The sequence below is a fragment of the Zootoca vivipara genome, chromosome 11 (genome assembly GCF_965207765.1).
Source record: "Zootoca vivipara chromosome 11, rZooViv2.hap1.1, whole genome shotgun sequence".
In the NCBI taxonomy this organism is placed as follows: Eukaryota; Metazoa; Chordata; class Lepidosauria; order Squamata; family Lacertidae; genus Zootoca; species Zootoca vivipara.
The window spans coordinates 14,477,363-14,617,639 of record NC_142594.1 but is presented as its reverse complement, the minus strand read 5'-3'; the positions used below and the strand labels follow the sequence as shown (position 1 = coordinate 14,617,639).

At 42.7% G+C, this 140,277-nt stretch overlaps 3 protein-coding genes and 1 long non-coding RNA gene across 13 annotated transcripts; 2 read left to right on the top strand and 2 right to left on the bottom strand.

Annotated features, from left to right (window-relative positions):
* Nucleotides 1–4,907: 4,907 nt before the first annotated feature.
* Nucleotides 4,908–32,055, bottom strand: DYNC1LI1 (dynein cytoplasmic 1 light intermediate chain 1). The gene is made up of 13 exons (XM_035128847.3): nucleotides 31,877–32,055; nucleotides 31,071–31,144; nucleotides 24,333–24,452; nucleotides 22,436–22,666; nucleotides 18,078–18,247; nucleotides 16,419–16,512; nucleotides 12,655–12,790; nucleotides 12,058–12,169; nucleotides 10,745–10,804; nucleotides 10,594–10,638; nucleotides 9,645–9,765; nucleotides 8,579–8,740; nucleotides 4,908–5,528 (listed from the first exon to the last, which is right to left on the bottom strand). Exons 1-13 carry the CDS (start codon nucleotides 32,044–32,046, stop codon nucleotides 5,416–5,418), a joined length of 1,608 nt encoding a protein of 535 aa, XP_034984738.1. The 5' UTR covers nucleotides 32,047–32,055; the 3' UTR covers nucleotides 4,908–5,415.
* Nucleotides 9,063–21,267, top strand: LOC148684211 (uncharacterized). The gene is made up of 2 exons (XR_015946342.1): nucleotides 9,063–9,298; nucleotides 21,152–21,267. It is a non-coding gene; the product is annotated as an uncharacterized LOC148684211 (long non-coding RNA).
* A 17,719-nt stretch (nucleotides 32,056–49,774) lies between the features above and the next one.
* CNOT10 (CCR4-NOT transcription complex subunit 10) lies at nucleotides 49,775–76,714 on the top strand. 10 transcript variants are annotated; one of them, XM_060280654.2, is made up of 19 exons: nucleotides 49,775–53,935; nucleotides 57,107–57,201; nucleotides 57,690–57,851; nucleotides 58,199–58,349; nucleotides 58,829–58,971; nucleotides 59,400–59,486; nucleotides 60,644–60,727; nucleotides 61,593–61,710; nucleotides 62,092–62,241; nucleotides 64,345–64,547; nucleotides 66,410–66,531; nucleotides 67,741–67,917; nucleotides 68,318–68,395; nucleotides 72,932–73,045; nucleotides 73,776–73,906; nucleotides 74,395–74,430; nucleotides 75,619–75,746; nucleotides 76,089–76,164; nucleotides 76,416–76,714. In XM_060280654.2, the coding sequence occupies exons 1-19, from the start codon at nucleotides 53,914–53,916 to the stop codon at nucleotides 76,568–76,570; spliced, it is 2,232 nt and encodes a 743-aa protein (XP_060136637.2). In that variant the 5' UTR covers nucleotides 49,775–53,913; the 3' UTR covers nucleotides 76,571–76,714. The 10 variants fall into 10 exon arrangements, with proteins under 10 accessions (XP_060136637.2, XP_088510003.1, XP_034984734.2 ...); XM_088653877.1 differs by having other exon boundaries at nucleotides 53,600–53,720; XM_035128843.3 differs by having other exon boundaries at nucleotides 53,630–53,935; nucleotides 68,315–68,395.
* Nucleotides 76,715–77,305: 591 nt separating this feature from the next.
* Nucleotides 77,306–139,179, bottom strand: TRIM71 (tripartite motif containing 71). The gene is made up of 4 exons (XM_035129654.3): nucleotides 137,479–139,179; nucleotides 93,197–93,364; nucleotides 87,654–87,788; nucleotides 77,306–85,419 (listed from the first exon to the last, which is right to left on the bottom strand). Exons 1-4 carry the CDS (start codon nucleotides 138,397–138,399, stop codon nucleotides 83,968–83,970), a joined length of 2,676 nt encoding a protein of 891 aa, XP_034985545.1. The 5' UTR covers nucleotides 138,400–139,179; the 3' UTR covers nucleotides 77,306–83,967.
* Between the last annotated feature and the right edge of the window lie 1,098 nt (nucleotides 139,180–140,277).

Sequence of the window (140,277 nt, the reverse complement as noted above, 5' to 3'; positions counted from 1 at the left end):
CCGCTGCATTTGGCAAATCAAGCTATTATCCCTACAGTACCCACATACAAAAAAGTTAAGCAGCAAACTTCTGCAATGATACAGCAACATTTCTATATTTCTAGCCTCTATCAGAACTTATGCCTGATATCGACATTGCAGTTTAACATGACTCTTCCTCTTTCCATTTCATAGAATCCTTGAATCCAAAGTGCAGGAATCTTTTTGCCCAAATGTGTCTCGAACCCAAGACCCTGAGATTAAGAGTCTCTTTAAGGGACCCTCTCAGGCAATGGCTATTTCTGCCAGTGTAGCTAAACATCATCCACAAAAAAGCTGGGTGGGAAGCCTGGGCCCTCCAGATGCTGTGATCTCCAACTCCCATAATCATCCCCAACCATTGGCCATACAGTACTACCATAGTTAAGGCTGACAGGGAGAGAAAGACCAATAACCAAATTTACCCCCTCCTGCTTTAACAGGTGGCACAGATGTTACCGGTAAAGAGGGTAAGGGCTCCAGATGACCCATTTATTGTGTGTACAATAGAGTGTTTAACTTTTGGAGCTGGCAGACTTGGATTTTAGTTCTACTGGTTCACCTTGAGCAAAGCGCTCTTGCACTTACTCAAACCAAAAGCCTCATTAATTTCAATGTGATTTACTTTCAGGTAAATACTGTATGTTCAGAATTGTAGCACTAGAAGATTAGTGTCATGCATCACAAAGCTATGGGGATCAATGCATCCTTCCAACTCTCACAATTATATTTGAATCCTGAAAACGTTACAGGAAACCCAATCTACATGATTTGATCTTTACTATTTTTTTCTTTAAGCCTACACAAAAATGTGCTACCTCCCCCTTGTGGACATCTATATGAAGTACCAACACATTTTCCTTCCATATTTTAATGTACAGTACTGTATGTCAATTGATACCCTAGGTCAGGGATTGTCAATCTGGTCCCTACCGCCCACTAGTGGACATTTCAGGATTCTAGGTGGGCGGTAGGGGGTTCTACAGCACAAGCTGAATCCTCCTTCCATTGAGCACTGGTAAGGAAATTTTACCATCAAGAAAGATGCATTCGTGGGCAGTAGGTATAAAAAAGTTGACTACCCCTGCCCTAAGGGATATGGGGAACCAGGCCAAAATGTACAAGAGAAGACTGAACTTGTACATAAAGACAGTAAAGCAAGTCTTCCTTGTAGTTATCTCTCATACTATCTGACCAGCTTATTTTTGTGTGGAAGTTGTTGCAACATTGGGTCAAAATGGAAATCTGCAGGATGTTTAAGAAATAAATGCAGAAACTTGCTGCAAACACAGGAAACAGTTGTTTACACACACACCACTGAGTGGGGTGTATGTGTGCATGGGTTTCCTCCAGCCTCAATACTAGGTGAGAAACTCTTATTTAGCATTATTTTAAATTTACATTTAAATAATAAAGCTTCCCTTTCTTGATAGAATCTAGTGTAAACAAGAAGATGACAAGTGTGTGAGAGAATTATAAAATATTAAGTCATATCTGCCAGAGAGCTCAAATTAATTTTAGAGTCATTACATGATTTAGGAATATAAACTAATGACGAAGGCTGTAATCCTATACTTTAGCAGTGGGCCTCCAGCCCATGGGTCTAATTAAGTCTGCCAGCCCATTTCCACCAAGCCACACTAGCTGCCTTACATTTGATGCCATAGATGATGATAGCAATGAAACAGGGAAAGATGCAGCTGGACCAAAACTTCAGGCACAGCTGATCCACAGTGGCTACAAAGCCCTGTGCAAAGCAGGTTGTCAGGTCTTGCGGAGCTCCATGCAGTGCTTTGCAAGACTCAACAATTTGCAGGCCGTACCTTTGCCTGCATGGCTTGATTTCAAACCATAAACAGTAATTGGGCACTGCATGTATTTCTAAGAAAACATTATTCTGAGCACTTTGGGGGAAATTCCAGTAGTTAAAGAAAAGAAATACTAATTTAGATGTTATTTGTCAAGTGCAGTTTTCTGTTACTAAGTGATACGTCACACTGTTTCTGACGCTGCATACAGCATTTATGTACATATTTATGCAACAACTATGGTTTAAAGCAAATTATTAGTGTGCCAGTGCATGGTGCTCAATAACTCCCAGGTTGCTCTTCCCCACTCCTCCTGCTGTGCCACAGACAAAATAAGCCAGGTATGGCTTATCATGTCATCCAAACCCAGGCTAGCTTGTTTTATCCAAATAAACCACAAGCAGCAAACTAATAGCAAACCTTGTTTACTTCTCATTACTTCTTGGGGGGAAACAGACCACAAGCACAAGATCAGACAAACAGAAGTCAGACACTGGCTTCTTTCGTCCACAGTGCAGGAGGAAAAAGGGACGAGTTATGGGAATTTCTGATCAGTGTGCATGTTAAGCTATGGTTTAATGTTATGTACAAAAAGTTAGAAGGGAGCTTCATGTCAGTACATCAATAAGGTGTATGTTTTTCACCTTGCAAAATATGGCCCTAAATTTCCCTGTACTTTTTCTACAATGCAAGACGCTAATGATAACGAGTAAAAAAAACACTGAATGCAACAGTTAGACTCCAACCTACCTGAATAGATGCTTCTGCTATATCTCACTGTGATATTTGATTCTGAACTATTTGACACAAACCACGTGCAAAATTCAAATGAAGGAGGAATGGATAATGACATTTTCAGTGATGGTTCCACAATTATATTTTCCCCTGGTAACGCCACAATCATCTTTTCCCCTGGTAGCTCCACAATCATCTCTTTCTCTGGAAGGCAGATAGAGCACATTCTAAAACTATGCTAGGCTTGACCAGCACTTAGTGTACACAACTAAGCTTAATATATTTTACATCTGTATGCTACCTATTTTTTTAATCATTTTATGATTTTGCTATCTGTGTCATGCTCCCTCATATTTCCTCCTCTCAAGCTTCTTGTGTACGATTGGCAGCTGACAAAGTAAAAGTGCTTCTGGCACCTTTTTGTCCTTTCAAAGCTTTTATTGCTATTAATGCACTTCACACCAGCAGAGAGAAATGTATCTGCCTATATTTTTGTTTGCAAGAGGGATACTTTCTAATAAACTCCACAGTGTGTAATATGTATCTTAAATAATTTGTTTAGTGTCTTTAGATAAGCCATTTCATATATTATTATGTGAACAGTAAAGATACCTCCTATGACGCGTAAGAAATACAAATATATTAAACAAACAATTCAACTCTAGGATACAAAGTAACTGAAATAAAGATACATTACTTACCACATCAGTAGCATATACTCATGCACATCTTAAATACACTCAAATAGTTCGCTGTGTTACATAGTAGCAATCTGTTCAAAAGTACAATTTGTGCCATGCATGTGATTGGAAATGAAAAGCTTTGTAGAGTTGCTCCTTTCATACAGTTGCTCCTTGTCATATTAAGCATTCAGTCAAGAAAGTTAGATCTAAATGATGTAAAATACTACAACCATCAAGGAGTTGTGGAATTCCCTAAAGTCTCTCAGAAAGGAACTTTTTTTGAGGGGGGGCAGAATGTCAATCCATAGAGCTTTACATTGATAAACTATTCTTTAAAATATATATAACAATAATTGGAAATGCAAAGAAGAATGCCCCAAAGTAGACTACTAACTTTTCAAGCAATGCTGGCCCAAGAATGTAGATGTTCTACAGTAGAGAAGTTTCCTATTTTCTGAAAGTTTTAAAAGCAGCACTTTCAAGTTTGCTATACTGTTCACATATTCATGTTTATTTTCTTCCATGTTTATTTTCTGTTCAAAGAAACAAGCCCAAAGTATTCATAAACACATGGATCTACTTACAGATCATTGCCAGTCTATGTGCAAGAGTGTTTTGGACTTGTTTCTTTGTTCAGCATCTTTACATGTTACATGGCTTTTGAAAGTGAGGGGAATTGCAAAAGCTGTTGAATATGCCATCATGGCTCAGTGTTTGAAGGAGGGGGTGGAATCTACTGAGGACACACAAGACTGTGGACAATTCTAAAGTAGCTGTAAGGCTCCCAACCCATGTATATCTTAATGAAAACTACCAGTTAACTGCTCACTGTCATAAAGTGTGGGTCTTGTGGCAAAGGTTCTGATCTGAAAGCAAACATTTCATTTGCAATTACATCTATGCATTTGACAGGCGTTTGTTAGAAATTCTGGTTTGGAGTCCAGTGAATGGCCTGGAAGTGCCAAAGGCTGCAGAATCATTAAGGATAAGCAGGTACTAACCTAATCAGTTTCTTGGATGGGAGACAATTGGGAGTCCTATAAGAGAACAGTGAACAGTCCTATAAGAAACAGTGAACACAGCACTGTCTTCCAGAAGTATTAACACTTATTTAACTGATCCGGAAGGCAGCTTATTTTAGAGGAATGTGTGAAACAGATGTAAGCATTATCAAAGGCAAAAATTGGCATGGCCTTTTGTTAAATGTATTGAGAAACAGATCTTTGTAACCCACTTTAAGGTTTTTTGTTTTTTTTTACAATCAAGTGGTGTATAAATTTTATGAAATAAATATATGTGTTGAGAAGAAATTGCTTGATTATGGATAACTAATATACCCTTAAAAATGAAAAGTATGGTAGGTCTGTTATACATTTATATCTGCAGATGATTATACTGTTTAATTTGAGAGCAACCTTTGCTATTTTCAACATACATCCATGCTCCAAAAAGGTTTCCCAGCAAATTTAGTTTCAGGACCTTCTCCAGTTACACTGGAAACATTTATTATTAAATTCCAAATTTTATTCAGCTTTAAGCCTAGTAATATAAAAACCACACTGAGCTTGGTAGGAAATCCTCAATAGAACAATATGTTCTTGTTTAAGAGTTCAAGTTTGTTCAAAACAGTTTAGATTTCAAATGAGACCAGCACAGTCTGAAGTCATATTCCAAATGAAGTGTTAAATTTTATTTGAATTAGTTTATTGATGATGCACAAAAGAACAACAGTTGATCCATCTCTTTCCAACAAAAACTAGTAAATCCTCTCGAGGTTAATTTGCAAAATTGCATTAAACTAAAAAGTTTGGGTGATCAATATAAATTAAGTGCCCATGTTGAGTATCACCATTCCAACTCTTCAAGCAGCCTTTTGCATTACAAATGATTAAGTGGACACTTTCAATTTTACAGAATTACACTGACTTTTAAACAAAATTCAGAATTCGATATTTCTGAATGCCACATTGTACTGTGAACAGCAGTCTTATATTGTGTGATAATTTTCCATCTGTACAGTTCCCTTTTACAAAGTTGGGCAACACAAAAGACATCAACTGCTTGTCCTTCTCTGAACGTGTTCAGCTCCCTAGTCCCAGTCACAGAAGGAAGAGGCAGAGGCAAGTTTAAATTATCCCAAAAAATCGAATAAATGGCTATATTTGGTGTCTTCAAGATGTTTCACCTTCTGTGGGGGATGTAGGTGTTGTTGGAGAGGCCAGATCTGGTTTTCGTGACATTCTGTCCAGTTCAGCTTGAACATCCGTTAAGACAGGCTTCTGGCCTATACATAAAGGAGGGCACATAACATAAGATTTTAAGCTAAATGTTTTTCACAAGTAGCACACACAAAGACAGGCCAAAACTAAGGTGAAACACAACACAACAGGTTCAGTCCCACTGCGGGAGATCATGTAATTCCAACATTAATTACTACAGTACTCTACATTCAAGGCTCTTGCTACCATTAGCTAGATTGTCTTAGGATAAGTTTGATAGGAAAGTATATTTGCTTACAAGTCTGCAAAACAAGTGTCACAATCAAATGGATCTACACCAACACATGAGAAAAGAGCAGTTTGGGGGGGTATAATCCCCCACATTTAGCCACCATGTATGCAGACACAGTGTACCTACAATATATGTGAACAGCCATATGTTCTCTGTGTGTGTCATCTGCTCATACAGGTAGAATGCCATGAATGCAGGACAGAATCTGAGCTAAACAATGATGTGACATTCATGGCTTTTACCTCTGGATCTGCTTCAACTTCTGTACTTAAAGGCCCCTAAGCTCGATCCTCATAGCATACAGAAAGGACAGTAAGGAAGACCAATATATCCCATATACCGTGTTTCCCCTTTTTTAATACGTAGTCAGAAAGTAAGCCATGGCAGGGTTTTTAACCATTTGAGAGCTATAAGACATACCCCGAAAATAAGCCATACTTCCGCACCAGCTAGCAGGACCCAGCATGCCGGCCGCGACAGGAGGAGGAAGCCTGCCGGGTCGGGTCAGTGCCCGGAAGCGGCGGTGGCTGCTTTAGTGCCAATAAAGCGTGCAGCAGTGCCGCACGGAGCACCAGCCAGCAGGACCCAGCTCCTGCAATGCCGGCCGCGGCAGGAGGAGGAAGCCTGTGGGGTCGGGTGGGTGCCCAGAAGCGGTGGCGGCTGCAGCGCTGACAAAGCGTGAAGCAGCGCCGCACGAAGCACCAAGGGCACGAGCGGCAGGAGGAAAGAGAGAGAGGCTCGTTACTTGCGGCACTTTAAGAGAAGCAGCCAGAACCGATCTCCATATTCCGAGCCTCCCTTTTGCGCGTGCGGGCATGTTAAAGCCCCGATCACTTCACTCCCCACTTCTTCCTCGCCATCCCTCCCTTTCACGCATTGCCTTGACCCCGCAGCCCCCCTCCCTGGCCATCTTCCCCTAAGTGCAGCGCTGCTTCGTGAGCGCTGCAGCCGCACGCTCTCTGTGTGTGCTGCAGCCGCACGCTCTCTGTGTGTGCGCGTGTCTCTTTCTTTCTCTCCCTGTGCGTCCGTCTCTGTGTGTGTGTGTGTGTGTGTGTGCGCGCGCGCGTCTCTCTCTCTCCCCCCCCGTGCGTCTCTGTGTGTGTGTGTTTGTGCGCGTCTCTTTCTTTCTCTCCCCGTGCATCCGTCTCTCTCTGTGTGTGTGTTTGTGCGCGTCTCTTTCTTTCTCTCCCCCGTGCGTCCGTCTCTCTCTGTGTGTGTGTTTGTGCGCGTCTCTTTCTTTCTCTCCCCGTGCATCCGTCTCTCTCTGTGTGTGTGTTTGTGCGCGTCTCTTTCTTTCTCTCCCCGTGCATCCGTCTCTCTCTGTGTGTGTGTTTGTGCGCGTCTCTTTCTTTCTCTCCCCCGTGCGTCCGTCTCTCTCTGTGTGTGTGTGCGCGCGTCTCTTTCTCTCTCTCCCCCGTGCGTCTCTGTGTGTGTGTGTGTGTGTGCGCGCGTCTCTTTCTTTCTCTCCCTGTGCGTGTCTCTCTCTCAGTGTGTGTGTGTGTGTGTGTGTGTGTGTGTGTGTTTGCGCGCGCGCGCGTCTCCCCCCCCCACAGAGAAAAGGTTCCGCTTCGGCTCGTCATTCAGCCGCGCGCGCGCGCCAGGGGCATGGGCCCAAGCCTCGTCCCCCTCGCGCTTCCCTCACAAGCATCTCAGAGCGGGACGGGTCACGGCCTCCCTCCTCATTCCTCGGCCGGCGTGAGAGAGCCCGGGGAGCAGAAGGATCCCAGGTTTAACCCCCAGGTACCCCCAAGTTTGAAATTCTGGAGAGCTGCTGCCAGCCTGGTTGACAGCAAAACCTGGATAGCACAGTAGGCTAGAGTGTGGTGTTTATAATGTGCGCGGAAGAGAGCACCGAGTGTCCTGAGCCAGTGGGACCCAGTTGTACCAGCACTTAAAAAAAAAGACACCCCCTGAAAATAAGCCACCGTGTGTTTTTTTGAGGAAAAAAAGTTATAAGACGGTGTCTTAAAAAAGGGGAAACACGGTATATGATATGCAAGTAAAACTTTAGAGTTGGTGAAAGGTCCAGGTTTTTACACTGGTAAACCCAATGTTTTTCCTGGCTACCCATTATGTGCCTTGTGCGTATCTCAGTGCCATAAGTCTATCCAGGGGTTACATGATGCTCAGGTTATGTATTCCAAACCCTGATGCAATACGAGACAGTTTCCCACCCCACCCCAAGTTCTCTAGCAACCACAGAGGACTCAAGAAAGGTGTGGGTTCAGAGATTGCTAAGGCAAACATTCGTGAATTATTTCCCTTAGGTATATAATCAACTTGCTCCTTGATCAAACAAGGGCTATCTGCACACAGATATCATTACAAAGGGGTCACACATGCAAAGGAGGGATAATGTACAAAGCTCTTTTTTTTAAAAAAAGCATACGCATTTCGTATGCAGGACTGCTCACATAGTGATCCTTCTTTATCAGGTTCACACACACACATCCACAATGGTTTTGACAGGATCCATCATTTGTTTTGAGAAATGACAAAACTCAATCCAGTCCTGCACACCCACCCACCCTCCAATAGCTGAGTGAGACTGTCAAAGGGGAACAGCACCATCTATCTTGGGAATTCAGAGACAGTTAGTACACAGAATACCACACAATCCAATATGCACAGGAATGTATGGATCCTAACCAGCACATAACATTATAAGGTGAGATCAGATAAATAACAGTAATATTTTAAATGATTTTTTTATGTCATACATTTGGCAGTACTGTATAAATACTCTTGCTTCAGCAAAAAACTGCATCCAGCTTGGAGTGTCCATTCTATGTAATACCAAAATGTTTTATTTACTGTTCTTACCTGACTTTTTTGCAGATGGTGGCAAGTTGCTGCCACCCCCACCTCCAGGACTCCCTACTCCTCCGGGACTACCAACACTACCAGGTCCACCAGGTGAGCCAGTTTTCTTACTCAGCAAACTGTTGAAAAAGTTAGCCAGTACTCCTTCGCTTGTGGCTCCAGCTGAAAAGAAGTTACCCCCCCCAGATATTTTGATAATGCATATTAATTGTATCTGAACTCTTAAAACATGAAATGGCAATATTAAACACACATGGTTGGATTCAGATGTAAATCAACTTCTGTTACATTTATTTCAGTGGGATCCAAATACTAATCATAATAGGAGTTTGGATTTGATATCCCACCTTTCACTCCCCTTAAGGAGTCTCAAAGTGGCTAACAATCTCCTTTCTCCCCCACAACAAACACTCTGTGAGGTGAGTGGGGCTGAGAGACTTCAAAGAAGTGTGGCTAGCCCAAGGTAACCCATAAACATAGCTGCCAAGTTATCCCTTTTTTAAAGGGATTTTCCCTTATGCTGAATAGGCTTCCTCGCGAGAAAAGGGAAAACTTGGCAGCTATGCATAAATAAAACTGATTATCTTGTCTCACGTTTTTAGGGGACTCCAGTTCAATTAACCTAGTCTGGATCTAACCCACTGAGGAAGTCAACTATATCAAAGTGATTACCTTGCATGCTGAACATAAATGTCAACATCCCGGAGTACATTAGAAACAGTGAGTCACTGCCTAATTACCAGAACAGTTTTTCTTCAACAGACCACATTCCTAGTGTTTACTTAACAGATCAAGTTATTTCTCGCAAGGTCTTAAATTCATTCAGTTCCATTCAATTCACAAGAACGCTTCCTATTTTAAAAAAGAAATCCTCATCTAAAAATTACAGCAAATTTAATCCGATTAAAGTATAAGTAATTGCTTCCCTTAGTTTGAAATTTAAAAGTTATCAATACTCAATAGAGTAAAATTATTTTAGAAAGGGGGAAGTATGCAACACTTTTGCTACTGACTATGATGTCAATGTTTAGAATATTTAGGTTGCAAAACTATTATTATGTTTTACCTTTCATACTAGGATCTATTTTTTTGGATCCAGCAGGGATGGTTGTAACACTGGCAACATTGGAAGTAACCGATCTGTTTGGTGTCCTAGGGGATCCTCCAGGGACTCTTGGTGAGGTATCCTACATAGAATTAGAAAATACAGTGAAGTACTTAGACTGAAATACTGAGTTGTCAGTTCCATTTTGAGAGGGACATTTCCAAGTTATGAGAAATTCATAGCAAATATATATATATATATATATATATATATATATATATATATATATATAGCGCAGTTATATAGATTATGTAGTCTATAAAAGCAACTACAAAAATACAGTGGCCATGCCACTGCCACAAACACCCCCGTTTTATCAGATGAAGGGCATTACAGAAAAGCCAGGCACAGCCTATGGCAGGCTTTTAAGAAACATCTTCTAGGCTAGGGAAATATGTAATAATTTCTATTGGAAAAGAAACAACCCCCAAATTTACTTCATGGTGTTCACATTTAGAAATTGGCCAAGTTTTGAAATGCACACTTAACAAACAAAACAATTTTGACTGGCACTGTAGTCCATGTCCCCAGAGAGTAATTTGAAAAATCTACACATTATATGTTTTGAGATCTCCCCCCCCCCCCCACAAAACACACTTAATACAAAAAGCTATAAAGGCACTGAACTGTACCCAACAAAGTCATACAAACATGCTGACTTCGTTGGATACAACCCATTATCAGCCCAACTTTGTACATATCTGAGAAGTAAGTTCCATTTTGTTCATTGGAGCTTGTTGTCAGGTAAGTAGGTACAGGACTGAAGCCTAATAGCAGCAAGCAAGCTTTCAGCTACCGTACATAAATCAGAGTTACTAATGTATTAAATACTTCACCCAAAATGAGCTCCAAAATTGGATCCAAATAAATGTACTGCTAAGTTATTAATATTTAAGTATTTACTACTAACCACTGGTCTTCCAGCTGCAGTAGGTGGCTGTTTTGCTAACAGAGACTGAAAAACAAAATGAAAGAGAAATTTTGGAACAAGAAGTTGTTGGCAAATTCCAACACAAATTTAATTTTAGTTTAAATGAAATGTAGATTAAATGAATATGTACCTGTTGCTTCATAAGAAATACTTGATCATCTTCTGCTACTATCTCTTTCTCGTGTACAAACTGCAATGGGGGGGGGGAGCCATTAAGAGATGTGCAACTAAGTAATTTTAAAAATAGCACTATCACAAATATTTACTGGAACAAGTGGATGAAAAGCTCATGAAGATGCCCAATGCAGCAGCCCATTCATTCAAAGCCTTGTACAGCTTGGACCCAGTCTGGGCGTGTCTCTACCCATGTGAATAATACATTTTTCTAGAGATCTGCTAGGGAAGCCTTGCTCTTATCCTTTATTGGGACATTATAAAACACTGTTGAGTCAGGATAGGTCTCCACCTCACAATGATGATTTACAGCTTTGTTACAGCTGTTGAGATCCTTATCAAGCTCTTCCATTCAGCTTGATTACTAAAGAGATCTCCTATGTTCAGGATATTACATCTGAATATGCAACACCACCACAAATAGGGTTCACAGGGCATATGCACTGTCCCTGCCTCCAATATCCCTGTCCCATATTGAGTGGGAAGGCTGAAGGGGATTTCAAAACACATTCAGCAGAATGCACTTAAGAGACCTCTGTGATCAAACCTGTGTTTTCATGATTCCTGATCATAGGGAGGCTTCTAAGCATGTTCAACAAAATGCACTTAGAAGCCCCTTTCAGACCTCCTTATTCAAGGCAGGAAAGTCAGGTATTGGGCAGGTGGGGCTTGCACATGCAGCCTCACACCCCCTACTTGTTTTCTCTTCAAACACAATGTCTGAATGTGGACAGTGAATACCAGCTGATGGAGACAAATGAAGGTGAACTATTGCTTTTATTCCTGCTGAGCTTCCCTGGAAAATGGCTGGCTATTGTATAAAAAAAGATGGAACACACGGACTGCTGATTTGATCAGCAGGACTGTTCTTATCTGTAATTCAAGATCTTTGGACTGAGGCTCATTACAATATATTATTAGGCAATGGCATTTTGCCTGCTTTATTGTGTGCAGGTTTTTTTTAGCTGGCACAACTCCTTAAAAACTGTATCTTTGTTGTTATGTAGTGTAAAGGCACATAATAAATGACACTAATTTATTTGACAACCCTTATTACACATTTAGATCAGCTATGTAGACTAAATTAATATAGAGATGGCCAATTTATAGTTGAAAAGAAGTTACGATGCTGTTATCAGTGATAAGCTTCCTTGAGTTGTTGTCACTGCACTGAGCAATCAGTGTTACGAATTCCTGCCACCCCACTGACCACTAACAAGGCAATGTGTTAAATTAAAGGTATTTCTTCTAAACACAGGAAACAGTTACCTTTCTGACCGGAGGCTTTGTTATTATATCTTCAAAATTGTCGTCTGCTTTTAAAGTCTGAAAGTTCTCATGTAATATTCCTATCTTCTTTTCATTGTCCCATCCTGCAGGACTGAAAGCAAATACAGTGTCACATCTTGAATTTCAGTTGTTCAAGGTTTGGTTCACCTTCTGTCCAATGCCATCCTATACAAAGAACCCTGTTTCTTAAGGCAGAGCAGGAATTTTATTTTTCATTTTAAGTCCAAGATGGATGCTCACCATGAGGTTAAAAAATCCCCCCCTGAAACATAGGGTTTCTTTTCTTTTTGCAACCCCCACCCAAAATATAATAATAAAGCACTTTAGTTTGGAATTGGAAGTCCTTAACACTAAATATAGCACAGCAGAGAGGAAAAAGATAAAACAGTAGTGTCATATTTCCTCTTCCGCCTCCTGAAATTTTACCATACCATTGAACTACAAACATTGTTACAATGCTCTTATTTCAGACAGGCTTGGTTCCTGAACAGGAGCGCTCTTATTAGGGGTTAGGGATACAATGAAACACTTACATTTTTTTAATAATGCAAGACACCCAATAACTAAGTAACTTACATAAATACTGCATCTTTTTCCACAACAGCAGCAGATATATTGAAGGGGAATCCATATAATTTCTGGACAATAAATTTATACACGTAATCAATATTCTTATTTTCCTTTACTGAAGTGTAAATAAGTGCTGCACCATCTGAGTTATTTGTTAAAGAAAATGCGAATGCATTTTCCTGCTTGGCAGTGGCAAGAAACTATTCACGATACTTTCAATACTTCTGTAATATTCATCCAGTGACAAAGTGTTATAACATTAAGTGTGTGATAACATACTTAAAAATATCTGTGTATATTACCTCCTCTTGTGAAACATGCATCAGAGTATAGAAGCCAAACATTGACACAGAAACTGTTAGGGGAAAGCAGGTTTGCCCAAACTCTCAAGCGGAAGAGAAATTTCATTTCATCAACCATTTCTGTTAAAAGACAAATTGGGTGCCTTCCTAACTTTTGTACTGTTTTCCTACACAAGCCGCACTTCCATGTAGGTATGAAGGCTTCGCACCTACACTACAGTAGCGGTGGGAACTACTGGCAGCCCCCAGTCTTCTTCTGGGCCCTAAAGCCTCTCCACATCTGACCCACCAAAGGCCCACCTTGTCTTCAAAGCCCAGCCCCAAAAGGAGAGGTGAGGGAAGGAATTTTCTTGACATTGCTGGTTTTGTGATGTTCTACTACCGTGTTTCCCCCTTTTTAAGGCGTAGTCATAAAATAAGCCATAGCAGCATTTCTAAGCATTTGAGAAATATAAACCGTACCCCGAAAATAAGCCATAGTGATAGGCGCTGTGCGGAAGAGATCACTGAGCTCCCTGAGTCAGCAGCAGCAACGCCGGCCGCAGCAGTGTTTGCTGAGTCCTTTCTTGCTTTTGGGACTTGGTTACTGTGCTGGCTTGGGATGGTGTGTGTGCAATTGCTGTTGCTGCTTCGTGTTTTTCAGCTGGATTCTCTGGGTTCTAAGCACTTTCCCCCGTTTGTTTGTGAAGCAGCACTCGGCTGCAGCCCCTGCCTCTCCCGACGGCTGCATGAATGCGAGGCTGGAGTTGATCGCTATCTCCTTTTCCATTTCTTTTGTCTTTGAGCACCCGGCCCCGCCCCCTCTCCCCTTCGTGGAATGAAGAACAGAGTTTTAGCAGCATTTCCTCATTATAAAAAAAAGGTCAGGAACTTTTACTTTAACCTCAAAAATGGGATATTTCCTCTCTCTAAAAACAACTCTGACCTGAACACCAATAAAACGGGGGTAGATCACCTCCAGTTTATAAATCCGCAAGTAGATCGCAGTCTCTTGGAAGTTGGGCTCTATACTTTGGCTGATTGCAAGCCTTTGCATCTTTAAAAAACAAAAACCATGCGCTTCTCAGTCTTAATTTTCCTTTAATTCATCCCCCTATACCCTCCTCCAACCATTGCCTCCTTCCATTCCTTACCCCCCTCCCTCTCTCCCCACTTCCCTCACTCCTGTGCGATCTCATTTAGTCATATACTTGCTTTTTCTGTTGTGTTGTCTATTTTATATTTAATATTATTACCCTTTATGATGTTATTTTTCCCCTTGCGATAATTATTTATTTTTTATCTTTAACTAACTTTCCTTTCCATATTTTTTCCATATATAACTCAACACTTTCCCATTCCTTCTTAACTCTTTGGATAGAGTGCCCCCCCCATTATTGTTGTTAATTTTACAATTCCTGGATTTTTTATGGAACCGAACAGCTCGGGTGCTTCAGAATGTGCCTTCTGTTGCTACAGGGCTATGGGGCTTCACTATTTGACCCCCCACCCCAGGTTGGGATTTTTAAAGTAGTTCTGTGGGTCCCAGGGCACAGAATCACCCCGATCCTTTCCTTTGTCTAAACAGACCTCTTCCCCCCTGACTTTGGAAGGCTGTGCTTCAAGGGTGATACCAGGGGTTTTTTAAGACCTGCGCCTCTTAAGGATTGTTACGGTCCATAACTTCCATTGCTTTCTACAGGGTTGGGGGTTTAAAGCACTGCCACCCCCACCCCACCCTGCAGGCGCTCGGAACTGGCAGCGCCAACAACGCGCCCAGCAATGTGCAGAAGAGAGCACCGAGCATCCTGAGCCAGTGGGTCCCAGTTGTACCAGCACTTTTTTTAAAAAAAAAGACACCCCCTGAAAATAAGCCACTGTGTGTTTTTTTGAGGGAAAAAAGTTATAAGACGGTGTCTTTAAAAAGGGGAAACACGGTACATGTACTTGTCTTCTTCCCCTCCCCGTAGCTCCATGTTGACTTTTCTCATTGGGAGAAGCAAAGGACAAAGAAAGACAGTTCCCTTGAGGGTTTTCAGGTGGTTCTTAACAGACTTTTGAGATGGAGAGGGGAGGGCAGAATTGGTTGTTTGCATTTGTTTGCGTCTGATAGTCAGCTCTACCTACCTAAATGCAAGGGGTTAGTCATATTCTGAAAAATGTTCATCACCCTTGTGATGGGCAAACATGCTGCTATCTACACGGTATACAGCTTTTCCTTCACTGAAATGATATCCTTTGCATAAAGCACCCATCTTAACTAGGTACTATCCAGCTTCCCATCTCGACTTATAAGGCACATGCCTAGCTGTGTTTCTTTCCCTGAGAGTCTTGGAAGCAGAACAGGATACCAGTAATTATTGCTGTGCTTAATACTTGTAATCACCATGTTTCAGCTCTGGTGTGAATGCCAATTACTGAAGAACAGCATTTGTATGTGCTTTGTCAAAACTAACTTTGAACAATATATGGTAATTGCTATGAAACGGTAGTAACATGGTCAATCTCCAAAGAACAATAAAGCTTATTCTGCATGTCCAGGGGTTGCTTTTGCATTGTATTTCTCAAACAGCAGCTCTTCATACCACACAGATAGCCACTTTGGAAACAGACTATTAAAAATGCAGTTTCTGATATAGATTACCATACGAAGTAAAAAATTCCCCTAGGCATGGCCAGGTCCTTGGGCATCCCTGAAATAATTCTGGGCCATGGCACATAAGTGCACCACCAAATATGCTTTGCTTATCAACTCTCATAGAGCCACTGGTTCAGACAACATTATATCCAGGCTTTGTGAGCTGAGATAGGAAGTTTTTTGCCTGTATATTAAACTCCTACACTACTCTAACAAACCAATCAGGAACAAACCCTCTAGCTAACCAGTTTGCAGTTACATCCAAAATGGGATATTATGGTTGCAAGAACAAACCAAGATATTAAATACAGGTAGGTAGCCGTGTTGGTCTGACGCAGTCAAAACAAAATAAAAAAATCCTTCCAGCAGCACCTTAGAGACCAACTAAGTTTGTCATAGGTATGAGCTTTCGTGTGCATGCACACTTCTTCAGATACACTGAAACGGGTCTGGTGACTTCTGTTTCAGTGTATCTGAAGAAGTGTGCATGCACACGAAAGCTCATACCTATGACAAACTTAGTTGGTCTCTAAGGTACTGCTGGAAGGATTTCAAGATATAAAACCAATTCAAACTATACTTTAATCTAGTTTCCTAGTTTGGATGAAATTGGAAACTATGGTTGATTAGAGGTTTTTTGGTTCAGAGGGTCTGTAAAGGCCATTCATAGCTTAGTTTAGTAAACAGAGGGATGATAATCTAAACTCAGCACTTATCACTATCATTCAGATTACATGAGAGCCCAAGGCTTACAGTAACTTGATAAAAGACTACCCAACAAATCATGGGGCTTCTCAGATTATCTGAATCCAGTTGTAATTTTAATAATAAATCTACATTTTAAAGGATACATTGTAAACAAAACCGACGGATGTGCGACTGAATGAAGTCAAAGTGCTCATCTCTGTAATCGTGCTCTTTTTCCAGCAGGCTAATGGCATCACACTGTGGAGCAATAATAATAATAATAATAATAATAATAATAATAATAATGCAATTTTAATCATGATTGCACCTGTAACTTACCATCATTGCAATTACAGAACTTTCCACTGTTCATATTAGCTATGAAATATATAATCCTTGCATTTTACTACATCCAATGTGAAAAATTTCTATAGAGATATTTTAATATTTCTCTCTTTCTGGAATCCAAAGGCCAGGATCCAAAGAGCTACTTCAGCACATTCCAGGGCTACAATGCACTCAGCAGCATTTCTCATTCCTTTTTTTTAATGGCAATCTCTCACACACTGTTGCCTTGATGCTACATTAGAAACTGAAAGTCTCTTCAGGATGGCTTTAGGAATTCAGGCTTCTTGGAGCAAGTGGAACTAATTTATGGTTCTTGGGAACTTAGCTCATTAAGATTTAGAACATAAAAATTTGAAATCCAAGAGATATAAATAAAAACCTGAACCAATATTTGGCATTTGGTAAAACATGTAAAAATATTTATAGGATAAAATATATTCTAAAGAATTTGTCTAGTATGCATTTTCTTACTGCATTGGAAGATTCTCTGATATAGAGAAGACAGGTGATAAAATATATAGAATAAACAACAGACTATTGGGGGGGGGGTTCCTTCCGAACAATTCCAGCCAAGTTTTTAGTTTAAATAATAACTTAGCTGCACTCCTTGACCCACTTACTAGACTAATGGTTCTTTCAGACAACTTTACTCAAACCTCTATCATAGCTTAAAACTGCCATTTTGCTCCCAGTGCCTCTCCATAACTGCTTTACTTCAACCTCTGGCACTGTTTAAAATTATATCTAATATTAACTTTTCAATGTCCCTCCCTCCTTGCAGAACTCAAACTTCTCCCTCCTTCATTCCTCAGCTGCCTCATGTGAGAGATAAAGGATGTGGAGCCCTCAAGTATTCCAGTTTACTCAAACCTCTGCCGTTTTCCTCAGTTACTTCTATCCCTGCTTCACTCAGACTTCTGCCATTATTTTAAACCGCGGGTTTCCCCCTCTCAGTGGTCTTCTCTTCTCACTTCCATGCCATGGCCCTGCAATTGTGCAACCTGCCTTCACTTTTGTTCCCCTACCCTGCCCTGACTTCATGCAAATCTAGGATTATGATGTGGCACCACAACTCCTCCAATGGGTGCTACACAATGACATTGTTACATTTTTGTTATATGGAAAAAATGGTTAAAATAACTTTCTAATTTTTTATATAAAGGCTGCCATCCATTATACAGTCTTGCAGAATTCAGGCTATTAATTAAAATCTATACAAGGCATCTTTGTTCAGTTGCTCAAACAATGTGTTAAATATTACACTTGAGAAAGTGAAGAATACTTAAGGTGGTGGAAAACCAATGTGCAGTATTCAAAATGGTTTCATTTAATAGAGGTTTTCCCACCCTCACCCCATTTGAAAAAATATTCTGTACGCTCTGTTTTCCTTGTATAGATATGTCTTGTTACTTGAAATTAAAAATCATTTTAAAAATATTCTGATGTACAAACATAATCTGAAACATGAAACAAACCTTTGTACAAACTACTACTACAGGAATGCCTAAGTTGCATGTTAGTGTATCGGCACCCAGCGGTAAAATGACACTGTCATCTTTGTCTTCCTGTAATGAAGTATTTCTCCTCTGTGGAGAAGCTGGAAAGCCTTCCCCTGGTTCTGTGTATTCCTGAAAATCTCTTACAACTGAAATAAGAAAGAAAAAAAATGAATCAAGCAAGTACTTTGTTCCTGGGAGTCTGTATTTGTACCAAATACTTTTTATTCTATTTAGTTTTGCCAGTTTTTATATGTCAATTTATGTTTTCCTAAGTAGTCAAAGTATTATTATTAGTAGTAGTAGTAGTAGACCACCCTTCATCCAAAGACCACATGGCAGTTCACAGCATAAAAATACAAAATGAGTACACAAAATACATAATAAAAACAAAATCAAACCAATAACCCCTTCCCAAAAATACAATTAAAAGGGATAGATAGGGATAGCTGCAAAATTTAAAAATCAGTCTTTCAAAACAACAATTTTAATTCAATTAATAGTTCTAAACATTTTGAAATATACTCTACTTGTAACTAAGTTCTTTGGCACAAGTTTATACTACACAATAGACAGCAAAAGTTATGAACTAAGGCAAGCTAGTTAATAGATAAAACATATATAAATATAAGTAGATATAAGGAGGCAAACCCAAACATTTTAGGGTTTTGTTTTGTTTTTTAACCACAAGGGCAGCAGTAGTTATTTTATTTAACCCAAATTCTGTAAAGTTTATCTCAAATACAGACTGTAATAGGTTATCGAATTTACATTCTAAATGTTTCAGTGAAGACTGGTAAGTCTAGAGTATGGCATTTTAAAAAGATGCTAAGTTACCCAAAAAACAAAACTTTCAACAACACTGGAATTAACTTACTTCTGGACACTAAATTAAAGATACATACAGCAAAAAAATCCTCCCATGCAGATCTTTTAGGCATCTTAAACTCCCTCAATGCCAGCTTTATTACTAATTTGTTTGGCTTTAAGCCAATATTGTTTGTGCTGGAAATTCCAGAATTTAGATTGTATCCAAGAAAAGAAGTGACGGAAACTGTTGTTTTGTTGTTGCTGATTTGTAACCCCTTTGTCAACAACACCTATTAATTTCAGGGGATGGTATATTGATTGGTCAATGAAAAGCAGATGGTAAAAAGACAATAGAAGCATATGGAAGGGAAGACAAAATGCTTATAAGACTTCTTATAAGGCCTATTCTGTAGGATGGAGAAGACATTCAGATTCCTAACAACACATGCAAGCTTCCACTATCATACCACCACAAACTTCTTTTGGGATTAATTTAAGAAGGATTTGTTTGTTTTTTAACTTTATAGAGCCAACTTCTTCTTAGCAGCTGGAATGTTAAAAATATTTTATATTAGTTGCATACAAAATATCAAAACAGTTTGCAACAATTAAAATACAGGAAGAACACAAAAATTAAAAGAGATCGTATTTATGAAATGTGTACAGATAGTAGGGCCATATAGAAGAGCCCATATAGTAATTACAAGGAACTGACTAGTTACATTAAGAGGCTCAGTACACATTATGGACCAAAGGTACATGTCAAAGCACAAACATTATTTTATAAACCACTTCAGAAAGGTGTGATTTGGGACAAGGAGCTGGTAGGGGACAAATCACCTCTTCCTCCCTAGTATTTATCCAAGTCTGAGTAATCTTCTCTTAAAACTGTTTTGCTTTAAAATTAAAACAGGGGTGAAAAGATGAGAAACTCTCTTTTGGTGCTCTTATATGCCTATTTGTATGTAACATTTATTTAACACCCCCCCCCAAATAATTATTTCAAAGATCACTCCTTTCACTAACTTGCAACGAGGGCTATGCTAATGCAATGTGTATTTCAGATACCTGCTACATAATGCAGAATGAGTACAGCAGGGGCAAGGAACCCTCAACCATCAACAGAATTTCAGCTGGCCCTATAAATATCCTCCAAACCACCAGCTGTTGAGTAGGGAGCTGTTGTGAAGTAAAGGGGCTGTGTTGTGATGGTGTGTAAAGCTTCAAACAGCTCCTTCCTCTGCAAGAACATCAGCTGCAGAAGGGAAAACATCTTGAGAGAGAGGGAGAGAAAGACTTGGGTTTCCTACAAATACAGTGGTGCCTCGCTAGACGAAATTAAATCGTTCCATGGGTCAATTCGTGTAACGAATTTTTCGTCTAGCGAGTCCCAGTTTCCCATAGGAATGCATTGAAACTTAATCAATGCGTTCCTATAGGCTCTGGGGGACTGGCGGCGGCATGCGACGGGGCTTCGGAGAAGGTCTCCGAAGCCCCGTCCGATGCCGGCTGTGTGCGAGGCGGTTGGGGGAGAAGCTCTCTTCTCCCAGCCAGCGCCTTGCCTGACTCCCCCGACATGGAGCGCAGCTTCGGAGACCTCCGAAGTTGCGCTCCATGCCGGCTGTGTACGGCGAGAGGTGGCGGCGGGGGAAGCTTCTCCCGCCGCCTCCCGCCTGCCTTCTCCGGTGTGGGGTGCAGCTTCGGAAGCCTCTTTCGTCTAGCGAGTTTTTCATTGTGCGAGGCATTCGTAAAGCGAGGCACCACTGTATACAAAAAGTGCCCAAGTAATTTGTGATTGCATGCAATTTTTGTGATGCAAGAGCATATTGAAGTTGATGACTCTGAGCAGTTCACAGTTCAACTGTACTTTGATGTTATTTTAATTCTTGTGTTGCGACTGTGCCTTAGGTAAAGTCAAAACAGAAAAAAGCTCGCCAACACACTTTAGCAAACGTTATAAAAACAAACCTATGGAGAAAATTGAAAATGAAGCCTGAGTAAATACTAAAAATTAAATATATACTTCCATCTCCAAAAAGAAAGACTTTTGTGTGTGAATGTTATGGTGTGTTAACAATGTGTAGGTCTCATTAAAAACACTATTGTGGCTGGAATGCAGTTCCTGTCAGCTTTCCACTAGAGTAATGTGGTCCTTGGCCTGAATTTAGTTCTTCACCCCTGCGTGTACAGGGTGCACTGAATTTAGAAGGCAAAGCATTTCTATTTTCTTTTATACAATACAGGAAATTTCTATCCCAGGAAGCTGCTTAGAAGAGTATGAAAAAGGTATGAAAGCAGAACCTTCCAAAAAGTCAAAGCAAAGGTGACAGCGGTAAGCCCTCTGCTAAATAAAACTGCTCTTCTTACTAATGCACAGAACTTACTATTCTCCTTCACCATTTTCTACAAAAATAAATAAATACCCTGAACTATATGAGAAATAAAAATACTGCACTCAAAATGATTAAATTGAGTTACTATAAAATTTGTTGAGCACAGGTTTTGATATTCTGGGTGAAGAATTTGGATTCCACAGAACAGAGAACACACCCCAATGCATCCCTTCCAAGCCCATTAAACGTAAGCATTACATCTTCACAGTTCGTTTTTCCAGTTGTTGTTTATCATTTTAAGAATTGTTTATCAATTTAAGATTTGTTGTTAAACACCACTTATGTGCATTGCACTTTATACCTCCGGGTATAGGGCGGTATATAAATTCTAATAATAATAATAATAATAATAATAATAATAATAATAATAATAATAATAATAATAATGGACAATATGGCAGGGCCCTGTCTCAAGGAGCTTACAATCTAAAGGTTGGCACAGGAGACTAGACTACAAAAGAAAAAAGAAAAAAATGGGATCAATTTCAATAGATATAGCAAGCCAGTGTTGATGATTCTGCATGAGTAAGGACTTCTCTTTTATTTGTTTATCAAAAACTATACAGAGAAGCTCTCAACAGCTCCATGCATGCACAAAATGAGCTGCTGTAGCAGAATAGATGTTAGTAATATTTGCTTTCAGAAGTTTTGAGCCTACTGAATCACCCTCTCCACATGACTAACATTTTAGTGCACCCAAGTCCAGATAACATTTCAGCATTATTAAAGCTAAAAAGCCAGTAAAATTATCAGAATTAAAAAGATGTAACTAACTTTTTTGCTCTGGCACTGAATTTCACATAAAAAAGTTTTACAATGGATTTAAAAATCTTATATTGACAACAAATATTCAACTGAATCTATTATGATGTGCTAAACCATGATATTCCCAAGACAGGTTGCAAAGATAATGCTACATACATTAGATACTACAGTTATATTATAATGAGAATTCACATGGTCAAGAGAAACCTCTTATAAAACTGTTATAAAGCATAAGAGTGAATATAGTTAAATCAGCTGACAAACATGTTGGCATTACATTTCCTGTAATAGACAAACACATCACAAAAGGGTACATTTACACAAAGATGAATTCAATATTTTTTCCTAGCATCTATAAAGTGTACTCACTCTTTTGCTCCATTTCTTTCATTTCTTCAGGCGGAATTTTTAATTTGTCAATATGCTCCCTTACAACACTTGCCCATTTTTGTAAAGAGTCTAAAGCAGCCCATGGCTTAGACATGTCCACCACCAACATAATCAAAGTGTCCTTTAGAGAGATGGCTTCCAATGCAAATTTAAGTAGACCTTTATGATAGAGGTCACCATCCAGTATCCATACATTACATCGTGTCTGATCTGTAAAAAAACATAAACATGGTGTTATTAACATGTACCATAGTTTATTGTCAGTGGACAATATCCAAATGAGTTATTTTCACTCATTAAAAACAATGAACTGCTTTAAATGGCTCTTCTTGAAATATGACTACCATTGGTTATCACTCACTGCTAGTATTTAAAGGTAAAGGGGCCCCTGACCATCAGGTCCAGTCGTGTCCAACTCTGGGGTTGCGGCGCTCATCTTGCTCTATAGGCCGAGGGAGCTGGCGTTTGTCTGCAGACAGCTTCTGGGTTATGTGGCCAGCATGACAAAGCTGCTTCTGGCGAGCCAGAGCAGCGCATGGAAACGCCGTTTACCTTCCCGCCGGAGCGGTCCCTATTTATCTACTTGCACTTTGATGTGCTTTTGAACTGCTAGGTGGGCTAGTATTTATAAATATACTATTAGAATGATAATGGTTTTAGGAAACACTTCAATGAATTTGGATACCAGATAGTTCTCAAGCATGGTTATTAAATCTTTTGACTAGCAATATGCCTGGTGAGACAATCTTGATGTTGATCAGGTTTATAAAGCTTTCAGTATTCTAAGCTACACAATCTGGATTCTTATGTATATTTCAGAGCGCACACAAAAAAATTAAGAGCGTGGAGAAAGGAGGGAGAGAAGGAGAAATATAAAAGGAAAAGGCAGGAAGACTAAAGGAAAAATAGGTTGAGAAGATTTAGGATAAAAGGGGAGAAGGGAAACGGGAAGTAGAAGGTGAGAGACCAGGTCAGAGAAAAGAGGCAAAATTAAGGAAATATTACAAATTGAAGGCTTTTTTAATTTGGAAAGAAAGGCAAGTAAGGGAAAGAATATAATAGAAGTGTACAAGTGTGGAGAAAGTCAATAGACAGTTTTCCTTCCTTCCCTATCTCATAGCACTAGAGCTAGGGATCATCAAATTAAATTGAAGAACTTCCCACAATGTCTAGTTAAACGATGGAATTCGCTTTAAGGGAAGGTTATACAAATTCATGTTACAGGTAGGTAGTCGTGTTGGTCTGCTGTAGTCGAAACAAAATAAAAACTATCCTTCCAGTAGCACCTTAGAGACCAACTAAGTTTGTCATTGGTATGAGCTTTCGTGTGCATGCACACCTTGCACACAAAAGCTCATACCAATGGCAAACTTAGTTGGTCTCTAAGGTGCTACTGGAAGGATAGTTTTTATTTTGTTTCGAAAAATTCATGGACACCTAGTCCTGATGACTATGCTACTTCCTATATCAAAAGCAACAAGCCTCCAAGTGATAGTTGCTGGGGTTCACAAGCAGGTGAATGTTATGCTGTTTGTGATCTTACCATGGACATCTGGTTGGCCACTGTGAGAACAGAATGCTGGACAAAGTAGGCTTTTGGCCTGATCTAGCAGGGTCCTCTTTCAGGTCTTATTCCACTCTGGTGTTAACTCACCACCACCACCCAAAAAAACCCCCATTCATTCTCCCTGAAGTCACCCTCCCCATACCATTCATCCCTTCCCCAAATAGAAAACAAGGAAAGGCAGTGATAATAAGTTGGAGACAGAATCTGGAAGTTGCTGACTAGTGAAAATGCCATACATTTTTAAAATCTGGAATATTCCCAAGCAATGAATAATTACTCACTGTTGTTGTTATCAGAACTGGTACTTACCCTCTTTGTCTTCATCATCATGTACATTTATGTACAAATATTCCATTCCTCTTCCTTTCTTGTATCCATCAATTTCCTGAAGTTTTCCAATTAAACTAGTTTTACCTGCACCATCTTCCCCTGGAAAAAAGTTTAAAAGTGGACTTTATTAATAAGATATATGAAATTTATTTCTTGTACTATTTCCATTTCAATTTGTGAAACTTTTTTTGCTTTAGGACACTGGGCCAAAATAGTAGTCTGTAGCAAAAATTGCCATGTAGACATGGTATATGCTCACTCATGCTTCTGCCATGCGTACTGCATTATTAGCAGAAAAGCACATGAACAAGTCCTGTTGCTGCTATCTTATTTGTAATTTTAATAATTCATATGGGGACGTAAGGTGGGCCCTCTGCTGTACATGTCCTAAAGCAAAATAGGTTTCACAAATTGAAATGGAAATATTACAGGCACAGCAAGAGCCTCTCCTGCTGCGGAGAAGCGTGGCACACCCTCCACCACTGCAGGGAGGTACGGCGGGCCCCTCTGCCACCACGGGGAGGTATGGCAGGACCCTCTGTGGCCGCAGGGAGGTGTGGCAAAGCCCTCTGCTGCCACCCTCCATCGCTGTGGGGATGCACAGCAGGACCCTCTGCTGCCATAGGGAGGCCCAGCAAGACCCTCCGCCACCGCAGATATATATCATGATATAATGAGATATTGTGATATTTTGGTGGTAATATGTCTAAGAAATGACAGGCAAGTAGTCAGTTTCTGAGTAGTCAGAGAAGTCTGGCAAAGTTCCCAGAAGCTTCACTGTCATCCCCACATTTCAGATCTTTTACACATTATATATGCAAATCTTCTGTTTTCTAGGTGCTTTTCTGCATATATTTTCTATAACATTTGTAGGAATATACAACCCTTGGAAGCCACTGACTTTAACCTTTTCCAACCAACAAAAAAATCTCTATCAAGTTAGTCTGAATTGCCCAATTGGGGGTGTCACTAACCTAGAAACAGAGCAACTCTGATTTCCACAGACACTTTTGAATATATTTTATAAAGTATTCTCCACAAAATATGCAATTCCTAATGTTTTTATAACAAATTTGCACTAGTAAATTTCAAGTAATAAAGTTTTTGTATCACAAATATTGATACAATGTTTTGGGTACATAACATTTAAATAAAAACATAGTCACAAAGAATCATTTTTAAAGTTAGCTGCAAGGCATATCTGTAATTTAGGCTGCTAAACCACCATTTATTGGCCCAAGAACACATACCGGTACATTCCTGCATGTTCCCTTCTAACCCCTTGCCTCAGTTCAATACCATATTAGGAAGCATGGAATAAAATCACAGTTTCTCAGTTAAGATGTAATGGGAAACAGTGGCTTAAACAAACCAAAATGTCAGCACTGAATCTTGGAACACAAAAGAATATGCAGCCATATAATTAATTCTTGGGCAGATAAAACCATGGTTGATCAGTTTGAGATTGTTACATTTGTGCTTGCCATGAACAGATGAGTTTATTTCCAGTCTGTGCCAATTTTGCATGTGCTTATATTCATGAATCCAATCTGTCCCAAATCATCTTTGACCTGCATTTTTTAAAGTGTGCAAAAGATTGTATTTAAATTGCACTTAAATACATAATTTATTTCAATGTACATATTTCATGCTAAAATATGCATTTAGGTACTTTTTTGAGCTGAGAACTAGAGAAATGCAAACTCTGAAGGATAATTATGGTCTAATCTATTTATTAATCCAGGATGTGTGAATTGGGTCAATTCATTTAAAAATGCAAACCCAATGAAAATCTCCATCCCTACTCTGCCCTAGGCCTTAGTGTGTAAAAGAAACTGAAATATCAATGGCTATCAATGGCTACTAGCCATGATGGCTGTGCTCTGCCCCCACAGTTGGAGGCAGCATGTTTCTGAATATCAGTTGCTGGACATCAAGGGGGGGGGAGTGCTCTTGTGCTCAGGTCCCACTTGTGGGTTTCCGACAAGCATCTGTGTAAACACTGTGAGAACAGGATGTTGGACTAGGTGGATCATTGGCCCTATCCAGCAAGCTCTTCTTATGCTTTTTTATGTCTTAAGAGTTGCAGAAGATAAGCCTGCTGGTATTATGTAGTGCTTATAAGAACCTAACCTTTCATAATGTAAATAAAAAATTCAGTATAATCAGATGCTATGGGGAAAAAGAAGTCAAGATAAAATGTATTTTAGCAAAACAGGTTCAATTCTGACACATACATACTTCAAAAATAAACTTTGTGCTCTCCTATAAATACATCATCTTGTAAAAAACACCACCACCAATACAATTTGATGAGCATGAATCAAAAGAAAGAGCAATCGTAAGTGCCAGTGTAGACATAATGCTTTTCAACTTCATAAGCACAGTTAAGTGATTGGGAATGAGCCATGAAATTGCATACTCCACCACCAGATCCCTCTCTATCACTTCATTCCACTTCTCTTTATTACAGTGAAGCTTTGCACAGGCAAACTAAGCACAAGGATAGCTAGAGTTCCCTGCATAGCTGCCAAGTTATCCCTTTTTTAAAGGGATTTTCCCTTATGCTGAATAGGCTTCCTCGCGAGAAAAGGGAAAACTTGGCAGCTATGGTTCCCTGTTAATAATACAACTAGGGTAAAGTGGGACCCCTGACAAGACCCCCAAAGTGGCTTGCCTGGTGGGGTGGAGGTGTAGCAATAGCCTCCTGTGTCAGCAGAGTTGCTGCCACTTGCCAGGCCAGAGAAGGGAAGGGGCAAGATGGCAGCAAGGTTGGGCCACACTGGCCAACCTAATCCAGTACTGCCTCCAGTGCATCCACACAGCCCGAACTACACTCTTCCTTCTCCTGGTAATGACAGTGACATCGCTGCTGGGATGGTACTGCTCTGGTTGCACCCAACAAGCTCCATAGTTAATTTTGGTGCCAATAATTAACTGAGGGGTATGAATAGAAAAGAAATTGCTCCCAATACAAGAGGAGCCTTGGCTGACCAATCTTTTAAGCATGCTTGCAAATAGTGAACATTTTGACTACACCAGCCCTTGGTTAACTAAAGCAAGCAATGCTACCATCATATTACATTTTACAACTTCACTGGTCACCACATAGTCATCCATATCTAGAAAAGATCTTATTTTAAAATTTAAGATAAAAGAATGGTCAAGTAAATGGTTTAATAAAGTTAAAGGCAAGGTAAAGAACCCCTGGATAGTTAAGTCCAGGCAAAGGCAACTATGGGGAGCTGGCGTTTGTCCACAGACAGCTTTCTGGGTCATGTGGTCAGCATGACTAAACTGCTTCTGGTGCAACGGGACACCATGACGAGTACCAGAGCGCACAGAAATGTTGTGTACCTTCCTGCCACAGCAGTACCTATTTATCTACTCACAGTGATATGCTTTCGAACTGCTACGTTGGCAGTAGCTGGGACAGAGCAACAGAATCTCATCACCATCATGTGGATTCGAACTGCTGACCTTCCGATCAGCAAGCCCAAGAGGCTCAGTGGTTCAGACCACAGAGCCACCTACCTTGCATAAGTTATAAAGAAACATTAAACGGTTTAATAAAGTTATAAATTACTGAGAGTGTAAATATAAAACTTAGGATGCTCAGAACTAAATTTTAAATGAACCGACAACCCTGCTTGATCAGACCTACTTAGTCCAGCTTCCTGTTTCTTATAGTGGTCAATCACATGCCTTTAAGAAGCCCACAGGCAAGACACGAGTGTGATAGCACTCTACTGATATTGTTTATCAGTGACTGGTATTCAGCAGCATATTGACTCTGGTGGCTATATACCATCTCCTCAATCAAACTAGTACCCATTGATAGTCTTATGCCCAATGAATTTGTTTAATCCCCTTTTAAATTATGCAAGCTGGTGGACATCACTACACCTTGTGGTAGCAAATTCCATAGTCAACCATGCTCACTTTTTTCCTAGACTAAAAAGCCCCAAATGCTGTAACCTTTCCTCATAGGAGAGTTGCTCCAACACCTTGATACTTTTGGTTGTCCTTTTCTGCACCTTTTCCTGCTCTTCAATATCCTTTCTGAGGTGCAATGACTGGACTATTCTAAGTGTGGCTGTGCTACATATTTATATAAAGGCATCATAAGTAATTAGATTCCTTTATCTAATGGATAATTTGCCCTTTTCACAATTGGTAAAGGCAAGCTACTTATCATGAGCCCCCAAAATCCCTTTCCTGATAAATCACTGCCTGCCTCCCCAACATTATGGCTTTTTGCTCCAATGTGCATCGCTATACACTGAACTGCATTTTCCATTTTAATGCCCATTCACCTGGTCTGGAGATGTCCTCATGGAGTTCTTTGCTATCCCTCTTTGCTTTTACAGAATAATTCTGTAACATCAGCAAATCTGGTGACCTCACTGCTCACCCCTAATATCATATCATGTATGAACTTACTAAAAAGCACTGGTCCCAATACATATGCTTGTGGGGCTCCACTTCTTATATCTTTCCATTGGAGCACTATCCATTTACCGGTATTTCTGTTCTCTGCTTCCTATTTTTTAATCAGTTACCAGCCCATAAGATATAGCTGTGGGATGACATCATATCTTATCCAATGGTTGCTTATGCATAATTAACTCATTGAATTCATTGCCATGAGAAAAAAAACAGTTTTTTAAAAAGTTACGTTCATGGGAACATCAGTCTATCAATGGTTAGAACAAGGCATGATAGTTACAAGTGCAATATCAATATCCATCCAGTGTATTATCATGCTTTCCCACTATGTTCTTTTTGCAAATTTCCCAGAAGCACTTGACCAACCAGTGTTGAATACAAACCAGTAGAATGTCTGGATGTTTGATCTAACTCTTAAAAAAAGAGTTCATACTATGTTTTTTATGAATGAAATAATGTAAATAATCCATGCTAAATATCTGTCATTTTGATTTTAAAAAATCTCTCTGCCACAAAAAACTTGTAGTGCAAAGTAAGAGGACTATAGCATGATATTATGACTATGAAACATTATGTATTTTTATCTCTCTCTATGGCCTTGTCTACAGTCCTTTCACATTCTGTATTCTGTATTTTGCAGAACCATGTGTTTCTCTCAGTTTTTTACTTTATTATTTACCTTTATAAATTGCCCCCCTTTTGTCACATAGAACCTCAGGGCAGTGAAGACACATAACTAAACTATGAAACAATTAATTTAAACTTCATTAAACCAATGAAGTGCTCTGGAGCAGCATAAAAAAGTTATGCCCACTCACAGGTTTCCCTCAAATGCCTGTGCGAAAGTATGTGTTTCAAGTCGTTATATAAAAATCCTTGAGGGTGACAGCTTTTTCTCAATAAGAGAGTTCCACCAACAAGGATTTGCCACAGAGAAGATCCTACCTCTGTATCACCTCTCATTCCTAAGCTTTTCTAGTAAATGGAGAGGTAAATTCCTCCTTGTCTTTGTACACTGCTGTTCTGTAATATCTATTAGTACAGTACTGTAGTGTGTTTATTTACAACCAGGACTGCAAGTACGTAGAATTTCAAGTGTTACAGTATTCTCATCAATGTCACCCCCAAAGTGTGAAAACTAAGCCAGGAGTTGCTTGAAAAAGCCAGCTGGAAGGATTACCCACATGTGGGTCTACTCATAAACACTTTAAAGCAGGGGTAGGCAACCTAAGGCCCAGGGGCCAGATGCGGCCCAGTCGCCTTCTCAATCTGGCCCGTGCACAGTCCGGGAATCAGTGTGTTTTTACATGAGTAGAATGTGTGCTTTTATTTAAAATGCATCTCTGGGTTATTTGTGGGACATAGGAATTTGTTCTTTTTCTCTTCAAAATATAGTCTGGCCCACCACATGGCCTGAGGGACGGTGGACTGGCCTATGGCTGAAAAAGGTTGCTGACCCCTGCTTTAACGTTACTGTTTCAAGCAACAAGCTTATTGAGAGTACTATGTTTCAAGGGAAGCTAGTAAGAGAAGTTAACTTCTCCAACGACAAAACCCAGAACCTATTCAGGGACATCAGTCAGTACAAGATACAGATAGCACAAGACATCCCACCAAAGAAACAAAACAAAAAACCAGCTGATGCAGCAGATGTACCCTAACACACCCAATTTTCAGTTTCTCCCAAGCACCCCAATGAAAGCAACACCTCTAAGTGCCAAGAAAGAAAAAACAGAAGGAGGTGCTAACCATATCAAATGGGTGGAGCCATGAGGGTATAAGACAAGCCAGCAACAGACAGACAGGCTGATGCTGACACATAATGTGACAACAATGCCTTTGGCAGGCCTTATGCATATGGACAGAGCTCACTACCCTAGCCTGCCAGCCAACAAACAGTAGAGGCCTCTATGGATTTTGGAAGTCAGGCTTGAAGTATCACACAACATGCAGCTGTACCTTGAAACAATAAGCAGAAAAGGGATTTAAGCCCTGTGTGCATTTCCCGTTCTGCGGAAGGGAAACTGCCAGTTTCTGCACAAGGCTGGGGGTGGGTGGGAAGGCAACGGTGCGATCAATGAACCGCTGCGGATGCCCCTCCCTCCTGCACAGCTTACAAACACAACCAGGTTCACCGCCAGCAATTCGGCGCGCACACCCTCCGCCCTCATTAACAACAAGTGAAAACGATCGCAAACGGGAAACGAGACGTGCAGGCAAAAAACAAACGGAGCAGAAACAAGGCGAGGAAAAGAAAGGGCCGCTTACCCAGCAGCACGACGTTTTTCCCCGGCGGCAATTTAGACCTGGAACGAGTCGACACCTCGCTGAGGATGCAGGACCTGCAGGGGCAAACAAGAGAAACGAGGAAGGCAGTGAGGAGGGAGGAGGGAAGGTCCAGCGCGAGAGGAACAAGCTCCTGTCAAGCGGAGGCGAGGAGAAGCAGCGGGAGAAGAGGATGGGCAAGGTGGGGATTAAGGGATGGGGAAGAAATTGAGGAAATGGGAGTAGGGAAGTGGGGAGAATTAGGGGAAGATGTGGGGAGTAGGGGGAGAGATGTGGGGGGGGGATGGGATGTAGGGGGAAGATCGGAGAGAAATGGGGGTGCAGGAGAGATGAAAGAGATGGGGAGGTGAGGGAAATAGGGGGAAAGAGGGTGAGAGATGTGGGGGTGGATTGTGAGAGATGTGGGGAGAGAAGGAGGAAATGGGGAGGTAGGGGGGAAGGAAGAAGAGAGAAACCTCTCCCGCCCACCTCAGAGAGGGCGACAGGGGAGGACCCGCAACATGGCGGAGGGGGCATTACAAGGGTTTTCTTCTTCTTCCCCCGTTCACGGGACGCCCCACTTAAAAACAAACAAAAGGCGGGGTGTGAAGAGAAGGGATTCGGGAATCTGCCAGGTGCGGGAATGAGGGCGAGGCAAGCACCTTTGCCCGCAATGACTGGAGTGCAGCCGCGGGGGTGGGGTGGGGGGTATAGGAATGGAGAGGAGCTACCAGGTAGTAACGGTCCCTCTCTGAGGAGGCGAGGCGACCGGGTGTGGGTGAAGGGGCGGGGGGCGTCCTCAATATTACCAGAGATTCTGCCCGTCGTCCTCGTCGCCACCCGCTCGCGAGTCCGCGCCGCCGCCGCCGCCGCCGCTACTCGTGGCGTTGAAAGCGGCCGCAGCCCCGTAGCCTGAGGCCAGCCCCGGCGAGGAAGAGGAACCGTAGGAGCCGGCTCGCCCTCCTATCGCCGCCGCCATCTTCGCTGTACACACGCGCGCGCACACACACAGAGTCGCAAGAGCGCGCAGAGGGCAGGCGCGCGCCGCCGACGCCTTCCCTTTCTCTTCAATGAGGGAAAAAGAGGAGCTGGGCCAGGCGGCCGACACACGGCGTTGCCGAGGGACCCGGATGTAGGCGGGCCTGCGAGGCGCGAGGGAGAGGCGGCACCGCCCCCACCCCACCCCGGTTGCCTCTGCGCAGCCCACCTCCCTGACTGGGACGTTGTTGTTGTTTGTTGTTGTTGTTGACGTTGACTTGCCGTGTGACGAAACCAAAAAAAAAACCCGGAAAAGGCGCGCATGGCACGTTGGGCAGAGCTCACACAGCCGCCTCAGCGACCTGCCACACCTTTTCAGGTGTCTTCGAGCGGCTTTGCTTTTCGGACAGGTGAGGGCTAACGCCTCTTTCAAAGCATCCCCTGAAGTAGCTGCGACGGCGGGAAGCGCAGGTATCGATTACGGAGCCTGAAAATGGCCTTGAGAAGGGTTGGGCTAGATGACCCCCGGGGTTCCTTCCCTACTGTGATTCTGAGAGAGGCGCCACCAATGACCTAGCCCTGCCCTCTATGGAAACCCGCCGCCTCTGGCCTGAAAACACAGGAATCTTGGAAGCAGAGTTTTTTTTCTAAAATAAATAAAATGTTTAGGGGCACTCTCATTTTCCTACTCATATTGAAATACTGCTCCTCAATGAGGCCAAACTTCAATTCACAAAATGTTTAGGGGTATGTGTACCCCCAGAAATAAGCACTGCTTGGAAGTACCTTCCATTCTGTTTCCAGAGGGGAAGCTGAGCCAGGTCTTGTTTGCAATAAAAGCAAGGAAGAGTCTTTTTGGCTCCTTTCATGACCTGACGGATTCATTACCGCATGATCTTTTGTGGAACATTCCGATTCATCAGATGCATGAGTTTGAGATTACACTCCCTGGTCCACAGACTTATGCCATAATGAAATTTGCTAGTCTTTGATATGCGGAGGGACTCTTTGTTTTCGTGACACCTGAAGCGCAGCAGGTTTGTTGTGGCACAGGTTTCCTGGATTGGCATCCATTTCAACCGATGCATTAAATATTTGCATGGGTGATATGGGCTTTAGCGTATGCTACAATAAATCTAGTTATAGGTAGGTAGCCGTGTTGGTCCGCCGTAGTCGAAACAAAATTAAAAAATTCCTTCCAGTAGCACCTTAGAGACCAATTAAGTTTGTTATTGGTATGAGCTTTCGTGTGCATGCACACTTCTTTAGATACCTGATATGTACTGTATCTGAAGAAGTGTGCATGCACACGAAAGCTCATACCAATAATAAACTTAGTTGGTCTCTAAGGTGCTACTGGAAGGAGGTGCTACTGGAAGGAATTTTTTTTTATTTTGTTACAATAAATCTGTTTGTCTTTAAGGTGCCATCCACAAGACTCTTCCTTAAATATTTGCTGTAACAGCTGCTGCCCAACTGGAATTTATAATCATCCAAACTTGAAAGTCTGCCTCTCCTCTAACATATGAACCTTGCCATTAGCCTGAACCTGAGATGCGTTGATGTCCGAGGTGGAAAATCCAAATGGACCAAATTAATAATTCTCAAGGGTCCCATGTTCTAGCACAACTCATGTTTAATAGATCCACTTTCCCACCCTTAATGACACTGAGAAACTGCTATGTAATAAAGCTGTCTCACCTTGCCTCATGGAAGGACTGCTGCTCTGACAGACGAGATTTGGTTATTCAAGAACAGTTACACATGTACTGTATCTTGGTTACCAAATTGACCGTGAAATTGACTACTGACTTAGAATCATAGAATTGCAGAGTTTGAATGGTTATTTTGTCCAACCCCTCTGTGATGCGGGAATCTTTTGTTCAGGGCATGCACACATGTGAGTGCAGTTCTGGTGCTTTTTTCACAGTTAGAACACAGGCATTATCTGCTGGAGCGGTATTTGCCAGTGTTGTAAATTTGGAGGGTGAAGGAAGTTCAGGTCCAGCACATGATCTTTTTGTTAGGCTAAGACAGTGGCTGGTTCAAGCTGATCAGCAATATGAACCCAGGTCTCCTCAGCCAAAGTCCAACAAACTAACCAGTACGCCACACTTTGCCAGTTCACTATTCTACTGTCAGCTGACACTAAAACAGGAGTGGGTCAACACAACTGTCTCCATTATTTCACTGTGCTTGGGGGCGTAATTATAAACTCTATGGTGGTGTGACTATGGGGATGTCATGAGCTCCTGCATTTTAAAATGCACCACTATGTCACTGGGGATGTATATAAATTAATATATCTATTGCCACAGAGAGAACCTTCCTGTCATGTTGAACACAGTAGGTACCATCGCACATATATAGTTTGTGCCACACTGTAAGTTTTAAACCATTTATTAAAATTGCATTTGTTTAATTAAATTTATATCCCACCCTTCCTCCCAGAGGAGCCTAGGGTAGCAATCTCAAATGGGAACCCCATGTTACTGCTTTCAGCAGATAAAAATGACATGGAGAGATGCACACATAGTTTAATCCTCACTCTGCTCATGATTGGGCAAAGGAACTCTGTCCAACTTCATGCATAGAGAAAGTATTGGAGGGTGAAAGCTGAAAATAATTGTGGATTTGAGAGCACGGATCCTATTCTGACACGTTTTGAAATATGCTGTGATTGTGCATCCTTTTGTATGCTGACTCAGGATTGTCAAGATATTTTTTTTTGGACACATTCCAAAATATGCCAACACGTTATGAAATTTATAGTCTCTCCAGTCATTCTGTCCTTCATTATGGAATTGCAACATTGCTAATCCATATTGTAAAATGTTCTTTATATGGACTTCCCTAAATGAATGGGCATCACAGAAGACTTATGTGTTTTCAGGTCTAGTTTGAAAATGGTAAGCAATGTTACACATTATTGTAGAGTTTCATAGTTAAAAGCCTCTAATCAAATGGCAGCTCACAATTTCATTCTTTTAATGTATATAAACTGCATGTTATTTCATATACTCTAATCTGGGGGTGGGTGAAAAAATATATATGCTGAGTTACCCACATTCCCTTGGGTAACTTTTCAGGGACCGCATTCCCTTGGGTAACTTTTCAGGGACCGCATTCCCTTGGCCACTTTTCAGGGACCGCATTCCCTTGACCACATTCCCTTGGGTAACTTTTCAGGGACCGCATGCTGCCGGTGTGAGATGCCAGAAGTCTGCAGTGGGCATACCTGCCAAGTTGCTGTCAGAGAAATAAGGGACCGGGCCGGAAATAGCAGACCGGAAGTAGTGCTGCCGCCATTTTGGAACTGGGCGGAGCATGCTCAGAAATGACTTTTGATGCTGCTTTGCCCAGTTCCAAAATGGCTGCCGTGTCAGAAGTTGCACTGCAGCCATTTTGGAACTGGGCAGAGCAGCATCAAAAGTCGCTTCTGAGCATGCTCCGCCCAGTTCCAAAATGGCTGCCGTGCCAGAATAAACCGGGGAAAAACAAAAAAATAAGTTTTTTCAGCTAGGAACAGCTGGAAAAACGGGGATTTCCCGGGGAAAACGGGAGACTTGGCAGCTATGAGTGGGTAAGGCCATAGCCCACCCCTGCTCCAATCTTGATGCTTATCCTTATTTGTAATGTTTAAAGATAAAATTTTGAGAGGGGTAGCATGTTAGTTTGTAGCACGGATAGCTCAGTTGGTTAGAGCATGGTGCTGACAACGCCAAGATTACAGGTTTGATCCCCATAAGGGACAGCAAGAAGTGGTGAAGAGACTCCCCCAGGTAGCCTCAGTTTGCACAGCCCTGGACCAATCAGTCCGTGCATGAGCTTCAAAGAAACTGCTCAAACTGTCGGATTTTATAGATGGCCTGTGTGGCTTCCAAGACTAGCTATGTGCAGATCACCCATTAGCCAAGAATCAAGTCTTCAAAAAAGTTATATGATCTAAGAAAGTCTTTTAAAAGGACTTTTTAAAAAATCCAAAAGGAATGATTCTTTTAAAGACTTTCTTAGATCATATAACTTTTTTGAAGACTTGATTCTTTTAAGGGAGTTTTTATGTTTTTAAGAAGAGTCTTTTTAACTATCTTTTGTTTTAATTGATTTTGACTACAGCAGCCCAACACAAATTAAAATTAATCACATTTAATTTAATTTAATTTAATAATGCTACTGCTTCTATTTAAACTGAGCACCCTGACACAGAATGCTGGCAGAAGTGGCCCCGGTCAATATTTATTTGCATCTGTAGTGTTTATTATTTGCAGCAGATGGGTTAGATCCCCATCCATGTTGCCCTTTTGGGAACCTCATAAAAATAAAGATTTGTATCTGGTGAGGCCACTATAAGAAGCAACTTTAAAAATAAATGACTAGCTAAATCAGGGTGGAGAGAAAGTGTGAGGGATGTAGGAACCTTTGGCTGCCTGAAGTAAAAACATATAAATATGCCTGTAACAGCACATGGTGATAGTAAAAGAATCACTGGAGGACAGAGCTATGCAGAGAAATGCTGTTTCTAGACTCTCTTGTATCCTTACAGGCCATTATTCCTTCCTGAAAATATATAGCTAGTGACAGACCTGCCAGATTTCATTCGTTTTGCTGGAGGCATCATCCCTATTCTTGCCTTTCCTTCTGCATCTATTTATGCTATATTTTAAAAGTTATTTTTAATTGCTTGGCCTTTTTTGCAATGCAGGATTTTGCTGTGGTTATCACCGATTCCTCTTGGCTATTTATATATCCTGTCACACTGTTGTTCAGATGGTCATAGCCTTGAAATGTCATTGTTTGCCATTAATGCTTCGGCTTCCCACACACAATCTACTCCCAGCAGAAGCCATAAAGGGAAAAGGTTCGGTCATTTGTGCTGATTTAGGAATCAGCGCACAGGCTCAGAATCAGCAGAAAGCAGTAGAGGAAAGCAGTCCCTTTGCACATACATTTGTGTCAGAGAGAAAAATGATAACAGTACTCATAATGTTCCATAGCTGCCAAGTTATCCCTTTTTTAAAGGGATTTTCCCTTATGCTGAATAGGCTTCCTCGTGAGAAAAGGGAAAACTTGGCAGCTATGTAATGTTCCTTCTTTGTGGTCCGGGAGTGCTATACTAAAAAAGCAATGGTGGAGGGGGGCAGCCACACTTGGAAAAAAGGCAGGCAACTACATACACTTTAATCCTTACCTATTCAGCATGTCTACATTTAAAAGACCTCTATATTAACCAAGCAATTCCATATGTACTTTCCTAAGAGTAACCCCACTGAACACAAGGGGATTTATTTTGAATAAGCATACATAGGATTTTTGGTTAACAGCACCATCACATACATGTCTACCCAAAGTAAGTGTAATTGAGCAGGATTGTAGCCTAATAGTCATTGCATCTCTCTAGAGGCTTTTGGAAACTATAGTTATGTGAGGCGAGGGGTGTCTTTTTTTAAAGGATCTCTCAAAGAATATATATATACTATATATATATATATATAATTCTCACAACTCCACAATCTTTATATGTCCAAGGCTCTGTGTTCAGTCCTTGAACACTCCCAACTGAATCAGGGATTGATGGATTGAGTTTACTTATATGCCACTTTCCCACAAAAGGCTGTGTCCAAACCCAAAGGGGCTTAAAGCAAACATTCAAAACTTTGAAATACAGAGCATTAGAAATACAAATACAGTGGTACCTCGGGTTACAGACGCTTCAGGTTACAGACACTTCAGGTTACAGACTCCGCTAACCCAGAAATAGTACCTCAGGTTAAGAACTTTGCTTCAGGATGAGAACAGAAATCGCGGTGTGGCAGCAGCGGGAGGTCCCATTCACTAAAGTGGTATCTCAGTTTAAGAACAGTTTCTGGTTAAGAATGGACCTCCAGAACAAATTAGATGTTGGGCAGGGTAAGACCTGGCTCAGCCAACCAGTGGCACCTGCAAAACCCTGTACAAAGTGCTTTGCAAAGCCCAGTGATCAGCTGATTGTTGGGTCTTACAATGCCCCTTGCAATGCATCATTCTCCTGTATTTTGAAAGGTGCTTCCCAGGCTGCGGTGTTTGGTTCCTGTTCATACTAGGGGGCAGGAGGATCACTAGACATCATTGTGGCATTAGGTGATGGACAGGTGGCAGCCCCACCCACCTGTCAAATTAGGCTCACGGGGTAGAGTTGGTAAGATAACGATGTGACGTGCTGGCCAGATCTAGTTCTCCAGCCCTGAATTAGATGCTGGGTAGCTGTGATGGAAAATAAGTTACTACCCAATACCTTGAAGGGCTGTTTATAGCAGGCATCCCCAAACTTCAGCCCTCCAGATGTTTTGGACTACAATTCCCATCTTCCCCGAACACTAGTCCTGTTAGCTAGGGATCATGGGAGTTGTAGGCCAAAACATCTGGAGGGCCGCAGTTTGGGGGTGCCTGGATTATAGTCAAGAGGAGCCAATACGCTGCTCTCCAGTTGCTGTTGGACTCTGGTTCTGATCAGCCCCAGGCAGCATTAATGAGTAGGAATTACAGGAGTCGGAGTCCAACAGTATTTGGAGGCACTATGTTGGCTGCTCTTCTGCTAGAGTCTAGACCAGGCATCCCCAAACTTCGGCCCTCCAGATGTTTTGGACTACAATTCCCATCATCCCTGACCACTGGTCCTGTTAGCTAGGGATCATGGGGGTTGTGGGCCAAAACATCTGGAGGGCCGCAGTTTGGGGATGCCTGGTCTAGACTGTACTGGGCTAGGTAGGACCATCTGACTCTGCAAGTGGTTGCTTGCCACCAATTTAATTTAACCAATAAATATTTATTTTATGGTTTAGTATTGTTTTTATTTAGAGTTACATATGTTGGGGGCACGACACCACAATATTTTCAGTGCTTAGGGCCTCTAAAGATCTTAAGATGGCTTTGGGCTAAACAACTACCTGTGGACCAGCCTATCATATCAGCTGCAGTCTTCTAATACAGAATACGTGGAAGTGTTTCAGAGACAGCACTATATGAGCACATATAGTGAGTTGGTGTTTCCTGAATCTTTGATCCTCCCCACCCCTCCCGAGCTTAATCAGAGAATCATAGAGAAGCTTATATACTGAACACTGTTTAAAGTGCCCTGTAAATAGAGAAGTAAAAGCACAACTCAGGTTTCAGAATCCTACATAAAGGCAAACATTTTAGAAAATTGAGTTGTAAATGTGTGTGGCTGACAGCCTAATACAGAATTTACCCAGGTGATCAGTGCATTCTGCAGTCACATTTTACTAGTAGTGCAATATTTCCCAATACTTTCTATAACAGTGGTGGGCAAATTTTGACCCTGGGGCTGCCACTGCCCAGTTAATGTGGCCCATTGCCTAATTTCATATGACTACAAGGGGTGGGCGGGCGGGACAGGAAAAAGTAGGTGGCAGAAAGAAAATGAGTGAGAAAGATTTTATTTGAGATATATAGCCCACTGTGAAACAAAAATATTTAGGTGTTTTGTTAAAATATAAATAATCAAATTTAAACAACACAACACAGAACAACATCGCAAAATCAGCAACAGTCAACATGTTTTGACAAAATTAGAATTAATAAATTACAATCAATAAAATCAAGGAAGTCATTGAAACAATTATTGAGTTTCCAATGAGCAACTCATACTCTTCCAAGCAAATAATATTCTACTAAAAACCTAAAATAATAGGTGGGCATTGTCTGGTGCCTAAAATATAGTAGCAGTGGCATGAGGCACATACTGCAGAGGGCATTCTAGAATTTGGGTGTCACCACTGAAAAGACCCTTTCTCTGGTTGCCAGAAAATGGATGTACTCAGGAGGTGGTTGTACCTCAATAAGTTAATGATCTAAGAGATATAAAATGATGTGCATGCTTGCATTGATCAGTCCTAACAGTCCAGTGATTTATTTGCATAGATGAAGAGGTAAATTAACTACTAGACACTTAATACAAAAACTCAACTTATAAACATGAAGAGAGAAATCAAAGGCAAACACATTGAATTTGCACTCTGAGCAGTCTGAATAACTGGTTGTCAATTAGCTCTTTATAACTTTATATGGTTGTATGCCATCACAATTTGTCCTCTGTGTTGAGAGCTTTGCTATGTTACACCAATAAGCTCATTCACACACCTCATTCTTAACCTTTCTTATACAAAGCAAGTTCCTAGCCAAAATCAATGACCGAAGGAGCATCCGTTCTATCCGTGTCAGGACACCTGAGGCATATTCTCAGTGTGTTGTATATAGCATCATGTGCAATGTGCTTGTGTAACACACTCAAGACACACAGCATTGATGAGAAACAGCTTTCCTGACTGCATGAGGATTTTAAAAAGGAAGTGTGAATGAGGGTAGCTAAAAATCGTATATAAAGAAGGAAGTAGCTGAGAAATCTGTTTTATAACAACAGAAACCAAGAGGTTGTGGATGTTAGCTCTTCCTTGCTTGCTCTTCCTCATCCCATTTTCTCCTTTAGTTAGACTAAGGTACTGTATTTGAAGCTGAACACAATTACAATAAATTGGCCCAAAGTACTGAAATATCATCCCCACCAACTAGGCACCAGCCAAACGTGTTGCTCAAAACATAGACAATTATTTTCTGCTTCAGTCAGCTTTTCTTTCATGACCTCACCTTTTAAAATCCTGACTCCACCCTTGAAAAAAAATAGCACTTCTCATTCTGTAACTGTGTTCCTGCCTGTTACTATTTAATTGGCTGGAAGTACAAAACTGCTTGCAAATCCCAGCTCTTGCTCTTAGGCATTTTCTCCCTCTTTTCATTCTCTTCTGCATGAACCACATTTGTACAGGACACACATACACAAAATGAGAGATGGTTCAAACGTGCTTTGAAGTGCCACTTAGGAAAGTAGCTATGGAGACTTTGGTCCTAGAGTTCTGTGAGGAGCTCAGAAACCAGGGCCAGCCCACCCATGAGGCTGGGTGAGGCAGTTGCCTCAGGCGGCAGGCTGGGGACAGCTGGGAGAGTTGGCAGATCTGGGGTCCCCAGGAGAACCCCACCCCCTGCCTCCTGCAGTTGTCGCTCCCTGCTGCAGCCATTGTGAAAACAGGATGCTGGACTAGATGGGCCATTGGCCTGATGCAGCAGGCTCTTCTTATTTTCTTAAATAAATTATTCAGACCAGAAAGAATGCTTTATGTATTTTTTTTGCATTTTTGAAATTAGATTATTTTCGCTCCGCTTGTCATTTTACCTACTACTAAAGCATGGCATGTATTTATTAGCTCAGCCGGTTCAGTTTTAGTGAGGGGGGCAACTTAACAATTGGTGGCGCTGGCTGCACATGTGCATCCCTGTTTGTGTCAAACAATATAGCCGGACATCGGCTAGGAAGAACATCGCAGTGCAAAACGGATGCTCGTGGAGAAGGATGTCTGCCTTCGCAGCACACGTTGGAGGCCAATGACGCACACAGATTTCTCTTGTTGGGTCTGGGTCACTAGGTGTCTGCTGCCAAGAGGACAAAAAAAGGCTGAGAGTTTCAATGGTGTTTGCTCCTGAAGCATGCTTCTTGGAAATGTGAAGAAGATGCAAGTGGAATTGCCTGCTTTAAAAGATAAAAAAAATCAAGTGTGTTCGTTGTTTTTTTTTTTTTTTATGTAGAGCAGGCTTCTTTTAAAAGTGTGTCAGTAGAATCAGTCTCCAGCTATTTTTAACAACCTCTGAAAGCTTATCAGGCAGATACGGTTAATCCATTAAAGGATTTCCAGGTATTCATAGCTTAATAAGTGAGCATGATGGAATTTAACCAATAGAAGATTGCTGTTACTTTGTGTACACTATAGCAAAAATCTCCCTATTTTAATGACTTCTGACAATCAGGTTTTCATGTCATGGGTGAGAACTTAATATTAAAGTGTTATGGTTAAATAGGTTTACTATACTTAAGATGCATTTTAAACTGAAAACATTATCTTCAGTACTAAAATACATTTTCTCTCCCCCCCCCCCCGCTGCTTTCCATTCTCCCAAGATGCTAAATGGGGTCTAACTAACAGGAGGAAAAGAAGATTGTAAATAAGTTGAATGGATTCTTTGCATCTGTCTTCATTCACTATGGAAGAGGTAGGGCAGATACCTTTTCCTGAACAAACTCCATCAGGAAGGGAGCCTGGCGAATGGAAGCAAACAGTGGTGACAAGAAGTTTTTTAATGTTTGATGTTTTGTCATGTTTTTAGTATTCTATTGGCAGCCACCCAGAGTGGCTAGGGAAACCCAGCCAGATGGGCAAGGTATAAATAAATAAATCAATTATTATTATTATTATTATTATTATTATTATTATTATTATTATTACAACTACTGCTACAACATTCTAGGCCTCACTGACAAATTTAAAACTAACGGATTGCTGGGTCCTGATGGCTTTAAAGAATTGAGTTGTATAATTGCTGGACTTCTAACAAACTATGTATGTAACTTATCCCTAAGATCAGCCTCCATACCTGAGAACTGGAGAGCCCAGAAGGGAATGTAGCTGTTGGTCTGGAAAAGGTTCCCAAACCAAGCTCTACAATGCCACCTTTTCCAAGCCACCTGTGCTGTGTTGTTCAGCTATGACTTTAACCAGGCACCCCCAAACTGCGGCCCTCCAGATGTTTTGGCCTACAACTCCCATGATCCCTAGCTAACAGGACCAGTGGTCAGGGAAGATGGGAACTGTAGTCCAAAACATCTGGAGGGCCGAAGTTTGGGGATGCCTGACTTTTAACAGTTAACAGCCTTAAACAATTTCTCCTGGTTAACTAAATCATCATGGGTTCAGATGGAGTGTACTGGTGGATGATAAGTACAGTAGATTTGAACAAAACCAAACAAATATTATTTTGTTATTACTGTATGACATTTCTATACTGCCCTTCATCCAATGACATACCATAATAACAAACAAAAACTATATCCCCCACGTCACATACAGTTTAAAAGGCCATACAGTACGTTTAATTAGCCAAAGGCCTGGGAGAAGAGGAATGTTTTCGCCTAGCACCTAAAGATATGCAACAAAGGCACCAAGTGAGCCTCCCAGGGGAGAGCATTCCATAAACACGGAGCCACTGCAGAAAAGGCCCATTCTTGTGTTGCCACCCTCTGAACCTATCGTCTCAGATAATCAGATATCTGCCACCCTCTGAACCTATCGTCTCAGATGATGATTGCTGGTTCATATGGGGAGAGGTAGTGCTTGAGGTATTGCGGTCCTGAGGTGTTTAAGGCTTTATATAGGTTCAAACCAGCACTTTTAATTGGGCTCAGAAACGACAGTAATTGGCAGTAATTGGCAGCCAGTGCAGTCGGCTCAAAAAAAAAACACGGCTTGCCTCTGGTGAACAATCTGGCTGCTGAACTCTGCACCACCTGAAGTTTCCGAACTATCTTCAGGGACAGCTCCACATATAATGTGCTGCAGTGATCTAGCGTAGAGGTTACCAGAGCATGGATGACAGAAGTTAGCCGAAGCTGGTGGAAGGCGCTCTGTGCCACTGAGGCCAGCTGATCCTCAAGCGACGGCAATGGATCACTTCAGGCCCAATTCCCTGCATATAGGAAACATTTGCAGTTGAATCCTTTGTGATGTGATAAGTGAGTTCTGATTAGTAGTCCCATTTCACGTGGAGATAATATTTCCCTGTTGCACATGCAGCAGCAAAATACATTTGATGAGCCCCAACACTCTGGAGATCATGCTTAGGGAGAGGATAAAGGAACAACTAGGGACCCAGGTGGCGCTGTGGGTTAAACCACAGAGTCTAGGGCTTGCTGATCATAAGGCCAGCGGTTCGAATCCCTGCAACGGGGTGAGCTCCCGTTGCTCGGTCCCAGCTGGGTCAATCTGATCACGTGTCCCTGCTCCTGACTCCTCTATACATTCCACTGAGGAAACGGATTCCAACAACAAAGAGGAGTATTACAATATGGCCGGCTGAAGCATCTCAACAGCTACAGGACTGTTTTCATGACACAGACTGGGCGGTGTTTAACCAACAGGACTTAGAGATTTTTACTGAGGAAGTGCTGGATTACATCAGGTTCTGCACTGACAACGTAACACAGAGGCGCCGGATAAAGATCTATCCAAATAGGAAGCCCTGGATGACAAGGGAGGTACAGGGGCTGCTAAAGGCAAGAAATGCTGCTTTTAGAAGTGGAAACAGGATGCTGTACAGCTCAGCCAGAGCAGATTTAAAGAGAGGTATCCGGGTGGCCAAAGAGGCGTACAGACAGCGGCTGGGGGATCACCTACAGAGTAATAACACCAGGCAGGTGTGGCAAGGTGTACAGGAACTGACGGGGCAAAAATCCAAAGATTCCTTGGTGGACGAGGGAGGGGCATCCCTCGCAGAGGAGTTGAATGTCTTTTTTGCCCGCTTTGAAGCAACATCTGCAGCAACACCTGTGGAGTCTAGGCCACCATCACCACCGTCGCCATCATCGGTGCAAAGGAATGTGGTATTCAAAGTGGAGGAAGGAGAGATGAGGAAGGTGCTGAAGAGAATCAACTCAAGGAAGGCTACAGGGCCAGATGGAGTAGCTGGAAGAGTCTTGAGAGACTGCGCAGACCAACTAGCAGGAGTCTTCACTGGGATTTTAAATCGATCCCTAGCCCAGGCTACTGTCCCATCTTGCCTGAAGTCCTCTATTATTGTTCCAGTACCAAAAAAATCCAATCCGGAAAATCCGAATGACTTTCGTCCAGTAGCACTTACACCCATAATTATGAAGTGCTTTGAAAAGCTGGTACGAAATTATGTCATTGCCTGCCTACCAGAGGGATTGGACACATTCCAATTTGCCTACAAAATGAAAAGATCAACAGAGGATGCCGTGGCGATTGCCCTCCAAGCTGTTCTTGCACATTTGGAGCAGCGGGGGAGCTACGCCAGACTGCTTTTTGTAGATTTCAGCTCGGCATTCAATACCATTCTACCGCGACGTCTGATAACTAAATTGGGAAATCTGGGGCTCCCGCTATCACTCTGTGGGTGGATACTGGACTTTCTCTCAGATCGCTCCCAGAGGGTCCGGTTGGGCCCTTATATGTCTAACATGCTTAGGACTAACACAGGAACACCACAAGGATGCGTGCTTAGTCCGCTCCTTTATACTCTTTATACGTATGATTGTGTCGCTGCCCACCCTAGAAATAGGGTCATCAAATTTGCAGATGACACAACCGTGATCGGGCTCATCTCTGATAAGGAGGGTGAAACTGAGTATAGAGATGAGGTGGAGCGACTGACAGAGTGGTGCAGAGTCAACAACTTGCTCATAAACACAAAGAAAACAAAGGAGCTGGTGGTGGACTTTAGGAGACAGAAGAACGAGGTCCAGCCACTTTTGATTGACGGAATTTGTGTGGAGAGGGTAACAACGTTTAGATTTCTAGGCATTGAGTTACAGGAGGATCTGTCCTGGAGTGTTAATACAAGGGGGCTTGTGAAGAAGGCGCAGCAGAGACTGTATTTTTTGAGAATTTTAAGGAAAAACCATCTTCCACAAAAGCTGCTGCTTGCCTTCTATCACTGTGCCATACAGAGCGTGCTCACGTACGGTTTATGTGTGTGGTACGGAAGCTGTACTTCCCAGGACAGAGCAGGGCTGTGTAGAATTATTAAAACAGCAGAGAGCATTATTGGCTGCTCACTCACCACCTTAGAACAAATTTACACCACCAGGTGCCATAAAAAAGCACTAGATATATCAAGAGATCCAACGCACCCTGGTCACCATTTCTTTCAGCTCCTGCCATCGGGACGGAGATATAGATCTATGCAGGCAAGAACGAGCCGTCTCAGGAACAGTTTCTTCTCTAGAGCGATTTTGGCCTTAAATGGAAAGCCTGGACTTTGAAGTCATCTTATTTTACTTGTTATTTTGTATTATATTACTGTTTTTAATTAGGTTTTTATAATTTTGGATTATGCGGAATGCTTTATCGGAGTGGATGTAGCAACCAAGTAATTTCGTTGTTCCCGCAAGGGGACAATGACAATAAAGATATCTTAATCTTATCTTAATCTTAATCTCCTGCCCACCTAGAAGTTCGAAGGCACATCAAAGTGCAAGTAGATAAATAGGGACCGCTCCGGCGGGAAGGTAAACGGCGTTTCCGTGCGCTGCTCTGGTTCGCCAGAAGCAGCTTTGTCATGCTGGCCACATGACCCGGAAGCTGTCTGTGGACAAACGCCGGTTCCCTCGGCCTATAGAGCGAGATGAGCGCCGCAACCCCAGAGTCGGACACGACTGGACCTGATGGTCAGGGGCCCATTTACCTTTTAAAGGAACAACTATTTCAGGGCTCCAGATCCTAAGCTGGATGCCATTTATATGTTATTTTTAAACTCGTGATACAGTACTTGCTATTTTATATAACAATCATGCCACTTAGCATGATAGCCCTAAAACGTTATAAAAGTAGTGTTGTTGAGAGAGAAGAAGCCTTATTTATCTATAGCCTAAGGATAAAATACCACCATTTGGTAAAATTGATGAATGAATATTTTGTTTGATGGCATATGTACAATGCAACAAGGAATTAAAAGCTTTACTATCTGAGTATCTTTGGATTCTTAACTAGGGTAGGGCGGGGGAAGAAACCTCTGGCTGGACTCTCATTGTCATAGCTGATGCCCAACAGGTTCTCCTTGTGACTAGAGCTTCTATTAAAAGTTGGTGACTTCTTCGGCCAGAAGTTACCAGCTTAGTCATAATGATTGTGTTCCATAATTTGATTAACCATTATTGAGAAAGAGGTATTTGTTATTTCTTATGGCATGAAAATACATATTTATATTGTAAATTTGTGGGTAGCTCTACAATCCCATACTCAAATCACACTGGCTGATGAGCTATAGGATTTGCATCAGCAGGTACACCCTCACTATAATGACATATAGGGAGCTAGTTCAGGATTTTCCAAATGGTGGTTTTCTTCTCCCATCCTGGGCTGAGGGAGCATAGGATATAGCAGCCATTCTGCTGGTGTAGGGGTATTATGTCTCCCAACCTGCTCCCAGTGTAACTGGTGTATAGGGTTTTCTGTAACCCTTTTATTAGAATAAGTGGAACACAAGCATGCTTAATGAGGTGGGATTGTGCTGTTTGTGTTTTTTATATATGTTAGCAAGTTTATTTTAGATGCATATAAAATTTTACACTTGTATAAATATAGTTTTATAGGGTTACATTTATTATTATAGGCTGGAGGAGAACAAATTTAGGCTTTTATATCCAGGTTTTTCATTACATTTCTGTCCAGTGTTACTCGAGCAATAAACAGCCTGTTTTGTAGGCTTTCAAATAAGGGGAAGAGAAGGGTTAAACACACACACACACACACAGGTGCCCCAACACATTACTTCTACATTTATTTGCTTGCCTCTTCAGCAGGCCCACAAGTACTGAATAAGGTCACATTTTTCCCTACAACATTTCCAGTATTTATCGCTGACATTTCCAGAAGAGTGTTGAAAGCTGATACCTGTATTGTACCATTGGACAACTTTTTTTTGCAGCAAAGAAGCTATAGCTCAGTGGCAGAGCACGTATCATAGATGAAGGTCTTGGATGAAATCCCTAGCATCTCCAGCTAAGACTGGGATCGGGAAAGATCTTGTATGAAGCTGTAAAACTATACTGCCAATCAGTATACTACAGTTAGATGGTTCAATATTCTGTGAACCACCCTGAGACCTGCAGGTATAGGGCAGTATATAAAAACAGTCAATCAATAGTCTGAATTTATGCAGAGGCTCCTCATTCAAAACGGTTAACTAATTTAGGGTATTCTTCGGTGAGAAAGCCCTAGCAGAGATTTAAAGTCACAAAACATGCAACAAAGAAAAGAATGGAAACATAGGCCATTAGACCTTTAAAATATACCGTTCCAAGTGAGCACCAAATTGTCCCCTTAAAAAGTTTCTTTCCAAACTTTCCCTTTTATCCCAGCATAGGAAAATAACACGTTTGGCAAGTTAAAAAATGGTTTACTTACAAACTCTACAAAGATCAGATTCATGTGCTTCAGAATAGTTGCACAGGCAGTAAAACATAGCTTAGTTACAAAGTAGTGAAAGTTCCTAAATTATTGGTATAGGACAGTGGTTCCCAATTAGCGGTCTGGGGACCCTGGCGTTCTGTGGAATACACCCAAGGGGTCCACTGCCCCATTCCTTGCCTCCCTCAAACTAAATGTTTGTCATTTTTGCATGGCGATACCACAAATTTTATGGTCTGTTTTAGCGCTGTGTGATTTTTCAATATTTTGGCCAAAATTGGTTTTGAAATCACACCACAATAACGATTTTGACCTGGCAATACGCAGCAATATATCACTCCTCTTGTGACGGAGAACAGGGCAGCCGATTTCAAGGCACCGCTGATCTCAGCTGATAATGCTGCTGATTTGGGCTGCCTTCCCTCATGATGAGGGAGACCAGGGTAGCTGATCGCTTTCACCTCAGGGCACCGTGGCAGTACCGAGGTGGAGCAGCTTTTCCTCTCCTCCCTCCACCCATCTGATCTCTGCGGCTGCTGCTTCCCTCATCCTCACACCTGATCTCCAGTTTCAGACATTGTGATATATTGCAATATCCCGATGTTTAATATAATAATAATTTATTATTTATACCCCGCCCATCTGGCTGGGTTTCCCCAGCCACTCTGAGCGGCTTCCAACAGAAAAGTAAAATACAATAATCTATTGAACTTTAAAAACCTCCCTAAACAGGGCTGCCTTCAGATGTCTTCTATAAATCTGGTACAGTACAGTAGTTGTTTTCCTCTTTGACATCTGATGGGGGGGGTGTTCCACAGGGCGGGCGCCACTACCGAGAAGGCCCTCTGCCTGGTTCCCTGCAAATTGGCTTCTCACAATGAGGGAACCGCCAGAAGGCCCTCAGCGCTGGACCTCAGTGTCCGGGCAGAACGATGGGGGTGGACCGAGGCTGTTTAGGGCTTTAAAGGTCAGCACATTTTGTTCAAAAAAATTGCAAAAACAATTGCAAAAAAGTATTGTTTTGCAAAAAATTGTTTCAAAAGTAGGGGGTCCGTGGCTTGGCTTTTGAAAAATAGGGGGTCCTCGGTAATTAGCTAATTGGGAACCACTGATATAGGAACTCGAGTGGCTTGTGAGAGCCATGCTGTTGAGGTGGAACAACCAGCTCAAATCTCCCCACACTCTGAGCTTCTCAGGTAAAAAGGAGAGTGGAAACAAATTACTGTACATAGAAATTGATTACTCAGTTCCATGGAGAGGGGAAGTGGACATAGCTAAGCCTGGCAGGACAGCTTACTCTATAGTATTAACTCCTTCATGTGTTAATTGGATTTAAGCATGTTGTTTATATGCTGAGGGTTATTCCACATACTCCAGCTGAACAACTTTGAGAGTACCACTGAGCATGTGCAGAGAGACTTTTACTCACCACTGGTGATTGTATTGAGACCAAACACATCTGGGATTAAGAGATCACAGGGTTCCGCTGACTGGAGCTCAAGCAAAAAGTCAAGCAATGTCAAGCAGAAGCTCATGAGCAAAATTTAATTGTCCATTATACCAAAACCTAACCCACATTCTACTCTACTGGCACACACTGACAATTTACCATGCAGAAAGTTACCGTGAGGCTTTTTTTTACTCACTCCTTGGCCCACCTTGCAACGCTTATAAAAGATAATAAGGAATTTCATGATTCAGTTGCCTTGTTTCCATCAGTCCCGACACAAGACATATTTGGGAAAAGGAAGAGGGAAGCTTCTTGGTTGTCTGGTTTTCTGAATCAGACACAGAGCCCAGGAGAATTGCTTCTTCAAGAGTTATTAGCTGAGCTTTGCTTAAAGCTGCCTTAAAGCTTTGCTTAGAGCTGTCTTGTGGGTACTGTTGACTACTACTCAAATGATAATTGTGTTTTCTGGCTCATTTGCAACTTGAATAGGTATTTTGCCTTTTTTTGTGATGGCTAGAATTTCCTGCTACTTATGCTCTGAAACAGCACCTGAACAGGCAAACTGGTATCCCAGGCTTCATATAAAGGGAACCCTGATAAGGAACAGTAAACCAAACAATCTGGTGTCCCTCTCTCTTTGTTCAGACGGTCTCCTGCCTTCTCTAGTGAAATCTGAAGCACAAAGCTGCTTTCAGGCAACATGGCTCAGCAGCTCACTTGACTTTACTACCCTTGTCACAGTTAATGGGATTTGCGACATCGTCTGATGTTTATTTCTTGACTTCTCTTTCCCGACCCCACCCTTCTGTAATAAACATAGATTCAGGAAACCCAGGAGCCTGACACCCCAACACAGGTATTCTAAGACAACCTACACATGCCACACACAAATATGTACCAATGAGCTGTCAAAATACAAGTACAGGTAGCTGCATATTTGATATGTTTTGTTCTGCTTTTATTTAACTATTGGTTGTTACAATTTAAATGGTATGTTAGTTATTCCGCAGTCTGAAGCATGCATTTTGACAAAAAATACTGGAATAAATATGTAAGGGGTAGACTTTGGAGTTGCGCACAGTACATATAAATCAGAGGCTCTGCTCACATGCACACATCATCCATTTAAAGCATTAGCATTTGGCTGTTCCCAATGAATCCTGGGAATGAATCTTTACTCCTTTCAAAGTTACAGTTCCCAGCACCCTTAACAAATTATGGTTCCAATTATTTGGGGGAAGCCGTGTGTTAAATGTGCATTAAATGTATGGTTTAGATGGGAGAGGTGCTATGAGAAAGTGAGAGGAAAGGGTAAGGTGGTAAGCCAGGGAGTGACAGTCACTTTAGCACCCTATTCATGCTGGTTATGCACCTCTGTATTCAGTCTGGAGCTAGGCACCAATAACTAGCATTGCATTACAGACTGTTTGGTGAAACATATTTCCCCCCATATATATAAATGTTCACACGGATGGACCTACATAAACATGGACTATGACTGATAATAATCCATCTGGGAGTGGGAAGAAAGATGAGCTACTGGGACCCTGTTGTATAAGTGGTTCTTCACGAAAAGACCTTTGACACACTTCCAGTGTCGGATTGCCAAAACATGTTATGCTCCCACTTTTGTTTAGGCGGCATGGTTTCTATATTGGAAGTGAATTCTGTGTCTACACATGCAGGATTTCTCAGCAGTCACATGGTGTGGGATCTCAACTCTGCAGCAGCCTAGACTCCAGTTATCCTGTTCAATTTTATAGACACCAGTTGCTATTGGACACAGGGCTGGGGTTGTTGTTGTTTTTGCACCTACCCATGTATGTCTTTTAACAGAAGCAGGTAAATGCTGTTGGCTACAAATAACGTTCAGATAACATTAACATTCAAATAACATTCAAATTCATACCTATGTTAACAATAAAAAAGGTTTGTTGAAGCGCATTAAGCTTGCAGCACAATGCCACCTAGTGGCAATATTCTTTAATAAAACATTGCAAATGTGCAGTTCAATGATTTATTCATAGTTTTGTAAGCCATGAAGATGATAATATCTGAATAAAGCACTGTGTATCAACTGACTGAATCCTTTCAGTTAATTGAGTTTGGGGTCTCTGGTAATGTATCCTAGAAGTAAAATGTGACTTCAGATCCAGATTTAACCACAAGTACGGCTGTTTTTGCAATTGCACTGTAAGGTTACCAGATTTTTTTCAATGAATCCAGGGACACTTTTCAACTTCAATGGATTTTGTATGGGGACTGGTGTGTAAATCCAGGGACCGTTCCTGGGAAAGGGAACTACAGTGGTACCTCAGGTTAAAAACTTAATTCGTTCTGGAGGTCCATTCTTAACCTGAAACTGTTCTTAACCTGAGGTACCACTTTAGCTAATGGGGCTAATGGGGATTTCTGTTCTCATCCTGAAGCAAAGTTCTTAACCCGAGGTACTATTTCTGGGTTAGCAGAGTCTGTAACTTGAAGCATCTGTAACCTGAAGCGTCTGTAACCCGAGGTACCACTGTACACAGTTTTAGTGTACCAGGCAACACACACTGAGACCATCTCGGTGCTGGGGCTCAACCCTGCCTTAAAAGCTATATGCTCTGTTTGGGGTCAGGAGGACTAATACTAATAGTGGGAGGCATCTAAAGAAACCGGTGTGGCTGCATAAGGAGCTTAAAGATGAGCCGAGATGTAAGAAGGGTGTGTATAAGAAATGGAAGGGGAAATCACAAAGGAGGAGTATACACAAGTACAGTAGCCAACAGTTGCAGGGTGAATGTGAGGCAAACTAAGCTCAGGATGAGCTCAGGTTTGCAAGGTAAGTTAAAAATAATAAATGTTTCTTTGGCTATGTTGGAAGCAAGAGGAAGAACAAGCAAATCCTCTGCATGGAGAAGATAGAGAGATGCTATTGGATAAAATTGCTCAACACCCACTTTTCCTGTCTTCACCCAAAAGGAAAGCAACGCCCAACCTGGTGATAACATAAGAAATTATGTAAGTTGGGAGCTGCAGCCCAGATAGGAAAAGGGGTAGTAAGGGAACGCCTAGCTACTTTAAATGAATTCAGATCTCCAAGGCCTGATGAGCTGCACCCAAGGATGCACTAAAGGAGCGTGCAGATGTAATCTTAGAGCTTGTGTCTATAATCTTTGAGAATTCTTGGAGAACAGGTGTGGTCCCTGCAGACTGGAGGGAGACACAATGTCCCCATCTTCAAAGGGAGAAGACTCTGGTGACTACGGACTGGTAAGCTTGGCATCAATACCAGGAAAGGTCCTAGAACAGATAATTCAACAGTCTGTGAGCACTTGGAAAAGGATGCTGTGATTACTAAAACCCAGCATCACTGGGCTTCACCGGATGTGCTTGATCTCACTTGTCCTCTTCTGTCCCAGGTAGGGTTGCCACCTGCCACCTTTGTTTTGGCAAAATACAGGACAGGGTGGGGCAGTTGGTGGACATTTCCCCCCCCCCATCCAGTGCTGAAGTGACTTCAAAGCATTTCATTGCAATCTATTGCAGCCTAACAGGATGGCCCCTCTGGAATTTGCTACCCATGCGCACATACACTTGAATTTGTAAATCTGCCTATGCTTGGCTACCCAGAGCTTAAATACCCTTTCAAACACATGCATTTGGGGAGGGTCCCTAACGGGTGGCAACCCTAGCCCAGGCATGAAGAAGTCAGACTACGATTTTGTGATTGTTACAGGGGAACAGAGTGAGCTTTTCACGGGAACTCGCGCGTGCCAATGCGTCCCATAGAATTGGAAGGGACCCCAAGAAACATCTAGTCCATCCCCTTGCCATGGAGGAATCCTGCCCACAGCTGTCCAGGGGTGGACTTGAACCACCACCAACCTCCTGGTTGTGACCCACTGCGCCACAGATGGAGTAATTTAAAGCAAAAGAGAGGCAGGAAATAGGGCTAAATTCAGGTTAGAATTGCCTGGACACGGCCGCCATATTGACTGTTGCGCGCCCACAACCAGATGAGTCACCGCCCCGCCTCCTCCCTCCCCTCGGCCCCACCCTCTTAAGCGCCTGTCCGCCAGGAGACGTCGCAGGCGTGCGTGCGTGACGCCACCAAGCCGCGGCAATCGAGAAGACGCCACCAGCCTAGAAAGGCCCCCCTCTCTGCCTCACCCGGAAGCGGAGAAGAAGAGCGAGCGCTGCTCGGCGGAACCTGAGGTGGGGGTATAAAATCGAGTCGCGCCCTTCCCCCTCCCCCCGCTCCTCTTCTTCTAGCCCGGCGGTGCTGTCGCAGGAGGCGGTCGAGTCCACCTGAGATTGCAGGGGTGGGGAGAGAGAGAGAGAGAGAGACACGGCGTCTTTTTTCTTCCCCGCCTTTTAATAAGCTGCGCGCGAGTCTTGAGCAGCATCCATGGCAGCGGACAAAGGCGTAGGTGAGGACAAAGCGGGCGCTGGCTGCCTCGGCTGTTTGCGGTTCTTCCTCAGGCGGAGGGAGGGGGTGAGAGAATAACCTCCTTTGGGTGGTCGTAGCGGAATGATCCCCCTTTCAGTCACGGTTCCTCTGCCTCCATTGGATGGGGCGGGAGGGGTGGGGTGTATACCTCCGCAGGGTTCTGGAATGTAGGGCCGGCGGGCGGGGCCGGGGTGAGGCGTCGCCGCCTCTCAGGAGCGGGGATGCGAGGGGCAGCTTCGATTAGTGGTCGCTGCCGCCTGGGGAAGAGGCTCAAGTGGCGGCTTATATCCCGCCTCCTCTTCCCCAGCCCCAAGGGGAGTAAACAACAACAACAACATGAGGTTTGAGGGTGCCCAACCTGACAGTTGAGGTTCCTGCATTGCAGGGGGGTTGGACTAGACGACCCTCGGGAATCCCTCTGTACTGTTACAGAGAGACCCTGCTGTGCGGCCTTACGGTTAGTGTGTTGGACTGTGGCCTTGGGAGGAGAAATGCCTCACTCGGCCGTGAAGCTCTCTGGGGTGAGGTTGGTGGCCTAGCCTACCTCGCAGGGTTGTTGAGAGGATGAAATGGGGAACCGAGGATGAAATGGAGAGGAGGAGCACCTTGAGGTCCTTGGAGGGTAAAGGTGGTATGTAAACGTAGTAAATAAAACAGAAATAAGTGAGAGGGTGTGAGAGGGTGGTGGCAGGTGCACTTGATTGCATTTATATTCTGCTTTTCTTCCACTATGGATGTTCAGGGGGCAACTAATAGGGCTTCTCAGGCTCATACTCTGAAAGAACCTGCTGCTGGGGGCTATGCCTCTGCCCCTTCCCAGAGAAGTTGTGTCAGCTGGTGGTCAACAGCTGTTTCTGATACCTGTGTGTGTGTGTGTGTAACATGTTTGTTTTGAGCTGCATTGCGTATCGTGGTTTTGTTTTTCGCTTCATATGCTCTTGTGTTTTGTATATATTGTATTGGTAGAAATCTCGTTTGCTCGCTTTTAATTATTACCATGAGCTGCTTTGAGCTCAGTGTTGCTGGAAAAGCAGCACGCGGGCATTCAATCAAATCAAAACAAAACATGCCCTGAGTGTCTCCCTGTATGTCTCTGTGCAGTGCAGCACTCTTATTCTTTGGGGGGCATACTGTAAGGGACACAAGGAATTAGCCTGGGCTCCCATGCTGTTTCTCTTGTGGCTAGCCAGGGCTCTCTTATCTGAATTCATAAACGTGACTGAGAATCCTCTGACAATGCAGTGAGGTCAGTCCCTATACCCAGTTCGAGGACTCGGTTGAGGTACTGGCAAGATGCAATAGGGATTCTGGCAGGTGCCATCTTCCAGAGCTATTGTGCCATAATAAAACAATCATTTATTTATTTATTTATTAAAAAAACACTAATAGCAAAACAGCCCCTGGGAAACAACCAGTGCAATGGCATCAAAACCAGTGAAATGGCATCAGCAGCATGAGCAATCAAATACTGTATTTTATTTATACCCCAGGTTTCATCACCAAAACACCCACGAAAAAGTACAATATAGTAAGAGGCTTGGGATTCAAGCTTTTTTCCTGCAGGTGAAAGAGATAGAGCTGCAGATGGAACGGGGCTGGCCAATATACAGAAGCAGGTGTTTCAATGATCTGTAATAAAGATCTGTAATAAAAGTTCTCGGTGACCATACAGTTCAAAAAACTTTCAAAACAATAACATATTGATCTGGCACCCACAGGCTGGCATAAGAGGAATCTAGCCAAGTTTTCTTGAAACCTGGATAGAACCACGGTTACACAACTATTTGTTATAATAATAATAATAATAATAATAATAATAATAATAATAATATGCAATGTGGTAACACAGAGCAGAGCCTCAGCTGAAGACTCAAGTATACAAGTAGGTCTCAACTAGGATTTGGGAGGAGGTGGTCCCTTAGATAGTCACGTCCTAAAAAAGTGTCAGAACACTTCAAAGGCAGCCCCATATAGAACACATTGAAGTAATCTAATCTGGTTGTAACCAAGGAATGTGTAATAGAGACCAGAATGGCCTTTTTCATCAGAGTTCAGCCTAAACTGGGCAAAAACGCTTTAAAGGTGAACTTGGATTTTCTTGTAGACTTTGTAAGGGAAGAAATGTCAGACTTCACTTGTTATTATAACCCTGAGCTCCACAAACTGGAGTCATTTGCAAAATACAGGCTCAGGTGTATGCATGTGTGCTAGGAATTAAGGAACAGGGTGCCTCTTTGCACATGCTTACTCCAGAAATTTATGATCTCTACCAGAACCAAGCTGACAAGTGCTTTCACTTCAGGGAAACCAGGAGTGTATTTCTAAGTTTTCATTTTCAGCTGTCTAATGCTGTATGGCAAATAGCTTTTTAGTTGTTTCGGCTGTTGATGTGTTGGGAGTTCGATATACTTCCCAGTTTAACAGCAAATCACGCAGACATCTCCCAGCAAATCTGATAGTTATTTAGTTGTGTCCGACTCTTCATGACCCCATGGAACAGAGCATGCCAGGCACTCCTGTTTTCCACTACCTCCCACAGTTTGGTTAAACTCGTGTTGGTAGCTTCGAGAACACTGTCCAACCACCTCATCCTCTGTGGTCCCCTTCTCCTAGTGCCCTCAATCTTTCCCAACATCAGGGTCTTTTCCAGGGAGTCTTCTCTTCTCATGAGGTGGCCAAAGTACTGGAGCCTCACCTTCAGGATCTGTCCTTCCAGTGAGCACTCAGGGCTGATTTCCTTCAGAATGGATAGGTTTGATCTTCTTGCAGTCCATGGGACCCTCAAGAGTCTCCTCCAGCACCATAATTCAAAAGCACCAATTCTTTGGTGATCAGCCTTCTGTATGGTCCAGCTCTCACTTCCATACATCACTAATCTGATCTACATTCCACCAAACCCTTCTGTAAGGTGCCAAGCAAGCCGCACTGTTTACCCAAATACTTAAGTTTCTCATTGACTTATTTATTTCAACCTGCTGTTCTTAAAGACGTATACCTGAACCTTTAAAAGCAAGGATTCAGAATTACAGAATTCAGTATTCTCTCAGAAAAAAATATGCTTGGAGCATAAGCAAGAAGAACACAATATGATTTAAAAGCAATATGAAACTATGCTTGGAGTTAACTGTTGTTTGAAATACTTGTGTTGCAGATCAGGGAGCAGAAAAACATGAAGCAGCAGGCACATCATCTGGGATTACTGATCAAGAGAAGGAGCTCTCAAACAGTGCTCTGCAAGCATTCATGGTAAGGCAATTCTGGAGATAGCAAATATGTATGTCATACACATGTAGTGTGATAGCTAGTTTTTGGAAGCACAGTGTTTCCCATAGCAGGCAAAGTGTGGAGCTGATATGATTTTGAGGAGCATCTTATTTCACATCATAGGCACTGCTTTTTGTAAAGAATAAAGTCAGACATCCCAATACCTCCAGCCTTTAGTCTAATGTTTTTGTAGGGAAAATGCAATTTGATAGATTTTTCCACTCTAGCAATCCTTTTTAATATTTTGGTTTCTGCATAGTTCAGGCTGCTAGCTAGGCAAATATTTCCCATCGAGATAGGAAAAAGAGAAGGGTGGAGGGATTGCACACATGACTTCTTCCAGATTGGAAAATGTGACATCTGCCTGTGCGCCTCTGTAAATTAGAAGCAGTGTTTTGAATTCTAAGCTGGTTTTTTATTTTAAAAATGTGTCTATTTAAACCTTGCCTTTTCAACTGTGATACTTGCAGGCTGGCAACTATGAAGCTTGTCTACAACACCTTAGCTGCTTGCAAGAAATTAACAAGGATGATTACAAAATAGTTTTGAACATGGCAGTAGCAGAGTTCTGTAAAAGTAATCAGACGACAACTGACAACTTGAAACAAACACTTAATCAGCTGAAAAACCAGGTATTGCTTGCTTGTTTATTGCTTTTTTGTAAAGAGTTACTCGTGATTTGAACAAATATTTCTCGTCCCTCCATACTCCTGCAAAAAGTCATTTCCAAAAGGCAATGGAATCTTGAAGACAAAGTAGATATTGCAGGACGTTCTTTCTGTTCTTATTTCTGTTTGTAAGTAAATTATCTTCTTGTATTTGGTACACTCTGGGGTGCTTTGGGAAATGGCAATAGCAATAGCAAGTTACATTTTCACAAAGACCAGTCAGTAGCACATACTGATTTAACAGTACTTTTTAAAATTTGGTCATAATGTAGGAGTGGGTTGAAAAAAGGGGCTGTGTTTTTATCCCCCAGGTTCATTCAGCTGTTGAGGAAATGGATGGATTAGATGATGTTGAAAACAGCATGCTTTACTACAATCAGGCTGTTATTTTGTACCATCTTCGGCAGTATACTGAAGCAATAATAGTTGGAGAGAAGCTTTATCAATTCATAGAACCTTTTGGTAAGTTGACAAAGGTAAAAGGCTCCTGGGCCTAGTCTCCCCTACCTCAGATTTCATGCAACTTTTGCTTGATAAAGCTAATTTGTATTCATTATATTTTAAATTACATACTTAGTCAAGAGAAATAGTTCAAAAACAATTGAATATACAGTATTTTTCTCTTATGCATATAACAATACTATAATCACAGGAGCAAATATGTAGCTGCCTGTGTTCAGATACCTCTTCGTATGCACAACTTCAGAAGTTTGCAGAAGCTATTGTCTAATTATGTGCACTTGTATGACTAGCCTTAAACTGAAAGCCTTAACAAAGTCAGTATTTAAACCAGAGAAGTATTGTGGTGGTTGGTTTTCATAAGTAATCCTTAATGTAAGTGTGAAAATCACCTGCATTTGAGACAGAAGTTTAGTATCCTCTTGAACTAATTTTAGCGAACACTATCGAGGAAAGGACTAAATGTTTATTTTGTCTTCTAGAGGAGAGATTTGCCCAGGCAGTGTGCTTCCTGCTTGTAGACTTGTACCTGCTGACTTGCCAAGCTGAAAAAGCCTTGCATCTGCTTGCTGTATTGGAAAAAATGATTCTACAAGGCGGCAACAACAAAAATGGGAAAAATGAGGTATGTGTAGGAGAATATAGAGGAAATGTAATAATTTAAGAATGTTTGTCAAGCTAAACATTAATTGGCCCTTTGAAACGATGGTGGAATTTCATATAATTCAGATTTGGAACTGTTCACATTAATAAATTTATTTTTAACAGCATAGGAATCCTTTATTGTAGCCAAACTGCTTTCTGGTGGCCTCTTAACAATTGGTGTTATGTTTTGTTTTATTTTCACACAGGTGTTGCTTTTGAGAGTCACAGCTGCCATCTCGTGTGCTTCTCTGTGACTATTTTTGTGGCAATGCCTTCATTAGGTTGATTAGGGTTGGAGGGCTACCCCTTCATGAGATGCTTCGGGAATTATGTAGTATGCGTCATGTAATGCCCACAATCATCTGCTTTAAAATCTGACAATTGTTTCATCTCTCAATTTGTGATCAGGCAGGTAATAACACTAGTAAGGAAGCTTCCAATCACAAAGCTGAAAGTGGAACCCTGACAGAAGCTGCTAAGTCTAAAATACATCAGGTAAGACTAAATATAGGGCTTTTTTATTTTATATGACACTTTAGAAGATACTACATGCTGTTTTGCATTTTTCAAGTGACCCAAGGCTAGGACATATGTGTCATTATTTCCATTGCACAGTCATTCCAATGTATATAACTGTAAGAGTAGCTTCATTGTCTACTGGCCTGTGTTGGATACAGCTCACAGCAACTATTTTTTTCTGGCAAACATCTAGTCACTCTGATTGTGGAAATAGTTGCTGTCCTTTGTTATCAATATCCATGTGCGGGTCAGTTCACAACAAGTTTCTCCACATAATTATGTACCCAGAAGGTATTATTATGTGGACAAAATAGGCAGCCACCTAGATGTTACCCGTATTTTGCAAGCATAAAATACAGTTCTTCTAATCTTTTGCTTTGTACATCCTTTACTAATGAGATATACTAAAGTGTAGTATGGATTTTCAGATGACCCTTAAACAATGTTGGTGTGCTACTTTAATTAGCAATTTAGTTTAGTACACAATTCCTCATGTTAAGGCTTCAATTTATCTTCAAATATTCAATTTCGAACATAAACATGTTTTAACCTTTGTTCAGCAAATTGTGTAATCGTGGCATGTCACTATAATACAATAATAATAATTTATTATTTGTACCCCGCCCATCTGGCTGAGTCTCCCCAGCCACTCTGGGCGGCTCCCAATCGAATATTAAAACAATACAGCATTAAATATTAAAAACTTCCTTCTAAGCAGGGCTGCCTTCAGATGGCTTTTAAAAATAGGATAGTTGCTTATTTCTTTGACATCTGATGGAAGGGCGTTCCGCAGGGCGGGTGCCCTCTGTCTGGTTCCCTGTAACCTCACTTCTCACAATGAGGGAACCGCCAGAAGACCCTCGGCGCTGGATGTCAGTGTCCGGGCTGAACGATGGGGGTGGAGACGCTCCTTCAGGTATACAGGACCTCGGCCCTTTAGGGCTTTAAAGATCAACACCAACACTTTGAATTGTGCTCGGAAACTTATTGGGAGCCAATGTAGATCTCTCAGGACCGGTGTTATATGGTCCCGGCGGCCACTCCCAGTCATTGTTCCCCAAATACAATAATTAATTTCTGAGTAGCTGTCGTAGTTTTATTTCAGTTTCATGAGATCGCTTATTAATTAACAGTATAAGGTGCGAGCCTATATTCAGATGAAGTCTCTGAAAGCATGCAAGAGGGAGATAAAGTCTGTTATGAACACAGCTGGAAATGTAAGTAACCATAACTGCTGATTTAAGTCACATGTTTGCATTTTTTAAAAAAATCATTCATCATAGCATTCGATCGTAATGTGGAAGGGAGAAATTGAAAATAAAGCTTCTCTTTTAGGATTTGAGAAAAATAGACATAGTTGGGACTTCTTGAGTCCCAACCTGATTCTGGATTGTTAGATATAAATATTCATCTAGTTTATACATCTGTGATAGGACTTGGCAATTTAAGATAGCTTTCTAGGTGATGATTGATTTTGTAGATTCTAATGTTTCATTTAAACATTGGAACTTATACTCAGTTGGGTTTTAGCAGCAGAATAAGAGTTCTAAAAGTACCCCCCCATCAAAGAGGTCAGTGCCCCAAATACCTTCCCTCCCAGTTCTTCCATTACTACCAGCCAAGAAGGGGGTGGGGCACCAATACAGGACTGGTCTCCTGGTGGCATTGTTACTGCCGCTTAGCAGGGCAGAGCAACAAGGTTGGGTGGTATGAGTAAATGAATGAGAGCACCTGATTGGCTCAGCTGGTCCCCCTCCCTTCCCTTGCCACTGTCTCTCCCCATTGGCTGCTCTTGCTTCCACCTTCACTTCCCTGCACTTCTGAATTCCTTTGGAGTAAGTTTCTCTTTTGTAGCTATTTCTCATAGGCAGCCTCTTAATTTTATGACCCCCTGCTTATGTCAGCAGTCCTTCAAGCCACACTGCAAGTCCTGCTTGGACTGGTAAGTGATGGCTTTCTGGCTGATGGATGTGTAGTCACTTCTGAGCCTGCTGTTTCTCTCATGTAGATAACTGGAGTATCCAACCACACTAAATTTATCCTTCCAAGTACAAGTAACCATGGGTATTGTTCTCTTTACAGTCTGCCCCTTCTCTCTTTCTGAAAAGCAATTTTGAGTATTTAAGAGGCAATTATCGGAAAGCAGTAAAGCTGCTGAACAGCTCAAACATCGCAGAACATCCGGGATTTATGAAAACAGGTACCTTAAACTTGTATGTTTGCAAAAACAGGGCTTCATTTCACATTCTAATTCCCTTTCCTTGAATTGGTGTAAAATGCTTTGTGCGGACAGGAGTATCTCTGGTAGATTTCTTCCTATACAAATAAAAATGTAAGGCTGTCATCACACAGCCCCCCATTGGAGAATTTGCATGAACTCATAGGAGGGGAGCAAAAGAGAATGCCGGTTTTAAAATGGCAGTTTTGAAGAACAGCAGAGGCTTCAATAAAGCAGGAATGGAAGGATACAAAGGAGCTGTGAGGAAACGAGGGCATTGGTGAGCAAAACGAGCAGGGATGGCAGTCCCCGTGGGCCTTAAAAAAAAAAGTCCAGAAATTTATTTATTTATTTTTTTCTTAGGTGAATGCTTACGGTGCATGTTCTGGAATAACCTTGGGTGCATCCATTTTGCTATGGGGAAACACAACTTAGGAATTTTCTATTTCAAAAAGGCCTTGCAGGAGAATGACAATGCCTGTGCACAGCTTGGAACAGGTGGCTCCGACACAGGTAAGGTAGACTAGTAATAAAACATGCTGCAGCATTAGCAAATTGTATTTTTATGGACCTATAATGTCAGCATGTAATGGCTCCCTCCCACAATTGAAATACATCAGTATCGAAAAACTACTTGATATGTGACTTCTTAATATGTAGAATTATACTTTCCAGCCTATTTTTCCAGCTAGGCCGCATAATGCAAAAAGTAGAGCCTCAGTTCATTTAAATAATAGTCAACTTAGTGCATCACCTAAATTTATAAAGGAGGTAGCCAGAATTTATATGGATTTTAAGTACCAGATAGACTCCTTACAAGTACTGCATGAGAAGGAAAGTGGGAGGGTGCACTCATCGGCCTCACCTCTGTCATATCTCTCTTGCTTGGTTTTGTTGCCCTTTTCATACAGAGCCTGGGCTGCACATGGAAGCAGCCCCGTTATTTGTGATCACAAACTCTAGTTTGAAATATGCACCATGTGAAATGATGAGGTTCATATATAGAGCATGTTCTCTGGATGGACTAATTTAGAATAATGTCTCCAGTACCATGGCAGTCTTGGTAGTGGTGCCCGCCCTGTGGAACACCCTCCCATCAGATGTCAAGGAAATACACAACTATATGACTTTCAGAAGACATCTGAAGGCAACCTTTTAATGTCTAATGTTTTACCATTTTCTATGCGCTGTAAGTTGCCCAGAGTGGCTGGGGAAACCCAGCCAGATGGGCAAGGTATAAATAATAAATTTATTATTATTATTACTATTTAACACAAACCAGAAACCATTAGTCCATGCAGACGTTGCTATAACCAGCTGGCCTTCATAATAAACTACTCATGTGAATACAGTGGTACCTTGGTTCCTGAACGGCTTAGTTGTTGAACAAATCGGCTCCCGGACGCTGCAAACCCAGAAGTGAGTGTTCCTGTTTGTGAACGTTTTTCGGAAGCCGAACATCTGATGCGGCTTCCGCTTGAGTGCAGGAAGCTCCTGCAGCCAATCGGAAGCCACGCCTTGGTATATGAACTGTTTCAGGAGTTGAACAGACTCCCAGAACGGATTAAGTTTGAGAACCAAGGTACCACTGTAGTCTGCTTCCATGAATGGCTTTTGGAAGGTTGCAGGAGGAGCGGGATCTATTTCTATGATTCAAAAAGTTGGGAGACAACATTTGAGTATAGCTGTTCCAGTATGCCATTATACCCCGTTCTATTTTTCTTCATGCACTGGAGACATTGTTCTCTGCAAAGGGCAAGTGTGTGCTGTTGCTGCTACTACTCAAAAACTGGCAAAGAAATGATTCCTTTCCTTCCTTGTTCCCTATAGCCCCTTTCTCTAACTTAAGAAATCTGTGCATAATATTTAAAACTCAGACAGAGGGCACCAGCAGTGCCCGGATGGGAAATGAGGAGTAAAGCACTAGTGAGGGGGAGGTAGGAGACACTTGCTCTCCTCTTAATTTCCTTTGCCAGCTTCAGGAGAAATGAACAAATCTCGCCCTCCCGTATTTAGATCTGTCTTGACACTTGGGCTGTTACTTCTTTGTCTTTATTGGGAGGGGTCACCAGCAGTATTGGGCACACAGTGTGCCAGAGAGAGGCAAAGTGCTTCAGAGGCTGCTGGTCATGCTACTGTTGCACATCCCTAATGTTTTGAACCCTTGTCTATAAAGTTCTCCCTCCAGCAATCCTGCTTACCATAAGCGAATGACTTTGAGAGACGCAAAGCTAGTATGTATGGAGTGCACAATATATATTGGGTTCCTTGAATTTTTGGAAGATTGTCACGGCATGAAGAATTTACCACATTAGTGCAGCCTCAAATAAAAAAGAGGGGAGGGTTGGGGGGGAGAATTTGACTACGTCTTAAGTGACATGATTCAAATCCCTACTTTCGTTATGAAGTAATTTGCGCGTCCAAGTGCAAGTCACTCTCTAAAATACGATTATGTCATGAAAAGGTTAGTCTGAACAAAATGGCCTTGGTAAAGCAGTGATTATATTAATTCTAGTTTTGGTTAGCTCCAGTGTCTTTGGATATAGGTTAATTTAACCTATTCCTTTTCCAGCAGTGTCCTTTTTGCACTTAATGTTATCTGATTCTTTTTCACAGGTAAAAAGTTCTCAGGACGACCAATGTGCACCTTGTTGACTAACAAACGTTATGAGTTGCTGTATAACTGCGGCATTCAGCTCTTGCACATTGGGAGACCGCTAGCTGCTTTTGAATGCCTGATAGAAGCCGTCCAAGTTTATCATTCGAACCCTCGTCTCTGGTTGAGGATAGCCGAATGCTGTATAGCTGCCAATAAAGGAGTAAGATGAACCCCACATATTTTTTTTCTAATCAGAAATAGTTTAATAGCACATACATACAAAACTGCAGTTCTGGGAGTTTAATTTTTTTTAACCCTGCAGTCCTTTGTTACTTTTACAGTATTATCAGCTGCTTCAGTATCTTTGTGGAACAACCTGAAAATCCTAGTGAGGAGGCAGGTCTTTAAATACTCTGGGAAACTATTAAAAAGAGTTATTGCCATTTCCTTCAGATTGTTGAAAGGAGCCGTTTTTGATTATAGTAAAACAACTGTACTTCCGTTTTGTTACTTGTGAGCCTCTTTGGTTGATTTGAGTCATCTGCATTTTTCAGTTTCTGGCTTTAGAAAAATCTTCTCGTGTTGTGTTGTGTTGTATGGTATGCTAGGCTTGGTTTGGACGTAATTCTGGACAATTGCTTACCATTACATCCATGAGCAGCAGCAGAGTTTAGTATCACGTGGTTCTTTCTTCCCCTTGCATACCCATAAGCACCCACTTTTAAGCTGACCAGAGTTACTCTTTACATCCGAACTATGGGAATGATGGTTTGCTAACATGCAAGGATCATGGGCTAAGGTTTGGTGTGTTTGAACAAACCATAGTTTAACCTAGTTTGAGTTTCCAAAACTTAGTATGAATGCAGAAGTGTAAGCATTTAATATTGCAGCAATGGTGGAAGAGAAGGAAGTGGAAAGTTCATGAGCCAGCATGTGCCCACAACACTGAAACGTAGTTTAACATGATGTCGGACAAGGATGTTGGTGTTAATGCCTAATTAGGTGGGTGTTTAAATCAGAGTGGCTGAATTTGGTCGGTGAGCTAGCGATCAATCCTGGAATAATCTTTGTATTATTCAGGTTTAGATTCTGTGCCTGCAGAGTTGGCTTTCTGAAAGTAGGCAGAGAGCGTCTACTGAGTTGCAGCCTGACCTAAACTGGTTCACAGCAGCAGCACTACCACCATGCAGTAGCAAATAATAATTAAGATCGGGGGATTGAATACTTTTGGTTTTGAGAGATGGAGTGTTGTTCGTGTTTCATCTTTGAAATGTAGCATGAGGTCAGGAAGAAACAGGAGTGCCTTTGCTGTATCCTCCAGCTGAAAGCTTGTGAGCGTTATAGTGGTGTGCTGATTTGCTTTGGTTTCTGTTGGCTGCCTGCTTTCACTCAGCAAGTATAGAGCTAAAACAAATCACAGGCTCCCTCCCATGGCCAGCTCATGGGGAAGGTGGAGATCAAGAAGACTATTGAACCCTGATTAAGGTGGGACCCCAAATATATGTTGAGACTAAAAGTGGCTAGCTGGTGTATATCATACCTCCAATTAAGTTAATAGTGTTTCAGACCTGTTAAAAACAAATGTTTTCTAATAATGCAATGGAAACCATTCAGCAGGCTCCAAAGAGCCTGGTAGAATGATGGCGATAAAGGAATACAACTTACACCTTGAGTTGAATCGGGCTGGTGCAAACAAGAGTTTTATGGGCTTTTATCTTTTTCTTTAAAGAGAGACTTGGATTTCTAGACAGGAAAGGACATTGTTTGCTCTTCCTGGGACCATGTTAAATTGGGTTGGAACCGATTGCTTTTAAGGCCAGTGTAGATTCCTGCAGTGAATTCCTGAGCTGAGGTCTGACCTTGGAATTGGCAATCTTTTTTTGTGGGTGTAGTCTGCATGTAAACTGGCTTGTAATAAGTATAATTGAAATTGCTACTGTGCCCAGAAAAATGGGAATATAATGCAGAGTATAAAGATGCTATGGAAAGAAGAAACAGAATACTGAACAGCAGCAGCTAGAGAAAATGCCAGCCTTTATCTAATAAATATTCCTCTTGATGCCTTAAATGTTTGTTCCCTAGAGTTCAGAACAAGAAACAAAAGGACTTCCAAGCAAAAAGGGCATTGTACAGTCCATTGTAGGTCAAGGATATCATCGTAAAATAGTATTGGCATCCCAGTCTGTACAGAACATTGTTTATAAGTAAGTTGTACGATTTTACATTGTTGTTGTCTAAAAGGGAAGTTGCTGGTTGGCACTTTCTTGGTGCTAGTCTTTTATTTCTTTAAGTATTAATTTTCAGCCAATCATGTGAATGGAAATGCTTTGCATTGCAACGTTTACAAGGCTGCTTTGTATATGAGAAAAGATGTCCAGCAGTTATGTAGGCTGGCCCTCTTTGCATGTCACAATAAACCCCCGTTAATGATTTCCCATGAATACACAGGCCCCTCCCACTTTGCTCCTGTAGGGTGAGTGAGAGCAACAAACAGCAACCCCTGTGTTTTGTCCAAACTGGGAGTTGTGATTGAACACTATTGTATTTTGTTGCTCCCACTTGTGCAGCATGGGTGAAGCAGGAGCAATCTGCATGCTCATGGGAAACCATGAACTATGGTTTGCTGTAGTGTGCAAATGCTGTGCACTATGCCTCAAATTTGAGTTCCTCTTGCTTACAGAACACTTCTTTATACAGTGGTACCTCTACTTACGAATAACTCTACTTACGAATGTTTCTACTTACGAATGGAGCTCCGTCCGCCATCTTGGATGCGGTTTAGATAGGATTTTTTCTACTTACGAATTTTTAGATAGGGTTGCTTCAACTTACAAATGTTTTCTCCCAATGTATTCCTATGGGATTCAACTTACAAATTTTTTCGACTTACAAATGTGCGTTCGGAACGCATTAAATTAGTAATTTAATGTAATTGGCTATGTGCTATGAAGTGGAACCTGGACATGGAATCCAGTCAGATGGGTTTAGCAAACACTTTAGCACAATTCGTATAGCTTTGTTCTCCAAGAATTTTTTTGCAGAAAAAGAAAAATTACTACTTTGCTAGGTTATGAGATTTAAGAGGCCATCTTCTTAAATTTAGTGGTAATATTCTGTACACCTGTACTGTACTGTAAACCTTCCCAAAATGAGCTTGAGACTTTCTTTCTTTACTTTAAAATTATCTGGGAATTTATTTACACAGGATTCTTGAAATTTCTCTAAGACATAAATGTGTTTATTTCTTTATAATATAGTTTATTCAGAAACAACTTAAAACAAGAATACAGTATTTCATGTAAACCAAAGCTGCTGGAGGTTAAGAAAAAGATTCTGACTTCCTGACTCACAATCCTTGCCTAAATTAATGTAGTACAAAGAGCATCAATATACTTTTTTCTTCTGTTTTCAAGTGATGGCCAGTCTTCAGCTATTCCTGTAGCTAGTATGGAGTTTGCAGCAATTTGTCTAAGAAATGCCTTGCTGCTGCTTCCTGAAGACCAGCAGGAGCCGAAGCAGGAAAATGGATCTAAAATTGGCAACCAGTTGGGAGGGAATAATGAGAACAGCGAGAACAATGATGCTTGCAGGTGAGTGCTATGTTAGATGTTTCTATTGCTTGCTTCACTAAATGTCTTGCCCACAACTCTAAAAAGAAATTTTGTGGCTGCTAACAGTTAGGATAATTGAATACGGAGAAAATTGGGGGTAGTGATAAGTGGTTTAAAACAAATGTGTTGCACGTAAATAAAATCTAGCAAACCTAAGGTGCTGCTGAAGGTGTTGTAACTATACCATTACTCTTCCTTTTTTTTGGTATGTTATTATTGGTGTGTATTCCAGATATTGGCCTTTTCCCCCCTTTCCTGTTCCTCTCTTTTCCTAAGGCCTAAGGAAATGTTACTGGTTGTTAATCTTCCAAGCCTCTCATCATTGCACTTCTCTCAAGATGTTAACATTGCTACTCACTCTCTGTCTTTGTTTCAGTAGCAAAAGCCATGAAGGAGACAAATTTGTTCCTGCTCCACCATCTTCTCCACTGAAGAAGCAAGAACTAGAAAATTTAAGGTAGGTCCTAAGATTTCTGGATGTGCTGCCAGGCACCGCAGTTACAGTATTCTGTGGACTTTGTTTCTGAAAGAAAGCAATCTAAGTTTGTTTTCCCCGAATATAAGAGAAATCTCGAGTACAAATTATTTTAATGACATTTTATATGAACGTATGCTAATGATACCTTAATGGAGGTTCTATACTGAATTTAGACCCTTTGTAAAGATTCCTAACTCCACATACATCCACTGTAAAAGTTTTTTCATGTAGCTACTGTATTATTAAGCAGTAAGTTGATGTGGGCAGCCTCAGCCAATATTCATGTTGTGGAAAAGAGGGGGAAGCCGCGGGTGACCCCCACTATGGTCTGTGGCCCGCCAGTATGTCGCCTCTCAACAGATAATCCCACTCTAAAGAAAAAAGCTCAGATGAAGAAAACTTGCCCACCCTTGCAGTTAGTTGTGTCACCTAGAAGTTGGGCAGCGCTAATTAAATTTAAGCTGATTATAACTGCAAAAAATGTCCTTTTTTCTAGCATGTTCCTATAATGCAATGCATATGTTGTTTCAACTGCAGAAACTCCCCCTCTCTTTTTGTAACTGATGTTTGGCAGTACAGTGGTACCTCGGTTTACGAACTTAATCCATCCCGGAAGTCCATTCTTAAACCGAAACCGTTCTTAAACTGAGGTCCACTTTCCCTAATGAGGCCTCCCACCGCCAGTGCCCTTCCACTGTACAGCTTCCATTTGTACACCGAAGTAAAGTTTGCTAACCGGAGCACTACAGTAGTACCTTGGTTTGCATACGTTTTGGATTACAAACACGTCAAACCCGGAAGTGCGTGTCCCAGTTTGCAACCTTTTTTTGGATTACAACCCATTTTGGGGGGATTATGAACAAAAAAATTTTTGGAGGCCCTATTGGCGAAAGTGCACCTTGGGTTACAACCTGTTTTGGTTTGGAAACGGACCTCCAGAACAGATTATGGTTGTATACCAAGGTACCACTGTACTTCTGGTTTTGCTGAGCTTGTAAACCGAATATTCGTAAACAGGGCTGTTCTTAAACCGAGGTTTACAAACTATTCGGTTTACGAACTCCGCAATACCGGAAGTAGTGTCCCGGTTTGCAAACTTTACCTCGGTCTAAGAATGGAAGCCGAACGGTGGAAGGGCACCGGCGGTGGGAGGCCTCATTAGGAAAGTTTGCCTCAGTTTAAGAACAGTTTCGGAATGGATTCAGTTCGTAAAACGAGGTACCACTATATTTTCATTGTGGTGGGCATGTATCCAGGTGGAATCTAGTAATGCTGAATACTAGTTAGAACGCTCAGACCCAGATAGTCATCGGGACAAAACTTCTGCATTGCGGAACAATTGGTGACACGAGATTCACAGGAAAGCAAGCTGCATATGAAACGTTACTGTGGCTTCCACTGGTGTTTACACGCAGTTAAATATTTCACTGGAAATGGTGATTATCTGAGAGGCGCAAGAGAGAGAAAGTTAACATTTCATTATGCCAACGTAGTACTCCTTTTGTCCTAGCTTATTAGATAGGCACAAGTTTCATCAGTATTAATAGTGAGCATCCATATACAGTATAGGGGAATCATATGTATGCTGCATTTCCTTCCAAAGAGGTGCATCCTCCTCCTACATAAATCCATGCACTTTCCAAAATGTGGGAATCGCTGCATTAGTGTGTTTCAGGTTTGTTTGTTTGTTTATTTGCTTTGTTCCATGCATCTTGGGTACATGTATGGGAATTAACTTCTGCATGTAAATACCAGGCATGGCCATTCTCACACTATAGCGGATGTGTGCCCTTGAATGTGAATTCAGACTGGCATATCTATAAATGTAATGTGCATATGAATCCCTATTGCAGCATTTAAAGGAAACTATTTGGACTAAGTTTTCTCTCAGTTACTTAAACCAGGGGCGAAACTAGGCTTTATTTCACCCAGGTCAAAGACCCAGTTTGGCACCCCCTGGAGGTTTCACCCAGGGCAGAAAAACAGGCTCCCCCCCCCCCCTAGTAGCTACAGCTCTGCTTAAACATTAGTAATTGTGAGTAACTATGGGTGGCATTAAACCAAGTTTTACTCAAGAGTAGGCCTATTGAAATCGGTGAGCCTAGCATAGATGTGTTCATTAATTTTAGTGGGCCCCTCTGAGCGAAACTTAATTGCATGCCACCCCACAATCCCGCAAGTGGAAGGTTTTGGTGTAAAGGAAAGACACAGTGCCAAGGCTCTGAAAACAATTTCAGACTTGACATTTCTTTTGCTGTAAAGGAAGGAAAATAATCTTTCACAATCCACTGTTGTTCTCAATTGATGAAACTTGACAGCCTGTCAAGAAAATCCTGTCATTACAACAAAAATGATTGTACTCCTACCAGAAGGGGCAGGGGGGAGCATGACAGGAGGGAAGAGAAACATTGATTTTAGCTTCTGTAAGGCTAGCTCCAGATAGTTAGGCTCCCTCTGTTTTTAGTCTTTATGTCTCAATATTTTTAATCTTCTGTACAAGATGACTGAAAATAGAAGTGTGTTGTTGTTTCATGGAAAATGATAATTTTATCACTCACACAGGCTATCCATGTCGTTTGCTACTGAGGGTTGGAGCTTTGGCAGAAAGGAGTTTTATCTAAACATGACCTGTGAACCAAATTTTACCTTCAGTTGATGTTGTCAGCATGTTAAAAATTCTATACAGAGTGGTTGTCATGGCCATACATCAGAAATCTGCAATGGCAGACAGTAGCAGCCCCCGTGTTAATGGATTCTCTTGTACCATATCTTTGAACCCAGCTTAGTGGCTCACCTACTTGCCCCATACTTCTCCTAGTCCCTATCCTCAGCAAGTGCCCTTGGAGGGAGGGATGGCTGGTAGTAAACACCTGCCAATTGTTTTGCCTGGTCTCATCATGCGTAAGCAGCATTGATTGCAAATTATACATTATTATTAGTCATCACTTGCACTTGGGAGTTCTGTTTTGAGCTTCCCCAGTATTTCAAAAGCACATTTTGTTTTGGGGAGAGAATGTGGGTCATGAAAGTGTTTCAGATTAGGACTGTAATCCGAAAGTGCCCCTTTTGGCTCCTGCAAAGTTTTGATGCATTGTAAAAGGTGCCAATTCTTTGGTTTATATCTTTAAAAGCTGTCAGTCATGCTGAAGTATAGAACTGTAGATTCCCTTGCTGGAAAGGTTTGTTAATCCTAGTACACTGGGTTTCCTTAGTCTCTCCCTTCCTCCAGCAATCGCTGCCCCTGTGGCAACCGTTCCTTGTACTTTATTGGAGACTACTTCCAAATTTCTAGAGCTCATCGTCTCTGCCGAACTGCATGTGGAATGATCTCTTTTGCATCAATTAGCAGTGCTTCCCCGCTACAAATAAGATAGTGGCAGTGTGATTTGACTGCCCTTGATATGCAGCACCACCCTAACAGCTGCAACTGCAAATGGATTTTTTAAAAAGCAAAATGGATTTTGGGCTTGAAAGGATGCCTGCTTTCCTTGGCAAGCTCTCCCCCCCCCCTGTGTGTTGGGATTTGATGTGACATCTGGGCACGGAACAGAGGAAATGGGGAGGGAGCAGCAGAGCGGATTTCTTACCCTGCTTGTGTGTAATTAAAGGGCATGCCTCCTGGGACACAGGCATAAAGGAACCCCAGGCCCTGCCATGAATTAACATGGCTTACTGCTGAACCAAAAGTGGGCTTGACAGTTGCCAGAAGGCTGCAGCCATAATAGCCCACCTACTGGCTAGGGAGTTTAATGGACTCCTCTTGCAGCTCCCAAACACCAAATCTGTCCAAGACGATCCACTCACTCCTCCTTTTTCCTGCCATGCAACAGGGTTGGATCTGTTCTTGTAGCAAGGCAAGCAAAGCCGCCTCCTCCTGCCCTGAAGCCAGGAGAGCCTGCCTTGAACTCTGCTCTGTGAAGTGGAAAATATCCCAAAGTGCTGTGTTAAGGAGGGAGGGAGGGGTGGAATTACAAGCTGTAAAAGCCTGACCTAATACTGACATCCTGATGTGGGCCTTTTGTTTGAAGCTGTGGAATGCTTGGCTCAAATTTCAGGGAAAGAATTTCAGGACCTACTTGTGCTTTATTGAGAGGCTGGAGGGACAGCAAGGCCAAAAAGGCATTTTTGCTGAGGTGCCACAGAGTGCCAATTGCGCAGAACCCATTTCTCTTTTTAGAGATGCTGGAAAAGCTTGTTTTCAATATTCTCCTTTACTGCACATAGTAAAGTATGTAACAACTTTATTTTATGTGATACAGCAGTTTACTACCTTTCCTCTTTATTCCTAATTTAATAAATAAAGTTAAGAGACCCTTAAATTTGTATGCTACCCTTCACAGGCAGTTTACAGCATAAAAATACAAGATTAAAAACACAAAGTACATAATAAGAACTAAACAATAACACACACACCCCATTTAATAGGATAAAGGATGCCATTCAGCCATAGGTCTGCTTATGTGGATTTTCTGCATGTATCAACTTACTATGTGTGCTTCTGTTTTTGTTTTCTAGGTGTTCAATACTTGCTTGCAGTGCTTATGTGGCTCTGGCCCTGGGGGACAACCTTATGGCTTTGAATCACGCAGACAAACTTCTCCAGCAGCCCAAACTGTCAGGATCCCTTAAGTAAGCTTGCCCTAGTCTTTCTCTTACAGCACTTTTACATTTAGTTTCTGTATATAGTGTGTAGGCATTTATGACCTCAAGTTACACATAGTAGTTGGGATTCTTTTCATCTATGAAGTGCCCCCAAAAATTATTCTCCTCCCCTGATTAGTAGAAAAAATAGACCACCACATGATAAAGCGAGAGACAATTTATATTTACACCTGGCTTTGAAGAGGTTTTGCAATTCTGTATATTATTACACTACAGTAATACCTCGGGTTACAAACACGATCCGTTCTGGGTCGCAGTTCGTAACCCGAAAAGTTCGTAACCCGAACGCGACCCGAACCGCCATTTTGCGCATGCGCAAAGCGCTATTTTCGCGCTTTGTGCATGCGCAAACCGCGCGCGCCGCGAAAATACTTCCGGGTTTGCGCAGTTCGTAACCCGAATTGTTCGCAACCCGAGGTGGTCGTAACCCGAGGTACGACTGTACAGTACTAAATTGATGAAACAGGATCTCAATCCCTTCAGTTTGTCATCTTGCCCCTTCAGATTCAAAGGAGTACGGAATGGCTTATTTTATACAAGTATCCTCTTATACTTAATTTTTAATGTGGGGTTTCTTAACTGCAGTAGGGCAGTCACTCAGAGGGAGACGTCCATGTGCTTTGCTCTCCAGCAGTAGCTTGATGTGACTTGTTGCCAGATTGACCTTTGCAACTGTGTGCACTCTTGCTTTCTCCAGGTTCCTTGGCCATTTGTATGCTGCAGAGGCTCTCATCTCTCTAGACAGAATCTCTGATGCCATTACTCACTTGAACCCGGAGAATGTCACTGATGTGTCCCTGGGGATTTCTTCAAACGAGCAGGATCAAGGTTAATGAGTCCATACTTGATTAGAACCGGTCATGCTTTCAACTGCCTTCCTGCTGTAACTTGTAACAGCTCTACATTTTAATGCATTGTTATAAAGGCCATAGCCGCTTGCAAAGTTCCTAGAATCTGTATATTTCAGTTTAAGTGCTCCTAGAATGCTGCTTCCTTTTTCTCTAATCTTAATATTGCTAACTTTAATTTGGACTGTGAACTCGTAAAAACATTGGAATCCCCAGCTATGCCTTAACATTGTATGCACTGTCTGCAGTGCAAAATACATGTGGAGTGCAAAAACAGATTCCCAAGTATGCCTGTATCTGTATTAATCATATTTGCACTGAACGTTGATGAAATATTCAATAACATATAAGCAGATTGATTGGAATGGGGGTCATGAATGATCTTTAAATTGTTGTTTGTCTAAAGCATATGTTGTGTTAAAGTGTAGATTTCACTAAACGATGCGTTCCTGCTTGTATTCTCCGCAGGATCTGAGAAAGGAGAAAACGAAGCAATGGAATCCTGTAAGTACCTACCTCCCTGTTTACTCTGTGTAATTACATATGTGAAATTATACGCTTCCTTTGCTGAGGAGCAGGGTGGGCTATAAAGCCAGTAAATGCTCATGTGTCCTTTCTGCAGTGTGTTACATGAACCAGTCAATACTGCTGCTTAAGTCCCTTACCTAATAAAGCAGCTGTTGTATCCAAGAAGTACATTTCATAGAAAAGTGAGAGGGGAACCCTTCCAAGGGCTCCCTTTTTATTTCTGACATCACCTGATTTGTTACATATTTTAGCCTAGAGATCTTTTATTCCAAATAAGGAGCTACTTTTAAATTAAAACCATGGGGACCATCACTCAGGGCATATGACTCGTGGAAGGGCTTGTATAATGAATGGGAAGTTCATAAATTCAGCTCTGCCACAAAGGAGAAACCATGCATCCATTAGCTCACCATATAACCACCTTCCTCCTTCCGGCCTTTATTATATATTGCAGAACATGTTTTCAGAGCAGAGTAGCTCCAGCTGGTACAAGCAAATGATCCAAATTCCATACCAAAGGAAATGGCTTTGACACTCTGCTGCTGAAAATATTGACGGACACTGATGTGCAAACACCTAAACACAATTTTCCTTTCAGCATTGTAAATATGCATCTTGGAGCTGTTGGTAATAAGAGGCTCCACAGACAAGTGGCTGTAAAAATTTGGAGATGCACATCCCCATTTCTAGCTTAAGTTTAAAGCTGTACTTGATACACTAAGCATTGTTTTTAGCTAGTTACATGGTAAGCCAAAGTGGGCTTCCCCTGAAAGTGTAAGCACACAGGCTCCAGTGAAGGAGATTGTGGCCGTTTTACTTCTCCCCAATAGTTCTGCTGTGCTGCAACTTGTCGTCCAAACCCAGACTTGAGGTTTAGCTCTCGGGACGCCAATCACATGCTATATATAACAAAGGCGTTTTCCTCCCTGTGGCTTATGGTTCATCTACAACAGCTAATCCATGAGCCTCATTTTGGATGACACACTAAGCTAAATCAAGCCACGGCTTCCCTCAGTGTTGCAGTAGACCAGGTTATGACCACCTAGCCTGGAGCTCATGCATTTGTGCTAAGCCACATACAGATTGGGCCACTGGTTAATTGCTAACAATCTTAAATTTAATTATTCATCTTGACAAGTAATGTATTTTTGCATCTTTTGTAAGCTGGCAAGCAAACCCCACAATGTTACCCCAGTTCTGTCACATCTGCACGGACCATGATGCTGTTCAACCTTGGAAGCTCCTACTGCTTGAGAAGCGAGTATGACAAAGCGCGGAAGTGTCTGCACCAGGTGAGTCTTGTGGCATTTTCACTAGAGGAAACCACCCAAATACAACCAATTGTAATATATCATGGTCCCACAAGTTGTTCTGATAGTTTTCCTTGTCGAAGGCACAAGGTTTTCTCACCCACGGTGACCAAACGTTAAGCTTGGAAAAACAAAGGATATTTCCAACTTTTAAAGTGTTGTCTCCCAAATGACAAAGCAATGCTTCGTTCAGAAGACGGGCAGCCACTGTCTCTGGCGAATTTTTTATTTTGCATTTGCAGTACATTTAAGGCACAGTCTAAAGTGGAGGGCTTCCTTTCATACATCAATTCAACTCTTTTTATGTTTTTATTTTGGTATAAGGCTGCCTCACTGATTCATCCAAAAGAGATTCCACCGGAGGCCATCTTGCTGGCTGTATACCTTGAACTTCAGAATGGTAAGTTGCAAACCCAAATCTTCCTGAACCATACATTGCTATTTCTTGATATGTTTTACAGACTTTCTTCCACATGAAGCCATAAGGTTTAGGAGTCTTGTGTGACTTTCAGAACCCTAAGCACCTTGGATTATATTTGCCTGACAGAAAGGCTCATCTCTGGAAAAGGGAGTATTGTTTTTGGCACTTGCTCCCCCTAACTTTGTGGAAGGCCGCTATCTATAGAGTTTAAGTCTGAAATTGTTTTCTAGGAAACACACAGCTGGCACTGCAGATCATCAAAAGAAACCAGCTTCTTCCTACAGTGAAAATGCTCTCTGAGATGAGGAAGAAGCCTGTGTTTCAGCCGACACACCTGGTCCAGCCTATTCAGATGCCTGCATTCACCTCTGCTCAGAGAAAGTGAAGAAGCTGTGGTGAAAATTGGCCCTTTGAGGGACCACTTGGAAATTTTGTAATTATATATATATATAAAACATTTGTGGTACCTGCGTATGATGTACTGAAGTGTGTTGGTTTGAATTTTTAATTAAAACAAAAAAAATCCCAATCATACTGTAGATTCATTTTATCCCTTTCTCCAGCATTCGTTCTGTGAAGGAGCCTGGCTCGGCACCTGTGATGCTGTACAATTAAAAGATACAGAGCAAACATACAGATCTCAAAAGATTTGGCTGCATTACTTTTTCATCTGCTTGGGAGGTATGAAATACACCTTTTCATGCTTTTGCTGCATACCTAAGTAGGTTTACCTTCTATATATGGTATGAGCCCACGCAGATCAAGGTGTTAGCTCTGCTCTGTTAGCATTTCCATTGTTGCATTCAAGAGGATTAAGTTATGGTATGACCAAACTGTACCTGCAGCTAGCTGAATACCCCACCACATTGGTATCTTTGCTGGTAAACACTTTTCATCATAGGATCCATGAAAAGCATTTTAACTGGAAGAAAAACATCAGTCCTTCAAGAGTAGGCTGTTAGCAAGAGGTAGCAAGTAATAGGCTAACCTGCCTTCCAGCGCTGAGTCCGTATGAATTTCAGGAGTTAGAGGGCTGTTGTGAAGCTAACGCTATCCTTGTTGGTTTTTGGTATACATGCATTTGAAAGAGGGGTGGGGAGAAATGGAAGACAAACCACAATTGAAGTGAAACTCACATTTATTTGATTAAACAAAAATAAAATAAACTGCATAGAAACATTTTAAAGTCCAGAGAGAGAATGACTTTGTTTTAAGGCTGCCAGTAGCTTGATACATTGTCCCCTTGCTACATCCTTCAGCCTTCTCCATGGACCACAAAGATACATTCAGAAGCCTCCATTAAAAACACGCAAGTTCTAACTTTAATTTTTTTAGCCCATTTAAACAAAGCTTGTGCCTCACCTGTTCTGTACTCTGCAACTTCAGAACACCAGCTGACCAAATCTTAAAAAGATACAGGGCATCAGCTGAAGGAAGGAAATAATTGTCTCGACCAAATCAAGCTATACACAACACCCATATTTGTATTGTGGGACTTTAGCTAGGCTGCTTACCTGGAAGTGGAGGTAAGAGCAGCAGAGGTCTCCAGCAGAGATTTATTAAAAAGCAACTGGCTCTAGGACAGGTGTACTTCCCTGCTCTCATTTTTGGGGGGGGGGGTGTTGAATCACATGCATCCAAAGCCACCTACAGTATGTAATAGCACCGGTGGTTTTTGCACCCGAAACAGGAGACTTTGAAATTCAAAGGTAAAGCCTCCTTCTCGAGCTGAGAGTGAAATCTCTATCCTACGGACCCTGGGGTGCCCTTTAAAGGGACCATAGGACTGTTCTAAAATTAAATTTCTTGCTTGAGTAACTTTGATTCACAAAGATCAAGTTGTACTATACAGCCAATGGAGGAATTTAGTCTGCAGAGGGTGTTCCCCCCCCCAAAAAAAAAACTGAATTTTTTTTAACATGTTCTCTTTGGTCTTAGACCACCCACTTTGTGTTTAGGCATAGGAAAAAACCCCGACATGCTTTTTATTTTTATCAAGGACCATTGCCTTAACTGTTTAGAAATGTACCACCATCTAAATAGATGCACAACAGGTTAGGCACAAGAGATATCACATACAGTAAGAAAAGTCACCCCCCCCCCACAAGCTTGGGTGACTTTGAGCACATTAACTATTTTTTAAAAAATGTCTTAAGGGGAAGAGACTAAAACCAAGAAGCTCTCCCTGGGAAAGAATCTACATAGACTTGAGAAATATTTTGTAATGCTACAAAAGAATTTTTCTAGTTTGGCAGCTTAAAGAACGCCATCTATTCTACTACATACACTTAACATTCAGTCACCAAAGCTCTCTTGACAAAAGAGCTACAAACAAAATTAAAAGGCAACCTGAGTTTGTACATTGATACAATCATTGAAGAGGTCTAAGACCATGCAGGTACAACAAAGCTTTCTTTTTTTAAAAAAATTCTTCCTGAAGAACCATTACTGGTTAAACAATTATGGGGAAGGGGGGGGAGAGACCAAATGCCATCCCAATCTTACCAAGGTCAACATAGCATGATTTCTAGTAGTGGTCTGTACCCACTGGAGTCATTATCCAATTCTCATATCCCACTTATAAGAAAGACAGGGGAAGAGGCAAAGATTTAGGAGATACGATCACAGCAATACATTGTGTGCTTCTATTCTAGCTTTGCTGTTATGTGTGGAAAACAATGGAAGAGACAGTCCAGTCTATACTGCCTTTGATGTGAGCATCTTAACTCTGCCAGAATGTCCTGTTCCAAAAATTAACAGAATAACCCACAATCTCATTCCCGTCCGTCACATACAATCATTTTGAAATGTAGGAGATTATTACTTCCTTTCATATAATTCTCAATGGATAATTAGTGTTTTCATGGCAGGCACAAGATTGTTTTCTAACAAACTAACCAGTAGATATGAGCAAACAGGGTTCTTTCCTCTAGCAGAGAGACCTGTAATCACAAGAACTACACAAGACCCAATTTACTGACCAGTCCACTGTGTCTTAATACAGAGATGGGGAGGGGATGTGACTTTAAAAGACTGGTTCATGGCGAAGGGTTATTGGTTTGTTTGCCTGAGATTTCCAAAGTGTCTCTTACACTTACTCTTACAGTGTGGCCATGGGGGGGGGGGGGTTGGGCCACCCTGGTTTAATGCTATTTGTGGTCAATCCCTTTTCTCCTCGTGGTGGAAAACCATTTTCTTCTGTGACATTCTGGTGCTACATTTGAGGTAGATACTGTGCTTATTTCATCAAAGTGAGGTAGAACTTTAAATTCTACTTTTTTTAGGCATCTTAGTACCACAGCAAACTGGGTTCTTGCTGGTTTCCTGAGGACTCAAGGACCAAAAACAGTGTTTGTCTAACGCAAGTACCAGTGTTAACTTTTTACACAGTCCAAACTGTGTGCATGTCTAAACATCTTTTCTTTTTAATACCCTATTACCTTTTGGCACCTTTGGATATACTTACATAAAAAAACAACAAACCACACACACACACAAAACACAACTCCACACAAAAAATGCTTTGGCACTTCTTAATTTAAATCAGAACTAAACATAGGAATCTCCTGATCTTCAAAAGAAATCTTGAGATATGGCTAAAATCAAGCAGAGACCTCTCCTCTTTAATAAATTAATATTTGCTTAACTAACTAAAACAGGCCACACCAATCACTTGCAATGCCATAAGGAAATGCCCCCCTTGATCCCAGATCTCATTAGGTTTAGGGAGAACATATTTTTTTATATATTTTAGGTCTCCATGGCAACCTCCACTTACACTATTACTTTCATGGTTTCCCCAAATAAGTTATACTTAACGGTATCAAAGTTAGCCACCTGAATTACTGCTGCTCAGCACCATGACTTCCTACTGGGCTTTCAGCAACAACAAAGAAAGACTATTTAGCAGAATATTTGATTCGTAAAGCTTAATCAGGAGCATAGCGATGATTTGATGGGGAATGCATTTGGGACGGAGGAGGGGGGAGTTACAATTTATAACAGCTCAAATTCAAGTGTTTAGTGCACAAAATTTAGAAAGCATTTAAAAAACATATTTTGCCTAAACCAGATTTATTAGCTCAGAAGACTTATACAAAGCACATGTTTGTAGCTTGCAGCTTACGCACTTTTTGGTAGTCCTGCTTTGTACTTGAGTCCTGAGTTGCTGTATAAAGCCCATGAACATGCAAATAAATGGAGTTTAAATCCTGTCACTTACATACCCAATAAAAACCCAAACCCCTAAGGGGCATTTTATGTTGGCATTAAATGTTTCCTGTATTATTACACTACTTAGCTTCATAGTATTATAAACACTCCTATGTCAGAAGTACATTAATACTTTAGGTGAGATAACATGTGCTTAGCACTACACCAACTGCAGTTACTGACAGGAGTCACTCAGGGTAGCCAAACAGCAGCATTTAAAAAATAAAACATTTCGATATGCAAGCTGAACATGGTTTTTCAGATGCTCCCGCCCACCCCGTTTTCTTTGTGCCAAACTGTGGATATCTAGATCCACCAGTAGAAGTAGTGTATTCATGGAAGAACGACAGGCACCATTTCTTTCCTACAAGTAAAGAGATTTCTGGCTTCTCCAAGCTTGTGCAGCAAATACATACAAAAGTCACGAAGCTCAAAACACTATTCCGCTACCTAACAGTTTTACACAGCAAAATGGGATGGCACAGCACAGAGAACTTTTACTCAACAAAAAAGTAGCTTATTTTAAGAGAAGCCCATCCAAAAGCAAATAGGGTAACATCAATAGAAGGAAGACAAACACTTGCCTTACAGACACACACACACGGGATTCTGCCAACTCTAAAATTAAAGCTTTTTAACCAGTTTATCTTTGGTAGCTAGATCAGGAAGGCTAACCTTACTTCTCAACTTGAGTCCCAAGTAAAATGCTCTAATTTGCAATGCCTTAGAACATCATGTTAAGCATGAAATCTCCAGAGACACTGCATGGAACCAACACACCTCCAATTTAGACAACAATTTCTGATGTAATGTGATGAGCAGTTGAATGGCAGGTCTTCTATTAAGAGCACACAGATTACCTTTTCCAGAAGAAAACATGGCATTTTGGTGTACAGAGAGGGGGCAGAAAACCTTCCAAGCAGGATGCAAGAGATTCTCGAAGAGGTGGCACAAAATATACTGCTGTGGTTACAATGCCACTGACAGATGCCTCTATCTCCACTAAACTATGCTTTGCAACTAAACAGCTACTTAGTGTGTGGACATCCTCAAACGTCACATCACCAGGCCCACTACAAACTAGCGAGGGGAGGAAATGAGAACCAAAGTGAATTTCACTGCGACTGCAGAGAACTGTTTCCCACTTTAAACTATATCAGCTCTTTAAAAAAACAATCCAGTATCCTAACAGGCTTTGATGCACTCTCTTCATAGATGCTGGCATTGGCTAAAAGGAAAGGCAATGTTTCGAACTAACCTGATTAAACCTATTAGAAACATTAGCATTCAGACGCTCACCAATTCTACATTATTCCTGGACCATCCAAATTTGCTGGGGAAAGGTTTTCTGCATTCTGTGGGCTGCGGTTCAATGAAAAGACAAAACTCAAGCTTCCTGTTTCTAAAAGTTAGTTTCTAAGAAAATACGCAAAGTGCAACTCACAACAGCTTTGTTAGTATTGAAATCCCTAGAAAAGTTTAATTCTCCCCCCCCCCCAAATAATAGGCATATGGTAGAGCATTCATATACATTAACTGGACCACATTTCAGCCTTCATGTGACAGTACAACTTATTTCTTCCTCGGTAATAACGGATACAAAAAAAAAGTCTCGTCACTATGCCAGAAACATCCACCTTATCGATATTTTGGATTTCCAACTAGGATTCTAGTCGAGACACATAAACGAAACAGGACAGATATGTCTCCTGAGATAACCTTAGCAAAGGGAATAGCTACAATCCCACCACGCACTTGCTCAAGAATACGCCCCACGTGGCCAATGAGGCTTGCTCCCAAATATCTGTATAGAAGAATGTATAGTGTTAAGGTGTGAACTAGAAAGTTTAAACAGGACAACATGGAGGAATTGCATTCCTATGGTTAGGTACAAAGCCTGAAATCTGGAGCTTATTGGAGAAGTCTAAGAATCTCACCTCTCTCAGTGCTAAATTTTGTGGCTGAATAAATTCAAGGAACTCATAGTTTTGGTTTAAGATACTGCACCCCCATTTCACATGGCATTCTTTGGCGCTGGAGCAAATGAGGTAGGTTTTAGGGTGGTTCTCTTTCTGCACACTATCTTGTCCCTAAGAGAGGGCACTACATGGGTGTCCTGGCAAGATGAATTTCCCATGTAGACCATTCTAATAAAGAGAGAAAGAAGGGGAGCTTTATGAAAAGCTCAGATTCCGTTACTACAGTCTCTTTTCCTTCACCCAGGTGTGACTGAAACACCCTGAATCTCCAAATTTCCGTTGTTTATATCTGAACAATTATAAATGTCTCTAGGCACGAACTAGGCTCGATTTCTAAAAAGTCAATTCTTCCAACGCATGCCTTCAAACAGTTTGCCTCTTCAGAACAAACAGAACACTCGGCCCAAGCATTTGACTCACTGCCTTTCCGTGTGCATTGTAACAGAGAGTTGTGTCTGTATCTAGAGAGAAAAAGAGCACAGACAAAAATATATATTTTTATAAAGAACCAGGGTGGGGGTGGGGTTTAAAGGCTATGAGAGAAACACATGGTCAAAAGGAAGCCCTTGCGCACCTTTTGAGAACAAGTGGCACCAAAGCTACGATCCAGAGATCGCCTTTTGACAGAAGCCACTTTCTCGCAAGGCTTCCCCCACACACAATCACCCGCGCACCCAGGCCGCACCGCATGCTGCACTGGAGGTAAAACTTCTAAACGTTTCCAAGTTTGGAGAGCAGCTTGCTCAGCAGTGAGGAGGAAAAGGAGGGCTGCTCCCAGAGGTTCCACATACCGGGAGGACATTTACCACGTGCAACTTTGGACCGCTGTCCAAAGCCACCAAATAAAGAGAAGCTAAACATATTCATAATGTCTTGTGCATTTTCCTAAACAACTTCCTTTTGTGTTGTGGGGTTACTGCATTTTTCTTTTACAAAAAAATATACATGCAAAACAGCAAATACCAATGAAGAAGAACCTGGGCTTCCCTCCCTGGCCCAGGGAATCCCATCCCACTTGCAAAAAAAAGACCAAAGCCTTTGGAAAAAGACCACTCTTTTAACGCTGAACAGTATGTCAAATGCACTGAGGTATTAAAAAGAAAATAAAGGAGAACAAGGAACAAGTTCTCTGCTGCAGCAGCATCTAAAAACAGGACCCCTTCACCGCCGCCATAAAACAAAACAACTCCCCACAGTACGATCAGAACAACAAAATTAAAAAATACCAAAAAACTACATAATTTTTTTCCATTCTTCTTTTTAAAGATGAGAGTGTGCGCCTTTTTGGCAGAGTCTACAGGATTTGCCGCCCAAACCAGCTAGCGTGCACAAAACCATGAATGTCCCCACATCCGGGGGGGGGGAGGGGGAGAAGAAGTAGTAGTTTAATTTTATGCTGCACTGTGTGTATACTGTGGAGGTAAAAGGAACACAAATATAATGAGGTAGATAAAAGTACATTCATCTATTAAAAAAAAATTAAAGATGAGGTAGGTTTGAAACTAAGGTTGCAATGTGTGTGTGTGTGTGTGTTTTCTTAAAAGGATTTTCCCTGAGACAGTTTTCTTCTTAAGTATAGATTAGAGACAGATCAGAAGACGAGTATGCGATTGTTTCCAAAGTCAACCACAACAATCATGCCATCTGGGGTGACTGTTATACCTGAAGGACGGTCCATCTGACCAAAGCCACTTCCCTGAGTGCCAAATTTGCATAAAAAGCTGCCATTCGGCTCAAATATCTGCACGCGGTGGTTCCTGGAATCTGCCACAATGATTCGACCTTCCTGGTCCACGGCCACACCTTGTGGGCGCAGAAACTGGCCATTGCTTGTGCCTTCGGATCCAAGGAAGCGGGCCGACTGACAGTCGGGGTGTATGACCAGAAGACGGTGATTATTGAAATCCGTCACAACCAGGTGGCCTTCATGATTGAACGTCACTCCTCTCGGGGAATCAAAGTGCTTCCAGAGTGCCCCTTCAAAACCGTACTTGTTCAGGAACACTCCGTCAGGCCCAAAGAGCTGAACCCGATGGTTCCTTGTGTCGGACACCAGGATTTTGCCCTCGGAGTTCACCGCCACATCCCATGGGTAATTGAACTGCCCGTTCTTGGTTCCTTTCTCCCCGAACTTCAGAATGAACTGGCCGTCAAAGGTGAAGATCTGGATGCGATGATTGTCCTTGTCGGCCACAACAATCCGCCGCGAGGAGTCGGAGGCCACGCCGGCAGGCCTGTCGAACTGGCCGGGCCTGGAGCCCAAGGTGCCAAACTTGTGGTGGAAGGCGCCGCAAGGCTTAAAGACCTGGATGCGGTTGTTGCTGCGGTCGGCGACTATGATGTAGCCTTCCTTATCTACACTGACGCCCCAGGGGCGGCACAACTTGCCCTCACTATCCCCCTCGCTGGCGAAACAGAGCCCCGGGAGCCCGATGCCAACATAGCTGCGCCCTGACTTGACGGTGACTTTGAACGGGCTGTTTTCTATGTGCTGGTTGCACATCATGACCGAAATCAGGTGCTCCCCTTCCATCTGTGGCCTGTAACTGACGATGTAGGTTCCGTTCTGCTGGTCGCTAATATCTGCCCCAAAGAGATTTCCATCGGGCCCCATGACCACGGCAGAGATCATGTCTCCCCCAGAAAGACGAGTCTCCCCGTCGTGGTCATAGCCTATCACTGTGAAAGAGGCCACTTTGCCCTGCAGTGCACGCTTGAGACCTTCCCCAGTGGCTTTGGTCAGAGGAGCGAAAGCCCCGCTGCTGACAAACCCCATGGACTTGATGGCCATATACAATGCCTGATCAGGAGGAGTGAACATGACCCTGTCGTCCTCTTGGGGCTGCAGGAAGCCTCGGACGTTCTTCAGCTCCTGCACCTGAGCGAGCATCCGGTCGCGAGCCAGGAGGATATCAATGCTCCGACCTTCCTCAAGCACCTGCTGCACTGCGCTGATGGTGTTGTCCAACTTGTTTAGATTCTGACGCAGTTTCTCAACCTGCAGGTAGAGGGACTTGGCTTTCACTTGGCGGATTTTCTCCACCTAAAATGAAGGTAACACAGAGACACAATTTGTACACTGTTTGAGAAGTATCTGATAAGTTTGCTAGAAAGCATGTCAAATTTCTGCTCAAATAGAGCTAGGGCTGCTCTTTGGTCCAAGGCCAGGGCCTACCTTATTTTATTAATGTACTCATCTGAGTCTCTGTCCTCCTCCCTTATGGCAGCCACTTACTTCCCCGCCTTTGGCGGCTTCCATATTGCCTTTGGTCGTGTTGGTGTCTGAGGCCTCCTCTGAAGCCTCAAACTTTTTGATTTACTTTTTGATCCCCATATTTCTTGGATCATCACCTTGTCTAGGCAATATAAAACTTTTTGATTGGATGTCAATAGGATCCACTCTGCTTAGATTTTGTCTCAGGGCCATTGGAGACACAGAATTATGCCGCCATTTTGTTTTCCAGCTAGCTTTGCCCCCCTGCCCTAAAGACACAATTATGCATCCTTTGTCTCTAGGATATCATAAATGTTGTTGGCAGCTTGAGCTGTGTATTTAAGATGTTAAAGGAAAGAAGAATTCTGATGTGTTGACAACTGCACCTCAGTTAACAAAAATCATCTCTTCCTCTGCAATAATGGTAGGCATGGCAGTGAGGAAAATGTTGTTTGGGGGGGTTGCTGGATGTTTGTGGCATTCCTGCCCCCCAGACACTCAAAAATATCTATATTGTCCCATTAAAACTACCCCCTCATGTAGATGTGCTCAGGTACTTGAGAGAAAAGGATGAGATGGACACACTCTCAGATTACATTTATGCCTATTATGTGTAACATCTTAACTGGGGCAACATATTAGATGTTGCCCAAGTTAAGACGCAACATGTTAAGATACGTTACCACAAAGATAGCTGTGTATTTAAGGAAAGAGGAACACATTCTAAAATTGGGTTGAGGTAAAAAAACTACTCTCCTACCTGGCTGAAGTCACTATAATCAGGAAAATCACCTATATACAGCCCAGGGGCACCAACTATAGGGGGCTCTGAGTGCCTGAGCACCCACCAAAAGTTTGTTGTGGGTGCTCAGCCTCTCGAAGCACTAGAAGTCATATCTGAGGCCTAGAGACATCTCGGAGAGGCCTTGCGAGACCTCGGAACCTGACGTCCAGTACCACCAGAATTCAGGTTCCAAGGTGGCATGTGTAACATTGTGACGTCAAGACACAACACGCACTGGCACCCACAACCTGGGGCCCAAGTCAGCTCCCCTGATAACAGCCTAAAATGATAGCCCCCCAAAAGAATTTATTTTCCAGCCCTGCTAGTTTTATTTACAAGCCACACAAGGGGCTTAAAAGGACAGTTAATTCTACAGGGTTTCACACTCAAAGAACAGAGAAGTAATTTGTGGCAAGAATACGTGGCTTTGTAGTATTCAGAATCTGCTGTAAAAACTAAAGTACATTTCACCATTGGGGGGGGGGGAGTATAGCTCTATATACTTTCCATGTTTATCAAGGGCTGGGTGATAGCCAGTTTCGTCTAGCAGAGAATAGGCTGGTTCAGATGGAACATTAAAACCATAGTTTAGCTTTGCATGAATGAACCCAGCTTCTCCCAGGCCCTCTCCTCCTTCAGCACAGCCACACAGAATTCAGAAAGTTTCACTTCCATCTGAAATTACCCACAACTTGTTGGGTCATTCAAACCTTAACAAATCAAGAGTTGCGTCTAAGTTACTGTTAGTGGAAACAAGGCAACGTCAAACTACGGTTTATGCAGCTGGCTGGTTTCCATGAACAGTTGAGATCAGTCAGAGTTTGCCAAGATTTGGGTGACAGAAGAGAGGAAAGTATACCAGCTCATTCACCAGGGCAAGGCTAGCATCATTCCTGCAATACTAGCCTATGTTTAATACAGGTGCAGGCAACATGGTGCCCCTCCAGAAGTTGCTTTGGACCACAACTCCCATCAGCCCCAGCAAGCACAGGCAATGCTCAGGAATGATGGAATTTGTAGTCCAGCAATGTTGGCATGGCACCATAGTTTAGTGCTTTGTCTGAATTCAGCTACTCTTTCACAGAACTTTTTCTCTTGTTCCTTTTATAGATGGGTAACCATAGCACATGTTTATTGTGAAGACAAACAAGAAAACCAGCTGTTTAAACAAGACACAGATCAGCAAGGAATGCCCTGTCCCATTTGCCAGGGGACAACAATAAAGTGTGCCATTGTGGTTCATGAACCAGATGGCATGCCCTGTCTTTTCTTTTTTTACCTTCCATAGCAGCTCACACTCCCTTTCTTCTAGGGCCTTCTTGTGTCTAGATGTCACTGCTTTCACTTCAGATTGTACCATTTTTGCCTTCATCTCAACCTGTTCTGCTACAGCTTGGGCCTGCTCAATGCTGAGCTAAAAAGCAAGAGGGAGAGAAAGAAAAAGAAAATAACTCAATGTGATTAAACAGTAGCACATGGTGGATTTCTCATGCAATACAACTCTTCTAGAACTGAAGCAGAAAGTGACCAATACATCACCAATTCCCACAGCATGGGGCAAAAAGTTCAAGGTTAGTGTGTTCAAGACTTGACCAAGATAACCATCAGGGTTTTTTATGGAAGAGGGAGGGAACGTCTACCCACGACTGGGCCAGGCTAGCTCTCTCCAATTCAACACACACACACACACAGCAAGCAGCTACACACAAGATTCGTCAGCAAGAAGCTAGTAGAAAGCGCACTGCCAAAACCCAAAAGTCTCATTTCTTTGGGATGTTTGCAGATTCTTCTTCACTTTTCAAACTTTTTAAAAGGCATTGTAGAAGCGGGGGGGGGGAGAGTATGACTAGGGCGCCATTAGTCTAATTCAGTGGGTTTTTTAGACCCAGGCTTCACTATGCCTTGCATCCCTCTCGCTCCTGCTGTCATCCTCCTCCTCCTCCTCACCCTCCAACTCAATAGCAGCAAGGTGTTTAAACTTGAGAACTGGCTCTTCAATATTTCTTAAGGAACTCCCCTAGCCCAATACTGTATCAGCTTACAAGATCACCATCATTTTGACATATAATACACTTTTCCTTGATTTCCAGAAATGATTTGAAAACCAGTAAAGTGGTTCGGGTGCCAGAATAGGGCTGGGGAGAGACCTGGGTTCAAATCCCCACTCAGACATGAAACTCTCTCTGGGTGACCTTGGTCCACTCATTACTTCTCAGCCTAGCCCACTTCACAGGGCTGTTGTGAGGATAAAAGAAAGAGAGGAGGACCATAAGCTCTTTGATAGAAAAGACAGAATATAAATGGTTGTTGCCCCACCCCCAAATAATAGCCATCACTCAGCAATGCTCCGAGTGCAATGAACAACTTAAGCAACAAAGAGAGCATGAGCTCAGTGCAATGTTTGCCTCCCGCTGCGCCCTGTCCAAAAAAGACAATAATAAACTAATAATAAGATTTTTAAAATTATTTATACCCCGCCCACCTAGCTGGGTTTCCCCAGCCACTCTGGGTGGCTTACGGCACAGCAAGCAAACCGTGTGCTTATATAGGTGCATTGTTAAGTTAGGCACCTAATATTAACCTTATAAGAAGAGATGGGTGGTTTCAGGTTAATTAGGTACTAGCACTAATTTGAACATTCACACTCTAAGCCTGATGCCGCCTTCAGCAAAAAAGATGGTATTTGCATGCTCCTTTTTAGCAGCTTCAGGATTGGGGAAATTAGCCCTAGTCACTTTACTACCAACACCAGGGCTGAAGATGGAGCTACACTGACATTTGTTCCTTTGATTATTATAAATTTAAGCTTTAGATTTACGAGCATGATTAACAAAGGTAGATAAGTAGAATTCACCTGGGGTGTTTTGTTTTTTGAAAACCTACAAGTTCATACCCCTGAGGCTTCTATTGTTTAAGGGGAGAATTTTTTCCAAAGGGAGTGATTTATTGGGCCAGCAACCTATCTATTTACATTGAGATAGCTGTAGTTTTGCAACAAAAGAGAGAGATAAGATCGTTCCATGAAAACTTCCCAGTTGCAGAGAGTTGGTGCGTAAGCCTCCAGCAGCAGCATTCGGTATGCTCTTCCCCTTTGCAGATGTTTCTTTACAAAAATGGAAAATCCGCATGTTCATTTAATTTCTCTTATCCAGAGGGCCTTTGTTGCAAAAGTGAAGCAGAAAATGCACCGCCACCATTCCAAGGATCAAGGCTTTATTTTAAAAGGCTCCATCAGGAGGAGAGAGTTATGGGGTTTTCCAAGAAGCCTTTTTCAGATCCCTTCCCCCTGAAGTCTCCTCATTGATATACAGCAGGCATGTCAAACCTGCAGCCCTCCAGATGTTTTGGCCTACAACTCCCATGATCCCTAGCTAGCAGGACCAGTGGTTGGGGAAGATGGGAATTGTAGTCCAAAACATCTGGAGGGCCGCAGGTTTGACATGCCTGATATACAGTGACTACCAGCAGTGCTGTAAGTACAAAGGGCTGACCACTTGCAACCAATGTGGCAGATCTCTTTCCCTCTAGCTTATTTTTCAAATACAGGCATCTATAAATGCAGCAAGAGGTTTCCATGTCAAGATGAAAAGCAAGAAGGCACATGTTTAAATGTTGCCTTGCACAGTGAGTGAGTGAATGAATGAATTTCTCATAATAAAGGACAGCTTCTAGGAAACTTGCAATAACGTTTAAAAACCATACAGAAATGCCTAAAAATTGTCAACAATTTAGCAACAAATCAAACACATTAAATAGCAGCCTTTGCAGGAAAAGCAAACCCTTACCTACAGCACACTAACATAATACCTTGACCCAACTGGATCATATTCTATCAAATGTCTGGAAGAGGAGGAAATTCTTAACCTCACACTTAAAAGATGTCAAGTGTCGACACCAGTCTGGCTTCACTTTTGGAGAGCATTACATGGGGAGTGGAGGACAAAACTTCTTGTATGTAGAAAGCTAGGCTGAACCATTCCCTTGACATGCTAACCTTCTCCCTTGCATGCCTTACTTCTGCATGTAGAGTAGTGTTTAAACATGTAAATCTTTACCTCCAGCCTGGCACAAACCCTGGTACAAATCATATAATTATAGGCTTAAAAGACCCTGAGGATCATCTAAGTCAAGCTGCCCGCAGTACAGGAATTTGCAATTGTCCCATGCAGGAATCGAACCTGCAACCTTGGCGTTCTCAGCACCAAACTCTAACCAGCTGAGCTATCCATCTGCATGTATAAACCCACTGTGACTTCGAGACATTAAAACAGGCAGAGTTGGGGGCAAATCAGCTGCAGATCAACCTCCAGGCCAGGTTTTATGTTTATTTCACGTTGAGGTTATAGAGTTTGCCAATGGAATACAATGGGCTGGTTGCTAAAGTGAAAATAAAGCCTTAAAATAGCTTCTCTCACTAGGAACTGACACAATAGCTGCTGTCATAGCCTCTCCTGGATTGGGAATGCACAGATTATTTCTCTGTCTACTCACTGGCCCAGTTGAGCATTATGGGAATGCACCATGGCAAAGCTTAGGCTTATTCCTCCCCTCTCCCTACTTCCTCAGTACTTGAGGGAAAGAAGTTGAAAACATCCGTTTCTTCAGTTTTGAATAAAGCACAGCAGAGTTTCCTGTTATACTCAAACTTGGGGAACTCTGGTTTACTCTTGACTGTGGTTAGTTCAAGTAAAATAGTACCAAGCCATTGTTTAGCGTATCAGAACTGGGCCAGTTAGTATCAAGCTTAATTTATAAACATTTGAGGTTTCCCAAGTGACGCTGCGATAATTTGCAACTAGGTTTCTGGAAGTTAATGCCGTTCATTGTTTTAAACCATTCTTCTCTGAAAATGCAGCACCACGATTAAAGGAAAGGTCTTCTCTCCATTACTTTTTTTTTTAATTGGAACCTTCACATTCCCATAACTTTTAAATCAGCAAAAAGACAATTTAAAAATGGATTCTTATGAGCTCTAGTGCCACCAGGTGGCGCTATTTAGTGAGAGTGCCTCGTCCTAGTGAAAACAATTTGAAATACAGTACTGTATATATCATTCCAAGTCATTTATAGTGCTTCTTTGAATACTAAAGATCCAGGAAATAATGCCCCTTGCATTCCAGATGGAAGAACCAGAGCAATACCACCCATGTAAAGTAAGAAAGTGTTTCTGGAGAGGTGAGCTATACCTGTTAAACTAGTTTTGTGGCATCAGTTTATAGCAGAAAGAGGAGTGCCCAGAAACACTACTCCCCATACCTTGTAACATAATATAAAGCTTTGTGCCATTTTTCAGATGGAAAAGGAGTTATGGCATGCCAGAGCTTGAGGCCTTGATCCTAATATTTATTTATTGTATTTATTGTATTTATATTCGGTCCCAGTGGTTTTCAAGCAGTGTGCTGTGGCACCCTGGGGTGCTTTGAATGATGGTCGGGGTGCCCTGGGCAACACTGGCCCCTGGCCTTCTTTCCTTCTCTCCCTCCTCTGATGCCTTCTCACATCTCCTCCTCCCAACGGCTTGCACAGCTGTTTGTTGCAGCAGCCCTTGCTACAAGCTCTACAAGTGAAGGGTGCCTCTGGGGCTGGCCAGGGGGTGCTGTTTGCCAGGACCTGAGGCGGCGTCAGAGTAAGCAAGCAAGCCGACGAGAGAGCCCAGCCAGCCAGTCCACCAGCCCTTGCTGTTGGGAATGGACAGACAAGTCCCAGGCCCCTGTGGGGCAGCGTGAGGAGGCACTGCTCTTTGGGGCAGGGGGCAGCTCAGAGACCACAAGATGCCTGGAGGACTCCCAAGGAGAAGGGAGAGGAGAGGAGGCTGTGGGAAGACCCCACAAGGGAGGGTGTTTGAAAAAGGGTGAGAGGCTGCCAGCTCTGCAGGCAAGGGGTGACGTAACTGGGCTCCGGAGCCCCACAGGGGTGCCGCAGAAAAAATGTAGTTGGTCAAGGGAGCCACAGACTCAAAAAGGTTGATAACCTCTGGATTAAACAACTATTACCGTGTTTTCCCCAAATTAAGACACTGTCTTATACAGTGGTACCTCGGTTTAAGTACAGTGGAACCTCGGTTTATGAACACCTCGGTTTACGAATTTTCGGTTTACAAACACCGCAGACCCAACTGGAACGGATTAATTCACTTTTCATTACTTTCAATGGGAAAGTTCGCTTCAGCTTATGAACGCTTCAGTTTATGAACAGACTTCCGGAACCAATTACACCCGTGCTTTGGGTTAAGTACACTTCAGGTTGAGTACTCCGCGGACCCTTCTGGAACGGATTAATCCACTTTCCATTACTTTCAATGGGAAAGTTCGCTTCAGTTTATGAACAGACTTCCAGAACCAGTTGTGTTCATAAACTGAGGTACCACTGTACACAATTGGTTCTGGAAGTCTGTTCATAAACTGAAGCGAACTTTCCCATTGAAAGTAATGGAAAGTGGATTAATCCGTTCCAGATGGGTCCGTGGAGTACTTAAACTGAAAGTACTCAAACCGAAGTGTACTTAAACCTAGGTATGACTCTATTTATTTTTCCTCAAGAAGACACGCTATGGCTTATTTTCAGGGGATGTCTTATTTTTTTATTACACATCCAGCCTCGTCTCTTCCTTGGTGCCCTCCAGAATGTGCCTATCACTATGTCTTATTTTCGGGGTACAGCTTATATTGCACAAATGCTTAGAAATCCTGCTACGGCTTATTTTATGGGTATGTCTTACTTTCGGGAAAACAGGGTACTTGCAGTTGATTATAGAAATTGGCCGCTGGGTGTTCAAGGAACAGCCACAATATCTGCAGCCTGCCATGCGGCTTGTACATTTACCTGAATGGCCTGGCGACCCTGTTGAGCATCGGCTAGTAGCTGGATTGTAAGAGTTCTGGAGTCCTGCAGAGCATCTTGGAGGTAGATAAAACTGTGGCCCACATGGCGTCCCATGCTGCATTCCCGGCAGATGGGGACAGAACAAGTGTCACAGTAGAAATGGAGCACCTGAAAGAGAGATGGCCCAAGGTGAGATGGGTGAACAAAAGCTAGCCCAGAAGTGGGTTTGAAAAACAATGGTTAGCAATGGTCACCTGTAAAATTAGTGAACAATCACAGGGGTTCCTCTGATGTCAACTCAGATGCAGAAACTCAGATATATAAGCTGATCGCCACAATGTAATGTCCAGCTGCCCTTTCCCCCCCCTCTGTGGTCGGAATTGTTATTATTGTTATTGATTTCATTCCTATACTGCTTTATATTTTAAAGAAAAAATAATAAATCCGTTTACAATACTGTATGTTAAAACTTCAAATATAACCCTCTAGAACAAAATGAATTCAAGCTTCAAACTGAAAATTCAAGCTACAAGTATTTCAGACCCTTCTCTGACATTTTGCTTCCCACCCTGTTTATTTACCTACTTAATTCATAGAGCTGCCCCCCATAGCAGAAGTACTGTAGGAAGCCAGTATGGTGTAGTGGTTAGAGCAGGGGTCCGCAACCTAAGGCCTATGGGCCAGAGGTGGCCCGTGGAGGTCGTTTGACCGGCCCACAAGCCCCCCCCCCCAAAAAACTGAGCTACCGGCGCAGAGTGGCACAGGGACTCGCTTCCACAGCGCCAAAAATCGCGTCTGTGCACATGCAAATGCTGAAAATCGCAGGCATGTGCATGATCCGGCCCACGGAGGGATCTCCGCGGGACTGCTCTGGCCCAGGCAAGATAAACCTTGCTGACCCCTGGGTTAGAGTGTCAGACCTGGCAGATCAGAGTTCAAATCCCCACTCAGTCGTGAAGCGTGAAGCGCACTGGGTGACCTTGGGCCAGTCACATCCCCTTAACCTACCTCACAGGGTCATCATAGGGATTAATTGAGGAGGGGGTGAACCATGTACTCTTTGGAGAAAAAGGTGGGATATACATGCAATAAACAGGCTCTTCAGAAAGCTGGAAGGGCCAGTCAAATGCAGATGTCAGTAACCAACCTGGCATCTAGAGATCTCCATGTGGTCTCAATTGGACCCGCACAAAGCACACCTGTAGAATTTCTTGCACTGCTCAGATGGTGTGTGTGTGTGTGTGTGTGTGTGTGTGTAGATCCCCCAATTTTTACAACATCTCCTTCAACTTTTTTTAAAAAAACTGCAAATCTGTCATTAAAGCAGCCTACAGTGAACTTCCTCAAAACAAAACATCAAGAGGGTTAGTTGAATTGTCCATCGGTAAAATCAGAAAGCTATTTTCACATTCCATCCAGCAGAGGGAAGTAACAAGAGACCCTGTGGCATGGTAGCAAACTTTTAACAATCCATTCAAGATAAAATGGCAAAAGCCATTCCGAGCACCATCCCATCCATTGCTATTGGAAAACACCCTCTAGGAACTCAAATCAGATTGAATGCATAATCCCTGATGTATATCAGCTTCAAATTTACCTCTTGGGAACACATGAAGTTCAAACAGCACAAATTACATTCAAACAATGGGTAACAGTCAATCAGCAAAAGGGATGGGCAAGTGATAACAGGATCAGACATTCCTGTGTGTCACTCTCAACATTTAACTTCAAACAAATCCAGGTGGTCAACATGGTTTCTTCAACACTACAGGGCCAAGAGGGGTAATTTTATTTAGGGATTTGTTCATCTTTATTTACACCCACATTGCAGTCTGATCCCTATGCTTTCCCTAAATGCCGGGACCACAATCCTTTAAAATAATTTGATTTCTGTCTAACAAATCTCTTGTTATAGTTGGGCTTATGTAAAGTTCAGGACTACCGTATTTATTCTTTTGGCAAAACATCTCTCAACAACAGGATTTATCATAGTGTGGCACGGAGTACAGAAAAACCCTCTTCTACTAGTTTTAAAGCAGTAAGCAAAAAAAAAACTCTAGGCAGGCCAACTAGTGAGTCACATGAATATCACAATTCGCCTGCTTGTTAAAAGTATCCTCCTTTCCCCCACCCCTTTCTACTCAAAGGGGCCATCTGAAGAGAAAATGGCGTCAATATGAGGAAGGGTTCAGCTTCAAGCTAAACCTACTATTAACCCTCTGAAACAGTTAATGCCAGAAGCAAAGCTAGGTCAAAGGCCAGAGAGCAGTCCTGTCATGCAGATCCAGATGCTACTTTTTGCAAGCATACAAGGCACAGTGTAGGAGTCATTCAGGCACACCAACTACAGAAGAGAGGGGAAAGCAAAACAATTAACAGATTTATTTTTATTTTATTTCAAGAAAGCCTCTAGTCCACTAGCATATCAAGAAATGCTAGCTCAGTAACAATAGTTCTCCAACATTTTGTTCCATGCCAAACAGGTTCCTTTAAAAAAGGGGGGGCTTTGTATAAAAAGAAAAATGTTTTTTAAAAGTCTTCAGTACAAAACTGGTTTTTCAAGTTAGCCTATGGATACTGTGGCAGTCCTGAGCCTAGCTACTGGAAGTGTCTCAAGCAATAATTCACAATTTATTTCTTTCCTCTCATCACAGAAGGTGGTGATGTGTCAGAATACTGCTGGGGGGGGGGTGAGAGAAGAATTGCCCCCAGTTGGCAATTTACAGATTTTGGCATTTACCAAACAGGCTCAAACACAAGTTTTAGAGCAGTAACTGCTTTGAGCGCAGCTCTCTCACTCTGAACAAAGGCTACAATATACCACTCAACTGCTTGTTGGCGGGTGGTTTGAATGGACTTTCTTTGCAAAGGTTACATTTGTGCCTTTCCAAGGGAAACCAAAACAAAATTGCACCTACCGCCGTCTTCAAAAGGTCCCTAAGGGCAGTGGGAATACCATGCAACTTTCTGCTTCTGGCGCAAAAGTGTATGGCAACATTTGCCAACAAGTGCCCCAAACAAATATACATTCGTCTATAAAAAGTTTCTACAGCAAAGAAAGATTAATTGAAAGAGCACAGTCAGAGGCATGTAATCACTCAAGCTGTGTGTACACACTTCAGTCTTGATCTTACATTAGCCGGTAAATGAAAATCTTTTTAGTGAGGGGCGAAAACAAATTAACTGATCCATTTCTCATTCCCTCATGGGCTTCCTCAGAATTCAACATACATGGAGAATCTGTTTTATCCTCTTCCACTGATAAGGTAGTGGGTAGGAGATCGGTCTCCCCACCCTTATTCCATGCAAATGCAACAGGAGCAAGATCTTTGCGCGTTGATGACCTGTCACCCACGTGGAGTAAATAAGACACACAAGGACATGTGAAAAATCTCCCACCCTCGTGGCCATTTAAACGGAGCTGGACTCCCTCCCCCCCCCCGATTCCTATTTGCTGGCAGAGCGGTCTGACGCGGCGGCAGGGAGGGGCTGGTGCAGGGAGCCGACCACGCCCCCTGCAGATTGGCCCCGCACGCAATCCCTCCCCTCTGGAAGGGAGGGGAGTCCTTCTTGAATAAGGCTGGGGGGCCAATCCATCGGAGGAAACTAAAAACTCTACAATGATGAGCACAGACATGAAGCTCTGAGCATGCTAGGATTTCAGATGCCAGCTATATTTAACATGATACCAATATGAAAACTTTGGTAGATCTTCAACCTGCAGGCAAAGATTTAACAAAATATACCATAAAATCGAAAGGGTACATTTAGCAACCACATTTCACTGGGCTCTTAACAGCTGGGTTTTCATCTTTCCAGATACCAATAGGAGGAGGGACTGAAACAGGTTTAATTGACCATTACTCGAAGTGACTGGGACCTATATTAATTATGTTTATGTGTGGAAATGCCAAGGCTTAATATGCCCTCAAGGATTGTAAACACAAGTGCCTCTCCATTCAAAGTCCATGGACACCCTTTTTGAAAGAAAAATTGTGTGTGTGTGTGTGTGTTGTCAGGAAGGGGACACAGGTAAGATGGATACAAATTCATGAGGGTAAGTCAAGAGGAAGTAATAGAATTCATATAAACAACAACAACCCAAAACTTAAGGCAATATAATGAAGTTGAACTTGGTGCAGAATTATAATTTTTGACCACAGGAATTTCAGATAATTAAAAAGTGATAAGCGTAGGTTTCAAGGTGGCCTGCAACCCTCCACACTTCTCCTGGAGCTTTCTGAGCTCAAGTGGGCGGGTTAGAAAGGTTGGCAGTAAGGACTGAGTCATGTCAAGCAGCGGACCTCAAGCGCAGGTTGGGATGGTGGGCAAAGAGAGGGCTGGGGCTTGAGCCTTAGTTTAGGGTTAATAAAAAAATATTACAATTTTAGTATTTGTGTGGCCGCAACCCCCACCCCTACCTGCCCATCTGCCTGAGTTACATCTACACCTGTGTTATGGGTGGCATCAGTTTACATGGCAAAGTGCAGGGCTTAGGGCATGGCAAAGTGCAGGGCAAACCGGTGCAACACGGCGTGGGGACTCGCCGAGCGGAACCAGAAATCACGTCTACGTAGCCGCAGAAGTGATTTCTGGCGCTGCAGACATTTTGGAAATGGGCAGTCAGCACCGGAAATGGCTTCTGCGCAGCCGTGGACATGCGCAGAAGCCATTTTCGGTGTCTGGGACATGGGCAGCACGGCACTGGAAATCGCTTCTGCGCCTGTGCGGCCCATGTCCGGCCCACGGACGATAGTCCGTGGGAATCCTCTGGCCCACGGGCAGAAAACATTGCCGATGCCTGATCTAGCTTCACCCAGTGGCAAATGGCCAAAATTAACAATGAAGAGGAAAGAGAGGGAGAGGGAGAGGGATGGAGGAGCAGGATGGCAGGGTTTTTACAACTGTAATCTAGCATAAAGTATAGGCAATGGTTGACCAATTTGCCGCCCCTTCCCCCAAAGCAACAATCTCATCCATTCCATATGCAGAGACAAAATGCCACCACTGCATACACACAATTGCACAATTTGGGGATCACGTTATGAGCCAAATCCTGGCATGGCAATGGCAGACCTGAGTATCAGGATTGCTTCACCACTGCTGAATACTTACAAAGCATGCATACGGTACAGTGGTACATCTGGTTAAGAACTTAATTTTTTTCCGGAGGTCCGTTCTTAACCTGAAACTGTTCTTAACCTGAAGCACCACTTTAGCTAATGGGGCCTTTCTGTTCTCATCCTGAACCCGAGGTACTATTTCTGAGTTAGCGGAGTTTGTAACCTGAAGCGTTTGTAACCCAAGGTACCACTGTATAGCATTTTAAAAGCGTAGCATGAATGGGTGGAGCTGGACTAACCCCACCCCCCCACAAGAAATTTCATGGCAATTACTGCCCCGCCCCAGACTATTTTCTATCTAGCACAGCATCAAATGAAACCCTAAGAGGGGGTTGGGGATTGGAGAGCGAGCAAGCTAGGGAGAAAACCATGGGGGTAGTGTTGAAAGGCTCGGCTCCCCATCTTCTGGCAACTTAAGTTTGTTCTCCTCCCAAAACAGGAATTTAAGGTAACCAGGACTCAATTGTGCTGCCCCAGCCTGGCACCCTCCAGATAAAGTCAGGAACCAGAAGGCACCAGTTTGTTGTGTCTTTTATGTTTCTCTGTTGAGAATGATGATGTTTTATATATATCATACCGTTGGATAAAGTGGAGAACAAAACTCTCCAAGGTTTAGGAACATTTGTAAAAGAGGCAACTGAACAGATTCTGGGGGGTCCAGGAATCCAACGCTTTCATGTATCTAGCTTTTGGCTTCCTCAAGCTTCGGCTGGTCTTGGGCTTTGCCAGTCATGCATGCCCTGGTGACCTCTAGATTACAGTGGTACCTCTACTTATGAATTTAATGTGTTCCGAACACACATTCGTAAGTCGAAAAAAATTGTAAGCCGAATCCCATAGGAATGCATTGGGAGAAAAAAATTGTTAAGTCAAAGCAACCCTATCTAAAAATTCATAAGTAGAAAAAATCCTATCTAAACCACATCCAAGATGGCGGACGGAGCTCTGTTCGTAAGTAGAAACATTTGTAAGTAGAGTTATTCGTAAGTAGAGGTACCACTGTACTTAAATGCACTCTACGTGGGGCTGCCCTTGAATCGCATTTGGAACTTACAACAATGCAATAAGCAAGAGAGACCCTGTGTCTTATTCAGGCCAGTTTCATGTGATATGCGCTGGTTGCCAGTTCAGTTTCTGGGCTCAATTAAAAGTGTTGATGTTAACCTTTAAAACTCAAAACAGCTTGAGACCTAAGGATCCCTTTCTTCCGAATAAGCCTCACTCTGTATTCCAACATAACCATCCAGGGACTTGCTCAAAATAGTGAGGCACACTTAGCAGGCAACAGGTGTAGGGCCTTTTCTGTAGTGACTCCGAATGACTTACCAACTGTTTTAGACAGCTATTGTTAAGCATCATGACTGTTTCAAAAGGCATCAGGCTGAATATTTCCTCATTTTGGTATGCTGTTATTTTACTTCTGCTGGCTCCTTTGCAACTGTCATTGTGGTCTTGGTTTTTACGCTAACGCTTTTATTTATGATATGGTTCTCAACTGTGTATTGCTGTATATTATGTTGCAATGGTTCTGAACTGTTAGCAACCTCAACTTCTGAAGCACAATTGGGATGTAATTTTTTTTTAACAAATGAAGGTAGAATTCTACTTAAATATTATGTTGAGAATGAGAGAAAACTAGAGCATAAGACACAGAGCAACACAAGTTTGAAAGCCTTTTTCGTTTTGTTTCTGCCTGGAACTGCAGAATAGTTTTTAAATATTCCAAAATTATACTGTATACGGCATATTCCAGAGGGGGACACAGCTATGCTTGTTGATGGTTATTAAGCTAAATCAAGCTCAGTTATTAAGCTTTATCGGTATTCCAAACCAGCCATAATGAAGTTCTTTTGGAAACATCTGAAAAAGCAACATGGCACTTTTACAGGGAACTGCAAGACACAGGGAAATTGGGGGGTGGGGTGGAGAGAGAATGGTTAGGGGTGCTTAATAGCAGTTAGCATTCAAAAGAGGCACTGAATGCAAGTGAATTCCTTTAAAAAAGGAAACATTTCCTGATCACACACATTTCAAAAATTTCAATGCATATATGGTACATGCACACACACACAAAATCCCAAATGCAGACACACAACAGGGACCTTCCACAAGTTTCAGAAGCTGGCGAAGAACATCACAGGGCTATTCATCTTTTATAGGCACAGTGGGCCAAAGAGTGCCAGAGCAAGGTCATAAACCTGATTACTCTAGGAAAGGGCTTTACAGTGCACTGTAAAAAAATAAAAAATAAAACATTTTACAACACCAAGAATTCCTGGGTGTCATGCTTCCCCCTCCCCCCCTTTTTTGGTCCATTTGTTTTCAAAGAGCACCGTGGAGGATGGGCAAGGATTCGGTTAAATGTCTCCTGGGATTCCATAGAAAACCAACCAACATCTGATGAATGGCTGCTAAAGTTAAACTCTGACCTGACCGGACAATTCCTACAACCAGCTCCCCTCCCCCCACCCCTCTCTGTTGGTCCGTTCTCCAGTAGCCCCACCCACCCACCGGCCTCCTCTCTCCCAAAAAGTTTCAAGTGCCAGGCAGAGTTAACAAAAGCAAAGGAATGAAAGCGGTGATGCAAAAGGGGCTTAGGTTCTCTGGCGAGTAGATGGCGACTTGGCTTGCTGCTTATGCTTCATCACCCTTTGCCTAGAGATATTCAGGTATGGATCCGGGAGAGAATGTGTTTGACCAGTGACCATTAACGCCACCTGTGAGCTTGACCCTAAAATGGAGCATTTTGGGGGGGGGATCTCGTAACTGTAAAGACGCAAGGGACTCCCAGGGTCATCTAGTCTAACCCGCTGGCAAAGGCGCAAGGGATGGAGAGTGGAGAAGCTTAGTACACACACTCTGATCATTTGCTCATCGTCGTGCAGCTCAGTGTCCTGCTCTGCTCCAACATTTGAGGGGGCGCGGGGGGGGGGAACTGTGGTCTAAACAACTGAGCCTCTTGGGCTTGCAGAGGGTTTGAATCCCCGCAACAGAGTGAGCTCCCGTTGCTCTGTCCCAGCTCCTGCCAGCCTAGCAGTTCGAAAGCACACCAGTGCAAGTAGATAAATAGGTACCACTGTGGCAAGAAGATAAACGGCGTTTCCGCGAGCTCTGGCTTCCGTCACAGCGGTTTAGTTATGTTGGCCACATCACCTGGAAAGCTGTCTGTGGACAAATGCCAGCTCCCTCGGCCTGTAAAGTGAGATGAGTGCTGCACCCCAAAGTTGAATTCAACTGGAATTAGCCATCCAGGGGTCCTTTACCTTACCAACATTTGCAAACCAGAGAAACTTTGGTTGCCAACACACGGCACAGAGAGGAACCTATTCTACGGGCTACAATAAACCGCTTCTTTCAGATCTAATTTCAGCAGCGGGGGGGGGGGGACCCCTGTTGACGCCACTGAATGCTTTTTTGGGTGCATGTGGAGCTGCAGACACTACATTAGAAATCTCATTTGGGGGATTTAGGGGGGGGGAATAATTTAGTCTTATAAAACTCAATGCTCCTACCTTGCCTACAATACTGATATCCAGGTCATCGTAAACCCTGTCTGAGATTTACGGGTAAAGGGTGGTATACAAATTTAACCAATCAATTAATTATATTTCTCCACCAACGCATGATCCCTACCAGGAAGCTTCTATTACTGAAACGGAAGAAGACGCGTTGGCAGAAAAATAAAACATTTTGACTGAAAACGAGAATTTCATAAGCTTTTTTGTTTTCTTTACATACAAGAGTACAGTGGTACCTCGGGTTACAAATGCTTCAGGTTACAGACTCCGCTAACCCAGAAATAGCACCTCGGGTTAAGAACTTTGCTTCAGGATGAGAACAGAAACCGTGCTGTGGCGGCGCGGCGGCAGCAGGAGTCCCCATTAACTTAAGTGGTGTCTCAGGTTAACTACAGTTTCAGGTTAAGAACGGACCTCTGGAACGAATTAAGTTCTTAACCAGAGGTACCACTGTATTAGCTTTCTTAGGGAACTGTATTCCTCATTTATTCTTTTTCTGCGTATGCAGCAGTGATCTTTCCTACCCTCAAGTTGGGCGGGGAGTCATTTCTCCTCAGCACCAGCAATTTTATTCTCGAGTCTCAGTCACCATCCATGGCGACAAGACTTCTCAAAGTGCTCACTTTCTGGCACTCCCCAGTTGCAAAATGCACCTGGCTAATCTTGAACGCCGCTTCGAAAGATGGGTTTGAGGTATAACCAATGAGACTGGATTGCTCATATGTGGGGTGTGTGTGTGTGTGTGTGTGTGTGTGTGTGTGTGTGTGTGTGTCTGTGTGTGTGTGAAGGTCAGTCTTTTAGAAACTGGAAAATTAAGTAAGATGCTAATTATAAGGAGAGTTCCCAACCTTTCCATACCTGACAGAATACCTCAATACAGGGATCACATTATGTATGCCAAGGGGCAAGAAGAATGTGAGCTGGGATAGCTCAGTTGGTAGAGCATGAGACTCAATCTCAGGGTTGTGGGTTCGAGCCTAATGTTGGGCATAAGATCCCTGAATTGCAGGGGGTTGGACTAGATGGCTCTTGTGTTCCCTTCTAACTCTACAATTCTATGTAGGCATACCTTACAGAAATAGAAAGCTTGGCCAGGGCAGATCTTCATGTATGCAATGTACATTCACATCCCAGTATCAAAATCTTGTACAAAAATTCACTTATCCAAACCTGAGGAATTAGTACCCAAACCTCGCATACATACCACAGATTCAAATATCCAAACAGCTAGGCCTGCATGTAGTACTGTAAACAAAGGCCTTAAACAAGCCTTTGCGTTTTGCTGGTCCACAGCAGCTGTGTCACCAGAAACCATGGTGGAAGGAAGGGGGAGAGATGGGACCAATATAATCAAGCTGGTTTACATTTGACCATACATCACTGGTAAGCCTCACTTCAACAGTTAGTGTTAAATTATATTCAGACAGAAAACTGCCTCTGTCCTAATGAATGGTTTCAGGGTTAAGCTCCCATGCTCCCAGGACTGCCATGTTTCTCAGATAGTCACTCAGGTAATGGTCATGGCAGAAATACAGTCCTTGTTGGCAGGCAATTAATTGATTCTTAAGGCTCGTATTTTGAAACTGGCCAAGGACTGAAAATCTGGCAACATGGGGTCCACCCAATGACTCATTTCTCACACAACCTAAGGCTCAGGCAAAAGACTTTTCCAATATCTTGTCCTTCTTAAGAGGAACCATAAACAAAAAGGCCTTGGGCAGAGTTCTCTCCTTAGACAGCTGGACGACCAATTCCTAGGAACAGAGCTAAGGCACATAGTATGGGAAGAACTCTGCTCAAAAGCTCTGCTTCCAATTCACACCTTTTGCATGTCAGCTCACATTGGGAAAAGCTGTTCAGATGCACTATAAAACATGCAGATTTTTGGCACGTGTGTTTTCCTGCATGCATGCGAGTGCACATCTTCTATGCTGCGGAACTCTAGAGTGACAGACAAGTGTACTTTTGAGGTTTCCATTGGCTCCAGCACACAATATAAAAGACAAGTCAATTATTAACAAAACACAACTACTTGAAAATTGTCCTCTCTAGGGTAGAAGCCACACATTATTAGCATAAGCATGCATTCATAGAAGTGTACTTTCAGTATCTTCTCCTGCTCTGGATATATATAACTTGACTTCATTCAGCAGAAGAAAAGCCATTTGATAATCAACTAGCAAGGGAGAAGCGATACACACATTTCTTCTCAAAATAACTGCTATAAGTCTGTCCATCACAACATACACTGCTATAGCTTTTTTTTTAAACCATAATTTTTATTGTTTCTTCACGAATAAACATAATCAAATATTCTTACATAATCACAACTTAAATTAAAAAATATATCCCAGATTGTACCTTTTTAGGGATATCTCCTTTAGTTACAACATATTTTACATTTGTTCTGCCGAACACGACTTCCCCTTTCTCCCATCCTTGGTTTTATTAATCGAATTTTTACGACTTGCGCTCATATAAAACAGGTTCTTATATGTGTTCTTACATCTTATCATCCTCTATGTAGTCTCCATTATTTACAGATGCAGGTATCATGAAGTCACAAAAGATACAATTGGTGTTTCACAATATGTTTTAAGATATTCCGTAAATTTTCCCCATTCTTTCTCGATTTTCTGATCTTTTTGGTCTCTTACTCTTCCAGTCAGTTTAGCTAGCTCTATATATTCTACCATTTTCTCTTTCCAGTCCGCTATTGATGGTACCATAGTGGATTTCCATTTCTGGGCTAGGAGCACCCTGGCTGCTGTGATGGCATACATAAATATTCTTACATCTTCTTTTCTTATTTCCTTCCCAATTAGGCCCAACAAAAATAGTTCAGGTTTCTTTGGGAATGTGTATTTTAACAATCCTTTTAACTCATTATAAATCGCCTCCCAAAAAGGTTTAACCGTTTTGCATTGCCACCACATATGATATATTTCTCCAACCTCCTCCTTGCACTTCCAGCATTTCCTGTCCCGTTTCTTATAAACTCTCGCTAGCTTGACTGGGGTCAGATACCAACGGTACATAAGTTTCATAATATTTTCTTTTAATATCGTACATGCGGTAAACTTGATATTAGAGTTCCATAATTTTAACCAGAGATCAATTTCTATGTTGTGGCCGATGTCCCTTGCCCATTTGATCATGACATCTTTTGTTTCTTCGTCCTTGGTGTTCCATTCGAGAATAAATTCATACATTTTTGACAACATCTTTTTATCTCCTTCCACAATTTCTATTTGAAATTTAGATTTCTCCCTTTCAAAGCCATTCCTCCTGTTATCTTCCTTGAATAAATCTACAACCTGATAGTACTGGAGCCAACTAGTCATTTTGGATTTTAATTGTTCATCCAGGCGCCTTTCCTAATTTTAATCTTGCCATTGCTCCATGTAACTCCTCTAGTGTTATTGGTTCATTCAGGTAGCTTTTTTGATCTTCTGTTATTCTATCCAGCTTACAAGATATCAAGTATCTATCCATCTCGCTTTCCATTTCCTTACCTTTCTGATATAGTTCTTTATAGAACCTCTGAAATTCCTTCCTAATTTCATTTGGATCCTCAATTATCTTTTCGTTTTTCAGTATTTTATTTACATAGTTTTGCTTTTGTTGCCTTTTTAGTTGCCAGGCTAAGAGCTTACCACATTTATTGGCGTATTCAAAATTTCTCTGCTTTAGCCATTTCAACTTCCACTCCACCTCCTGATTTATCATCATAGAAAACTGGGTTTGTAGCATAGATATCTTTTGTTTTATCTGCTGATTCCCTGGTTTACTAATTAGCAACTTCTCATTTTCCATAAGACTTTGTATCAACATCTCTTTTTTCTTGTCCCTCTCCCTCTTTTTTATACTATTCTGTTGGATTAAAAAACCCCTCGCTACCGCTTTACCAGCGTCCCATACAACATTTAAATTCGTTTCTTTGTCTAGATTTAAGTCAAAATATTGTTTCATCGTATCACTAGCTTTTTCCACCACCCTTTGGTCGTTGAATAAACTTTTGTTCATTCGCCATCTAAACGATACATCTTCTTTTTTTTAATTCCATAAACATTGGACTATGATCGGAAAGGGTTCTTGGTTGGACTTCAACTTTTCTCACTTTGGGGATTAGTTCTTTTGACAACCATATATGGTCTATTCTCAGAGAGCTTTTATTTGAATTGGAGTAAATGATCTAGAAGAGTGCCTAATGGACGCAGATGGTCACCTTCCAAAAATAGGTATAAGAAGGACCCCCTTGCTGCTTTATGCTGATGACGCGGCCATAATTTCACGCACCAGACCGGGTTTGAAACACCTGTTGATGAAATTTTCTGAATATTGTCTTGAAAATGGCTTAACAATAAATTATGAAAAATCAAAAATCTTAGTATTTGAAAGAAGCTTTTCCCGGTTAAACTGGTCGCTGGATGACCATGAACTTGAACAGATTAAACATTTCAGTTATTTAGGACTAACATTCCACCATACAAGATCATGGAAGTACCACTGGCAAACCTCCCTTCAAAAGGCGGAGATTACAAAACTAGCCATACTCCGATTCTTCCATACAAAGGGCGGCAAGTATGTACCAGCAGCTCTAAAAGTATTCAATGCAAAAACTGTCCCCCAAATCCTGTACGCAGCAAATGTCTGGCAGAATGGGGACCTGCCTAAGCTAGATGGCTTCCAAGCACAATTTATTCGATCCTTGCTTCAGGTGCCCAATTGTGTGCGAAATTCCATACTCCTGCTAGAAACGGGTGAATGCCCAATTTCAACAAAGGCATGGTGGGCTGCACTAAAACATTGGCTCAAGATTGTAGTATTTGAACTTGGGGAGGGACTGTATAAATACCTGAACAATGAGGAATACATCAGCCAATGGCAGAAAACCATGGCGAGAAAAGCCACTGCTTTAGGTCTGTCACCCACCCAACTCTATTGCCTGGGATATGAAGGTGCCCTAAAGACCCTAAAGCAAAGACTTTGGGATAATTCACACAGTGATCTACGACATCAATCACTTGCGATCTGCAGTCCATTGGCAGTAGGAGTACAATATGGGCATGTCTTTAAGCCAGCAGCCTATATTCAAAATTTGACAGTGCCTAACTACCGAAGGCTGTTCACAAAAGCAAGACTGAATGTTTTCCCCTCTGCAGTGCTGGAGGGCAGGATGAGAGGAGTACCCTACCAGGAAAGACTGTGCTCATGCACCCATGATGTAGATTCTATAAAACACATTGTGCTGCACTATGGGAAGTTTGAGCAAGCTAGGGCTGAAGTGATTTCACCCCTGCTAGCCTTGCTCCCAGGAAAATCAGAGGATTTCTATATCAGGTTCCTATTGGAAGACCGGTCAAATGCCAGAACACTAGCAGTGGCAAAGTTTTTATCGGTGGTCACAAGAACTAATGTTTCCTATTCCGAATTTGAGTAAGATGTCTGAGTGGTTTGAGGGCGGGGTGTCCCAGCTGTGTATCGCTTGGTAACGAATTGATGGGTCTATGGACCGCAATAAAGATTGTTGTTGTTGAATAATATGTAAATTGTTTCGTGGTTGGAAACTTATATCTCCAAATGTCAATTAATCCCAAATTTTCAACCATCTTAAAGAAGCTTTTGGGTAGTTTCCCTTCAAACATATCCTTCTTTCTTGCTGTTCTATCCATTTCCGGGCTTACTACACCGTTCAAGTCTCCTAACAAAATTATTTTTTGATCCACGAACTCTTGTAGGTTTCTTTCCAATTTTTTTAAAAAGCCAGCTTTCCCTTGATTTGGAGCATAGACACCGACAACCAATACTTTCTCTCCCCACATCGTTGTTTGTACCACCACTACCCTCCCCTCTTCGTCATTATAAATCAAATTTGGTTCAAATTTTTCTTTTATATATAGAACTACACCTCTCCTTTTTTTTTCATCCACAGTTGCAAAATCCAAGCCTAATTTCTTATTTACTAAAATTCTTCTATGTTAATTTGAGATATGGGTTTCCTGTAAGCAAATAATATCTAGTTTTTGTTTTTTTACTTTTACAATTCAAACCATTTACATTCCACGATTATATATTTAATGTCATAATTTTTATTCAGTTATTATCAATATTTTTTATATATCTTTTAAATTATTCCTATATCTCCTTCTCAATATCTTTAATATCTTCTGGTTCAACCTCTTCAATTTCCTCCTCTAAGCTTTCTTCTCCACTTTTCTCATCTGTCTCCTCCTCTTCTCCCCCCTTAGCCCCTTCATCCTCCTTTTTTCCCCATCCTAAGATTTCTTTATACTTCCTTCTAAATTTGTCAATTTCGTGGGATCCTTTGATAGTAAATCTTTTTCCTTTAAAGTAGAACGAAATTACATCCAAAATTTCCCATCTAAAGCTAATATCGTTCTTCCTTAAGATGGAGACCATCTCGCGATAACTGTTCCTCTTACGCAAAATTCTATTCGGCACCTCTTTGAAGACAATTATCTCTCTCCCATCTATCACCAATTTTTGCATGAAGCTCTGGCTCAAGATAGTATTTCTTATATCCATTGAATTAAACATTACTAAACAGTCTCCCGGTAACTTCTTCGCTTTAGCTTTAGGTGATTTTACTTTAATTCTAAATGCATTTAGAATTTTTGCCTCCACTTCCTCTTTTTCGAGTTCCAACCATTTAGCAATTTCCATACTCAGCTTTTCTCTGATATTTTCGTTTGCTTCCTCTTTAATTCCCCTAAATTTCAAATTCAATTGTTTTTGTCTTTGTTCTAATAGGGCCATATTATCCAAAATATCCTCTTTTATTTTGCTCAGCTTCTCAACTTCTCCTTTCACCCACTCTGTCTCCTTCTTTGTCTCTTTCACCTCCTTCTGTACCTTTTTTGTTGTTTCCTCCATTGTTTTTGTTCTCACCGATATATCATTTATTTGTTGGGAGATCTCCCCCACTGCCTTTTCAAGTTTTTCATCCATAGAACTTTGTATATCACCCAATCTTTTCTCAATGTTTTGCTCACTCTGTCTAATTTCTTTCTTAATCTCTCCTAATAGTCCTTCCCAATCCTTAACCTCCTTACCTTCTTCTTGTTTGGAGCCTCTCCTCTCTACTGGGGTCCACGTCTTAGCACCTCTCATTTTGCCTTCGGGGTATAACCTTAATCTTCTATATGGGCTTTAGTGTGCAACTCTTAGCAACTCCTTATTCTTTATACTTTATATTTCAACTGTAGTTCTATTTGACGCCACTAGAGGTCACTAATTTTCCCTTACTTGAGGTTGGGTCACAGTAATTTGGCTTTGTCTTCGCCCTTAATTTCCTACCCCCTCTAAATGCTTTCGTCTCTCTATCTGTTTTTTTTCCTTTTACTTAAATTTCTTCCCCCTATGAAAGTTCCTAGCAACCTAGTAGCGCTACTAAATATAACCTTCTCTTTACAGTGGATACAATTGATACAGATATCACTTTCCCCCCAGAGTCCTTTGTTCCCTTCGTTACTTTGTTAATTTCTGTTGCTGTTAGGTTGTTTCCTTCTTCCACTTATCCTTTCAGCAGTCTGTTTCCCAAAGTCCACAAAGTCTCTCTTCCTTTTTCCGTCGTTTAGCACACCGTCCCTTCCACTTTCAATCTTCTGTTCCTACCCCACAATTCCCAGGTCCCTCAGTAGAAAGGTATCCCAATAGTATCAAACAAAGTCTTATATAGGCAAGGAGGAATCCTCCCCGCACGGTCGCCAGTCCAAATGGAGTAACAACCCAATATTACAAAGAAATTCTTACTAGGAGCGTTTGGTGGTGGGTCCAGGAGGAGTCCAGGAGGAAAGCGAAGTTTAAATATTCCGTTTTTCACTTCTTTACACGGCTTGCTACCAACAAACTCAGACAGATTCAGTCCGTTCAATCCGCTCACGACAGTGTCCCTTTAAGCTGCTTCCTGGATTCACACCCTCCCAAGTTTCTCGAGCTGTTATCCCTTTTTACTCCAAAGTCTCTTATTATACTTATGGGCTTGTTGTTTGTTGGTTGGTTGCTTATTTATTTTTTTCCAAGTTCCAGTTCGCATCCACGATATAGCAAAAAAGTCCGTAGGTTTCAAACCCACTATTTTCAGAAACTCCCATACACCTTCATTCAACAACTTCCCAACCCTCCTTTGGTTTGCAAGGAGGGGGGGACGTCTGTCTTCTATTTCACCCTCAGTTTTTACTCATAAAAGTCCTGAGGGATAGATGTTATGGGGAATATCTCAGTACTCACACTCTTAGGCAGAATTTTTCAACGCTCTCTGCAACGCCCCTTCAAGCGCCATGTTTACGCCAAAGCGGAGAAAGTTCCCTTTTGCGCCCCACCGTTTTCAAATGCTGCAAAAATTCTTCAGTTCTTTAATATTCTTTTTATAGCTGAATAAATTCAGCGTCTAGATGCTCAGCAAGCTTCTTTTCTTTTCCGAGGCAGTTTGCTTCCCATCCAGAGCTTGAGACTTCGAGTTACGGAGTCGGAGATAATCCCCTTGCATCCACCGCTCAATCCCCCCCTCCGGTCTCTCTTGAAGAAACCGAAAGGCGGGGAGAGCAGCCAAGGACGCCGCCGGGATACCCGAACTTCAGGGTAGCCCCCCCTGAAGTGACCGGGTCCGCTTAGTCCTAGCAGACCCCTTAAACCTCCGAAACTCTCGGAACCTCCACAGAGAGAGCGTTCCGCGCTCCTAACGATGGCCGCAACCCCACCGGAAGTCCAACATACACTGCTATAGCAGCAGAATAATTAAAGCGAGTGTGTGTTAAAGGACCAAACATCTTATGCATGCACAATGTGGGAGATCAGGTAACCACTGTTTGAATTCTGTGCTACGCTAGCAGACAAAAAACTAGGTTAAGCACCTTCTGTTACAGCGGATCAGAAGAACTTGCAGGCGACTCTTTAGACATACGGCTTTATAAAAACTATTTTTCCTAATTTGCAGTTTGGGACCATTTTACATTAGGGACACTATTATATACTCTTTAAAGCAAATTATTCAAAACTAGTGGGGGCAGATTTGCTTTTATTTGTGCATTCTTTTGCCTGAGCACAGAGTTAGTTTTCTTCTCAAAATAACTGCTATAAATCTATAAGTTTTCCGTCTAGCAAAATATTATCACAAAAATCATGTTGCGTATACAATTAGAAATATGCAAAATGAGGATTCGATTATTTTATTAACAGAATTCAGTTGGGAAGAACATTTCACTGTTTTGGTAACCGTGATCAGTATTTCCCAACAACTTGTAAAATCATTATAAGTATGGCATGCTTTTTAGTTCTATTGTCCATAGCTTTGGGAGTACAGACTCAAGTTATTTTTCTTTCCTTATGGAAAAAAGCTTAACATGGCTTAGATCCCTGTCTCTACCTGTATTTTAAGATACACTTTCCCTCTCCAACCCACCTCACTGGGTGGCAGCACCTTTGTGATCCTAAATCATTCAAAGACTCACTCTTTGAAAACCTTCTGAGTTGCAACCAACACCAAATATTCTCCCACTTTCATTTCATCCACCCTTTAGAACTGTCTGCTATAATTAGGCCACTACCATAACAGAGGCATGTGTACCCTCTTTCCAGTTCCTGTGCAAATCATCCTCTTCCCCCCACCCCTAGTTGGTATTAATCATGATGCACTATTCGGTTAATACCCTGTTTCCCCTTTTTTAATACGTAGTCATAAAGTAAACCATGGCATTTGAGAAATATAAGACATACCCCGAAAATAAGCCATACTCCCACACTGAGGAAACCAACCCCCACAGGCACCTCCACTCACAGAGTCACTCCATGCGGCCGGCACTGCAGGAGCACGATCAGCTGTGAAGCGGCGCTCCAAGAGCGCCGCTTAACAGTTTATCACGCTCCCGCCTTGCTGGCTGCATCCCCGCGCTCCGCCTTCTCGTCCACCACCGTCCCTGCCGCTTCCGTGCTTGCCGCCACCACTGGGCTCACTGCTTCTTCCTTGCCTGGCCCGGCCAAGGAGCTTGGAGCGCCCTGCAGCGGCAGGCGGAGCGCCTGAGCCAGCGGCTTCCGCCTGGTCCGGCCAAGGACGCCTGCCGCCCCGCCACCCGGAACCGGTGGCTGCTGCAGCGCCGAGCACTCAAGAGAGCCCAGCAGCGCCCTGAGCCAGCACCCTGAGCCGTAAAAACCGTACTGGTAATAAAAAAATAAGACATCTCACCGAAAGTAAGCCACCCTGTGTTTTTTGTTTTGTTTTGTTTTTGAGGAAAAAAGTTATAAGACGGTGTCTTTAAAAAGGGGAAACACGGTACACCAAATCTAGCTTGTGGCGAATGTCAACAAGGGAAAGAAGAAGAATGGATTTGTATAGAAGAAAGCAGATGGGAGCATTTGAACCATGGGCTTTTCCCACAGCTTTAGAAAGCAGAGTCCACAGTCCTCCTTCCTCCTTGGTTCCGAACAAATAAGCTTTGCTTGATTCGCAAAACCTAGAGAATCCGGCAATGTTAAAGTTTTTCCATTTTCCATTTTAGAAATGGCTCCCATACAGACAACACCGGAAAATTAAGATATTAAATTATAATGAAGTAGAAGGAAAGTTAATTCTCAGTAAGTGTCTTCTCACCACAAGATACACTAACTTTATTCACTCCACTTATTCTCTTATCGCCGCTTTTCACACGCCGGTGTTAGAAACTCATATATAAAATGGCTCCTTAAACAAAGGTCACAGTCGCCAAAACAGAAAGCCTAGTTGCCATTTTGGGGCAAGGCGGCTCTAACATCTTATTTTTCAAGGGATGCACTGACTGTGATGGAAATGTCATCTGATGGCTAGTTCAGATGACAACCTTGAGCTAAGTTAAGAACTTTTGAGAACTTAAAGAAGCAAAGTCACTTGATATGTTGAAGACAGTCCACATATGTATTGGTCCATTCCTACCTGTTTCTTAATGGTGACATGGAGCATTTATAACGGTAAGAATGAATATGTTTCACAACGGTGAGCAGGGCAGTGGGATGAGGTAAGTGAAGGCAAGCTACAAGTATTAGCTATAACGTTCACTGTTCCTGCTCAGGCTGTAAAGAAAAAGTATTTTGGTTGCTGAGATTCATTCTGGTAGTGCAGATAAAATATAACTGATAGAATTCTACAGGACGTGGTATTAGTGTGTGAAAACCAGGGTTAGAAATTAGCAGGGTGCCAGGCACATTTTGCGCCTAACGATTCTCCATTTGCGAGCACCTCAAAAGGTCTGAGTGCCATTTTCTGTGCCTGGCTGACACTCAAGGATTACTGAAATGTATGTGCTTTGAAGCCGCAATAAACAATATGTTAAAGGCTTATACAATAGAGAGTAGAATGTTTTGAAAACTGAAGCATGGTACCAATATTTTCATTGCAAACACCAAACTAAACACGCATTAACAATTTCTGCTAAAAATGTGATATTAACAACGTGTCACTTATGTAAATTGCATATTAGTTCATGCTTATCAAAATAATAAATAAAAAGTGTTGCTGGAAACCCTCCCCCCCCCCCAACAGGTGGCAAGTAGACATTCTGTTTTGGTGCCCATAACCCAGGTCCCAGAAGCCATTTGGCTCCTAGCTTTTCTATCTCAGTTTCTAACACTGGCTGAAAACAGTCAAAATCCAGCGAGTCCCAGGCATGCGCGTCCAGATGGTGAAGATGTCTGGCACCATCCTGTTGCTCAGGCATCTTCCCTTGGTCTCAAGAGGCTGATAAAGGTAAAGGGACCCCTGACCATTAGGTCCAGTTGTGACCGACTCTGGGGTTGCGCGCTCATCTCGCATTATTGGCAGAGGGAGCCGGCGTACAGCTTCCAGGTCATGTGGCCAGCATGACAAAGCCGCTTCTGGCAAACCAGAGCAGCACATGGAAACGCCGTTTACCTTCCCGCTGGAGCGGTACCTATTTATCTACTTGCATTTTGACGTGCTTTCGAACTGCTAGGTTGGCAGGAGCTGGAACCAAGCAACGGGAGCTCACCCCGTCACAGGGATTCGAACCGCCGACCTTCTGATCGACAAGCCCTAGGCTCTGTGGTTTAACCCACAGCGCCACCTGCATCACCTAAAAGAGGCTGACAGCAAGGTGAAAATGCGCCTGGCTAATTTCAAACACCATACACATTAATCGCAACATTTCTAGTAATTTTCCCTTCAGGTAATATCTTTTAACAGGATACGATTGCATGCTGACTAACATCCAACAACTATGGTCTTCACATTTTAAAATAACATGGCAATAATGTAACTAACTACTGCAACTAATTTTAGTGCTAATGCAAACTAATGCAATTAAAGGAACTGTGAATTAAATACAGTCTCCTTGTAATAAAGTTAGTAAGTGTTTTCTTTTCTCCTGGTCTCATCACACGGGGGAGAATTGCAGAAGAGTTCTATGCCTCCAATAAGGTCTTCTCGTAATATACAAACTAATCTTGAATCGGAGGGTAGTTTTGAAAATGCTTTCCCATGCAGCAGAAGGGGTTGTTAACTAAATGCCATTTTTATTTTATTTTTATTTATTTATGTCACAAGATATATAACACCACTTGACTGTAATAAAACCTCAAAGCAGAAATAAATAAATAAACCTCTTACACAAGGTACAGGTGCAATATATTCTTCAGTATCTTTTACCAGCGTGGAGCAAAAATGAAAAGCTTCAAAAAGGGTCGTCTTCCTGAGGCACACCTCAACTACCAATCTGTGTATGTACAAGCTAAGGTATACATAGGTCAACTCTGCCCAAACGCTCTGTTTCTGCTCTACACCCATTCACCATGTCAAATGGAAAAGGCTGTTCAGATGCACTTTGAAACAGGTAGCCTCTAACATGCATGTTTCTGCCAAGCATTCTTGTGCAGAGTGTGTTGCCCACAATACTGTGCAAATGTAGCCTCCCCCTTCCTTCCTCACACACCACAGAATTAATTCAGCAGCAGGCATTACAGAATAAGAGTGCGTCTACCTCACAGGATAAAGCCCCATTGCCTTCAACTTTTCTTTTCTTTTAAGGAAAGCACTGGCTCTGCCTCTATCGACATACCGTACTTTCCCATCTATAAGACACCCCCATGTATTAAAACTCATTAAGAAAAGGGGGGGGGGAAGATGGCACAGAGTTGTTGAGCTTTTTTTAGGGGGGATTGCCAAATATCGCTCACACACACACACACACACATCGCTAAATCCTCCTCCCGTCTGTCCCATCGCCGGCAGAAGCTGCCAATCACCCGCCCAACTGCCGGAGTGTCAGCCAATCACCACCCATTGACGCAGCAACCAATAACACGCACAATGACAGCCTCAGCAGCAACCAATCAAACATCCACCCTATGCACTACCCATGTACTGTATAAGAATGACCCCCAGTCCCCACATTTTAGAATGATTTTTAAAGAAAAAAAGCATAGTCTTATACATGGAAAAGTATGGTAAACTGCAACCAGAGTACACAAACATTGTGACAATCCACATTAACTATATATTTTGATTTACACCCATTCATTTCCCCTCCATTTGAACTTAACAAAATATGTAATGTTGCCACAACTCTTTACCCATGTTGTAGGACAGGCATCTCCAAATTGCGGCCCTCCAGATTTTTTGGCCTACAACTCCCATGATCCCTAGCTAACAGGACCAATGGTCAGGGGTGATGGGAATTGTAGCCCAAAACATGTGGAGGGCCGAAGTTTGGGGATGCCTGCTGTAGGAAATCTCTCTCTCCCTCTCTCTCTCTCTCTCTCTCTCTCTCTCTCACACACACACACACACACACACACACACACACACACAAATATTCTTTCTAACACAGCAATATTCTTCCTAACACACACACACTTAGAATTCAGGAGCAGGTTCCCTCCTATATAGTTTATTTCTACAGCCACTGAATTAAGACATATATAGAGTCTCATTCCTTCCATCCAGTCTTACAGGTCAGAAGTCCAGCAAAAATCAAACTCAAATGATAACCAGTATCTCCCACACAACATTTTCAAGTGAAATAGCCCTGCCCAGGCATGGAACAAATGGGATTCTCTGCATCAGCAAAGTCCCACTTGATAAGATTGTCCCCAAGATGATACGTTTTTGACATTTCACATCCCCCTATGGTGGCAAGCGGTCTTGCTTCCATTACGATCTTGCCTGCAATTATGCATTAAGTGTCCCAAATGTCACATACCCAAGCAAAACAATCATGCCTAAGCACATGCTTACCCTGAGGCTTTCAGTACAGTAGTCTAGATGTCGATAATATGCACAACCTCCAAGCTGAGATGCAGCATGCCTTAAAATTAACAGCTGCCGGGAACAGAGAGGGAGAGGGGTTGCTACTGCCCTTGTATCTCACATGTGAGCTTTCTGTTTGTATATAGTTGGCCACTGTGTGGAACAGAAGGGACCCAGGTGGCGCTGTGGTTAAACCACTGAGCCTAGGGCTTGCTGATCAGAAGGTCGGCGGTTCGAATCCCTGTGACGGGGTGAGCTCCCGTTGCTTGGTCCCAGCTCCTGCCAACCTAGCAGTTCATAGGAACTGCTACAGCGGGAAGGTAAACGGCGTTTCCATGTGCTGCTCTGGTTTGCCAGAAGCGGCTTTGTCATGCTGGCCACATGACCTGGAAGCTGTACGCCGGCTCCCTCGGCCAATAATGCGAGATGAGCGCGCAACCCCAGTGTCGGTCACGACTGGACCTAATGGTCAAGGGTCCCTTTACCTTTACCTGTGTGGAACAGAATGCTAGACCGGCTGGTCCTGCAAGGCTCACCTATGTGTTTTTGAGCTAAAACAGAATTTTCTGTCTTACACCTACCTATCCACACACAACTCCATGTCTGGTTTTCTATCCAGTGGTTCCCAACAGGTGGTCCGGGGACCCCCAGGGGTCCGCGAGCTATGCCAGAGGGGTCCGCAAGATGCTATTAGAATAAAAAATATATTAAATATATTTTGTATGATAACAGATTTTTTGTTTTGGCCGCTTCCTGCATGAGCAGAGTCTAGCGCAAAACTAGAATTAGATAGAGGCAGTAGTTCTGCTGTATGCCACAAGGACTACAAGAAAAAGATCCTTCCATTTGCAACCACATATAATATGAGCAAGCATTTTCTTCCATGTGTTTCATGAAAAACAAATATAGGAATCGGCTCGACATGGGGTCGGATTTCAGAGTGAAAGTTTCAAGTTTGGAACCTAATATTTCAGAAATAATGGACTCAAAGGACAGATTTAACTCATCTCATTAAGAACTGAAAATTAAAACTAACTGTATACTGATGGAGTACTCTGTTGTAACTGTAAAAAACGTATAAATATAAAATATAAAAAGACTCTTAATTTGGCTCCCACTTTTTAATTTTAGGATTAGGAATTAATGGGGGTCCTTGTCACAATAGCGGCTCGATGAGGGGTCCTCGAGAAAATTTTGTTGGGAACCCCTGTTCTATGCCCTTTGAATTTCCATCCCTTCAGCAGCTAGATCAGGCATCCCAAAACTTCGGCCCTCCAGATGTTTTGGACTACAATTCCCATCATCCCTGACCACTGGTCCTGTTAGCTAGGGATCATGGGAGTTGTAGGCCAAAACATCTGGAGGGCCGCAGTTTGGGGATGCCTGAGCTAGATTAACAAATTCTCATTCTCTCTCTCTCTCTCTAGTCAAAGTTACTTATAGAGTAGAAAGCAGCACATTCTAATCTCCAAAAGCCAATTTTCGAAACTCCCATCGTTCTAGGTGCATTATGCGACAGGGAATTTCATAAGCGTGATCCATTTCTGAGCCCTGGGTACAGAACTGAGCCTAAGATTTCAGGTTAAAGCTGCAGAGTGGAAGGAAAGGAGGGCCTTTTTCTCTGCCTCCCCACTTCCAGCTACTCTTTGAAGACTGAAGAAGAGACCAACTTAAGAATATTAGAGGGGGTGGGAAGGGGAAGGACTAGACCATGTGAAAAATGAACATAATGTTTAAGCTGCAGTTAATTCATTTTCCACTTTGTATTATTGTTATATTTAAAAAGCACCTAGACATTCCGTTGTTGCACCCATAACCTCGGTTTAATGTGCCATTTAGCATCTAGCTTTACCTATCTCAGTTTATAACACTGCCAAACGCTAACCTTCCCTTAGTTTAGGGCATGGGTAGTGCAAAATAAGGCCCAGGGGCTGGATCCAGCCCAATCGCCTTCTAAATCCAGCCCGCGGACAGTCCGGGAATCAACATGTTTTTACATGAATAGAATGTGTCCTTTTATTTAAAATGCATCTCTGGCTTATGTGTGGGGCATATGAATTTGTTCATTTCCCCAAAAAAATATAGTCCAGCCCCCCACAAGGTCTGAGGGACAGTGGACTGGCTCCCTGCTGAAAGTTTGCTGACCCCTGGTTTAGGGGGAACTAAGCAGTAATAAGAGGGACGCGGGTGGCGCTGTGGGTGAAACCACAGAGCCTAGGGCTTGCCGATCAGAAGGTCGGCGGTCCGGATCCCTGCAACGGGGTGAGCTTCCGTTGCTCAGTCCCAGCTCCTGCCAACCTAGCAGTTCGAAAGCATGTCATAGTGCAAGTAGATAAATAGGTACCGCTACAGCGGGAAGGTAAACAGCGTTTCTGTGTGCTGCTCTGGTTCGCCAGAAGTGGCTTTGTCTTACTGGCCACATGACCTGGAAGCTGTATGCCGGCTCCCTTGGCCAATAACACGAGATGAGTGACGCAACCCCAGAGTCGGTCACAACTGGACCTAATGGTCCGGGGTCCCTTTACCTTTTAGCAGTAATAAAAGCATCTAATTTGCATTTATCACTGAGAGTTTAGGGAGGGAAATTCATAAGGGGGTGGTAAGGAACCTTATGTGTTTGTCACGACCTGGGGAAAATTTTGTACACAACCACCTTGGGATAAAAGTGTAATAACTAACATAACGTCTCTCTCACTTTCCTTGAAGAGCTTCTATTTGAAAGTGAACTGATTTGTTGGAAAATAAAAATGGGAAATGTGAATGTTTTGGTTGCAAGTTTCATTTTTGCCCAGAAGAAAAATCTCAAAATTATTATTATTATTTTTTTAAAAAAACAGATTGTCTAAGAGTGATCATTAGTCAGGAGTTTTGTATATTGCATCAAGACTGTGTGTTTATTATTGCTATCTATTCATCCCTAGTGAACAAAAACACAGAACACTCAATCTGTTTGTCCCTTTCAAGTTTAAAGGTTTTACTGGCATGGGGTGGGACATCTTTAATTTAGTAACAAGCCTCGAGGTGCAAGATACATCTGGAAAGAAACAAAAGCCCAGGGCCCAGCAGTACTGGGAAATTAAAACATTGGGTCATATTCAAACGGACTAGGAAGTCAAAGGTCAAGGCAGCATTAAATCATTAGTTTCCCAGCTGCCACCATGGCGTGGTGTTGACCTTTGATTTTGCAAGAAGTGGCCCATGCAATTTTCTGGTGGCAATCTGGCAAGGGTTGAATTTTCTACTCACACCATTCCATTTCCTGCTGTGGAGTAACAATTAAAGCATCCGAAAACATCCAAGCACCAACAATTCCAAGAGGATTAAATTAAATTTGTTAACTTTGAATTTGTGAATAAAATATATTGATAATTATCTTATCACTGGTATGCTGGAGCTTTTACAAAATACACACAAGCTGAATTTGCTGGTAGACTACTGGAACTGTGGAAGTGGGGCATCACTGCTAGTTCAGCATCAAGAGACGTCGAGTTCTGAAGCTATGAACTTCATATGTTGAGTTCCACTTTGTACAATATATGACCTATATGCAGCAGGTTGCCTGAACTGAGCTCAAAACAGATCAAGCTAGAATACTGTTATTCAAAATGCCTTCAGGGCCAGTTATACATTTCTCCCCTCTTACTAAGATAAAGCTCTTCAAATGGAAAATAATATCATGTGCAAATTTTCTTTAAAATCATGCTAGATTGCCACAATTTTCAAAGAGTTTAAACCCTCTGTGTCTTGCTAAACAGCAATGTTGTCTTATCAGCTTTGCCTCTTATCAAAAGCAACAGGCAGCATATCTTGGAGTCAACCGAGCAAAAACGCAACTTTTAAAATACTGTACTGAGATGTTTAAGATGAGAATTATTCAATGCTGAAATTTAAGGGAAGCATCCTCCGAGAAGCAACTCAAACATTTGGCACACAAAAGGTGAGGCAGAGTGGCCAAAAAGTACTTCGCTACAAATATTTGAGGTAGACAATGAAGGGTCTTAAATAATTTCTCCGGTCCCCTCCGCAAAGGGAAAGCAGGCAGCAAGCCGGAGTACTAAACAACAATGATCAATGCAACAGCTAGAAAAGGGAGCAGAAGGTCAAAGGAAATGATTAATTCTGTGTAGATCATCAACAGGATGGGTCCTGGAGTGGCTCACAACACCCAACTACCCTAATAAGTGCATCTGTTGACCGTCTTGGGAATACAAGACTGTGTAAGAGAGGACTCTTCTCCCCCCCCCCCAGCCTATACTCACTCACGAGGGCCATGTCCCAAAAGTAAAACATTCCAGAATTAGGTCTTACAATTTAACCAACATCAGTACTCATTCGTTATGATAATTCTTGAACTCATGGAGCCCATCTTATCCTATTTGCTCTCTCATTTTGCACTCCTGAACTTCTAACATTAAAATAACATGCCCTTGCTTTTCACAGCTTCTTGTTTGAATATCCATTGCGGAGTGGAGAGTCAGACTGTGCTGGCCCTGAAAGTTCCATTTTTTTACCCCAAAGATTTCTAATGTCTAATGTTGGGTGTGGTCTCTCTTCTGTTGCCCATTTTCTTAGAGATCCACATACAGGAATACCTCGGGTTACAGATGCTTCAGGTTGTGTTTTTTCAGGTTGCGTCCCACACCAAACCCGAAAGTACCCAAACGGGTTACTTCCAGGTTTCGGCGCTCGCACATGTGCAAAAACACTAAATTGCGCTTTGCACATAAGCACCGAATCACAACCCATGCGCGCAGACGTGGTGCTGCGGGTTGCAAACGTGCCTCCCGCCCGGATCACGTTCGCAACCCGAGCGCCCACTGTATACTGCTATACACTGTCATTATTGTACGTTGTTGGGTTTTGGAGTGGGGAGATTTAAAAAGCACACACAACTGGATCAATCTAAGAATGTCACCTGACTTCTCCAAACAATGTAATGAAGCATAATCTTGAATACCAATAGCCTATGTTATATGTCCTTAAGATTTCTCTAGTATCTAGCAATTCTTAATCTAGCTTCAGATAACATGAATGCAGTTCTTAGCACAGAGATCTGCAGCTTTCCAAAACACTTTTTGGGGGACAAATCTGAAGTTGGATTTATTGCTTTTGTTTTATCAGCACTCATTCCTCAGTAAAGCAAAACACCTATGTTCTACTTGTAACCACTACTTCCATAGTGTAGTCAAATTTGCTTATGATTTAGCCACTGTATGGCTCTGCTGTTAACTAAAGCAGGGGTTCCCAACAAAATTTTCTCGAGGACCCCTCATCGAGCCGCTATTGTGACAAGGACCCCCATTAATTCCTAATCCTAAAATTAAAAAGTGGGAGCCAAATTAAGAGTCTTTTTATATTTTATATTTATATGTTTTTTACAGTTACAACAGTAACTGTAAACCATCAGTATACAGTTAGTTTTAATTTTTAGTTTTAATTTTCAGTTCTTAATGAGATGAGTTAAATCTGTCCTTTGAGTCCATTATTTCTGAAATATTAGGTTCCAAACTTGAAACTTTCACTCTGAAATCCGACCCCATGTCGAGCCGATTCCTATATTTGTTTTTCATGAAACACATGGAAGAAAATGCTTGCTCATATTATATGTGGTTGCAAATGGAAGGATCTTTTTCATTGCCTTATCTCCAAGTTTCTTGTAGTCCTTGCGGCATACAGCAGAACTACTGCCAAAACAAAAAATCTGTTATCATACGAAATATATTTAATATATTTTTTATTCTAATAGCATCTTGCGGACCCCTCTGGCATAGCTCGCGGACCCCTGGGGGTCCCCGGACCACCTGTTGGGAACCACTGAACTAAAGGTATCTTGACCCATGGCAACTCTTAGCGAATACCTCGGTTTATGAACACAATTGGTTCCGGAAGTCTGTTCATAAACTGAAGCGTTCATAAGCTGAAGCGAACTTTCCCATTGAAATTAATGGAAAGTGAATTAATCCGTTCCAGATGGGTCCGCGGTGTTCGTAAACCGAAAATTTGTAAACCGAGGTGTTCATAATCCGAGGTTCCACTGTAATGGTTTGCCTAGCAACCAACCCTACAAGAAAAAAAAAGATGTAAAAACTGAGAACTTCTACAGGTAAAAAAAAGGGGGGGGAGGAAGGACAAATTACTTTTTGGTTGGTTATGTTCTGCATTATTAACATAAACAATGAAATCATACCAATCTCCACCCCACCCCCACGACTTATAAATGGCTGTGGATAATACAAAAAAAAAAATTAGAAATACACGCAGAGCTTCATGAACTAATGTTTTCTGGAAATGCCACTCATCTCCCTGGAAATTAAGGGATAATCCATGTCAATGGGTTGTTTTATAGCCTTACTATAATTTCTATTATATTTAAAAAAATCAGTAATGTATTACTGATGTCTCTGGCTCCCCTCTTTGTCTCTGCTTCAATATTTCATGCCCATTTCCTGTGATGGTTTTGTTCCACACTTGATTCTACATTTTTAATTTTTAAAAAATAGTAGCAATAATTGTTTCCTGAGTTTTATCCAAAGCAACCTCCTAACTCAGAATGTTTAGCAAAGGGCCAATTCATGTGTGAACTGTCATGCAAGTGGCCAGGTGTTTATTTAATTTTTAAGCCATGTGCATCTGAATACATGGGCACCCTGAATTCTAAGGGTGCCAGAAGCATCCTTGGTTGGGATGCAGGAAGAGCTACAGGAAGAGGCCTTCTCTGTGGCTGTGCCCAAACGCTGGAATTCCCTTCACCTGAAAGCTTGTTTGGCACCCTCTCGACCTTCCATTGTCTGAACAAGATATTTTTGTTGCAGCAGACATTGGGCCTGTTGAGCTGAGTAGTTTTTTAATAGGCCAATTTCCTGCTTAGGTGTTTTATAAGCATCTCTGCGGCTGTTGAAAGCTTTACAGTAGCAATTTTTGATGCTATTTTTGAAATAGAATAAGAGACCCCTCGAAAGCACGCTCAAGAGTTGTTATCACTACTGAAACTGACGACTAATGAAGATGGTACATATGAACCATTTTGTAGAACGTGGGGAGTTGTGACAACATCTGTCGGTTTAAAATTTAAAAACATAACAAATATACCATGTAGCATTCAATACGATTACTGGATTGAAGACAGTTGCTAAATTAGTGTTTGTACAAGTTTCCTATAAAATATTTAATACGGATCGTTACAATGTGTGTATTCATGTATGAAACAGTTGTGTATATTTGTAGTATGGCAAGTATTTTTAAAGTTTTCCTTTGTGTTTTTGGTGAAAATTTGTGTTAAGCCACCATGAGCCTTCTGGCCCCAATGGAAGGGTGGAGAGGTTTTCTAAATAAATGGTCATGCAGAGAAACAGTGTTAACCATTGGTGTTCAGAGACGCTGCCATTTCTGTGATCGTGGCTATACATGACATATGGTCATGTACCCATATACAGTACACAATAATATTGGCCCCAGCATTATCTTTGAGTAGATCCCAACCATTTTTAACTGATTGGGAAAAGCTAAAAATTGGCACATGCGTGGTTCTATTTAATAGAAAAGTCAGTAAAACATTTGGACTGCTTCCTAACAGAGGCCAGAACTCCAGTAAAAAGCAAGGTAAGCCACAGTGGGACACAATAGTGTGTTGTGGGAATTCACTGTATTCCTCACACCAGAGTCTTGGGAGGGAGCTTTAGTAGCTACCAGAAACATGCAATTTTGCTCCCAGAAGGCTGGTGATTTTTACTGGAGCATAATGAAAGCCAGTTTAAGTGTATTATCACTGCATCCAACCATGCACCACCAAATAAGCTTATCCTGAAGTGTAGTTTAGAGACATTTTTTAAGTTTCCTAAATAAATGCTTATACACACAGTCTACCGTTAGAAAACGCAGACCTTTCTGAAGAGCTTACTTCTTCATGTCAACACACATGGCTAACATTGACTAAAAGGCAACAAAAACTTCTTTAAAAATGATCCCAAATTGCTTCTCTTCTTCAGACAGCCAAGTAGGCAAGATCAGGTCTGTATTCACAGAGTGATGAGGAAGTACCTGTATGTTGCATTCCCAGTTAGAAGCTGGTATCAAAAATAATAAAGGCTCATAAATATCTGAACTTAATCAGTTTGAGTTTGCATAATCTTCGCAGTAAATGCAAAGGGGGGGTGGGAATAATCATCCAGTCAGCTGAGTCGCCTTCTCAAGCAAGCACGCCAGAACTCAAGTCTACAGGTCTCAAACTGTCAATACTTGTTAATGCTATCAATTTGTTCCCTTTTGGGGGGGGCAGAGGGGAGAAAACCAGCCTATGTACTTCTAGGAGAAGGATAATTAACTTTTAAATCTAATGTAAGCAAGATCAGCATTTGCTTCAAAAGACACGTGTGAGAGAAAATAGGTGGTGTCCTTCACAGACTACTTGAAGGGAAGGTGGTATCTCCCAATAAGCCCAATCAATGGCGTTCTATCCCAGGCATTTATATTGGTCATTTCCCGCTTGTACTATATCGGTGTAAACCTGGAATTTCTTGTGTGCTTGTAAAAAGGCACAAGAACCATTGTAGAGAGCAGTAGGGTTTCAAGTTGCCCCCTTATAAGAGGCTCCATTATCTTACTACAGTGGTACCTCAGTTTACAAACATAATTGGTTCCGGAAGTCTGAAGTGTACTTAACCTGAAACGAACTTTCCCATTGAAAGTAATGGAAAGTGTATTAATCCATTCCAGACGGTCCGTGGCGTACTTAAACTGAAGCATACTTAACCTGAAGTAAACTTTCCCATTGAAAGTAATGGAAACTGGATTAATCTGTTCCAGACAGGTCCGCGGAGTACTTAAACTGAAAATACTCAAACCGAGGTGTACTTAAACCAAGGTATGGCTGTACGTAAAAAGTTTCCTAAATAGTGCAATAACCGAATTTGGGAACCTGCCAGGCCCACAACAGCCTAACAAAGACTGCATTAGCCATTGGGAAAGCAGCATTCACTGTTCTTAATATGGAGTGTTGGAGATCAGGGACAGGATGGGAGGAGCCAAAAGCCATTAGAAGCCAAGATCAGGAAGCCAACACACCAAAGTTCACCTCCTCAAATATTCATCTCCATTCCAAGATGAAGTTGAGGAGAAGAGACCTTCAGGTTAATCAACAAATCTGCAACAACACAGAAAAGACAAAGAGGAGGATTCAGTCCAGGAGATGCTGCCAGCACACACTTCTCTAAAATAGTGTTTATTGGTTGAGCGATGGGCAGCCTCAGCACTAACGCAACTTTCATTGAAAGGGTCTCTCCTCTTTCCTACATGAAAGCTTTGATAACAGGGAGGAAATGCATCTCCACCTATTTGGATTTTTCACACAGTCCACAGAGGGCAACAGAACCAAATCCACTTCCTTCCCCCTTAGGCTTGAGTGGCAAAGTACATGCTCAATGACAGACTTCACCTGGTAGGGCTGGAAAATGTCCCATCTGAAACTTTTTCAAAGTTTCTGGCACAGAATATTCTTCTGACTGAATTGCTTCTACAAGAGAAGCACCCATTGCACATTACTGAACATTTTGGTGGTGGTTGCCAACACAAAACTGATTGGCACAGTGTCTTTCATTTTAGCACAATATTGACAAAGGGTCCCACTCTAGAAATGCAATGCTCCCGATATACAGATATTTTAATGGAATGATACTTTGCATGATGAAAGATACTTTTTATTGGTTTTTCTATTCCTCGCCCTATGTTAAAAGTTAGAAACCTTACCATCTGCTAAGGTCAAATAAGCAACCTACAGAAGGACTGGGGGTGGGGAGGGAAATCTAATCAGCATGTGCAAGCTTAGAATTAGAATTGGTTCTACCAGAGCTACATACATCTAGCTCATGGGTAGGCATACTAAGGCCCGGGGGCCAGATCCAGCCCAATCACCTTCTAAATCCGGCCCGTGGACAGGAGTGGCAGACAAAAATGACTGACTATGCAGAGTTAGCTAAGTTGACCTGCGGGATCCGAAACCAGGGAGAGACAAGGTTCCAAAAGGAATGGAGTAAATTCGTGGACTATATGGAGAACAACTGTAGAAGTTTAAAGACACTTGCAGGACTGAAATAAATCCTACGAACTGACTTTAAGTAGATGAACTAAAAGGAACTGCGAGATAAGAGTGGGAAAGAAAACCGAATGATGGGAGGGAGTGAAGTCAAAGCTCGGCAGAGCAAGAGAAGTAGAATAGGTGAATAGAAGATAAAATGGAAAAATTCTTTTTTGTTGTTTGTGATTGTGTTTGTTGTTTTTTGTTGTTGTTGAATGTTGTTTATTTGGAAAACTTAATAAAAAGTATCTTTTTTAAAAAAAAAAATCGGCCCGTGGACGGTCTGGGAACCAGCATGTTTTTACATGAGTAGAATGTGTCCTTTTATTTAAAATGCATCTCTGGGTTGTTTGTGGGACCTGCCTGATGTTTTTACATGAGTAGAATGTGTGCTTTTGCATCTCTGGGTTACTTGTGGGGCACAGGAATTCATTCATTTCCCCCCCCCAAAAAAAATTGTCCGCCCCCCAAAGGTCTGAGGGACAGTGGACCGGCCACCTGCTGAAAAAGTTTGCTGACCCCTGATCTAGATCAATGTTTCCTTCTTCTCCTGTTCTACTCCCTAAGAAGAACTATAGCTTTTTTATCTTTCGCCCCACCCCCACCTCAAAAATCACATGGGCAACATAACTGGATGCATTTGACAACCACTGGTATTCATCATTGCCACTACTTGACTTTCTAAGGAAATGCAGCTTCCGGGTTTCCACTTAGCACACCGTTAAGATGGCAGACATTTAGATTATGGAAGTATACACAAGATACCAAGGTGACACAGCAGCAAACTTATTCACAATTTCAAGCTGTTTGTTTGTTTGTTTGTTTAGGAACTAAGCTCTCTTGTCATGTCTTAAGTCTAGTGTTGCATGAGGCAGGATCAGAATACAGTACAAGTTAACATTAAAGCCAGCTACACATCAAAAGTTGCAGGGACCTGGGAGCCAACCCATGGCAATACTTGTTTTAGTGCAATTAGCCAGTCCATTCATAAGTTTAAAAGGTCACAACAGCTCTGGTCCAAGCAGATATATACATTCCAGGAAGTACACGGAGAGGAGAGTTTCCATTGTTTTAAAAAACACAGAGAGAGAACTCACTTCTGTTTCTCATTTTTAAGGAAAGGCTAGAACAGTGTTTCTCAACCTTTTTTGGGCCAAGGCACACTTGTTCCACGAAAAAAATCACGAGGCACACCACCATTAAAAAAGTTAAAAAATTTAACTGTGCCGCCCTATATTGACTATATAATTATGACTGTAAGAAACACTTGCCAATTGCTGTGTTGGTTGCAATCTCCTGTAATAAGGCTTCACAAACCGCTGATTTCTCTGCCAGCACAATCCTTTGCTCAGAAAGTTTCAGGTTGAGCTCATCCAGCCAGCTTCTTTAAGTTTGTCTAAATTTTAGTTTAGTTTGTCTAAATTTTGCCGCGACGTGCGGCGACGAGAAGGGCGATTTGCATTGTCACGTGCCTGGCGGCCGCCAATACATAAACGCTAACCCACCGGAAAGGAAGCCGGCCGGGTCACGACGCGGGCGCTCGCCCCGCGTCGTGACCCGGCCGGCTTCCTTTCCAGCGGGTCAGTATTGAGTATTGGCGGCCGCCAGGCACATGACAATGCAAATCGCCCTTCTCGTCGCCGCACGTCGCGGCACACCAGCCAGCGTCTCGCAGCACACTAGTGTGCCGCGGAACAGCGGTTGAGAAACGCTGGGCTAGAAGAACGAAAATCCATGTCATCCTGAGAGTACAAATGTATCTCATCATGCTGGCTTCTGGAGTACAGCATTTCCTCCACTTTTCTCAAGAACTGGACACACAACAGGGTTTTTTGCACAAGGTATTTGATGAAGTGCATGGAACACAGCTGAAATTGATATCTGACACAGATAAAATTAATCAGGTTCCAAAACCAAGCAATACACAATATTTTGCCCTAATTTCTGCTGCCATCAGGACTTTTATATGTTTTTGACCAACTGCTCCTTTATACCTTAGAAAACATGCCAGCTTTTTTACCTCAGGAATAGGCGCTGTGGGTTAAACCACAGAGTCTAGGGCTTGCTGATCAGAAGGTCAGCGGTTCGAATCCCTGCAACGGGGGGTGCTCCCGTTGTTCGGTCCCAGCTCCTGCCCACCTAGCAGTTCGAAAGCACATCAAAGTGCAAGTAGATAATAGGGACCGCTCCAGTGGGAAGGTAAACGGTGTTTCCGTGCGCTGCTCTGGTTCACCAGAAGCAGCTTTGTCATGCTGGCCACATGACCCGGAAGCTGTCTGCGGACAAACGCCAGCTCCCTCGGCCTATAGAGCGAGATGAGCGCCGCAACCCCAGAGTCGGACACGACTGGACCTGATGGTCAGGGGCCCATTTACGGCCTTAAGACCTAATGCATATATGGGACCTATGAGAGCCTGGCCATCTGAAAAATATTGGGAGATCACACTGCAATCTAAAGCAACACAATGAAGAGGATGGGGGAAGCAAAAGAAGAAAAAGTGGCATATAGCCAAGACTAACAGAGCATCCCACAATAAAAATGATACTAACTCATTTCCAATACAGTCGTACCTTGGAAGTCGAATGAAATCTGTTCCGGAAGTCCATTCGACTTCCAAAATGTTCAGAAACCAAGCATGGCTTCTGATTGGCTGCAGGAGCTTCCTGCAGCCAATCCTAAGCTGTGGAAACCCTGTTGGATGTTTAGCTTCCAAAAAATAGTTTGCAAACCAGAATAGTCAGGGTTTGCGACGTTCGGGAGCCAAAACGTTCAAGCACCAAGTTGTTTGAAAACCAAGGTACGACTAGCACAATGGGCCATGTTCAAATGAGATCCCAGGGCTGGTCCTACGGCCAGACTGGGTGGCGCAGGGTGCCACGGCGCCCGCCCGCCAGGGGGCGCATCGCAGCTGCGCCCGCCCGCCACCCGCTCTTCTGTGCAGTAGCGCCCTAGGCAGTAGCGCTGTGCGCTGAGCCAGCCTGCCCGTGCGCAGCAGCGCCCTCAACAGCCACGCCTGCCCACCCACACATCGCGCTGGGAAACGGGGTAGGGGGGGCCCGGAGGGATCTGTCGCACCACGGCGCCAGAGGTGCTTAAGACAGCCCTGTGAGATCCCCTTCTAGACGGCCCTTCAGATCCCCTGCTAGACAGCAAACTTCCTAGCACACATCTTTGAAAATACACCCTTCTCCTTCATGCAGCCTACTCCATTTCACCCAGAAAGCTGTGACATTATTTACAGCTGCCTCTTCCCCACCACTCTAGGACCAAGAAGAGGTGGCAGAAATGCTACCAACTTTGCCTCTTTCACACTAAAAACACCATTTATATGCAGAACCTGCAAAATATTCTCTTGGCACAGCCTGGTGCTCTGGAGCCGTTTTGAACTATACTTCCATCAGCCCCAGCCAGCAAAACATATGTTAGCTGGGGGATGATGGGAGTTGTAGTCCAAAATAGCTAGGCGCCCACCAGGCTGCCCAAGGATATACAAGCAGTGTAAAGTTTTTAATCTTCTATTTCTCAGTTCAACCAACTTTTCTCCAGAAATCAAGTTCTGCATCCAATGTAGTACCACTCTAAAAAGAGGATTAAAAAGAGAGTATAAAGGAGAAATAGCATAACCTAGAGTTAAGAGGAAATATCACATGGGTATTAAATTCACAAAGGACACACCCTGGCTCCCCCTGCAAAAGAAAACATTTTTTGGAAAGGGTGCAAGTTTCCAGTGGGAAGATCCTTCCACTTTGTAATGTTATTGTTAGATGCCTTGATTATGCATTTGAAAGACAGGGTATAAATCTAAGCAATTTTTTTAAAATGTCCGTGAGGGATAAATCAACAGAGAAAGCATGAAAAGAAACAAGGCTTGGTGTGCATATTAAAAACCGACCCTGTGAATACAGGGCCAAAACTGGTTACTAGTTCCCAGTTACTAATCTGAAATAAAGCTAGGAGCACAGGAAAGTTAATTCACCTAAATAAATTTATGTATATGTCCCTGAACCCCAAAATAAGATTTGGTCTACATCATAGCTCCATGATACGGGGTAGGAACATGTAGACACAGGTTGCAGTTGCTTAATCAATTTGCTGATTAAGTTCCATTTTAAAACTTTCAGGCAAATAAGGAACTGGAAACCATGAGCCAACTTTAGCTACATGTTTGTCGCTGGAAGAAGCTCACTCAGCATCTGATTTACCAAGACAGATATGAGGCTTACTCTTTGAGCCCGAGGGAAATGTTTAACTCTCTCATTTTACACTCTATATAATCAAATTGTTACTTTTTCACTAGCTCTTGTCTTGATGCATGTGGATCTTGGGGTCAATTGCTATGAAAGGTGGCACCATGCAGTCTGTTGTTTACCTAAGAGACTTGCGTGTTTCTGGGGGGGGAGTTTGAACAATTCTTAAATTCTAGTGTCATGGTTTTATGGCAAGCTGTTTCAGGAAGCAACAGTACTGGGTAGGCATCCTTGCGATACAAGTTGACCAAAAATGAAGGAGGTGGCACAAGTTATCATAGCAAAACTGAAAAAATAAAAATACATGCCCTTGGATTCGAACTCTGCAAACGGTGCGCAACAAATTCTGCATGGGACTTCTGAGATGTGTGTGCCCAAAATAATGTGGAAACCGAGATTCAAAACAGGGCGACAGTAACTCCATCATAATAAATTATAATAATGATTTTTTTTATTTATACCCCGCCCTTCCCGGTTCAGAAACCCGGGCTCAGGGTGGCTAACAACAAATTTAAAACACTTAATTGTAATACAACATAAAAGCAGCATAAAATACAGTATAAAAGCATGAATTACAATAAAATTCAAAAATCAATTTGGGGGAAATCCATCCAATTAAACATTAGATAGTCACTAGGGCTAGCTGGCTAAATTAGTGCTACTTGGGCCAGCAAGGAGGCCAGGGGAGAATAAGCTGTGGGGTCCCAGAGCGGGTAATCTTCATAAAAAGGGGAGGGGGAAAAGAGAAGGGAAATAAAAGATCAGGCTGAGTTCAAATTAAAGGCCAGGTGGAATAGTCTTACAGGCCCGGGGGAAGAAGCTTAAATCCTGTAGGGCCCTAGTCTCATGCAACACTTCCATGAGAAAATATTGGAGGGTGGGTACAAGAGAGCAAGCTAGAAATAAATTTATTCCCCCTTCTTTGCCACCCTTCCTTCAACAAGGAAGGAAGAGAACAGGGGAGTATCTTTCCAGGGAACATCTCAGGTTTTTGTTTTGAGACAGAAACGCTGTCCTGCATAGACCCAAAGCTGTGTCAAATCTAGGTAAAAAGCATTTGAAGACACCACAACTAGACCGCATCTACAGATTAGCTAAGCCACTGTGCAAGAATGCTGCTTAAATAAACAACATTCTCCTCCTCCCTCTCCCCACCTTCACTGTTCAAGCTCCCTTTTAACTTACCCAAGGTAATCAGCACAACTTGAGATAAACATGTTTGTCCCTTGGATTAAAGGTATCCTGTTAAAGGATACTTATTCCTTACCCACTCGGCAAGCACAAAAATAGCAAGAAATGGAAAGACTGTGGAAAACAGTCACGTACTACAGACAGAAGCCCTAGCAGACTAGCCAGGCTTCCTTATTACAGTACAGTACATTTATATCCCATCCTTCCTCCAGTGACCTCTCTTCTCCCCACTATTTTATAGGTGGCGCTGTGGTTAAACCACTGAGCCTAGGGCTTGCTGATCAGAAGGTCGGCGGTTCGAATCACCCCGTTGCTTGGTCCCAGCTCCTGCCAACCTAGCAGTTCGAAAGCACGTCAAAGTGCAAGTAGATAAATAGGAACCGCTACAGCGGGAAGGTAAACGGCGTTTCCATGTGCTGCTCTGGTTTGCCAGAAGCGGCTTTCTCATGCTGGCCACATGACCTGGAAGCTGTACGCCGGCTCCCTCGGCCAATAATGCGAGATGAGCGCGCAGCCCCAGAGTCGGTCACGACTGGACCTAATGGTCAGGGGTCCCTTTACCTTTACCTTACATTTATATCCCATCCTTCCTCCAGTGACCTCTCTTCTCCCCACTATTTTATCCTTACAACAGAGGGAGAGAAATTAGAATGAGGGCAAATCAAGCACACCTGGACTAAGGTTGCCTGATGAGCTTCACAGCTGTGTGGACATTTGCACCTGGGTCATGCAGGTCTTAGTCCACCACTCTCTAGCCCAGGCATCCCCAAACTGCGGCCCTCCAGATGTTTTGGCCTACAACTCCCATGATCCCTAGCTAACAGGACCAGTGGTCAGGGATGATGGGAATTGTAGTCCAAAACATCTGGAGGGCCGAACTTTGGGGATGCCTGCTCTAGCCACTATACCACACACCCCTGTAAAGAAGAGTTGCAGAAGAGCAAACATTGTACAGAAACCAACAAAAGTCACAAACCTAGAGCATATGGAAAGTATTCCTGGTCCTTTTATGCTACTATCCATTTTTTGTTACCTTCTCTGACAGACTTACTAGGGAAGAAGCCTTCTAGAGACTTACATCTTGAGTAGACACTGATAAGAATTGCAGTGTTAAGTAAGGAATATTTCAAACTCAGGGATTTAGTTGTGGTATTTTGAAGAATTGCCTTGGCATGTTTGGGTTTCATTCTTCTCTATATTGCAAACTTAATGGCTGAATTCTGCAACACAATTGTTCAGTCTCCCAGATCAGGGACACCTTTCTCTTATTATTTTATGGGATGTACGTCAGACGCATTTGTAGAACAGGAAAATGCTTCCTTCCCCCACTGCTGTTTTGATTCCTCAAGTATTCCAGGTTTTAGCTCACTCCTATAGCTCTGGATAAGGAAAGTCCATCAGGACAAGCAAAGTATTTTAACTGATCAACGTGGCTCACCAAACACAGATCAAGCAATTTCTCTCTATGCCACTTGAAGACATGGCAACAAATGGTCAGGGTTAAGAATTGTCAGCTCCATGCAATAAACAGCTGCCAATGAACAGAAACTAAAAACTGGCTTCCACATGGCAGCTGTGATGGGAGCACTGGCCCATCATAGGTTGTTTGAACATTAGATGGGGAAGGCAAAGCTAAAAAATTAAAGGAAGAATGTTAATATCAGATTTGTATTGTGCTCCATATGCAGCACAGCACATTCAAATGTTTTTCCCCCCACTACACAGTTAAAACCTTCTTTTAAAAATAAAATTCTCTACATTTTTACCTGCAAAAATCTAACTGTATTTGTGGGTGGGTGAGCATACCCTTCAGAAAGTGTTTTAGGACTGCAACTTTAAAATATTACAGTGACAAGAGTTTACATCACTTATTCACCAATTATCTACTGCAATTATTCTAGACAAGGTGAATATACATCTGAAAATCCAGATATGAGACTTTTGCAGGAAGCAGGCAACAGAAACATGAACGCAAAGCAAGATGCAATGCAACTTTGTTTTTTCAGCATGCTACAAGATCTCAGTATCATTTGGAACCTAAGCTTCCAACTAAAGGTTCAGTTACAACTTCACATTCAAGAAACATGCCCAATGCAGCTATAGCAACAAGTATTTCCAGTTTCTTACTGTGTGCCCTTTTTAAGGTAAACCAGTTTAAACTATAACTTGAGAAGGAAGGTACTGAAAATATTTGCTGGGAAGAAGGGGAAGAAGACATCAACAACTATCAGCAGAAATATTCCGAATACTTACAGCAGTAAGGAATGCTATTCTTGGTTCAGCTTTGCAGGCTTAAAATTTTGCATTTAAGTGTTCCAAATGCCCTTCAGAGGCCCACAAAGAGACAGGAGTATTTGTTAAACATTAGAAAGCTCTGTGGGAGAACCAAGTGCTAATGAGGAGATTTTTGCATTTCCTCAAACCCTTCCTGAAAGCTCCCTAAACATTCCTTTTATTTACCAAATTCAAGCATTCTTTCTCCTTTTTTTTCTAAATAACCACACATAGATATGGTAAAAGGTCACCCAGTTTCTTGGTATGAACAGAGCTTGACTACTGTAATGCTCTGCTAAGAACCAGTCCTTCTTAAAATACATTTGGGGGGGGGGGTTAAGCCTAAATAGTGCATGTACATAGCAATAACCAAGGGGAAACTTTGCCCACTCAGTCCTCAAGTCATGACTCTTATCTCCAAAATAGTCAGGACCAGCTAAGAACTTTGCTGGGAAGCAAGCTATCTTCTTAACAATGAAGCCAATGGAAAATTCCACTGTGGCACTACCGCCAAGAGGAATGTCGCAATGAGGAATGTCGGCTCACAAATTGAACTTCCAGTTCATGCAGTTGCTACTAGATTTTATTATTTGGCGATCAGAGTACCTAGTTAATTGCTACAGTAACTAATTTATTAGAATATAGATTTATGCCAAGTACGATTCTGTTCTTTTAAATAAATAAATAAATGCTAGTACTTTGAAAAATTGCACTAAATTGAGATTATCAATGTGCTGCAGCCTTTTAGTTATACTTTTAATGCAATGTGATTATATGCTATCATTGTTTACAGCGTACAGGTGTAGTTTTAAAGCATTATAAAAATAAACTTAAAGCAATTTGCTCTTGCTTTCTTATTGTTTCTACACTGTCCCAACTCTTTCTATTTTATGTTATGTGACTAATGGGAAGCTTGCCAGAATTCAAATTTAAGGGCATTTGGGTCTAACTTTTGGTTTAAATGATTAGTTTATTAGGAGTGCAAATCTAAACGTTATTTTTTCCCTTTCATTTAATTAAGTGTTTGATCCTTCTAACGAAAAGTTTCTTTATTAGCAGCATAAAAGTCTCATCTCACTAAATATAGAAACTTCCAAAACAGCAGCCTGTTACTGGGTGCTTTTCGACATCAGAAGTGAGAACTTGGGCACTCTAGACAGCATATATTTTTTATAATAGGAAATTGATTTTAGGTATTATCCAATGCTTAAGGTTTAGGAGACAGCAAGCTCAAAAGCACCTCTCCTGTTATGCAACAATCTCAGGATCAGCAGCTCATTTCATTTTCATGTTTCCTTCCCAATCAAATAAACTCTACAATAGACAACAGTGACAGGAATATTTTTGGAAACTGAACACTCTATAAGTAGCATGATTATTATTTTTGATGGGGGGACTGCAACACAACATACACATCAAAAGAAACTCACATGAAAGTAAGTAAAGTTGAAACAGTGAAGATTCTTGTTTAAAAAGGAAAAAGAGCAAAAGTAAATCAGCATATGAGAGAGAGAGAGAGAGAGAGAGAGAGAGAGAGAGAGAGAGAGAGAGAGAGAGAGAGAGAGAGAGACAGACAGACTGGGCTTCAAAGCCATCTTGAAACCACATCCTCTGACCATGTAAGCCTTTGTCTATCCCACATGTGCAAGCTCTAGCTGTTACTCAGCAGTGAGAGAAACTTTACATATGCTCAGAGGCATTTGGTTCCATAGGTCAGCCTTGGGTCATATTACACCCTGGCAAACTTCTAGAAGCTACACATTTGTAGATTTACTTGCATGCCACAGTCCTCCACAAAATTCACAAGATAAGAGATGGTGACCCTTAATTCCTATTTCCATAGCGGGACTTGTAGCATTTTCATTTTAAAAACCCACAGTCTAAACTGGCAAAGTTAAGTAATCTGCTCATGTAAACCACTATTTTCAAGAAAACAAATGAGGAAGGGAATCCTGAAGGAGCCAGTTTCAGTCCATCTCAGGAGACAGTCCTGCAGTGCTGGGAAGAGACATCGAAGTCACAAAAAGGAACTTGCAACAAAGTGAAAAAACACATCCTGTTTGCAGGCTTCAATTGTCTGCTCTCGCACTTGATTCTTATTTCAGTACTGTGTGTTAAACTTGTTAAATTCATGCCCCCCCCCCAACCAGAACACACACATCACTTGTACTTCAGCATCCCGGGAAGTTTTGCTCTTAAGAGCTCTGAACCATCCTCTCTTGCCTGCAGCACATGCCCGCCCCCCCCCCAGCTCTACTGCTTTGTACAGCATTATGGAGATTTACTCCAGTTAAGCGTGGACAGCTCCACGTGAACAAAGCATGCAAGACGCAAGAACAGGGAAGTAAAGGGCTGGAAGCAGCAAGCACACCATGTAGGTGTAAAAAGGGGGAGAATTAAAGGAAATTAAGGTTGCCAGATGTCCTGGAAAGGAAGGGCCCTCGGGGAGGAACTTGACAGCCCTTTTTTGGGGGGGGGACCCATTTCAGAACAGCTACAGTACAATATTATGAGGAATAAATGAAGCTATACAATAAGGGGAATTGCCAAATGCACGAAGAAATATAAATTTCCTTCAAAAGACAAGTGGAACATGTAAGAACGGCTATAAATTCTTAACAGAACAACAATTTGCACAGGAGGGACCCCTTATTTCACAGCATTCCTCTTGAGGTTCTTATGGGCAGATTCAAAAACAATTCCAATTAACACAAATAGGTTACACCTTAGCATCTTTGAACCACCTTCCTGGAAATCACAAAGCAGATCAGAGGGAACAAACAGTAGCCTACAGTGGAGTATTTGTCTCCTTAGATTTTCTCAGTGCACACTTGTGAACAAAATCCGGGTAAATGGTAAATACAGAAGCAGGGTCCTATATAGTAATAGCTGTGAATTTAAGCCATGCAACCTAGTGCTGTTAACCAGCAAAACCAAAACGGTGCTCAAATATACATGCCTCTTCTGTAGGTGCTCTTTAATTCAGATCGCTCCACCCAGGATGGAAAGAGCACAGCCCCACATGATCTAAGCAAAGAGTAACACGTTTCCACGTTGCATTATCTTCCTTTAAAAATAAAAAGCCCTCAAAAAAACAACCACCCCAGAACAAAGCAAGCAGCCATTTGAAGTTGATTTGGGGCAGGACTCCAGAGGGGGTTCTCAGATCAAGAAGCTGAATACTCGTAGTTCAGAGACTTTATTACTTAATTTAACCCAATAAGGTTAATGCAATCTGTTCTCTATCCAGTGCAACTTACAAACTCCCAAACATCAGGGCAGGCGAGGCCAGTTTGCAGGATCCCCTTGAGCCCCGGCCCCTCTCTCCCTGTTGAACTTCAGAGGCGGTTCAACATCACTCCCACAAGACGCAAGGCGATTCGGATCAAGGCACAGGAGCCAACTCTTAGGGTCCCCCCAATAAAATATTTGAGGGTGCCAACCTTCCCCCCCAAAAGTTCATATACACTGCCATTCAAGTGGTGCGAGTGCGCCACGTCTTGGGATCGATTAGGCGAGGCGAGGATTCCCTTCCCCCTCCCCCAAATGCTCGATTCCAGTTGAGAACCCTGATTCGGATCAACGAGTCAAGGGGAGCCACTCACCTCGTCGTCGTGGTGCTGGCAGTAGTTGACCCGGTCCGAGAAGACGGAGGAGAGGATGGTGTAAGACGCGGCGGAGTAGGGCTGGCTGAGGGCGAGCTGCGCGGCCGCCGAGGCGGGCCCGGCGCCGGTGGAGGCGGGCGGCCCCGGGCCGAAGCGCTCGATGAAGTGGTCCTTGGTGAGGCGGACGCGCTGGTGGGCGCGCACGCAGTTGTCGCACAGGTGCTCTTGGCAGTCGAGGCAGCGCGAGCTGGCGGCGTTGCCTTCGTCGCACGAGCTGCAGCGAGGCTCGCCCTGGCGGCTGTGCGGCCGTCGGAGTAGCAGCGACGAGCCTCCGCCTCCCGACGACGCCGAGCCGGCCACGGAGCCCGGCGACGAGCCGCCGCCGGCCGAGGCGCGGTGTTGCTGTTGCTGCGCCGGTTGCTGTCGAGGGTGGTGGTGGTGCCGGTTGTTGGTGCTGCTGTTGCTCCCTCCGCCTCCCCCCGGTGCACCGGGGCGCCCGTTGTTCTTCTGGTCCTCGGCGGCGGCCGCCACGACGACCACGTCGAGCAGGTTGCTGAGGAGGAAGTTGGACGAGGGCAGCGCGTCCATGCCCGACGGCTCCGAGATCACCACCTTCTGGTCGCAGATGGGGCAGCGCAGCTTGAGAGAGTCCCCCGCGGCAGGGTGGCGCTGCGCCTCCAGGCACTGGCGGCAGAAGGCGTGCAGGCAGGGCAGGACGTGCAGGCGCCTCGACGGGGCGCACGAGGAGGACGACGAAGACCCGCCGCCGCCGCCTCCTCCACCCCCTCCTCCTCCAGACGAGGTGGAAGTCTGCGAGGACGACGACGAGGTGGACGAATTGGACGAGACCGGAGCCGGCGAGCCGCACATCTCCTTGCACAGCGGGCAGATCTGGAAATCCGACTCGGGGAACGAAGCCATTGGGGATTGCGGGGGGAGGGAGGGTTAGGGGGAGGAGAGAAGGGGGAGGGGCACTGGGCTAGCAAGGAGGCAGCATGAACCCCGGCGAGCGGCGGAGACCCGCTTGGCGAGCCCCGGTGGGTGGCATCAAGGAGGCGCGGTGTGAGGGCGCTGCTCCGAGCTTCCTCCTTGCAGGCTTGGCGGGCCGGTTGCTCTGGCCTCTCCTCCCTCCTCGCTTTCCCGTCCGCCGCCCTCTTTTAAGCTCCTTCAGGGCCCGTGTCTCTCTCCCTGCCGCGCCCCGCGACTGGCTGCACGCTGCTGCGTCTTAAGCCGTTTCCGAGCCGCCGTCGCGCTTTCCTCCTTCCCTCGCGGCGCAGCGCTTCTAGGACGGCGGGGCGAGCGACCGAAGCTTTCCTGGTCTGGAAAGTGCATCGGCGCCCTCGCGTTGAAATCCAGCGCAGAGTGCACGTCGCCGGGAGATTATTCCTCCTCCTCCTCTTCCGACCAGGGAGAAAACAACAACTAAATAATGGGGAGGGGGAAGAAGTCTCTGAACCCAGAACCTCTTTCCGCCGGTCTCAGAAGATGGGGAGAGCTCGGCCGAGGGGGAGGGGGGGAAATATCGATGGAGAAGAGGAGGGAGGTCTTTGGGTTCACTTCTTTCTTGAGAGACTCCGGAAAAGGCGCAAGTTGTTGCCCAGGCAGGCTTCTCCGGCCCCGATCCTCGCACGCCGGCCCCGCCACCGCATGTCGAGAGAAGCTGGAAGGAGAGAGATGGCGATCCCGCTGGCGCAGCAGCTTCTGGGCAGGCGGGCTTCCCAAAAGAGAAATGGTGTGTGTGCGCGCGCGCGCGCGCGCGAGGGGAGGGGTGGGGAGGTTGCGAATGAATGAATGAATGAAGTGGAGTGGAGCGCGCGATCTTACGCTAACGAGCTTGGCGTCTTGCTTTTGGTCCACGCCTTCCGCAGGTCTCAGGGGAGATCGGGCGATCGCATCGATCAGGTCCTCGCCTAAGATCTCCCGGGAAAAGAAAAAGAAAAACCAGCAACTGCCCACGAGGTCTCGCTCGGTCCTCTCGGGCGCACACGCTCTCAGACCGGCGAAAGCCTGGGAGAAGAGCAGCAGTAGCGGCAGGTCCCGGCCGGCCGGCCTGAATTATTCATGGGGGGCGTATTATATTCACTATCACTCGCGCAAATTGGAGCTGCGCTGCAATGCTATCCGAGTGGCCCACGCTCACCCAACAGGATCAACCCACCCCCTTCTTCCTCTCCTCTCTCGTGTGGTGTTGTTTTTTTACCCGCCCGAGCCTCGTCAGTGTCCAGGATCACCTTTCCTTTGTCACTGCGCCCCTTCGTGTGGTCTTCTGAGGGTGCGTGTGCTTAAAATCCTCTTAAAATGAATAAAAAATGGTGCTTTCTATCCTCAGAAACTCACGAAAACAGAAAGGGAGAGCCGGCAGCGGGTTTGAATTAGCAGCAGTTACGCATCAGCATGGAGGTCCCGCGAATGAAAGAGCGAATACATTTGGTTCCAACAGAGCCAGCGCGCTGGAGAATGGGTGGTTTCTCCCTCCTCCTGTGTTGTTCTGGCTTTTTTTATTATTTTTATTACAGTAGTAGTATTATCTCCACCACCCGGTGGATTTAGAGGAGCAACGTGGTTCTTGCCGGGCGCCGATCTGCTCGCATTCCTGGTCCGCCTCTTTCAGGATGCGTGTTATGGAAACTGATCCAGAGTTCGGAATCCTTTTAATCTCCAAAGGAGCGAACTCACTTCCGCCCGAACGCAGAGGGGGTGGCTAGAGGGAAAGGAGGAGGGGGGTCTCAAAAGCAAACAGGAAACATTAACCCTCTTACTACCGCTGCCTTTTGTGTGCTGCTGGCTCTTTCCAGGGCA

Bases quoted from the DNA above. Each gene is read 5' to 3' on its own strand.
- DYNC1LI1 (XM_035128847.3), bottom strand. From the start codon at position 32,046: ATGGCGGCGGCGATAGGAGGGCGAGCCGGCTCCTACGGTTCCTCTTCC. The intron at 12,791-16,418 runs GTATCCTTTAAA...CAAATAACTCAG, and splicing joins CCGTCGGTTTTGTTTACAAT to ATGGTGCAGCACTTATTTAC. The intron at 9,766-10,593 runs GTTAGTAGTAAA...AATTCTATGTAG, and splicing joins CTGCAGCTGGAAGACCAGTG to GATACCTCACCAAGAGTCCC.
- CNOT10 (XM_035128842.3), top strand. From the start codon at position 54,520: ATGAAATGGGGAACCGAGGATGAAATGGAGAGGAGGAGCACCTTGAGG. The intron at 54,587-57,106 runs GTATGTAAACGT...CTTGTGTTGCAG, and splicing joins GTCCTTGGAGGGTAAAGGTG to ATCAGGGAGCAGAAAAACAT. The intron at 64,548-66,409 runs GTAAGATGAACC...TTTGTTCCCTAG, and splicing joins GTATAGCTGCCAATAAAGGA to AGTTCAGAACAAGAAACAAA.
- TRIM71 (XM_035129654.3), bottom strand. From the start codon at position 138,399: ATGGCTTCGTTCCCCGAGTCGGATTTCCAGATCTGCCCGCTGTGCAAG. The intron at 87,789-93,196 runs GTAAATGTACAA...CTTGCTTTTTAG, and splicing joins AGGGTCGCCAGGCCATTCAG to CTCAGCATTGAGCAGGCCCA. The intron at 85,420-87,653 runs GTAAAAAAAGAA...CCTTCATTTTAG, and splicing joins AGTGTGAGCTGCTATGGAAG to GTGGAGAAAATCCGCCAAGT.